Raw genomic sequence first — 144,179 nt, forward strand, 5'->3', positions numbered from 1 at the left:
ACTTTTGCACTTGTATTAGTGTGGAAAAACCACTTTTTGCACTTGTGATAGTGTTGAAAAACCACTTTTCGCACTTGTGTTAGTGTTGAAAAACCACTTTCCACACTTGTGTTGGTGCAGGAAACCACTTTTGTACTTGTATTAGTGTGGAAAAAACACTTTTTGCACTTGTGATAGTGTTTAAAAACCACTTTTTGCGCTTGTGTTAGTGTTGAAAAACCACTTTTCGCACTTGTGTTGGTGCAGGAAACCACTTTTGCACTTGTATTAGTGTGGAAAAAAGACTTTTTGCACCTGTGATAGTGTTGAAAAACCACTTTTCGCACTTGTGTTAGTGTTGGAAAAACCACTTTCCACACTTGTGTTGGTGCAGGAAACCACTTTTGCACTTGTATTAGTGTGGAAAAACTACTTTTCGCACTTGTGTTAGTGTTGAAAAACCACTTTTCGCACTTGTGTTAGTGTTGAAAAACCACTTTTCGCACTTGTGTTGGTGCAGGAAACCACTTTTGCACTTGTATTAGTGTGGAAAAAACACTTTTTGCACTTGTGATAGTGTTGAAAAACCACTTTTCGCACTTGTGTTAGTGTTGAAAAACCACTTTCCACACTTGTGTTGGTGCAGGAAACCACTTTTGTACTTGTATTAGTGTGGAAAAAACACTTTTTGCACTTGTGATAGTGTTGAAAAACCACTTTTTGCGCTTGTGTTAGTGTTGAAAAACCACTTTTCGCACTTGTGTTAGTGTTGAAAAACCACTTTTCGCACTTGTGTTGGTGCAGGAAACCACTTTTGCACTTGTATTAGTGTGGAAAAAACACTTTTTGCACTTGCTATATTGTTGAAAAACCACTTTTCGCACTTGTGTTAGTGTTGAAAAACCACTTTTCGCACTTGTGTTGGTGCAGGAAACCACTTTTGCACTTGTATTAGTGTGGAAAAAACACTTTTCGCACTTGTGTTAGTGTTGAAAAACCACTTTTCGCACTTGTGTTAGTGTTGAAAAACCACTTTTCCCACTTGTGTTAGTGTTGAAAAACCACTTTTCGCACTTGTGTTGGTGCAGGAAACCACTTTTGCACTTGTATTAGTGTGGAAAAAACACTTTTTGCACTAGTGATAGTGTTGAAAAACCACTTTTCGCACTTGTGTTAGTGTTGAAAAACCACTTTTCGCACTTGTGTTAGTGTTGAAAAACCACTTTTCGGCCTTGTGTTCGTGTTGAAAAACGACTTTTCGCACTTGTGTTAGTGCAGGAAACCACTTTTGCACTTGTATTAGTGTGGAAAAAACACTTTTCGCACTTGTTTTAGCGTTGAAAAACCACTTTTCGCACTTGTGTTAGTGTTGAAAAACCACTTTTCGCACTTGTGTTAGTGTTGAAAAACCACTTTTCGCACTTGTGTTGTTGCAGGAAACTACTTTTGCACTTGTATTAGTGTGGAAAAAACACTTTTTGCACTTGTGATAGTGTTGAAAAACCACTTTTCGCAATTGTGTTCGTGTTGAAAAACCACTTTTTGCACTTGTGTTGGTGCAGGAAACCACATTTGCACTTGTATTAGTGTGGAAAAACACTTTTTGCACTTGTGATAGTGTTGAAAAACCACTTTTCGCAATTGTGTTAGTGTTGAAAAACCACTTTTCGCACTTGTGTTAGTGTTGAAAAACCACTTTTCCCACTTGTGTTAGTGTTTGAAAACCACTTTTCGCACTTGTGTTGGTGCAGGAAACCACTTTTGCACTTGTATTAGTGTGGAAAAAACACTTTTTGCACTTGTGATAGTGTTGAAAAACCACTTTTCGCACTTGTGTTAGTGTTGAAAAACCACTTTTCGCACTTGTGTTGGTACAGGAAACCACTTTTGCACTTGTATTAGTGTGGAAAAACCACTTTTCGCACTTGTGTTAGTGTTGAAAAACCACTTTTCGTACTTGTGTTAGTGTTGAAAAACCACTTTTCGCACTTGTGTTAGTGTTGAAAAACCACTTTTCGCACTTGTGTTGGTGCAGGAAACCACTTTTGCACTTGTATTAGTGTGGAAAAAACACTTTTTGCACTTGTGATAGTGTTGAAAAACCACTTTTCGCACTTGTGTTAGTGTTGAAAAACCACTTTTCACACTTGTGTTGGTGCAGGAAACCACTTTTGCACTTGTATTAGTGTGGAAAAACCACTTTTTCGCACTTGTGTTAGTGTTGAAAAACCACTTTTCGCACTTGTGTTAGTGTTGAAAAACCACTTTTCGCACTTGTGTTAGTGTTGAAAAACCACTTTTCGCACTTGTGTTGGTGCAGGTAACCACTTTTGCACTTGTATTAGTGTGGAAAAAACACTTTTTGCACTTGCGATAGTGTTGAAAAACCACTTTTCGCACTTGTGTTAGTGTTGAAAAACCACTTTTCGCACTTGTGTTGGTGCAGGAAACCACTTTTGCAATTGTATTAGTGTGGAAAAAACACTTTTCGCACTTGTGTTAGTGTTGAAAAACCACTTTTCGCACTTGTGTTAGTGCTGAAAAATCACTTTTCCCACTTGTGTTAGTGTTGAAAAACCACTTTTCGCACTTGTGTTGGTGCAGGAAACCACTTTTGCACTTGTATTAGTGTGGAAAAAACACTTTTTGCACTTGTGATAGTGTTGAAAAACCACTTTTCGCACTTGTGTTAGTGTTGAAAAACCACTTTTCGCACTTGTGTTGGTGCAGGAAACCACTTTTGCACTTGTATTAGTGTGGAAAAAACACTTTTTGCACTTGCGATAGTGTTGAAAAACCACTTTTCGCACTTGTGTTAGTGTTGAAAAACCACTTTTCGCACTTGTGTTAGTAGTGTATATATGTTGCTTCTGGGACACTCTCATTTTCCCATTGACTTACATGTTAATTTTTCCCCTCCCTCATTGCCCCTAAACACGTCTATTTCTCTCACCCTGTTCTTTACGAACCTTCTAACCTTTTGACATGTTATCCTTATTCATTAGACCACTTGAACAATGGTCCTTCTGTGTGAACCTGTGATCCTTCTGACCTTATGGACCTTTTAACCTTTTACTCTTAATATCATCTGGTGAATCATCTTTGACCCACTCAAACAACGACCCTACAAATATTTGTTTATGCGTGGGAAATAATTTAATTCTCTTGCCACTCCCTTCACCATCTAATATATTAACAAAAAGGATGTTTGAGTTTGGTTCTTTATTAAGATATTTTAACTGAGCTAAGATAAAATGGTAAACCTCCCTCAATGTTCTTGTTTGAGCACCTCCAGTGCCACATACCATTTTAAAATTAAAGTATATATTTTCCTGACAACCATCAAAGTTTTCCGTCCACTCAAAAATATTTCCATCTTTTTTACCCAATTCACCGGTATTTAAATTAATTCTCTTATTTGTTTTGTAAATTTTTTTACCAGTTGGCTTTTCAATTATACCTATTTGATATTTTTCACATTCGTTTTGTTTACCATTTATATACCAAGGTTGATTACACCTCCACTCTTTAGTCTGGTTGGTACTTGGCTCTATCATTTATATAATAGTGAAAAGGCGGCGGTAGCCCGTTAAAATCCCTAACCCCCCTTTTTAACTTATCACTTATATACTTATATAACCATAAGGGAGACTATCAATTCCATTTTCTAAAATAAACCTCTTATCATCAAAAGCCCCCAATGCTTTCTTATTCACCTCTTCTGAATATAATTTATGTTTATAACTTCTTATTCCATTAATCTTTCGAAACTCTTCTTTCTTTGTTGTTAAACAGTTATAATAATCATTAAAGTTTATTGTTTCTTTAATAACATTTTTCTTTACACCTTTTAACTTCTTATCAGTCTTTTCAACGTTATTCACAATGTATTTATAAGCATAAGAGTAGTGTAATAATGTTGCTTCTGGGACACCTCCGTTTAACATGGGAAATCCCTATCTAATGTCATTTACCCCCTTGTCTTTTTCAAAAATCATAAACACCTCTATTTCTCCCACCCTCATCTTTATGAACCTTTTGTCTGTAGTACCTATCCTTAATGTTGTTCATTAGACCACTCAAACACTACAAATATTTGTTTTCTCTTATAGACCTATCATCCTTCTTCTACATATCATCTGACAGATTAATCTTTGACCCATTCACTTCCATATTAATTCTTTCCCTCCCTCATTGACCCTAAACACCTCTATTTCTCTCACCCTGTTATTTACGAACCTTCTAACCTTTTGACATGTTATCCTTATTCATTAGACCACTTAAACACCTGTGATCCTTCTGACCTTATGGACCTTTTAACCTTTTACTCTTAATATCATCTGGTGAATATAACCCACTCAAACATCGACCCTACAAATATTTGTTTATGTGTGGGAAATAATTTAATTCTCCTACAACTCTCCTCACCATCTAATACATTAACAAAAAATATGTTTGAGTTTGGTTTTTTATTAAGATATTTTAACTGAGCTAAGATAAAATGGTAAACCTCCCTCAATGTTCTTGTTTGAGCGCCTCCAGTGCCACATACCATTTTTAAATTAAAGTATATATTTTCCTGACAACCATCAAAGTTTTCCGTCCACTCAAAAATATTTCCATCTTTTTTACCCAATTCACCGGTATTTAAATTAATTCTCTTATTTGTTTTGTGAACTTTTTTACCAGTTGACTTTTCAATTAAACCTATTTGATATTTTTCACATTCATTATGTTTTCCATTTATATACCAAGGTTGATTACACCTCCACTCTTTAGTCTGGTTGATACTTGGTTCTATCATTTATATAATAGTAAAAAAGGCGGCGGTAGCCCGTTAAAATCCCCAACCCCCCCTTTTTAACTTATCACTTATATATATCTTATCACTTATATATATCTTATCACTTATATATATCTTATCACTTATATACTTATATAACCATAAGGGAGACTATCAATTCCATTTTCTAAAATAAACCTCTTATCATCAAAAGCCCCCAATGCTTTCTTATTTATCTCTTCTGAATATAATTGATGTTTATAACTTCTTATTCCATTAATCTTTCTAAACTCTTCTTTCTTTGTTGTTAAACAGTTATAATAATCCTTAAAGTTTATTGTTTCTTTAATAACATTTTTCTTTACACCTTTTAACTTCTTATCAGTCTTTTCAACGTTATTCACAATGTATTTATAAGCATAAGCCTTTGACCTCAATCCCACAAATTCACTCATAACATTTCCTCCTAATTCATCCTTGAACTTTCCAATCACCTTTTTATTTTTAGAAGAGAACAACTCACTCTCTGGACTGTAATTACTCGTGTCATAGATATTAATGTCTCTTTTCATGTCTGAATAAACATCGTCAGTATTAATTTTCAAAATAAAACTATCTGTATCCATATAAAGTAGATTAACATCATTTTGATATTTCTTCCTCAAGTTATTATAAAACTAATCATACATTAATGACTTTGATAAATCAAGAATTGATGTTCCAATATAAATAGGTTTGTCCATTTCAATACTCTCTTTAATCAAATGGATCGCACAAAAGTTCTCAGTAAAGACCTCAGCTCGAGTAAAACTCGGTCTATTAATTAATTTTGATGCTTGTTCCCAAGATGTTGATAGTCTGATATTTTGTCTTTTCCTCACATTTTCCATGGTCTTACCAAAGACCGCATTATTCATCAATTTATAAAAGTCTTTCTCAAAATCTGTTTTTGACTCTGTTCTTCTTTGTGTATTAAAATCAATGTACCCCTTCAACCAATGACTTTGATTGAACTTTAGAACCCTATGGATCTTCTCTACTCTTAGACCTTTTGATAAATATTGTCGCAAATTTCTTTGGTGTAGAACATAATTTTTCTTGTTATATAATGTAGTAAGTAATTTTTCTGTTGATTCACCTATATCAAACGATCGTTGATAATCACTCAACCATTCTTTCTTTGGACTTTCTTTCTCACAAGCAAATGGGAGATCTTTGTGTAGGTTATGGAGTTCCTCTGGATATTTTAAATCAATTTCAAAATAATAACCAACTTTTTCTTCATCCAATTCTTTTTGTGTAGAGATACATACATCTTGTAAAACGTTTTTGTAGTCTTTTTCCTTTACCCATCTAAGTTTTCCATAAGGAAGAGCCTGAGACATTGCCCAGCCATACAGGTTGTTCGCGTCATAGTACATCAAGTAAGAACTCTCTTTCGTTGGATCATAATTTGGAAGATATTTGTTATTTGCTTTTGCGTATCTACTCGAGCAGACTTGTGAAATTCCACCTCTTTTTGCCTTTTCAATCATCAAAAGCATATCAACATCGGTTATCAAATCCAAAGCTTGTTTTGTCATTTTCAACATCGCACTCCAGTCCAATCCAGGTGCTGTGTAGTAGTGAGCAGGATCCAATCCATATCCAGTGCGACAAACAGATCTAAAGGCTTCAAATACATCGGCCAATAAAAGCACATCAGTTTTGAGATACAAATCGTGATACTCGCCAAGATTCTTGATGTTATATTTTTCCCAAACATTTTGTGCGTGTACATAATCTTTATCAGATATATTACTGTTGTTTAATTTGTTATAGAAATTTTCTTTTGAAGGAAGTTGTGTTTCATTGAATCTCTCAAATGAGTCCATATAGTCATAGGGGTAAATTCCCTTTTGTGTTAGAAAATCTTTATCTAAAAAATACTCTGAAAGACATGGAAACTCTTTTAGATTTTGAACCAAGTTAACCAATGGACTTGCCATGAATTTAAATGTATCAAGAAATCTGATATGAGTAATAGGAGATGTGTGAATTGTTTTTGTGAATGAAATGTATTTCTGATCCGTGTTTGGAATTGCTGAGATACTTCCAGAAGTCTTTGAGAGTTCCTTGATAAATAGATGTGTATCATAATGAGCGTTGTTATGAAGAAAGACAGGAATGAAAGAGGGGAGTTGATAATTAATATTACAACTTTGATGAGCCGGACCTCTATATTTACCAGTGAGATGACAATGGTCTCTAACCTTTAGACCTTTACCAATTTTCTCCTCACAAATATGACAGACAATGTTTTTTATAAATTCTCTTTTTTCTTTACTTGTTAAGGACATTGGTTTATTGGTTTCTCTCATTATCTTGGTTAATCTAAATCCAATGGCTTGATCTCTGATCATCAATTTGGTTTCAGACCAGGTCACTCTACTTTGGACATGCTGCTTCTGCTGTCTCAACAATGGATGGAGGTCCTCAATGCCAAACAGGAAATTAGAGCTGTCTCCCTCGACATATCACGTGCCTTCGACACGGTCTGGCACCCCGCTCTGCTCACCAAACTCTCCTCCTTTGGTATCCATGGAAATCTCCACGCATGGCTGGCGGACTTCCTCTCTAGTCGTCGTCAACGTGTGGCCCTGAATGGGTTTCTCTCATCTCCTCTTCCTGTTCAGGCTGGAGTTCCCCAAGGCAGTGTTCTGGGCCCTGTGCTTTTTCTGGTCTTCATCAATGATCTCTCTGACTCTCTCGAAAATCCTCTCTATCTCTTTGCTGATGACTCCACTCTCTGCCGCTCCATTCCTCTTCCCTCAGATCGGCAGTCTGCTGCCTCCTCACTCTCTGAAGACCTGGACAAAATCACAGACTGGTCAAACAAGTGGAACATGTCTTTCAATCCTGACAAATCTCACACTCTTACTATGTCTCTCCGAAAAGATCGACTAGACAACCCTCCCATCTACTTTCTCAACAATCCTCTCCAAGAAGTTCTGTCGCTCAAGATTTTGGGTCTCACTATCTGCCATGATCTTTCTTGGGAAAACCACATTTCCAAGCTGGCCTCCAAAGCCAGTCGCCAACTGGGCATCCTCCGCCGTGCGAAGTCCTTCCTCGGCACACCTGAGCTCCTCACCACATACAAGGCTTTCATCCGCAGCTCAATGGAATACTGTTCTCCCCTATGGGCCGGTGCTCCTGCCTCACACCTAGCTCGGCTTCACGCTGTTGAAACCAAAGCTTTCAGAATTATTGGAATCTCCCGCGATGAAGCTATCTCTGAGGGCCTTTCACTCACTCACCGCAGGCAGGTAGGTGGTCTTTCTGTCTTCTACCGACTCCTCTCCGGCCTTGCACCCCCAGCTCTCTCTGTGCTCTGTCCCCCAAATATTCCTACAGGTCGCACAAGATCTGCCAGCAACCCTCTGATGGTTAAACTGCCGAAATCTCGGCTCTCTGCTCACCTTCACTCTTTCATTCCTCTTTTCTCCCGCCTCTGGAACAAACTCCCTCACTCCCTTCAATCCCACTCCTCCCTCCAGGTCTTTAAAACAGCTGTTCACCACCATCTCTTATCTTCCCCCATCCAAAACCTTGATCTTTTCTACCCCCGCTAATTCACCCCAGATCCACCTTGTTTGAAATTCCAACTTCTTTCCTGGAAGTCCTGGCAGTGTCCATATGTTTTATACCTCTCCCACCGCCCCCTTCCCATGCCCCCCCCCCCCCCAAAGCCCTCGCCCTCTCTCAGATCTCTCGATGTCTCCATGTCTCTCGGTCCCTGCTCTCAAATGTTGTGTTTGTGTCCTTCCCCCTCTCTCCCCATCTTGTCTACCGCTCCCGATGTTATATGTTTTATGTGTCGGTTTGTCTTTCTGTGTGATTAATGTTCGCTCTTTCACGAGCCTCGATCTTGTATACAAAAAAAAAAAAAAAAAAAAAAAAAAAATCGAGCACAGTCTTTTTCTAGTCGTTTCACAAACTCCTCTGGGGTATTTGAGCCTCTATACATCTCTAACTTGTATATTTATCACCAACGGATGATTTGATATAATAACAAAAACCACAAGGAGTATGTTTTTGATATTTATTTGTGTATGATTCTTTTGGATCTGGAGAAGCAGTATCAATTTTTTCTAAAATACTTTCAAAATCAGCATATATAACAAATGGATGTTTGATCTTTTTATTTTCATCTTTGAATGTGATCTTTGAGCCTTCTTTAGGCATATTGATTACCGTTGATTTATGTTCGCCACAATAATTTGAATGTTTATCTAATCTTTCTTGTGAATTGAAGAAGTTAAGACAACGCATACAAATATATATTTTATTTGTTCTTTTACATACTTGTGGTTTTATTAATTTTGTAATATCTTTGATGTATGTATAATGTGAATTTTCCTCTGAATTAAAATATAGAAGATTAATATGAGTTTGTTTACAATTTTCAGAAAGCTTTAAAACCTGAATGTTGTTTGTTTCTGTTAGACCATAAACATTAACTGATAAATTATTCATCTTTTCAAATGTAGGAATATCATTTAAAGTCATCGGGAACTTTAGATCTTTCGTATTTAATGTATTCTCATATTTTTTATAATGAGATACTCTTTCATCATGAAAATGTGGAGGATGTAAGTGTGCTAAAATAGACCAGAGAAAACATTTATTGTCTTTATTTTTGATATTGATAACTGCTTTTCTATTTTTGATAACACTGGGTAAATCAATGTAAGAAGAAGCTTTTAGAGGATCTGATTTAAGAATATGAATGTCTATGTAAATAATTTTTCCTATATTGAATCCACTTCCTACGATTGAATTATCCACATCTTGCTCTTGTTTAATAAGTTCAACATAGACTCCTGATGTTTTAAAATCTTGATATGAAGATATAAAGTGTGGCTCAGTTCTCATGTATGGTGTATCTATAACTCCTTTATCCTTTGTCATTTCTAATTTTACCCCCATATAAAATTTAAGTGGTTTCATTTCTTTTAGTGTTTTTTCAATCAATGTTTGAACAGCAGGTTTGACTATTTCTACAGCATCAACTATAGACTTTGGTTCGGGAGGTTTGAAGTTAAAGATTCGAATCCTGATGTCTTTTGAAAGCACCATCAGTATTTTTAATAGTAAACAATTTTGACAAGTGTTTGTTAGTTTTAAGATGGGCTTTAAACCCCTTCTTGAGGATGGTTGTTTTACAGACCTTACAATGTTTTGTTTTAGGTGGAAGAGGGGAAAGTTTGTTAAGAATGTTGTATGTATGTTTTGCGGTGAGAATATGTTGTTTATAATATTTTACTTCCTTCTCGCAAGTATCACAATAAACCATATTTATAGCGTGAGAAAACGTGGTGTTTTGTATATATCACTGTGCTTAAAATAAAACACTTTTGAGCTTTACAGCTCCGTTTTATATATATCGCTGTGCTTAAACTAAAACACTTTTTCACTCAGAATCATCTAAGTCATAACTATCACATGAATACTCAGAGTCATCAATAAAGCTACTCTCATAACTATCATTTGAGCACAAACTATTATTATCATAACTATCATCTGTGTTCAATGAAATACTATCATCACCATCGTCCGAGTTCAATGAAATACTATCATCACTATCGTCCGAGTTCAATGAAATAGTAAAATCTTCACTGCTGTAATGACTCATATTTAATTAGCAGAAAAAACCTTTCCATCTATACCAATATACTTTCTTTCATTAACGGATTCAATCTCTACATTTTTAATATCAAAAGTTATCTTTAAATAATCTCTAACTATCATAGAACGAAATGACATTTCACCAGAAATATTAACATCATTCATTTTACTTAGATCTACACCCTTTGGATTATTAAAGTAAATACAAATTTCTCCACGAGTATTGTTGATGGTCTTATCATTCTTTTTCAAAGTATCGTGGTCAATCACTTTTTCAAGCTTTGAATAAATTGCCAGGAGTAGAGGAGAAACTTTTGTTAGATTTACTTTAATGGATGTCTTTCCAGGTATAGTTAGAGCTCTTCCTTTAAATGAAATAGAGGGGCTCATGTTATTTTCCATAACTGGTTTTACCCAAAAATTTCCATATTTATCTTTGTTCAATTTAACATCTTTGACATATTTTTCTATATCTTTCACCGAAGTAGAGATTGATTGAAATTTGTCTTTTGTGCTTTGAAACATTGTATTTATTAATGAATAAACTTGCATTTAGTTTAAGTAAAAATTTACCACATAAATATGATAAGTTCTGAAGGATATTTAGAATTTCCAGACTCTCCATATGATAAATTAGAGAATTGTCCGGCTTGTGATAGAGTGGGGCTTAATGATGAGGATTCATATAAACAATGTTTATTCTGTGATTATATTCTAATTAATGATAATAAGAAATATAAAAAAACATATAACTCTTTTAAATTAGAACCAAAAATGAATTACTTTACAAGATTAATAAGAGAGATGAATGTTAAGCATTATGGTGATAATACACCATTTCTTACAAGGAAAGGGACTCTTTGTATTGAGGAAATATAACTCGCGAGATCTTGGAGACGGAGATCCTCGATCTCGCGAGATCTTGGAGACGGCGGCAGGGATTTTCGAAGCTCCACACGGTCTCCACGTTTTTCGAAGTTAAGTCTGTTCACAATTGTATTTTGTCGAAACTGTATTTATCTTTCGGTGTGTGAAGTTATTGTGTGCAACTTTGGTTGTTTCTCGGTGTTTATCTTTCATAAATTGATCGTCTGTTTGCCGTGTCGTGTCTTGAGGCCTTGTACAGTGTGCACTGTACAACCTTGAGGCTTTGTTTTTCTCAGCGGTCCGTCGTTTGTGATCCAATAACTTTCGTTCTCTGTATTCCCAGTCTTTTCACCCATAGCCTACTTCCTTGTGTAAATCTCAACTCCAAAAAAAAACAAAAAAAAAAAAAAAAACATTTCCTTCTCTGTTCTCATTCGTTTATTCATTCTTATTCGTTCGTTCGTTCTTCGACCACGTGTTTCTCCCCCATTTCCCCAGATAGTTTTCACTCATTAACCTTCAATGTTTACACTTTCCCCTCAAGTTATGTATTCCGTCATATTCTATAACACCTTTTTCTTCTTCTTCTTTAAAAGGCTGCTTTCGACTTGCTCACCAAATCAATTCATCCCAAAAAAAATATCCATCTCCTATAGTGCCTTTTTTCTACATTCCCTAAACTCTCCTGCACTCCATCCTCCATCCAGCGTCCTTAAACGTATTTTTAACTCGCAGGTCACAAGAAACTCATTTTGCAACAAATGTTCGTTTCCCATAAATCGTACACTTTCAAAAATCCAATCTCACCCCTCCCCTCCAAATCTTCCCCATAACCCCTCCCCTCCAAATCTTCCCCATCACCCCTCCCCTCCAAATCTTCCCCATCACCCATCCCTTTCAAATCTCCCCCCTTGCCCCCTCCCTCCTAAACTACCCCCTCACCCCTCCCCGCCAAGACGCCCCCTCGCCCCTCCCCTCCTAGACTCCTGCCTCACCCCTCCCCTCCAAATCTCCCCCATATCCCATCCCTTTCAAATCCCTCCCCTTGTCCCTTCCCTCCCAAACTCCCCCCTCACCCCTCCCCTTCAAATCTCCCCACCCTCATTGCTTCTCAATTTCCCCCTCTCACTCCCCCTCCTCAAAGCGTCCTCCCCGCTTCTTCCCCCTTCAAACTCTCACCTCCATCTCCCCCAACCTTCTGCCTCGCTCTTCCCCCTCCTCAAATAACACCTCATTGTGGCTCACCCAATCACCATCAAACCTTTTGTCCGCCCCATCCTTCCCTTTCTCCGAGCTATTCTGAAATCTCTGACACACCTTCAACAGCTCTCCCTACCTCTTCCACCTCTTCCACATCTTACCCTACCCCTCCTCCCCCCTGTTCTATATCTGATGCTCCCCCTTCCTCTTCATTAACGGTATGGACCTCAAACATCCGGGGCCTTCGTTCAAACTTAACTGATCTCTCCATACAGGTTGCTTCTGTCAAACCAGACGTGATCTGCTTAACAGAAACTTTCCTCCTTTATGATGTCTCTGATTCCATAGTATCTCTCCCGGGCTACTCCCTCCTCCGGTATGATAGACCTGAGCCTCGTCCTGGAGGCGGGGTTGCTATCTTTATCAAAAACTCTCTTCCTCACTCACCCTGCACTGCACTCTCTCCACCTCACCCCCAGGAATACCTCTGGCTACGGCTTCCCCTTCGCTCCCACCTCTTGTTCATATGTGTGTTGTACCGTCCACCAAACAGTGATGACTCCATCTACATATCGCTGTCTGATGATATGGACCAACTTCTATCTACTCATCCCAACTCTCTCTTCCTCATATGTGGTGATTTCAACTGTCATCATGCCAGTTGGCTGGGTGTGGGTACCTCTCTCACCAGCCATGGCTCCTCAGCAAAGGACTTCTGCGACTCACTGGGACTGACACAATCTGTCAATTTCCCGACCCGGATCTCAGTCAACGGAACATCTTCTCTTCTGGACTTGGTAATGACTAACTTCCCTGAAAATGTCTGCTGCTCTTCTTCTGCTCCGATCGGATCATCTGATCATGTCCTTGTTAAAGTGGACATCTCTCTGACCATCCTCAGGGAGCCTGCTCAGCGTCGACGAGTCTGGCATTTCACTCAGGCCAACTGGCACGGTCTTCAAGCAGCCATCAATCATCTGGACTGGTCTCCCATCTCTACCACCTCTGACATCAACTCATCCTGGGAATTCTTCCAAAGTAAATTGCTCTCTCTCATGCACAGATTTATCCCATCTCGTCTTCAGTTGTCATACCCTTCCTCCCGTCCATGGTACACGGAATCTTGTGGTGAGGCTGTTGCCCAGAAACAACTTGCCTTCGTCTCCTGGAAAGCAAATCCAACGGAAGGAAATCTCATTTCCTTTCACAAAGCCCGAAACAAGTGTGTGTCCACCCTCAGGAGAGCCAGGAAACAATATCTCTCCGTTCTCAAGACCGAACTCTCTTATCTGTCTCCCTCTTCCAAATCCTGGTGGCGTCTGGTCAAATCCGTTTCTGGTGTTTGTTCCCCCTCCATCCCCTCCCTTACCTCAAACGGCTACACAGCTGACTCCGCACGTGAAAAAGCTGAATGCCTCAACTCTGTGTTTGCCTCTAAATCTTGTGTCCCAAACCCATCCCTCTCTGTACCCACCATACCCAGTCGTACCCTGCTGCTCCTGGACTCCGTGTCCTTTCCTCCTGACAAGGTGGAAAAATTTCTGTCAACCCTTGACTCTGATTCTGCAACTGGACCCGACGGCATCAGCCCACGGGTCCTAAAATCCTGCTCTGCTGCTCTATCTCACCCTCTCTCTGTTCTCTTCACCCTCTCTTTTGCTCAAGGTCAACTGCCATCTGCTTGGAAATCAGCCAACATCACCGCTTTGCACAAAAAAGGTGCAAAAACAGATCCTAGCAACTACAGACCAATCAGCCTTCTCCCAATTATCAGCAAAGTCATGGAATCCATCATTGCTTCGGATATGAAATCTTTCCTCTTCTCCAATGGCTTGATCTCTGATCATCAATTTGGTTTCAGACCAGGTCACTCTACTCTGGACATGCTGCTTCTGCTGTCTCAACAATGGATGGAGGTCCTCAATGCCAAACAGGAAATTAGAGCTGTCTCCCTCGACATATCACGTGCCTTCGACACGGTCTGGCACCCCGCTCTGCTCACCAAACTCTCCTCCTTTGGTATCCATGGAAATCTCCACGCATGGCTGGTGGACTTCCTCTCTAGTCGTCGTCAAGTGTGGCCCTGAATGGGTTTCTCTCATCTCCTCTTCCTGTTCAGGCTGGAGTTCCCCAAGGCAGTGTTCTGGGCCCCGTGCTTTTTCTGGTCTTCATCAATGATCTCTCTGACTCTCTCGAAAATCCTCTCTATCTCTTTGCTGATGACTCCACTCTCTGCCGCTCCATTCCTCTTCCCTCAGATCGGCAGTCTGCTGCCTCCTCACTCTCTGAAGACCTGGACAAAATCACAGACTGGTCAAACAAGTGGAACATGTCTTTCAATCCTGACAAATCTCACACTCTTACTATGTCTCTCCGAAAAGATCGACTGGACAACCCTCCCATCTACTTTCTCAACAATCCTCTCCAAGAAGTTCTGTCGCTCAAGATTTTGGGTCTCACTATCTGCCATGATCTTTCTTGGGAAAACCACATTTCCAAGCTGGCCTCCAAAGCCAGTCGCCGACTGGGCATCCTCCGTCGTGCGAAGTCCTTCCTCGGCACACCTGAGCTCCTCACCACATACAAGGCTTTCATCCGCAGCTCAATGGAATACTGTTCTCCCCTATGGGCCGGTGCTCCTGCCTCACACCTAGCTCGGCTTCACGCTGTTGAAACCAAAGCTTTCAGAATTATTGGAATCTCCCGCGATGAAGCTATCTCTGAGGGCCTTTCACTCACTCACCGCAGGCAGGTAGGTGGTCTTTCTGTCTTCTACCGACTCCTCTCCGGCCTTGCACCCCCAGCTCTCTCTGTGCTCTGTCCCCCAAATATTCCTACAGGTCGCACAAGATCTGCCAGCAACCCTCTGATGGTTAAACTGCCGAAAGCTCGGCTCTCTGCTCACCTTCACTCTTTCATTCCTCTTTTCTCCCGCCTCTGGAACAAACTCCCTCACTCCCTTCAATCCCACTCCTCCCTCCAGGTCTTTAAAACAGCTGTTCACCACCATCTCTTATCTTCCCCCATCCAAAACCTTGATCTTTTCTACCCCCGCTAATTCACCCCAGATCCACGTTGTTTGAAATTCCAACTTCTTTCCTGGAAGTCCTGGCAGTGTCCATATGTTTTATACCTCTCCCACCGCCCCCTTCCCACGCCCCCCCCCCCCCAAAGCCCTCGCCCTCTCTCAGATCTCTCGATGTCTCCATGTCTCTCGGTCCCTGCTCTCAAATGTTGTGTTTGTGTCCTTCCCCCTCTCTCCCCATCTTGTCTACCGCTCCCTATGTTATATGTTTTATGTGTCGGTTTGTCTTTCTGTGTGATTAATGTTCGCTCTTTCACGAGCCTCGATCTTGTATAGAAAAAAAAAAAAAAAAAAAAAAAATGTATAAGGGTTTAATGATATTTATTATTCAAAATAATTTTAATGGAAATGTTAATACAAGATACTACATAAATAAAATAATGAATTATTTTGAAATTAAACCCAAACTCAGGATAAAATATAGAGTTTCTAAAATAGCTCAAAAAAAGTTGGATGACTTGTTTTCCAAATATATAAATGAATGATTTTTTACCCATTTGGGAAAATAAGATAAAATTTAATAACCATAAAAACATTCCAAATTCATTGAGATGTCTAATAGTTGGTTCAAGCGGATGTGGAAAAACCTGTTTGCTTTTAAAGATGCTCCTTACCCCCAACTTTTTAGATTATGATAATTTAATAATTTTTACGAAGTCAAGTTTTCAACCCGAGTATCAACTACTCTCACAGGGTTTTAATGCAGGTCTTAAAAAGGAAGACATTATCGGTTTATTTAAACTTCAAAACAAATTAAATGATTATAACATTGAGGATATAATACAACTATTTTGTGATACACAGAAACCTAAACCGAAACCCATAACTTGTATTCTCAGTGATAATACGGATGATATACCTTCACCTCAAGATTTAGATAAATCAAAAAAGAACCTCGTCATCTTTGATGATTGTGTTAATGAGAGAAACCAAACAGTAATGGATAGCTACTATACAAGAGGGAGACATTCTTCTTGTAATTGTATTTATCTTAGTCAGTCATATTTTCAACTCCCTCGACGCTCAATAAGAAACAATGCTAATACTTTTATTTTATTTAAGTTAAATTCAATGGATGTAAATAATTTTTGGAGAGATAATTGCTCTACGTTATGTAGTAAAAAAGAATTTGAAAATTATATGAAACACACGATTGGAAAATATAAATATATTGTTGTGAAACAAGATGAGATATTAAAGGATGTATTTTTATTTTAAACATAATTACATATATAAATGACAACAATTATTATTAACCTTGTGGGTAAATCTGCTTCTGGAAAGAACTTTCATAAATCTAAACTCTTGAATAGTAAAAATGAAAAGATTGTAAGTTTTTTTTAAAAACACCCTATGATTCGTTTTGTGAGTACTACAACCAGAGCAAAGCGACCAGGAGAAGTAGAAGGGAAAGATTATTACTACATTTCAATGGAGGAACATATGCGATTGAGGAACGAAGGTCAAATATTTGAGGAGGTCTCTCTTGGTTCTACAAAATATTCACATTGTAAGAGTGAGTTAAATAAAGTAAAATCTAATGGTCTTGGGATTTTAGAAACTAATCCTGAAGGAATGAGACAAATTATTAAACAATTGTGTGGTGATGGAGTTAAGATTTTATCATTCGGTTTTGATATCGATGAGGAGACTCAACGCAAACGTATGAAAAGCAGAGATACAAGTATTAGTGAAGAAGAAATAACAACTCGTATTAATACCAATAAAGAATTTGATGAAATATTTAAAGAAAAAGATTTATTTCAACACATTTACTATAATGATGAAGAAAAGGAAAATTTTCCCATTGACCTTTACAATTCATTAAATGATATTTTTCAATACTAAATGAATGCCGAAGAAAGAGCAAGAAAGTTTAAGGCACATCAAGAGTTGGTTTCAAAAGTTGTAAAGCAACAGGAAGAGATAAAGAAGAAACGGAGACAGAAACTAACTGGTGAAGAAGCCTTTGAAAGAAAACAAGAGAAATTTTTTAAACCGCTTTTAAAAACTCAACACCCTACAGTTCCCACGGTAGAATTTACTCTGAAAAAACTTCAAATGCTCAAAGATTTTAGTCAGATAACAAAACAAGAACTTGGAAAATTACAATATGATGATGAAGGATTATTTCGGAAACTTGAGGAGGTAAATCAACCACCTAATTATGTTGTGGAAGCTCTTCAAAACAATTAATATTCGGCGGGTTCAAAAACCAGAGCAGGTCTCATTCCAACAGAAGAACCAGCAGTGTTTCATCTTGTGGAAGAAAAGGTATTGATATTTAATGATGAATTGATGTTCTTGAGTTCTACTCAACCAAATGTTAAATTAACTCCAAGATTAATGTTTCTTCTAACAAACCCCGGATTCAGCGGTTCAAAATATTTTGAGGAACCACTTGATATGGAAAGAGAGGAAGATAGGGTATATATTGAGTTGCTAAATGCACTTGATGATGGAGTTTCTGTTGCTGGTAAAAGTAAGAAGAATGAGAAGGAGAAACATATTATTGATGCTTTAAGTAAGCTTGGTTCGGGTGTTAGTTTTCTTCCAAATGACCCATCACAATTAGTTAATAGGCTATTATTGTTGTTAGGTAGTAAGAAGGCTGGAAACAACAATTGTTTTAATGAATCCTCAGCCATTTTAGATCAGTTGATGAACATGAAAATAATTAATAAATGTCAATACAAAGATATTTTATTAGATATTAAATAAGATGAGAAGCACAATTCTTAGTTTTAATTTCACAACGAGAGATTACACAGCTTCATTCCCTTACCCACTACAACTTGACCCCCTTACCTCATATGAGGCATCTTTGTTGTCAATGGAAACTTACAATACCCTTTTTAATATCACAGAGAAAAACAACAAGTTTAGTTATAATCCAGGAAGTGGATATAAAACTATAACCGTTTCACCTGGAGCTTACGAGATTTCTCAAATATCTTCAGAAGTCTCTCGCCTTATGAAAGAAAAAGGTGATGAACCAAAAAATATTGTAATAGATATTCAAAAACACACTTCAAAATCAACTATTAAACTTAAAAATAATTATAAAGTTGATTTCACGATTGAAAATTCGTTTAGAGAGCTATTGGGTTTCTCTTCAAAAAAGATTGAAAATAACGGGATGTTTTACAGTGATAATGTTATCCAAATATCCTCCGGTATAAATTCAGTATTAATTCATTGTGATTTGATTGATGGTGCTTATAACGATGGAATAAGAACAAATACAATATTTTCATTCAGTGCATACTCAACCCCGATTGGTTATAAATTTAATATGGAACCAAAAAATCTTGTCTATTTACCTGTGTCAGGAAAAACCATATACAGAGTAAATTTTAGGATAACCGACCAAGATAATCGTATGATATCCTTTATTGATGAAATTATATCCATCAGAATTCACCTCCATGAAGTTTTTCAATAAATAAATAATGGTTATTGTGAGAAAACATGAGTTGGGAAAATATAAAATAATTACAGGGGAGGGCATGTACCTTTCACCATACTATACAAGGTATGTGGGTAAAGGATACTATAAACCTAAGAGACAACGAGGTGTAGGTCATCAATTTCGAAATAAAGGAGATGGGATAATTGATACTCTAATGGGTATTGGTTCAACCATCCTTAAACATAAAGACCTAATTGGTTCAACTGCTTCTGCCGTGGGCTCCGTTGCAGGTGCTATAAAGAGTATAAAAGATGCTCAAAAGGAGTCTCATAAATTACAAGCAATCAAAGAAATAAAAAAAGGTAAAACTCAACTATCTTCACAAGAACGACAAAAAATCATTAAAATACTTGGGTCAGGGTTTCAACGATTTTAATACTACTAGGGCATGCCCGTACTATATCTATATCTAAAATTATATCCCCCCCTCTATTTACATGAAATGGTTTGGTCCATGAAATGTTTTGGTCCATTCGCAACGCCAAAGCGAACGGCGAACGCTTTACATGAAATGGTTTGGTCCATGAAATGTTTTGGTCAATTCGCAACGCCAAAGCGAACGGCGAACGGCTTGCGAGTACAGTGACAATCCCCCCGGGGTTTTAATTAGTTTTAAAACATCGTTTAACGCCAACATAGCGCCAACATAGTTTGCCGACGGGAAATAAATGAATACGCTCTCAAATGTGCCATCCGAGGCAGAGTGTGTTCGCCACGTTCGGCACACGCGATAGCTCGCTGCTCTCTGATTGGTTGAATCGTTTTTTGGACATAGCTCGGTAAGTAATTGTCCGATTAATATGAAACCTTGAAAAGGCACATCCTCGGGTCCCCAGCAATATACCTGGCAAGTTTAAAGTATATCGGACCCGTGGTTGTCGAGAAACAGCGGTCACAGACAAACAAACAAACACACAGAGATTAGTGGAATTATAGATAGATATAAATACAAGTATGGAAGCGATTGATAGTACCTATGATTTGGATGATACAATTATCATTTCAAACTCCACAAAAAAGGAAGACTATTTTAAGGTAAATGCTATAACAGGACCAGACTGGAATTCAAACGGAACAAAAAGTTTTGAAATAAATAATCAACAAACTTACTTGAATATAGCTGATAGTTTCTTGCTGTGTAAATTTAAATTCACTAAGGCTGCGAATAATACTAATGCTACACTCGTAAATGATTTCTTCTGGAAAATGTTTGATAGTGTTCGCCTGTATATTGGAACACAAGAGGTTGAAGCGGTTGATTATGTCTCTGCTACATCTGAAATGATGAAATTTACACTATATTCGTTTGGTGATAGAATGGGTAAGGGAGCTGTTGAAGGTTTTATTCCTGATATGTCAACGGGTACAAACACAGACCCTGGTTATAGTCAAAGGAAGGCAATGTATAATGATGACACAAAACCAGAGAATAGTTTTACCGTAGCAGTACCTCTGAAAGGTATATTTGGATTTTGTGATTATGACAAAGTTTTGTATGGTCTTAAAATTAGATTTCAACTACAAAGGAATGATAATGTAAATAGGTTGCTTTTTGGGGTTGAAAATGCTTTTGGAGACAACAATAAATTTGTTATTAATGATTTGTGTTGGTATATCAGTGAATATACTCCTAATCTTAAAACGGAAGAGATGTTAAATAGAAGACTTAACTCAAAGAAACCGCTAAATGTATCATACCTTAAAAGAAGATGTCAACACATTAAACTGGAACACACTACCTACACTTGGAATTTGGGTGTTCTTCAAGGAAAGCCACGATACCTCTGGCTCATTTTTAAAAAACCAGATGGAGAGGACGGTACTAATAAGAATAATGCGCTGAGTGATAATGCTAAGGTGAAACAACTTCGGGTTTCTCTTGATGGCACATTTTATCCGCGAGATAGATTGGAAATTGATTGGGAAAAAAATAATTATGCGGAAGCCTACAAGTCCTACCAAAAGGTGTGTGAAAGTAATGGTAATAATGATCCTATTTTGGATATGGTTGCGTTTCAAAAACTTTATACAATCTACGCAATTGACCTGAGTTCTCAAAAGGAAACTATAAAGTCTAATCGAGTGGATACTTCTCTATACATTGAAAGAGGGGAGAGTGAAGAGGTTAATGCATATTGTTTGCTTTTGGAGGAAACAGAATTACAGATTAATACAGATAATGGTGTTATGATTAATATCACATAGGTTTTTTCTCATAAATAAATGGTTGGGGTATATGTTAATCAAATCAATCTTAATAAATTAACATCTTGTATTCAAAATCAAAAGCCTTGTATTATTAATGTTAATACAATTCAAAGAAAACGAGCTGTAAGAATTGATGTTTTACGCACACACACACAAGTAAAAACACTAAATGATGTTGGATCTCTTAAAATTAAAATGACAAAACCTATGTTAAAGAAATATTCAATAGACGAGTCAAGAGGAGGATTTATCCCGTTTCTAATTCCTTTATTTGCTGGTTTAAGTGCGGCGGGAGCATTGACTGGTGGTATTTCAGCAGCGGTAAAAACTGCTAACGAAAGGAAGGCACAACTAAAAGCTCAAAAAGAATTGGAAAGACATAACAAGGAGTTGGAGAAACAAATTAGTGGAAGTGGTGTAATTGTAGATTTTGCTCAAAAACTTGAAAGTCTACCTGATAAAGCTAGATTGTTGGTTAGAGATATGCTTTCCTCTATCGCTCAAGCGGGTGTTAAACTAACTAAACGGGGTAATGGATTGTATCTTTCTCATAAATAAATGGATAAATGGTTGAAACAATTTGGAAAGAATACAACGTCAAATATAGAACTTACTAAGTATTGTAAAACACTAAAAATTGATAATGTGGTTATTTGTATGAGAGATGAATTAATACATATAAATAAGAATACAAAGAATATTATTATGAATTTAGACACACAGAATAGTTCTCATTGGGTTTGTATTCATAATAGTCAGGATAAATATTATTTTGATAGTTATGGTATGCCACCACCTGTTGAAGTAATACAATTCTTACAGAATGGTGTTTATCAAACATTTCAAGTTCAAGAAATTAATTCTAAATGTTGTGGTCAATTATGTTTATATGTATTATTTCAACTCAACAATAATGAAAATTTTTATGATATAATTTTTAATCTAATATAAATGACTTATGTTGGAAAAGATGGTTCTATCTTTGGAAAATCCTCTCAGGATATTGATTTATCAAATTATTATACAAAGGCACAGGCTGAACGACAAAAATATAGTGTAAGTAAAAATATTAATATGAAGAATACTTATAAATTAATCAATTATCCAAACCCTACAGATGCAAATGACTTAATTAGATTTAGTGATTTATCACAATATATATTTTTAAAGAAAACAGCACGTTTTGTTAAACAAGTAAAATTTACAACCACAACACCTGGTTATACTGACCATACACCTTTCCTCATTGAATTTAACTACCTGCTTACAATTGAATTTTATAAAGAAGGACATATAGTTAATATGCGAATTAATAAATGGGGGTACGATATGCCTGATTTAGGGTATAATTGGTCTTTTTCAATAAACATAGAAGACCTACATGATTTGAATCAGTCTCGTAAAGAAGAATATTATCCACTTGGTGAGGATATGGATTTATGTGGAAGTACAATTAATAAACAACAAATACATGGTTTTAAGAAAAGAAAAATATATGATAGTATAGCGATGGTTAGCATGACAAAGAAGGAAGGTCATGAGATAAGGATAGAAAGCCGAGGAATACAAACCGATTTGGTAGTGGGAAGATGGGGTGGTATTACCTGTCATAATATTAATCTCACATATATTTCTGATACATAAATGGCAGGAAGAAGACTACAAGAGAATTATAATTTTTGTATTCAAGGATACCTACAAGAAAAGGGTGCTCGGTATTACATACCTTATGATTTGGAGCATATACATGGGAATTTTGTCATAAAAAACTGGCCTTATACTGATATTGTTAAACCCACAAATAGAGACATGTTTAAAGTATTAAATAAAAATGAACTTCTCAAAGTTATGAAATATAAAACTCTTTTAGAAATCGTCAACAAATCTTATTGGTATCCTATTATGAGAAAAATAATTATAGATACAAGAATATCTCAAAATCCAGATGAGTATATGTATAATATTCTTTGGGGTTTAAACTCAAGGGTAGCAAGGGATGAGGAAGGAGTTGAAGAAGAGAAGGAGAAAAGAGAGAAAAGAGAGAAGGAGGAGAGGGAACAAAGAGAGAGGGAGGAGAGGGAGATGGAAATCAGAGCGATTCAAAAAAGAGTGGATGTATTACAGCAAGAAGATCAATCTCAACTCACCGAAGAGGAAAATAAAGAAAGAATGAATGCTGTGAAAATATTGATATCAAAAATTGCTAAGATAAATGAGGAAGGAGTTAAAGAAGAGAAGGAGGAAAGAGAGAAAAAGGAGAAGGAGGAAAGGGAGAAAAAGGAGGAGGAGAGGGAGAAAAAGGAGAAGGAGGAGAGGGAGGAAAGGGAGCAAAGAGAGAGGGAGGAAAAATATAAAAAGATGGAAATCAGTGAGATTCGTAAAAGATTGAGTGTATTACAGCAAATAAATCAATCTCAACGCACCGAAGAGGAAATTAAAGAATTAACAACTCTTATGAAGATAATGGTTTCAAAAATAACAACGTCAATGTCTTCAATTTCAGGGAGGAGATTTAAACGAGAAAGTGGTGAAGAAGAAGAAGAAGAAGAAGGAAAAGATTATGTGATTGATGATGTTGGTGTCATTGACTTTAGTTAGTTTTTATTTGTAAATAAATGGAGGAGAGAGTGAAGGCATTCCTTAGGATTCTTTATGTTTTAAAAATAAAGATTGAAATGTATATGTTGAAAACCAAAAAGGTTTTGATACTCTGTCGGAATTTTTCTGATAAATAAATATGAGTTATTGTCTCAAATGTAAAAAGAAAACTAAATCTAAAAATATCCCTTATGTTAAAGCTAAAAATAATAGAGTTTATCAAAAAGGAATATGTCAAGTATGTGGCTCTAAAAAGTGCCAATTCATCTCTCCTAAAAGAGGAGGAGACATACAAAAGTTTCTGTCAGGAAGTAAATTTACAACAACTGGAATTCCAGGGGAATTACACCTTCCAGGGTATTCTTTCTGTGGTCCAGGAACAAACTTGGATAAAAGATTAGATGAGGCTGACAATCCTAAACCTTGGTCTAAACCTACAAATAGGGTTGATGAAGTGTGTATGAAGCATGATATTGCTTATGGGAAAACCACTACGTTGACTGAAAAACATAAAGCCGACAGCGAAATGTTGTATAATTTGTCTTTGATACAAAATCCAACGTTGAGAGAGAAAGTTGATAGGTTTATTGTGAGAAATTTGATAAATGCTAAATTGAAACTTGGTCTTGGTTATTCCTCAAAAAACTATTAGGCTCTAATGATGTCATCAAGACTGAGGAGCTTTTGGCTGAAGAATTACACAAACCTATAATCACAAAGTTTAAAAGAAGGAAGGTTTATTCTAAATACACCGACCACATATGGTCCGCTGATTTAATTGAATTGAATAATGACAGGGGATACAGGTATGCTTTAACCGTTATTGATTTGAGGAGTAGATTTGCCTGGGTTGTTCCTTTAAAAAATAAAAGGGGTGATACTTTAATGTTAGCCTTTAAGCTAATATTTGATCGGGATAAAAAGAAACCAAAGAAGTTATGGACTGATGAGGGAACAGAGTTCTATAACAAAATATTCATGAAATTTCTTAAGGGGAAGGGTATTAAATTATACAGCACCTTTAATGAAGGAAAGGCAGTTGTTATTGAGCGTTTTAATCATACTTTAAAAGAGAAATTATATAAAAAATTCACACAACTCGGTTCTCAAAAATGGGTGTATTTAATTCAGGATATTGTAGATAATTACAATAATACAGTTTATTCATCAACAAAATCAAAACCATCAGAAACATTTACAAAATTAGAATATGAAAAGGAGATTAATTTGAGAAAGCCCAAGTTCAAAGTTGGTGATATTGTAAGAATATACAAATGGAAAAGCCATTTTGAGAAAGGTTATACAAAGAGATGGACTAATGAATTATTTAAAATCGTTGATGTAATGGCTACAAACCCTTGGACCTACAAATTATATGATTTAAATGGAGAAGAAATCTTGGGTTCATTTTACTCACACGAATTACAAAAAAACACAAGTAAGCAGATAATACCCTTGAAAATAATAAATAAATAAATAAAATGTAATGGGGATACGTTTTTAAATCTGTGAACCCCAAACACAGAATCCCACAACTTTTTAGTTGGGGCTTAACTTTTGTGTGTGTATAATGGGGATACGTTTTTAAATCTGTGAACCCCAAACACAGAATCCCACAACTTTTTAGTTGGGTCTTAACTTTTGTGTGTGTATAATGGGGATACGTTTTTAAATCTGTGAACCCCAAACACAGAATCCCACAACGTTTCAGTTGGGGCTTAACTTTTGTGTGTGTATAATGGGGATACGTTTTTAAATCTGTGAACCCCAAACACAGAATCCCTCAACTTTCCAGTTGGGGCTTAACTTTTGTGTGTGTGTGTATGTGTGAGTGAGTCATAATAATATACAAACCCTAACCCAACCCCATCCCTAACCCAACCCCATCCCTAACCCAACCCCATCCCTAACCCAACCCCATCCCTAACCCAAACGCATCCCTAACCCAAACCCATCCCTAACCCAACCCCATCCCTAACCCAACCCATCCCTAACCCAACCCCATCCCTAACCCAACCCAATCCCATACCCAATCCCATCCCTAACCCAACCCCATCCCTAACCAAACCCTAACCCAACCCCATCCCTAACCCAACCCCATCCCTAACCCAACCCATCCCTAACCCTCACATTCAAAATCCCAACCCTAACCCAATCCCATCCCTAACCCAACCCCAACCCTCACATTCAAAATCCCAACGCTAACCCAACCCCATCCCTAACCCAACCCCATCCCTAACCCTCACATTCAAAATCCCACCCTAACCCAATCCCATCCCTAACCCAACCCCATCCCTAACCCAACCCAATCTCATCCCTAACCCAACCCCAACCCTCACATTCAAAATCCCAACCCTAACCCTAACCCTCACATTCAAAATCCCACCCAAACCCTAACATAATCTTTCTTTTCTTCTTTTTTTTAAATACGTATTTCTTTTTTTCTTTTTTCCTCTTCCTCCAATTCTGTCTTTCAAGGCTTTCAAGTTTGAAGAAGTAGAAATGGGAAGAAAGAATTTTCCAGCATTTTCTTCCTCGAACTTTCTTGATATTGCTTAAATCAAGCGTCATTAAATAAAGAACATTGTTCATTGCTTTAGAATCCAAAGAGTCTCCAAGAGGAACCCCACAGGTAGAGTCTCCAAAATAAAACCAACTTTCCAAGTTCCCAAGGTATAACCACATTCCTGTTGAGCCTCCAAGATAGGTATCACATTCCGAGTCATCAAAACAAAACCCCCATTCCGAGTCTCCAAAAATATAACCATCTTTCCAAGTCCCCAAGGTAGAACCACAATTTTCAGAAATATTGGGGGTTTCCGTGATAAGTCTCACATAGTATAACTGCGGACCATCAGGGAAAACTTCCCTTTCCCAATTTTTTAGGGTTTCTATAATGTGTCTCACATAGTATAACTGCGGACCATCAGGGAGAACTCTCCTTGCCCAATTTTTTAGGGTTTCTATGATGTGTCTCACATAGTATAACTGCGGACCATCAGGGAGAATTCCCATTTCACAATTTTTTAGGGTTTCTATGATGTGTCTCACATAGTATAACTGCGGACCATCAGGGAGAACTCCCCTTTCCCAATTTTCAGAAATTTGTGGGTCTCCAATGTATGACTTGTATTCTGGCTGATCAAGGTAGAACTTGTTCAGTGGGTTTTGTTTTGATAACTCACAACAAGTATCATCATGGTAAAACTCTTTTTCAGGATTTTGTGGATCTCCAAGGTATAACTCTTTGGCTGGGTCATCAAGGTAGAACTCGTTCTGGGGGTCTTGGTTGTTCAAAATGTCTTCAAACAAAAAAATAACTTCATCCCAAGTTGTGTTAAAAGCAGAATTTTCATTTCGTATCTCAGATACAATTTCCTGTGAAAGAAAATAACAATGTATTAATTTAATACAATATTTTTATTTGTATAAATCAAGCTCTATGAATATTAAAATAAACTTTGTTAACTCTTACACGAGTCTCATCTAAAAAAAAAAAAAATTAAAATAAATAATTAAATTAATAATTAATTAAATAAATAAATAAATAAATAAACAAACAAACTTACCTCCATTGATAAGAGGTTCGAGTCCAGTTCATCAATCTGAAGGTTGAGTTCTACACAGGTAGTAGGACTCCAAGGAATAGCAAAGTTATCCCATTCCATTTCGGCATAGTAGTCCATTCTCAAGTGAAGCAGAAAGCGTGTTTGAAAAAGCCTGTGTGGTCGGTGCCTTTTATAAGGACTGGGTGTGTCATTTCCTGTGGAAATTCCCTGGGCGGGTCTTAACTGGAAATGATGTGATGGGAATTCCCTGAAAATGATGTAATGTATTACCTGGAAATGATACAATGCTAAAGAGTTTATAAAGTGGGTGGGGCTTAGCAAAAGTGGGTGGCGCTTAGCAAAAGGGGGCGGGGCGTAGCAAAAAAGTGGGCGAGGCTTATCAAAAGTGGGCGGGACTTAACAAAAGGGGCGGGGCTTACCAAAAAGTGGACGGAGCTTAACAAAAGGTGGACAGAGCCTACCAAAAAGTGTGTGGCACTGGAGGCGCTCAAACAAGAACATTGAGGGAGGTTTACCATTTTATCTTAGCTCAGTTAAAATATCTTAATAAAGAACCAAACTCAAACATATTTTTTGTTAATATATTAGATGGTGAAGAGAGTGGCAAGAGAATTAAATTATTTCCCACGCATAAACAAATATTTGTAGGGTCGTTGTTTGAGTGGGCCAAAGATGATTCACCAGATGATATTAAGAGTAAAAGGTTAAAAGGTCCATAAGGTCAGAAGGATCACAGGTTCACACAGAAGGACCATTGTTTAAGTGGTCTAATGAATAAGGATAACATGTCAAAAGGTTAGAAGGTTCGTAAAGAACAGGGTGAGAGAAATAGAGGTGTTTAGGGGCAATGAGGGAGGGGAAAAATTAACATGTAAGTCAATGGGAAAATGAGAGTGTCCCAGAAGCAACATATATACACTACTGGGGTTTCAATAAGTGGTGGCTGTACACATGAGATTCATCAAATTAAGCTTTGGAGTTTAAATAAAGTCACTGGTTAACAGAAGGGGAATGGATAGTAAACAATTCTTAGATGCTAGGTAAATTAAGTGGGATATTAAGAAGACTCATAAGAGCTATTATTCTTCCTTGCAGCAGTTGAAAAAAAAAAAAAAAAAAACACCTTTAGAGGCCATTTTTCCCCGCAAGCGGGGGTTGGCCTTTTTCGGGAACTGTGGTTGTTGTTGTTTTTCGGTCCCCTTTTTGAAGCAATGTTTTACGGCCGGATGCCCTTCCTGACGCTAACCCTTTTTGCCGCCTTTAACGACAAGCAGGGAATTACCAGTGAACTGGTACTCAAGCAATTGAACTGCAGCAGTTGAAAGACAGATCCAAAACAATGAATCTATAAATGAATGTGATAGGGATAATATCCTCAATTTGTATTAATTATTTAATTGTGGGTAAAGGAATTAATTTATCGTAGTGGATTGTTAACAGCCTGAAATGTCCTGAGAGTGTGCATCCATATACAGACTTGGCATTTAATATGGAATATTTTTCTTGTGGGGGTGAACTTACTTTTCAAGATGTCTTAGAACCAAAAGTTCATTGGAATTATGTTGAAATTATTCTAGATTTTGTTAATGTGACATTTAAAAGAAACAAAAACCACATTTGACATTTCGAAGCAAATAAATTGATCTTTGAAAGTGATGTAAACTGATATCGAACTCAATTCACGGACAGTACTGTGTTAAACTTCTATACGTTTTCCAAAAGTATCTCTTTATTTTGCACATTAGCCAAAAGAAATTTCAACAAAAACAAAAGTTAAATCATGACTGGGATTACGGATAGTAAAATTACAGTTCAGTACTTTGTGTAACCCCCACGAGCATTCAGGAGAACACCTACACGTCGATGCATGCCGTTCACGTGATTTGCCAAGGTTTGGACAGGAATCGCTTGCCATGCAGTGACAATAGCCTGCTGCAATTCACGCACAGAGGTCGGCTGCTGGTCCAAGTTGTCGATTTGACGCGTTAATTCTGCCCACAAGTTCTCTATCGGATTCATATCCGGGGACATGGCAGGCCACTCCATATGATCTACACCACGGTCAGCAAGAAAGTGTTGGATCATGTGAGCATGACGAGGCCGTGCATTGTCATCTTGGAAGACAAGGTTTCCTCAAAAGGCTGCACGAACAAATGGAAGCAATGTTTCTTCCAGAATGACCCTGTACATGAACTGGTTCAGGTTTCCATTCAGAACAACCAGGTCAGTTTTGCCCCTGCATGAAAAGCAGCCCAAACGGTCACCTCAACACCTCCAGCTTGGACTTTTGGCACTATACAATCTTCGTTGTGGGCTTCATGCACTTGTCTGCACACTCCGACACGGCCATCTTGACGATGGACCAGAAATCTAGACTCGTCACTGAAGGTCACGTGATTCCAGTGTCCTGGCTGCCATTGGCGGTGCTCTCTGGCCCACTGCAATCGGCTCTGGCTGTGTTGTCAGGTCACACGTGGCTTTCTCAGGGGATGCCTGGCACGATAGCCTGCTTGAACCAGTCGTTGGTTGACTAGCCTTCTGGACACAGGCACATTTGTCAGTTGCTGCCACTCAGCCCTAAGCCGATTAGCTGACTTGGTATGGCCATTGCAGACTAACCGGTGCAGCTGGCGATCATCTCTCCTTGTGGTTCTGCGTGGACGTCCTGGCCTCGGTATTGGAGTAGGGACACCCCTCTGAGCATTTCGTTTTAGGATCTTTGACACCTGACCTTGAGTGATGCCATACTGCCGATCAATAGCACGCTGTTTCATGCCAGAATTTCGTAAAGCCACCACTCCATGACAAACAGCATTGTCAAGTTGACGGACCATCTCCAGAGGAAGCGGAAATAACTTTTGTAGACGTGCAGCAGTTGTTTCCCACTAATACAGAACACAACAACCCTTATATACCCGATTGTGAAGCCAATCATCAAATTTACCTGGCCGTACATTTGTTCACGCCACCTGTGATATAATCCTGATATTGACTTCTTGCTGCGACAGACAATCAGTGACATGGTTCTTTCAACAAATAAGTCACCGAAGGGTAAAAGAAACTCACCAGATTGATATACTGAGTTCAGAAAGTAAACCCAAGTCAAGAAAAAAAAAAATTCCATATTAAATGCCAAGTCTGTAATTAGAAATCCCAGATTTAAAAAAATTTGGTAGAGGTCTTATGTGGAAGAATACTTGCTTGGTAGATAAAAACGGTACTGCATTTTGGCAGCCACTTTTGCAGCCATTTAGGCCACACAAATTGGGAGAAACTGTAATTGAATATGTAATTTACAGATGAGTATTTGCGAAATAAAAAGGGAATTTATTGAGATGGGAGACATTTTTCGAAGGTTTATTAAAGTGTTACAATATGACATTTGGCAAGGAAAACTATTGGATAAAAAGAATTAGATCTGTTTATAAAATGAATTTGTTGCCCCTTTGAAGTTAATTCTTCGAATTGTTGTTTCACTAGCATTTTGAGTTCAAATTGGAAATAGTTTGGTAGAGCCTTGGTTAAAACCTTTGGTTGCAGTGTTTTTGAACAAATTGATAAACCATTGGAGGTTGATGAAAATAGAAACAAATATGGACCCAAAATAGAAAGACTTTTTATGATGACATGAATGTGGAGCTAAAAAGATTGAATTAAGTAATGTTGTAAATGAGTACAGTAGAGTTAAGATAATGGCATAACGAAAATGTTATGAATTGTGTCAGTTTTACAAGATCAGTGAACTCATATCACCACAAGTTACACTGTTGAAAAAAAAAAAAGTGGGGAGCAACTATGATAATAATACATTATGCATAGTTTGTTTGTTTGCAAAATTTGTTGGGAATTAGATATTCCTGTTTATGATTTTAATCATATACACTCATTATTAATGCATTTATTTTCTTTGAGTAGTGTTAAAATAACTGCATGAGTTTAATTTTTCAAACTATATTGATCTGAAAGCAATTTGAAATGCTATTCTTAGTTTAATAAAAAAAATATATATATACCTGATTTGAATATTATTCGTGTGAAGCATATAAATGAATATAACTTTTTTGAATGTTTAAAGGAAAACAACAAATTGTTGAATGTGAAACTGTTATAAGAAATACATGATTAGTTAAAATATGGTGATTTCATGTTAAGATGTACCCTATCTGATTCAGTGTGTGTGGAAAGCAGATTTAGATGTGGCTGAGTAAAGGATAAGACCAGATCACATCTCAAATGGAGTGATAACGGAATTGGGAAGAAGTTCGAGAAAGAAAATTTGTGGCTAAAAATGAAGTTAATCTTGGCATACACCCTCCTTCTCAAAGAATGACGAAGACATTCTCCTTTGTAAAATTGGGGATGGATGCTTACCTTCACCAAGGAAAATTTATGTGACCATTTGCCTGGATCACACTAACATATGGAAGAAAGGCGATCGCTTACTTTTGTTCGAATGCCTCGAACATTCATCACGTCAGCAATTGCGGGACGACGACATCTTGCCTGCGACTTCTACTGGATGCGGTGACGTGTGTCATTACTCCGCCAACATCCGGGGAGCCAGCGTGGAGCTGTAAGTGGACGGCTGTGCTTTTCCTCCACAACAGCTGTGCACGATTCTGCTGGTTGCTCCTGGTATGGACCATGGACAACTTGAACATCATGGTCCTAACATCGTTGTGGATGCATCTGGCATCTCTGTTCCACATCTTGCTGGTCAACCAATATCACATCAATACTTGCTGCCCACTCATGAGTGAGGACGCAAGTCGACTACAACTGGATGAAGGCCTTGTTCAAATCTACTATGGCTCACAGCAAGAGGGGCAAGGATGCTACATGCAGAGCAGGGTCAGTCGATGACTCCGCTCAGCTATCACAACAGCGGAACCCTACATGAAATAGTGTAGGTGTTATGAAGACATCAGAAGAAAATGTTTCATACTTGAATTTCAAACACAAGTGATCAGCCTCTTCTTTTCAAACACAAAGTCAACATTTGTTTTGAAGCAAAACGTATTGCCAAATGTTGCAGATGTTTTATTATTTTTTTAAATGATGAATTGAAAAATGTTGTGTCTTGGTAAAGGTGAAGTGTTGTTTGCAGAGATATTTGTGATGCAAATGAAATGAACTGCATTATCAATATGGAAAGAGTCAACAAACAAAGAAATGTTTTGTGATCAGATTCTTCCAGGATGACGGTGTATGCCTTAGGGAATTGGGTTACCAAATTTGTGGTTTGAGTATTTGTGTTGATGTTTAGATTAATGGTTAATATAAACATAAATTAAAAAAATTAGGGATTATGGAAGAATTGTAAAGGATATGGAAAGGCAAGTTTTGGCCCATTGTTAAATTAGTATTTACAAACCAGAATGTGCTTTCAAGGCTCGGCAGCGTGAGCAAGGCCTTGGGAGTGGAACAGAAGCGATAAGGGGACATCTGTAAATAGTTTTTTTTACCCTTAAGTGGAGAGCCCCAGCGCTGAGTGTTGACTCAAGCCCAGGGTGAATGCATTAATCAAGTAGTGAGATTGTGCAGGTCAGAGTAGGTTGACATATAGGGGATAAGACCATGGTTTCTTCTCCTTTGCCTGCGATAGTATCTTATGTAAAGCTTTTAGTGACTGTAGAATAGAAACCAGATGGGCTTTTGGTGCCAAGAAGACGGAGTTGGCCAAGTTCTGTGTTGACCTCTACATTCCAATCCCACGACATCAAAGTAACAGAGGTCTACGAAAGGAGAATGCTCCGAGAGAAGAGAGGAGAGCAGGACGAGAGAGGAGAGAAGAAAAGGAAGAAGTCTTCAACCAAGCGACGCGTCATATCTTGGTTATATTTTGTGTAACAAGTTCTCTTTGCAATTCGGAATAAATCTTGACTTGAATAGACGAGCCTGAGTTCTTTGAGTCTGAGTCTCGTCTTGAGAAATTTCTTTTTAGGGTTCAGTTAAAAGTTCCCTAACACAGCCATAAAGATATCATGAAAATTGAATGCAGAAGTGAAGAGTGTGGATAGAAGATGGATGGATGAACTGAGGGAGGAGATTGGTGTGCAGTTGAGCTTGACGGAGAGATTGATGAAAAGCCGGCTGAAGTGGGCTGGACACTTGGTGTGGATGGAGAAAGAGAGAATGGCAAAAGAGAGCGGGTATGTCAAGGGAGTAAAGTAGGAGGAATGAAGAGATAGGCTGGTTGAGATGGGAGGATTGTGTGAGGAGGGATATCAAAGAGGTTGGGGTGGTTGGAGAGTGGAGAGAGATGGTTGAGGGGAGGAAGTGGCGGAGTATTGTGGTCGAGGCAGCTTGGTTGGACCTCATCCCTTATATTGGGAAGAGAAGGAGGAGGAAAAGAAAAAGAGAGGAATATAATTGGTTTTGGGTCGTTTAATGTCACAAATCTTTCGGATCCTTATTTACAAATGCATATCTTTCACATACTTTTCATTCATATCACATATATTTCAGTGTTCATTTTAAGCTGTGAAGCCATTTCAATATTTGCCGATGTCCTTCCTTCCATCCGTCCATCAAAATAAAGAAGACGAACTTTTCTAACCCACTGTGTTTAATTCCAAATGGTTCTAAAGGGTAATTCTAGATGGTTCTGAAGGGTAATTCTAGAGGGTTATAAAGGGTAAAAGTGTAATAACCCTGCGCTCGCGAAGGAAAAAGCAGGGTTAGGCGATCGGTTGCGTACATGTAGTGTGCATGTCTGCATTTTTAGAATTCATTTTCTCGGCAACCATTGGTCCAATTGACACAATATTTTACCATATGGGCGCTTCCGCCTGTAGAATGTTTTATTCACAATTATTACGTCATCGGTCACGTGGTACCGACGCCATCTTGGAAAAACGTAACAACTCTATATCTGCTAAACTGCTCAATGGAAACAATTGAAACATGGTTCACTGTCAAGTACTCCCCATGGTGAATAAGATACATGATGTCATGGGTGCCTTCTTTATGATGTCATAATTCGACAAGTATAATGCTTCATCCGATCAGTTTGAATTTTGTTTTTTTCTGCAACTGTTGGTCCGACAGACATAATGTTCACCATAGAAGCACTTCCTCTTGTAGAACATTTAAATGATAATTATGATGTCATAGGTCATGTGGAATAGGGGCCATCTTGGGGAAAAAAACGTTGCACATCCATGTCTCCGAAACCGCTCCATGGAAAAATTTGAAACGTCGCTCATTGTAAAGAACTCCACATGGGGAATAAGTGGTGTTAACAATGATGTCATTAGTGCCTTAATTATGAAGTAATAATTCGACAGGGACAATGCTTAGTCTGATCAGTTTGAAATTTATTGAGTGTGGCCTACGTAAAAATTATATAAGAGAATGTAAATTTATAATTCGAAAAGGTATTCCCAAAAGGCAATTCTAATGGGTAATTCCAAAGGGCAATTCCAAAGGGAAATTCTAAAGGGCAATTCTAAAGGGCAATTCTGAAGGGCAATTCTAAAGGATAATCTTAAAGGGTGAATCTAATGGGTTCTAAACAGTAATCCTAAAGGGTAATTCTAAAAGGTAATTCCAAAGGGCAATTATAAAGTGTTATAAATTTGCATGGATTGCACACAAAACGCGAAACTGCATGCTTGTTTCGATTTTTTATTTCACATATCAATGTTTATTGTCACGTACATATCTTGAGGTTTTGGGTCATTTATCGACACCTTTATTGTCAAATATGGAGTGGGGTTGTGATTTGGACAGGTGGTGATGGGGTCGAAGGCATACAGTGTGAGAGGGGATTGATGCCTTAGTGCTGGGAGGGGAAGGATTAGGATATGGGGTTTATGAAGAAGTGGGCACGGGGAGAGGCAAGGGGGATCTTTCACCTCATCTCCTCTATTTTGAGGGCAAAAGCCTATTCCAGTCGTTGCGGCTCATTTTAATTTTTTTGTCAGCCTCCTCTTCTTCCTCTGCTGTTTGTCCTAATCTTTTTCTTCGTTATTATTTACTGTTCTCACTCTTGGTGTCCTGTGTGAATGTTTCTGATGTCGAAGCAAACATGATGGAGTTGTATAAGCCTTGCTGCATAAAGAACACTGATAGGGCTTTTCTCCTGTGTGAACCGTTTTATGTAGATGCAAGTATGATGAAGTAGTAAAAGCCTTGCTGCATAAAGAACACTGATAGGGCTTTTCTCCTGTGTGAACCGTTTGATGTCGACGCAAACATGATGGAGTCTTAAAAGCTTTGCTGCATAAAGAACACTGATAGGGCTTTTCTCCTGTGTGAACCGTTTGATGTAGAAGCAAACATGATGGAGTCTTAAAAGCCTTGCTGCATAAAGAACACTGATAGGGCTTTTTTCCTGTGTGAATCGTTTGATGTCGACGCAAATTTGATGGAGTCTTAAAAGCCTTGCTGCATAAAGAACACTGATAGGGCTTTTCTCCTGTGTGAACCGTTTGATGCAGACGCAAACTTGATGGATGAATAAAAGCCTTGCTGCATAAAGAACACTGATAGGGCTTTTCTCCTGTGTGAATTGTTTGATGACGACGCAAGTATGATGGATGCATAAAAGCCTTGCTGCATAAAGAACACTGAAAGGGCTTTTCTCCTGTGTGATGTTTTTGATGCTCATGCAAGTATGATGAAGTTGCAAAAGCCTTGCTGCATAAAGAACACTGATAGGGCTTTTCTCCTGTGTGAATCGTTTGATGACGACGCAAAGCTGATCGATGAATAAAAGCCTTGCTGCATAAAGAACACTGATAAGGTTTTTCACCTGTGTGAATCGTTTGATGTTGACGCAAACATGATGGAGTCTTAAAAGCCTTGCTGCATAAAGAACACTGATAGGGCTTTTCTTCTGTGTGAATCGTTTGGTGACTATGCAAGTATGATGAAGTAGTAAAAGCCCTGCTGCATAAAGCACACTGATGGGGCTTTTCTCCTGTGTGAATCGTTTGATGACGACGCAAACGTGATGGAGTCTTAAAAGCCTTGCTGCATAAAGAACACTGATAGGGGTTTTCTTCTGTGTGAATCGTTTGATGACTATGCAAGTATGATGAAGTAGTAAAAGCCTTGCTGCATAAAGAACACTGATAGGGGTTTTCTCCTGTGTGAATCGTTTGATGGCGACGCAAGTATGATGAAGTAGTAAAAGCCTTGCTGCATAAAGAACACTGATAGGGGTTTTCTCCTGTGTGAATTGTTTGATGTCGACGCAAAAGTGATGAAGTAGCAAAAGCCTTGCTGCATAAAGAACACTGATAGGGCTTTTCTCCTGTGTGAATCATTTGATGTCGACGCAAAAGTGATGAAGTAGTAAAAGCCTTGCTGCATAAAGAACACTGATAGGGCTTTTCTCCTGTGTGAATCGTTTGATGTCGACGCAAAAGTGATGGAGTAATAAAAGCCTTGCTGCATAAAGAACACTGATAGGGCTTTTCTCCTGTGTGAATCGTTTGATGTAGACGCAAGTATGATGAAGTAGTAAAAGCCTTGCTGCATAAAGAACACTGATAGGGCTTTTCTCCTGTGTGAATCATTTGATGTCGACGCAAATGTGATGGAGTAATAAAAGCCTTGCTGCATAAAGAACACTGATAGGGCTTTTCTCCTGTGTGAATCGATTGATGTTGACGCAAATGTGATGGATGTATAAAAGCCTTGCTGCATAAAGAACACTGATGGGGCTTTTCTCCTGTGTGATGTTTTTGATGTTTACGCAAGATTGATGAATTAACAAAAACCTTACAACACACTGAACACTGATAGGGTTTCTCTCCTGTGTGACGTTTTTTATGTTGACAGAAAGATGACGAATCTGCAAATGCCTTACTGCAAAACGAACACTTGTACGGCTTCTCTCCTGTGTGACGTTTTTTATGTTGACGGAAATATGACGAATCTGCAAATGCCTTACTGCAAAACGAACACTTGTACGGCTTCCCTCCGGTGTGACGTCTTTCATGTTGACGGAAATATGACGAAACTGCAAATGCCTTGCTGCAAAACGAACACTTGTACGGCTTCTCTCCTGTGTGACGTTTTTCATGTTGACGCAAATATGACGAACCAGCAAATGCCTTGCTGCAAAACGAACACTTGTACGGCTTCTCTCCTGTGTGACGATTTTTATGTTGACGCAAATATGACGAATCAGCAAAAGCCTTGCTGCAAAACGAACACTTGTAAGGCTTCTCTCCAGTGTGACGTCGTTGATGTTTACGCAAATTTGACAAATCAGCAAATGCCTTGCTGCAAAATGAACACTTGTACGGCTTCTCTCCTGTGTGTACTCTTTGATGTTGACGCAAATCTGAAAAACGAGCAAATGCTTTGCTGCACACAGAACACTTGTATGGTCTCTCACTTCCTCGGATATTCTTGAGGGGCTCTGTACAACGCTTACATCTGTGTGTGAAAGACACACTGCCAGGTTCGTCAGTTTCTTGACAAACACTCCGAGTCATGGGCCGATTGAAGGCTTCCGTGACAAACCACTGGGAACATTTGGAACAAGAAACCAGTTTCCTTTGTTTACCTGTAAGGACAAGTCACAAAAATCATCATTACTTCACACCAACTTTACAAAATTGACATATATTTCACTCAAATTACATTGAAGATTGGCCCCAAATATGCTCAATTCGATTGAACAGTAAAGATTCAAAAATAGAGGAATTGCGCATCTCCCCAAATGAGTCAGACATTTACTTATCACACACAAATGATCTTATCAGAGGTTGCTCCATCATTCTGGACAGTGAATAGCAATCAGGGGCTTGCCCCCACCATGTATTAATGACTAGCAGAAGTACCCGGCATTGCCGGGCGGGGGAGGGGAGAGGAGGGGTAAGGGGAGGGGAGGGGAACAGGGGGGAGGGGAGGAGAGGGGGGATGGGGAGAGGGAGGGGGGAGGGGGAGGGGAGGGAGGAGGGCAGAAAGGAAGGGGTAGGGGGGAAAGGGAGGAGCATGGGGGAAAGGGAGGGGGAGGGGAGGGTGGAGGGGGATGGGGAAGGGGTAGGGCGGAAAGGAAGGGGTAGGGGGGGAAAGGGAGGGGCATGGGGGAAAGGGAGGGGGAGGGGAGGGGAGGGAGAGGGGAGGGGAGGGGGAGGAGGGAAGGGGAGGGGCGGGATATAGATGGTTACTGGCAATTGATCACATCCAGAAATGATGTAATCCACACAATTTATGTACTTTACATAACGTTAATAGGAATCCATGGCTGTGTAGATGGGAATACAGTTTGTTTGAAATAAATCACAAATATCAGATGAAAGTGAAAAAAAACCTATGTGGTATGAATGGCAATGTTTCTCGCTGAAATGTGAAAAAACTGAATTACGTGCGAACGCATAACTGTGAGATTATGGCGGCAAAGTTGGAACATCACGTGATCCTAGCAGAAGTACCCGGCATTGCCGGGTGGGGGAGGGGAGACCCGTACATTCCCAACCCGTACATTCGCCCTCTCGACTAAAGCTCGTATTCGATTCGTATTCGAAATCGAAAGGGGAAAGGGGAATTCCTTCGTATTCGAATTCGTAAACACGAAATATGAATTAAAATTTAATTCATATCGCACAAAATCGACACAAAACACGGTCGCATAAAGGTGAAAAAACGCAATGGCTTTTCGCCCTGAATTACGTGCAAACGTGTGACGGGATGGAACATCACGTGATCGCTCTGAGCGAATCAGCGAGCTGCTCGCACTGGCTGAGATTAGCGGGTACTTCGCTGCAATGCGCTGAGGTAAATATGAATAAAAAATATGGATCTCGTCAAATATGGTCTCAGCCATGTTCGTCCCAGGCTCAATGGCCATGTCTATGCCAAATATCAAGCACGTGAGCCTCTCCGTTTCGGAGTCTATCGGTAACATCACACACACACACACACACACACACACACACACACACACACACGCAAACTGTGTTTTATATATAGATTGTAGCATCAGTTTCTCCTTGCTTCCTATGGTGGTTAACATACTTTGATGAACATTCTGTGGAATCCATCCATTGTTCTACGCATCCGCCAACACAGAATGACTTTCATAACTTTTCCATCTGCAATATCTAGAAAAGAGACGAAGGACAAAGGGGTACCAGCCCACTCGGTGAAACAATACTCTGCATTTCTCTGAAAAGTGTTCATTGGCAATATGAAGAAGAACCAAGGAATGGTGAGGCCTGTTGGCGAATGCCGTGTACATGCTCCTATTTGCCATCTCTCGTGGATATGTCATTCGGGATGGTGGGACTCTTTAAAATGTTAATTTACGAAATAAATACACGAGTTGGCTGGTTTATCTATTAAGAGAGGTACTCTGAGTATATAGGCAATACTTTTCCAGGTGTCAAAACCTTGCTTTTTGCTGTCTTTTAACTTTGTTTTAGGTGGGAATTGTGGAGATTTACGAATGCGCGGCATTGACGAAGCTCTACCCTCTTCATATTTTGTTTTTTTACAAGAGCATTGTGAATGACGATGAGTTTGATCCGAATAGTTTTACAGATTTATTCCTCATCTGACACACACGTTTACCCTGAACATACAACAACAACATGCATTTTAAAGGCCATTTTCCCTGCTAGAGCGGGGGTTAGCCTTGCGGTCCCCATGACAATCTTCTCCATTTTCCCCTATTTTCTGCATCTCTCCTTGTTAACCCCCTTGCCCGCATTTCTTCTTCCACCATCTTCAGCCAAGTCTTTCTCGGTCTTCCCCGTCCTCTGCTTCCTTCTACATTCATTTCCATCACTCTTCTCAACCAGTCACTTTCATCCTTCCTCAACACATGACCAAACCATCTCAACCTGTTCCTCTTCACAGCATCAATCACAGGCTCTATTCCCATCATCTTTCGCAATTCATCATTTGTCTTCCTCTCTCTCAACGATACTCCGCACATCCGTCGAACCATTCGCATTTCCACCCTTTTCAACCTTCATTGCTGCTCTACGTTCATTACCCATGTCTCGCTCCCATAAATCATAACACTTCTCACACATGCAGCATACACCTTTCCCTTCAGCTTCAACGACACTCCCCTCACCATCAACACGCCACTCAGTTCCCGAAACTTCTCCCATGCACATCTCACTCGAGCAACCGTTGCCGAGTCTGATCCACCTTCTCCATTCAGCATGTCTCCGAGGTAGCAAAATGTTTTCACACCTTCCAGCTTCACGCCGTCTCCAAGATCCAACTCAACATTTCCTCCATCTGCAGCTCCCTCTGTGCACACCTTACACTTGAATGTAGCTGCCACACTGGTTAATGACCCTCTCAGACCACTACATTTTTGATGAACCCACTCAGCACACATTGTACATTGAATGGAGTTCACTCCGTCAGGGGCTTTACCCTGAACATCTCAAACAAATATAGTGATGCTTCAATGTGCAAAGAGGAATCCGATATTAAGGAGCTGGGTCATTTTAACATGGCCTAAAGTCACCATGTGGCCTTAAAAGACAAGTCCAACAGCATTTGACTCCATCTACATCTCGCTGTCTGATAATATGGACCAACTTCCATCTACTCATCCCAACTCTCTCTTCCTCATATGTGGTGATTTCAATTGTCACCATGCCATATGATTGGGTGTGGGTACCTCTCTCACCAGCCATGGCTCCTCAGCAAAGGACTTCTGCGACTCATTGGGACTGACACAATCTGTCAATTTCCTGACCCGGATCTCAGTCAATGGAGCATCTTCTCTTCTGGACTTGGTTATGACTAACTTCCCTGAAAATGTCTGCTGCTCTTCTTCTGCTCCAAACGGCTCACCTGATCATGTGCTTGTTAAAGTGGACATCTCTCTGACCATTCTTAGGGAGCCTGCTCAGCGTCGACGAGTCTGGCATTTCACTCAGGCCAACTGGCACGGTCTTCAAGCAGCCATCAATCATCTGGACTGGTCTCCCATCTCTACCACCTCTGACATCAACTCATCCTGGGAATTCTTCCAAAGTAAATTGCTCTCTCTCATGCACAGATTTATCCCATCTCGTCTTCAGTTGTCATACCCTTCCTCCCGTCCATGGTACACGGATTCTTGTGGTGAGGCTGTTGCCCAGAAACAACTTGCCTTCGTCTCCTGGAAAGCAAATCCAACGGAAGGAAATCTCATTTCCTTTCACAAAGCCCGAAACAAGTGTGTCCACCCTCAGGAGAGCCAGGAAACAATATCTCTCCATTCTCAAGACCAAACTCTCTTATCTGTCTCCCTCTTCCAAATCCTGGTGGCATCTGGTCAAATCTCTTTCTGGTGTTTGTTCCCCCTCCATCCCCTCCCTTACCTCAAACGGCTACACAGCTGACTCCGGAAGTGAAAAAGCTGAATGCCTCAACTCTGTGTTTGCCTCTCAATCTTGTGTCCCAAACTCATCCCTCTCTGTACCCACCGTACCCAGTCATACCCAGCTGCTCCTGGACTCAGTGTCCTTTCCTCCTGACAAGGTGGAAAAGTTTCTGTCAACCCTCGACTCTGATTCTGCAACTGGACCTGAGGGCACCAGCCCACGGGTCCTAAAATCCTGTTCTTCCGCTCTTTCACTCCCTCTCTGTGTTCTCTTCACCCTCTCTTTTGCTCAAGGTCAACTGCCATCTGCTTGGAAATCAGCCAACATCACCGCTTTACACAAAAAAGGTGCAAAAACAGATCCTAGCAACGACAGACCAATCAGCCTTCTCCCAATTATCAGCAAAGTCATGGAATCCATCATTGCTTCGGATATGAAATCTTTCCTCTTCTCCAATGGATTAATCTCTGATCATCAATTTGGTTTCAGACCAGGTCACTCTACTCTGGACATGCTGCTTCTGCTGTCTCAACAATGGATGGAGGTCCTCAATGCCAAACAGGAAATTAGAGCTGTCTCCCTCGACATATCACGTGCCTTCGATACGGTCTGGCACCCCGCTCTGCTCACCAAACTCTCCTCCTTTGGTATCCATGGAAATCTCCACGCATGGCTGGCGGACTTCCTCTCTAAGTCGCAGTCAACGTGTGGCCCTGAATGGGTTTCTCTCATCTCCTCTTCCTGTTCAGGCTGGAGTTCCCCAAGGCAGGGTTCTGGGCCCTGTGCTTTTTCTGGTCTTCATCAATGATCTCTCTGACTCTCTTGAAAATCCTCTCTATCTCTTTGCTGATGACTCCACTCTCTGCCGCTCCATTCCTCATCCCTCAGTTCGGGAGTTTGCAGCCTCCTCACTCTCTGCAGACCTGGACAAAATCACAGACTGGGCAAACAAGTGGAACATGTCTTTCAATCCTGACAAATCTCACACTTACGATGTCTCTCCGAAAAGACCGACTGGACAACCCTCCCATCCACTTTCTGAATAATCCTCTCCAAGAAGTTGTCACTCAAGCTTTTGGGTCTCACTATCTGCCATGATCTTTCCTGGGAAAAACCACATTTCCAAGCTGGCCTCCAAAGCCAGTCGCCGACTGGGCATCCTCCGTCGTGCGAAGTCCTTCCTTGACACACCTGAGCTCCTCACCACATACAAGGCTTTCATGCGCAGCTCAATGGAGTCCTGCTCTCCCCTCTGGGCTCGTGCTCCTGCCTCACACCTAGCTCGTCTTCACGCTGTTGAAACCAAAGCGTTCAGAATCATTGGAATCTCCCGCGATGACGCTATCTCCGAGGGCCTTTCAATTACTCACCGCGGGCAGGTTGGTGGTCTTTCCGTCTTCTACCGACTCCTCTCCGGCCTAGCCCCCCCAGCCCTGTCTCTGCTCTGTCCCCCAAATATTCCTACAGGTCGCACAAGATCTGCCTGCAACCCTCTTATGGTTAAACTGCCAAAATCAAGACTCTCTGCTCACCTTCACTCCTTCATTCCTCTTTTCTCCCGCCTCTGGAACAAACTCCCTCACTCTCTTCAATCCCACTCCTCCCTCCAGGTCTTTAAAACAGTTTTTCACCACCATCTCTTATCTTCCCCAATCCAAAACCTTGATCTTTTCTACCCCCGCTAATTTCACCCCAAATCCACTTTTTTGAAATACCAACTTCTTTCCTGGAAGTCCTTGGTGTCCTTGCGTTTTATACCTATCCGGCCTCCCCCCAAGCCCTCTCCCTCCCACACATCTCCCGATGTCCCTGCTCTCAAATAGTATTGTGTTTGTGTGCTTCCTCCCCTTCCCTCCCCATCTTGTCTACCGCTCACTTTTTTATATACTTTGTTTGCATGTTTGTTTGATTTGTTTGTTTGATAAATGTTAGCTCTTTCACGAGCCTCGATTCTGTATCCAACAAAAAAAAAAAAAAATCTCTCGCAACCTCCTGTGCAATGTGGACACACACACATGACTGTCTGTAACAGGAACAAGCAGAATGTTGTTGTGGTTCAGACCTTTCTCTTGAGATAGTGAGTCTTCCTCAAACTCCGATTCCACCTTCACTTTCACAATCAATTCTGAAAAGAAAAACATCACATTAAAACTGAACTTTAGATTTTTCAAGTTTCTAAGGCTTATGGAGCATCTGTTACAAACTTGGAAACATACACATCAGACTTTTTAAATCCGATCAAACCCGGAGAAACAGGTCCGCTCCCTGGGAGAGGGTGAGGTTGGGGTTCTCCAATCTTATATTCTTCCATTTCCTAATGATGGAGCTCATTGTGCTCTTGGGAACTTTAAACACGAGAAATTGTTTTGTACATCCAGGTATTAGGTTCCAAATTTCATCAACGGCTTGTTTCCGCATTCTTGAGTCTTATTTTGAAAACCGTCGAAATCATGTTGGTGTCTGTTCATCCATCCGCCCATCCGTCCACCCAAAATATGTTGGCACTCATATCTCAAGGGCTCCACATTAAAACTAGCTCAAACTTGGAATATACATTGGCCAATAGGTCTAGTTAATGGCGTTCGAAACAAACTCCACTTTTGTGTTATAGTTTTTGCTTTATTAAATATTTATAAATACTAGCGTGACTCGGCGCTCCGTGCACCTCACCACGTGTCCTTTCAGAGGGATAGGCATCTTTGAGCATTTCGGTGTCTTTTGGGTCTTCATGGTGTTTTGGGTCTTTGGGGTCTTCAAAGGTCTTTGTGGTCTTCAGGGTGTTTTGGGGCTTTGGGGTGTTTTGGGTCTTTGGGATGTTTTGGGTCTTCGGGGTATTTTGGGTCTTCAGGGTGTTTTGGGGCTTCGGGGTGTTTTGGGTCTTTGGGATGTTTTGGGTCTTCGGGGTATTTTGGGTCTTCAGGGTGTTTTGGGTCTTTGGGATGTTTTGGGTCTTCGGGGTATTTTGGGTCGTCAGGGTGTTTTGGGTCTTTGGGGTGTTTTGGGTCTTCGGGGTATTTTGGATATTTTGGGTCTTCGGGGTCTTTCAGGCATTCAGAGCCATTTGGGTCTTCAGGGTCTTTTTGAGCCCCAGGGTCTTCAAGGGTATTTTGGGTGTTTGGGGTGTTTTGGGTCTTCAGAGTCTTTGGGGTCTTTGAGGGCATTTTGGGTCTTTAAGGGTATTTTGGGTCTTCAGGGGTCTTGGTGGTATTAAGGGTCTTGGGGGAATTAAAGGGTCGTCAAAGGTCTGAGAGGTCTCAGTAGCCTAAACGTAATTAAGAGGGTTAAGAGGATGTTAATAATTTATTTGGAAGAAGAAGACCTTTTGGTCCATACATAACCATATATGTTTGCTCTATTATAATAAGACTAGTGGGGTCACCCGTGGGAATCCCACGGGCATGGACGTGTGTGACATTTGGACATCTTGACTTTAATGCTGCACATTCAGTTTTACAAAATGGTTACAGGCAATTTATCAGATTCACAAATGATGTAATCCACACAATTTATTTACTTCTGATAACATGCCACGAATGCATGTGCGTGCACATGGGAAATACAGTTTGAAATGTGTGATGACATCTCATGTAAAATGTGACTTCAAGAGCTCAAATCCTCTCCCTCCCCACCCCCTTCACGCACACTGCACCAGGGAGTGGATCACCCACAGGGGAGTGGGTCAGACACATACATGGGGGAATGTCATACAAACACACAGGGGAGTGGGTCTCACACACACACACACACACACACACACACACACACACACACACACAGGGGGGGGGGGGGGGGGAGTGTGTCACACAAACACACAGGGCTGTGGGTCACACACACACACACACACACATCATATACATCCACACACACATCATATACATCCACACACACATCATATACATCCACACACACGTCGTACACATACATACACACACACACACACACACACACACACACACACACACACACACACACACACACAATCTCGGCAATTTGCCGTCTGTGGTGATACGTGAACGAAGCTTCGCCCCTCTCCAAACATTGACTACGTATAAGTTAACCATTTAATCGTGACGATGGAAACGTCCGACGCGAATTCTTCATAAATCTTGGCAATTTCCTGTCTGTATACTTGGGCGGTGTAAGATATATTGTGCCGCGAAAAGCCGCTATTATTTAATATATCTCGGCAATTTCCCATGTGTGCGTGAAAGTTCTCAATTATTGCTGACACCGAGTCTAAAACCATCGATAAAAATGAAATCAGATGGTGAGTTATAGTGGAGATGAGGGCGTGAGAGAGTGGCAATGGCCTTTATGTTATAGGCCTTTGAAAATGCATTTCGTTCTATAAACGGAAACTTTCATCGGATTTTATTCCCGTTTTTTTTTCAACCGAGTCTAAAACCATGTTAGCGACTGTGAAAAATGAAATGAGACATCGAATTAGAGTTGAAATAAAACTGTGAGAGAGAGCAAGACACCAGAGGCGAACAAAACAGGCCTCAAAGCTATGCGAGTAAATAAAATGGTGGATTTTTGTTTTTGAAGCCTCTTTTTTTTATTCTTTTTTTTTTGTATACATAATCGAGGCTCGTGAAAGAGCTAACATCTATCACACAAACAAACCAAACAGACAAAGAACCAAAGTATATAAAAAGGGGAGCGGTAGACAAGATGGGGAGAGAAGAGGAAGCACATAAACAACATTTGTGAGGGACATCGGGAATGTGTGGGAGGGAGAGGGCTTGGGGGGAGGTGGCATGGGAAGGGGGGGGGTGTGAGAAGTATAAACACAAGGACACCAAGGAATTCCAGGAAATAAGTTGGTATTTCAAAAAAGAGGGTTTGGGGTGAAATTAGCAGGGGTAGAAAAGATCAAGGTTTTAGATGGGGGAATATAAGAGATGGTGGTGAACAGCTGTTTTAAAGACCTGGAGGGAGGAGTGGTATTGAAGGGAGTGGGGGAGTTTGTTCCAGATGTGGGAGAAAAGAGGAATGAAAGTGTGAAGGTGGGCAGAGAGTCTTGATTTTGGCAGTTTAAACATAAGAGGGTTGCTGGCAGATCTTGTGCGACCTTTAGGAATATTTGGGGGACAGAGCCCAGAGAGAGCTGGAGGAGCAAGGCGGAGAGGAGTCGGTAGAAGACAGAAAGACCACCAACCTGCCTGCAGTGAGTAAGTGAAAGGCCCTCGGAGGTAGCTTCATCACGGGATATTCCAATGATTCTGGACGCTTTGGTTTCAACAGCGTGAAGACGAGCAAGGTGTGAGGCAGGAGCACCAGCCCAGAGGGGAGAGCAGTATTCCATTGAGCTGCGGATGAAAGCCTTGTATGTGGTGAGGAGCTCAGGTGTGCCAAGGAAGGACTTCGCACGACGGAGGATGCCCAGTCGGCGACTGGCTTTGGAGGCCAGATTTGAAATGTGGTTTTCCCAGGAAAGATCATGGCAGATAGTGAGACCCAAATGCTTGAGTGACAGAACTTCTTGGAGAGGATTATTCAGAAAGTGGATGGGAGGGTTGTCCAGTCGGTCTTTTCGGAGAGACATTGTAAGAGTGTGAGATTTGTCAGGATTGAAAGACATGTTCCACTTGTTTGCCAAATCAGGGATTTTGTCCAGGTCTGCAGAGAGTGAGGAGGCTGCAGACTGCCGATCTGAGGGATGAGGAATGGAGCGGCAGAGAGTGGAGTCTTCCAGAATGGGTGGAGCTATCCTCTCAAAGGAGGAAACCACACCCCTGGACAGACGTTCGACAGACAGAATCACCTATGGAGAATATAATAAAAAGATATACAAAAATAAATGTTATAGAAAAATATATACACACTTTATACCCCTTTAATATATATAAAAATAATTCTAAAGTGCTTGCTCAATGGCCTAATGGATAAAGCATCAGACTCCCAAGCTGGGATTGTAGGTTAAAATCCCATCTGGGTTGAATCTTTTTTTCTCCTTACTTCTTCAAGTCTTTTATATCGTCTTGAATAAAGTCTTGTGCGATGAACAAATGCATTTTGTTCGTATTTAAAATATATCTTGGGAAAAATGCCAGGGGCAGAGAAAAGGCCCCTTCATATGTGGTACTTGCAGGAGTACCCCGCGTTGCAAAGCGAAAAGACACATGAACATATTTGAAATGAGGGCAAATATAATGGAAAAGCATTTACATCTAAATCAGAATCCATCACAAATGTCAAATCATCATTTTACCTTTTCGTTGAATATATGCTGCTGAATGTTGATCAATCAAAGTTGATCACGTTTCTGAGTAAAGTATGATGACGTTCAGGAAGAGGAAGAAGCCTCACCACCAACTTCAACCGTTTCCGGAATTTTTATGATTATTTGTGTTCAAATGTCTGGCAATTGTTTTGTATTTATTTATGCGAATGTGCACTTGTATAAACAGACACATGACAGAAGTAAATAGAGACCAGTTCATACAAAGAGGTGCCAATTTGATTCATACATCTGCATGAAGAAGTAAATGAATTTTATTTGCCAGATGTAGGGCACACCCTAATATGAACTTTTCCAGAGCATTACTTGGTTCCTCCTCAGAACACACAGGGAGTCCAGCATGCACACAAGATTTTTGAATGCCCCTTATTTTGTTTTGTTTGGCATTTTCTACAAGCTATGGAATGTCCCTTCTTTTCTATAATGTACTATGCCACGTAGAGCATACTACATAAAGGGGCCTTTCTATGCCCCTGGCATTTTCCCAACAATACTTATTGACTCAAGACATTTAAACTTTTCATTTTCAATTTGTTTATTTAAAAAATTCCCCCAAAAATTGAACTTTGACATTGAGGGGTATTATGTGCAGATCAGTGACAAAATATATCTCCATTTAATCAATTTTTAATTCAAGGTGTAACACAAGAAATGTGAAAAAGTCATTTGGTGTAAATAAGTCATTCATATTCCAGCGTCTCACTTTCAGCCATGATTTTAGTGGGCAAACCACATTTCAAAGTTGGTTTCCAAAGCCAGCAGCCGATTGGGCTTCCTGCATCATGCAACATCCTTTCTTGGCATACCTGCACTCATATCCACCAACTCGGCCTTCATCTGCAGCTTGATGGAGTACTGCTCCCCCTGGGCAATCGGTGCCCCTGCCTCACACCTTGCTAAGCTTGACGCCAATAGAAACCAAGACCTTCATTATTATTGAAATCTACAGTGACGAAGATGAGTCAGTGGGCCTATCACTTTCCCATCGCAGACAGCTTGGTCGTCTCTCTGTCTTCTCGGGTCTCCTTTCTGGTCTTGCACCCTTTGCTCTTTCCGTGCTTTGTTCCCCCCAGGTTTCTGCCGGGTACACGCAGTCCACCATAAACCCCCTGCTGGTGAAACTACAGTCACGTGAAAAAGTAAGTACACCCCATGTAAAGTTTTGACTTTTTCAACATATTTCAACATACAGCTATTTGATCTTCATTTCAACAATATTGATAGATAAAGGTGATATAATATAACAAATATCATGAAACATTTACATTTTGTAGTCCATTGTATAAATTAAATAAAAATAAATGCAAATTTCGCATGTGGAAAAAGTAAGTACACCCCTGCATTTATCACTACTTCAAATACCTAAAATTAGAATCAGGTGCACCAGCTCAGGTGCAAATGATTAGAACATCGTCAGAGAGGATCTTGGAGGAACCTGTCTTATTTAAACCTCAGACATTTAGTTTGGTTTGTTCTTTGTTGTTGAAGTGTGCGGCGTCACCATGCATAGGTCAAAAGAGCTCTCTGAGGCCTTCAGAAAGACGGTTATAGATGCCTACGAGTCTGGGAAGGGATTTAAAAAGATCTCCAAACAATTTGAAATCAATCATTCGACTGTCCGGAAGATCATCCACAAGTGGAGAAGATTCCAAACAACTGCCTACTTGTTCAGGCCAGGCCGCCCCAGCAATTCAGCCCGAGAGCAGACCGCAAGATGCTGAAAGAGGTCTCTAGGAACCCCAGAATGTCATCACGGGACCTACAGGTAGCTCTTGCCACTGTGTTGATGTCAAAGTGCAGAGTCTACCATTAGAAAGAGGCTGCACAAATTTGATCTACATGGGAGGTGTGCCAGGAAGAAACCTTTGCTGTCCAGAAAGAACATCAGGGCAAGACTAAAGTTTGCCAATGAACACCGAGGCAAAGACAAGCACTTCTGGAACAATGTGCTCTGGACAGATGAGTCAAAGGTAGAGCTATTTGGCCACAGTACCAGAAGACATGTTTGGCGAAAACCAAAGACAGCATTTGACCACAAGAACCTGATACCAACTGTAAAGCATGGTGGAAATATTATGGTTTGGGGCAACTTTGCTGCATCAGGGCCTGGGCAGCTCACCATCATATAATCCACAATGAAATCTTCATTGTACCAGAGGGTGCTTGAGGATAATGTGAGGCCATCTGTCGGCAAGTTGAAGCTCAACCGAAGGTGGACCTTGCAACATGACAATGACCCTAAACATACCAGTAAATCCACCAAGGAATGGCTGAAAAGAAAGAAATGGAGGGTTCTGGAATGGCCAAGTCCAGATCTAAATCCCATAGAGATGTTGTGGGGGGGATTTGAAACGAGCTGTGCATGCAAGAAACCCCTCAAACAACACACAGCTGAAAGAATTCTGCATGGAGGAGTGGGCAAAAATTTCTCCCAGTCAGTCAGAGTCAGAGACAGAGTCAGAGTCAGAGACAGTTATAAGAAACGCCTACTTGAGGTTGTTTCTGCCAAAGGGGGCAATACCACCTATTCGAGTCAAGGGTGTACTTACTTTTTCCACATGCGAAATTTGCATTTATGTTTATTTAAATTATACAACGGACCACAAAATGTAAATGTTTCATATTTGTTATATTATATCACCTTTATCTAACAATATTGTTGAAATGAAGATCAAATAGCTGTATGTTGAAATATGTTGAAAAAGTCAAAAATTTACATGGGGTGTACTTACTTTTTCATGTGACTGCACATCAATCAGGATCATGATGCACCTCTGCTCATTACCTCCACCACCAAAGGTGGATGGAGGTTAGGTTTTCACCCCTGTCTGTTTGTCCGTTTGTTTGTGAACAAAATATCTCAAGAAGTTGTGGACGGATTCGGATGAAATTTGGCAGAGATGCAGTGAATGTCACAAGGACGAAATGATTCGATTTTGGTTAAGATTCGGATTCGGATCCAGCTACGAGAATTTTTAAAGTGATTCTTCACCATTGAAAGATAGGGGCAAAAACGATACATGGCAGGATATCTCAAAAAGTTGTGGAAGGATTTGGACGAAACTTGGTGGACAGGCTGTGTGTGACGAGGAAGAATCGATTCTATTTTGGTGAAGATCTGAATATTGATTTGTTTGTAATTGTCTGTTTGTAAGTTGCAAACTGTCTGTTTGTTACTTGCAAAATCGAAGATTTTTCAAGTATATTGGTCGGTTGCGTTTGTGGTTCTGTCAGTCTGTTTGCTTGTCCCCGGCCTACAGCTCACAATTTTCAACCGATCTTCACGAAACTTCACCAAATGGTAGAGTTGGTCAAAAGCAAGAGCCAATTGTTTTGGGGGTAAAACGGTCAAAAGGTCAACATAGGCCAAAGGTCACCAACTTTGCTAAATTTCTAAAATCCTCAATTTTCATGCGATTGACTTGAAATTTGAAGAAGACTTGCATATCTGGTCACTGAATTCAACCATTAAGTATTTTGAGGTCAACATAGGCCAAAAGGTCAACATAGGCCGAATTTCTAAAATCCTCAATTTTCATCCTATTGACTTGAAATTTGAAGAGGACTTGCATATCTGGTCACTGAATTCAACCACCAAGTATTTTTGAGGTCAACATAGGCCAAAAGGTCAACATAGGCCAAAAGGTCAATATAGGCCAAATTTCTAAAATCCTCAATTTTCATCCGATTGACTTGAAATTTGAAGAAGACTTGCATATCTGGTCACTGAATTCAACCACCAAGTATTTTTGAGGTCAACATAGGCCAAAAGGTCAACATAGGCCGAATTTCTAAAATCCTAAATTTTCATCCGATTGACTTGAAATTTGAAGAGGACTTGCATATCTGGTCACTGAATTCAACCACCAAGTATTTTTGAGGTCAACATCGGCCAAATTTCTAAAATCCTCAATTTTCATCTGATAGACTTGAAATTTGAAGAGGACTTGCATATCTGGTCAATGAATTCAACCACCAAGAATATTTGAGGTCAACATCGGCCAAAAGTTCAACATAGGCCACATTTCTAAAATCCTCAATTTTCATCCAATTGACTTGAAATTTGAAGAGGATTTACATATATGGTCACTGAATTCAACCACCAACAATTTTTGAGGTCAACATAGGCCAAAAGGTCAACATAGGCCAAGTTTCTAAAATCCACAATTTTCATCCGATTGACTTGAAAATTGAACATCATTTGCACATTGAGTCACTAAATAGGGAAACGAACAATTTTTGAGGTCAAGGGGTCAAAGGTCAACTCAAGGTCAACCTTCCAAAATCATCATTTTTCATCTGAAAAATCATCACTTTTCTTCCTATTGACCCGAGCTTTTTTCTTTCTTTTTTTTTTGTATACTGAATCGAGGCTCGTGAAAGAGCTAACATTTATTTCACAAACAAATCAACCAGACAAACAAAATATATAAAAAGAGGGAGCGGAAGACAAGATGGGGAGAGAAGGGGAAGCACACAAACACAACATTTGAGAGCAGGGAGAAGTGTGGGAGGGAGAGGGCTTGGGGGGAGGAGGCGTGGGGAGGGGGGGGGGGAGGTATAAAACACAAGGGGACCGAAATTAGCGGGGGTAGAAAAGATCAAGGTTTTGGATGGGGGAAGATAAGAGATGGTGGTGAACAGCTGTTTTAAAGACCTGGAGGGTGGAGTGGGATTGAAGAGAGTGAGGGAGTTTGTTCCAGAGGCGGGAGAAAAGAGGAATGAAGGAGTGAAGGTGAGTAGAAAGTCTCGATTTTGGCCTGTTAACCATAAGAGGTTTGCAGGCAGATCTTGTGCGACCTGTAGGAATATTTGGGGGACAGAGCCCAGAGAGAGCTGGGGGGGGGGGGCAAGGCCAGAGACGAGTCGGTAGAAGACGGAAAGACCACCAACCTGCCTGCAGTGAGTGAGTGAAAGGCCCTTGAAGTTAGCTTCATCATGGGAGATTCCAATGATTCTGAACGCTTTGGTTTCAACAGCGTGAAGACGAGCTAGGTGTGAGGCAGGAGCACCAGACCAGAGGGGAGAGCAGTATTCCATAGAGCTGCGGATGAAAGCCTTGTAAGTGGTGAGGAGCTCAGGTGTACCAAGGAAGGACTTCGCACGACGGAGGATGCCCAGTCGGCGACTGGCTTTGGAGGCCAGATTTGAAATGTGGTTTTCCCAGGAAAGATCATGGCAGATAGTGAGACCCAAAAGATTGAGTGACAGAACTCATTGGAGAGGATTATTCAGAAAGTGGATGGGAGGGTTGTCCAGTCGTTCTTTTCGGAAAGACATCGTAAGAGTGTGAGATTTGCCAGGATTGAAAGACATGTTCCATTTGTTTGCCCAGTCTGTGATTTTGTCCAGGTCTGCAGAGAGTGAGGAGGCTGCAGACTGCCGATCTGAGGGATGAGGAATGGAGCGACAGAGAGTAGAGTCGTTAGCAAAGAGATAGAGAGGATTTTCAAGAGAGTCAGAGGGATCATTGATGAAGACCAGAAAAAGCACAGGGCCCAGAACACTGCCTTGGAGAACTCCAGCCTGAACAGGAAGAGGAGATGAGAGAAACCCATTCAGGGCCTCACGTTGACTACGACCAGAGAGGAAGTCCGCCAGCCATGCGTGGAGATTTCCATGGATACCAAAGGAGGAGAGTTTGGTGAGCAGAGTGGGGTGCGCCAGACCGTATCGAAGGCACGTGAAATGTCAAGGGAGACAGCTCTAATTTCGTGTTTGGCGTTGAGGACCTCCATCCATTGTTGAGAAAGCAGAAGCAGCATGTCCAGAGTGGAGTGACCAGGTCTGAAACCAAATTGATGATCAGAGATCAAGCCATTGGAGAAGAGGAAAGATTTCATATCTGAAGCAATGATGGATTCCATGACTTTGCTGATAATTGGGAGAAGGCTGATTGGTCTGTAGTTGCTAGGATCTGTTTTTGCATGTTTTTGTGCAAAGCGGTGATGTTGGCTGATTTCCAAGCAGATGGCAGATGACCTTGAGCAAAAGAGAGGGTGAAGAGAACAGAAAGAGGGAGTGAAAGAGCGGAAGAACATGATTTTAGGACCCGTGGGCTGATGCCGTCAGGACCAGTTGCAGAATCAGAGTCGAGGGTTGACAGAAACTTTTCCACCTTGTCAGGAGGAAAGGAAAGGAAAGGACAGAGTCCAGGAGCAGCTGGGTACGACTGGGTACGGTGGGTACAGAGAGGGATGGGTTTGGGACACAGGATTTAGAGGCAAACACAGAGTTGAGGCATTCAGCTTGATCTTTGATCAAGATGGTCAATTTTAATCTTGATGAAATGCACAATTTTTTTTTTAAGTGACTCTTCACCATTGAGTGATATGGCCAACTTGGCGGAGGTATGCTCTCTACTGAGTGCCATTCTAGTTTGTTCTTTTTTCCCCCCACCTCTGGAACCAACTTCTACATTTTCTTCAATCGCATTGTTCTCTCCAAGTCTTCAAGACAGCTGTTCACCACCATCTCAGATCATACCCCATCCAAAACCATGATCTTTTCTATACCCACGAACCGACTGCCCCCCCACCCCCCACAACCCCACCCCCCTCCAAACTTCCAGTTTTTCCTTCATGACAGTTTGCTTCTGTTTCCATCTTGTAAACTCCATGCATCCTCTCCTGCCCCCATTCCTCTCCACACCCATTATTTGTCCAGGTCTTGCTCTATTTTTTCCTTCAACCCTGCTGTTGGTGTTTCCCCCTCTATCTACTGCTGCGTCCTGATCTGTTCAGTGTTCTAGCTCTTAAATGAGCCTTGACATTGCAGGAAAAGCAAACAAACAAAAATAAAGTTAAATTTAAAAATAAATAAATTCCATGGGTTGTAAATCCAACGACAATATACTTCTCCCTTTCTTACTCTAACTTTGGCAATCAACATCTCATCTCAACAACACAAAACCATCACTAATAAATGATCAATAATAATTCACATGAACATTGCATTGAACCAATACACTGCCCAACAGTCACTCATAAAGAAATTATGACTGCCCCCTGATTAGCATTAACCAGAAACTTCATTTGGCAAAACAAACAAACATAGCGTTCTCATTTTATCGTAAAAAAAATAACTAAAAATAACTACAACATGAAGATTGTTGTCGTTCAAACCTTTGTCGAACGAGTAAGACTGATCCAAACACTCGGACTCCACCTTCACAGCCACAATAAAATCTGAAAATAAAACATCACACTCGATCTCAATTTTAAGGAGCATTTCTAAACAGTCATTATCAGAATATTGTATAGAAAGTCTACACCCCCTTTTAGTCAGGTTCACGATGTCAATAAATTATATTTCGTTCAAAATCATGGTATATTAGCAAACCTATACATTTTTGGAAAGGTTTTAGCATAAGGAAACTAAAAATCAATGTTTACATTTGGAGAGATACCTGTATGGCGGCCATTTTGGATTTTCAAAATGGCCACTGTAAAATACATATTTTGTTCTATTTCTGCCTCTAATTACCCTAAAAACTTTAAAAAATATATACTAAACCTATATTTTCAGGGACAAGGAATCCAATGAAAGTATCAAATTAGTGCTATGGGGAATGGTAAGACACAAATCAAAGGTTTTGAATTGCAAAATACTGTCTTTATATTCGCGATAAGTTGCATAATCAAATACATGTTATCATTTTGTCCAGGCAGTTAATAACATAAAAATGTGTCACAATAATTCATATCACCAAACATACACTGGCAGTCAGCAAAATCATATATACACATGCAGTCAGTATAACTTCACATCTACACAGGCAGTCAATGACAAAATATACACAGGCAGTCAATGGCATCAAACATACACGATTACAGAATATGCCATTAAGAGTTCGTCATCACTGTCCTGTGTGTCGTATCCGACAATATAGTCCGCATTGTTTTCACAGTCCGTTCCACACAAGCAAAGGTCGGTCAAATTGATTGGCAAATCGAATTGGTCGAATGGTCGATCGAATCAAATTCGATGAATCGAATCGAATCAAATTGGTCGAATGGTCGATCGAAGCGATTGGTCGAATGGGTCGAATGGAATTGGTCGATTGGTCGAATTGGTCGAATCGAATTGGTCGGAATTGGCAAATGTAAACATTGATTTTCAGATTTTCCATGTAATAACGTTTCCAAAAATGTATAGGTTTGCTAATCTACCATGATTTTGAACGAAAAAACATGGTGAACCTGACTATTTCAAAGTTTCACCTTTTGTTGTCCTTTAGCCTGGAATGAAATTGCATTAAATCAGACGTTTTCTAATTTATTTACATATCGCAACCCATAACTTCCAAGTGAAAAACAAATTATGCAAATTTCAGAAAATTAATAAAAAATACAAAACTAAAATATCTTGGTTGGATAAGTGTCCACCCACCCCCCCCCCCCCTCACACCCCCCTCCTCATATAATAGCAATTATAAATTAGCTCAGGCGTAACCAAGCATCTTCAAAATCACACACCAAGTTCATTAGCTTCCACCTGTGTTAAATTGTAGTGATTCTGATTATTTCAGCATCGCGGGAAGGGGAGGTCTCTTGCGAGGCAAGCTCGAGAACGCACGTCCGAGTCGGCGCTGCTCTGTCTGTGCTGGTACCTTGTATCCTGTCAGGTCTGACTTTCCGTGATCCCTTGTTTATTAGTCATCTTAGCTTGTCGGAGTGTCGTGCGGGGCGTGGAAGTGAAATTTAACACTTACATTTTGACACGCACCCACACATACACACACTTTGTTTTATATATTATGCTTGCGTGATGACACATATATACACACGACTGGGTGCGAGGATAAAAATTTTTAAAAACTACCTTTAGAGGCCATTTTTCCCCGCAAAGCGGGGGTTGGCCTTTTTCGGGCACCGTGGTTGTTGTTTTTGTTGGTCCCCTTTTTGAAGCAATGTTTTACGGCCGGATGCCCTTCCTGCCGCCAACCCTTTTTGTCGCCTTTTACGACAAACAGGGAATTACCAGTGAACTGGTACTCAATTAGCCGACCTCGGAAGGATGACAGGCTGAGTCAATCCCCCTGGCGTTAATTCAGCGATCGACCGGGATTCGAACCCTGGATCCTAGGATCCTAAGCTGGCACCCTAGCCGCTAGCCCAACACCAGGCCTCGGTGTGAGGATGTTGGAAAATAAATACCATTTAAGTCGTCAATCACATGGTGAAAGTTATAATGTGGTAGAAACGATACTGTGTTAAAATTAATTTAACGGTTCAGTGCAGTGTTGAGAACAGCAGTGCCATGATGGGGAGGTGGGGGGAAGCCAGCCGGCTCTCCCGCGTGAAACATTTGTGGAAGGATGTGTGGAGTTGGTTTATGGTCACAACAACCCATGTCCTGTATTGAGGAATGATAACATCTTGTCGGGGCGACGTCGTTTTATGATTAATATTGTTACGTTTGTGGGACTGTCAATCGTTTACAAAGCATGCATAGACGACGATTCGTGTTGTTTTGGGTGGATTGTGCAATGCAAGAAATGCAGGTCAACTGTGGATCCCAAATAGGACCTTTTCGTATTTATTTTTACTTTTTGTAAAAGTTTACCCCATATCCACTCCTTTTAATCCACGTGATTTTGACTGTTGGTGGTGGAACACAAAAACAGCTTTGGAAAGGATTCAACCATTTTTCTTTGAAGCAAGAACGTGTGGGAGGAGATAGGCAGAAGAAGAAGAAGAAGAAGAGCGGCTCTTGGCGGCACGTTAAAAAGAGAATCCTTGCTCGTGGCGTGAACGGCTTGAGCATGTTGGTGTGAGGGACTGGATCTCTACGAACGTTCTCAAGGATTCAGTGTGCAAGAAACAGGTGGACAAAAAGGAAAAGTGGTATTCATTCCATGGAAAAAGGCACTTCTTTGGGTCTTTGCGGGGACAATCGTGCCTCATGCTGTGAACGGCCTCGACGTGTGCTTTTATGAGGGAGTCAAACTCGATGAACTTCCTGAGCTGAGGGATTTTATGTGTTGCATGAAGGATGTTGGCGAAAGGAAAAGGATCAAAGGAGAAAGGAATCGCAGAGCGTGATGACTGGTCCATTCACTTTGTTCCCACGAAGCCCCGCTCTGACGAACATCGATGAATCTGACCTTCAAACAGGCCTGAACCCCATTCCAGCATTCCATTCCCATCCTCATATCCCGTTTTATTTGATTTCCCTGCGAATATTGTTTGTTTGTTTTTTGCTTCCCTTTCCCTTCTTGGGTTAGATAGATGGGCTGTGTGTGTGATGTTGTGTCGGCCTTTCGTATCGGATGTATGTGGCCTGTGTTAGTTGTTACCTCCGCCACCAAAGGTGGATGGATGTTATGTTTTCACCCCTGTCTGTCTGTTTGTTTATGAACAAAATATCTCAAAGTTGTGGATGGATTCGGATGAAATTTGGCAGAGATGGAGCGTATGTTACCAGGACGAAATGATTATATTTCGGAGAAGATCCGGATTCGGATCCGGCTATTATAATTTTTTTAAGCGATTCTTCACCATTGGGAGATAGGGACAAAAACGATACATTGCAGAATATCTCAAAAAGTTGTGGACGGATTTGGACGAAACTTGGTTGACCGGAGGGTGTCTGACAAGAACAAACAGATTCGATTTTGGTGAAGATCTGAATATGGATTCGGATATGAGAATTGTTGAATTTTGAAAGTGATTCTTCACCATTGGGAGATATGGCCAAAAACGATACATAGCAGGACATCTAAAAAGTTATGGATTGATTTGGACGAAACTTGGACAGGTTATGTATGTGACAAATAAGAATATATTCCATTTGGTGAAGATCTGAATATGGATTCGGAGATGATAATTATTTAATTTTTTTAGTGATTCTTCACCACTGAGTGACATGGCCAACCAGGCGGAGGTATGCTCTCGACTGAGTGCAGTTCTTGTTTCAGTCTGTCATGATTCATTAATTAAGTCCGTCATCATACTTATATGTTTTGCTTATTGTATCGTTTTGCATTCTTTGAAGTAAATTGATTGCATTTCATTTTGTTTGCTTGACATTTTTCGAATCAGGTTGCAAGCTCCCCTGAGCTGCATTGTGGCAGTCCAAACTCTGGAGCCTCCACTGCGCGCATTAAAACAAAAGTTCAAGTTCCCCAAAACCGCTCGGTCAGCTTGCCGGCCTCGGCCCAGAGGGCGAGGGATAGGACCGAGGGGCGCTGAATATGCCTCGGGCCATGGAGCCGAATTTATTAAATTCTTAAGTGATCTCACTGTTAAACCAGATATATATGTCCAATACACCTGGTCAAAAGGTCATATCCAATTTAGGATTCCTGGTTACACTTTCATTTGCAAGGATAGATCTAGTGGGGTAGGAGATGGATGTGGGGTGTTTGTCAGGTTTGGTATTTCTCACAGCGTAACTTACCGTCATAAGTTGAATTGGAATGCAATGTGATCGCAATTCCCTGCTCGAGGGAAACCTTCACCATTGTTAATTTCTACAAGCCTTGCGAGCCACTGAACCTTGCGAGCCACTGAACTGAACTGAGCCTTGCGAGCCATTCTCCACAAGGAGGTTTCACACAGGTGTGAAGGGCCAACCTTCTGGTACAGTGCTTTTAACAGTCACAACACCCTTCGGGGTTCCAAATGTATGGACAGCAATGGGGTTTGTATTGAGAACATAATTGATGAGTTTGATTTGGTGCTTTTAAATGATGGCAACATGACATTTGTGATTTCATCCTCTGGGCAGTCCTCGACCCTCAATCTCACCTATGTCTCCGCTTCTCCAGCAGCAAGGTGTCAATGATAGGTCCTCCGGGACAGCTTGGGTAGCGACCACCTGCCGGTGGTCACCCAACTCAAATTGGAAAGGGAACAAGACGATATGGATGAACCCCCCCTCATGGAATCTTTCCAAGGCTAAATGGGCAAATTTTCCAAGGCGTTGCTCCGAGGTAGTCAAATCTGAGCTCACTCACGAGAATATTGACACCTTAATATTGTTTAAACCGCTTTGTGCACATGTGCTTTCGCCGCTTTGTTTCCAATTCAACACTCAATGATCGGGGACACCCTATTTCTGATTTTCCATCTCGTACAGACTCTGATATTCTTGTTCCAGGTATCACTCCTAAGAGGGTTGCCAGAGTTATTAGTACTTTAGATGCCTCAAAAGCGACTGGTCCTGATGGAATCCCTGTGATTGTGTTGAAGATGTGTTGTCCCGAACTGTCACCGATTCTTGACAAGCCATTCAACATGTGTTGTCTGCTTCAGTGTTTCCTTCATCATAGAAAGTGGCTTCTTTTGTCCCTGTTTTCAAGGGTGCCGGTGAGCATTCTGAACCAATGAACTATTGCCCCATCAGCATGCTTCCTGTAATAAGGAAGGTATTTGAATGCTTCATCAATGAACAACTTCTCAGCCATCTGGAGGACAATGAACTTCTCACTGACTGCCAGTTTGGCTTTCACTATCCTCGCTCTACTGGTGATCTGCTATCCTTAATTACGGCTAATCTCAACAAGGCATTGGAGATCAAGGGTGAAGCTAGATTAGTTGCATTGGATGTCTCAAAAGCCTTTGATGAAGTTTGGCACAGGGGTCTGCTCCACAAGTTTCAGTCATATGGTGCATCTGGAGTGATGCATTCAATCATCTCAGCTTTCCTTACAAATTGCAAGATTAAGGTGGTACTTGAGGGGCAATCTTCTCCTCCTTACTCCATCAATTCTGGTGTTCCACAGGGTTCTGTCCTTGGTCCCACATTTTTCCTTGTTTAAATCAATGATCTTCCTGATAATGTTCTATATCAACTAGCCATGTATGCTGATGATTCCTCACTCTGCTGTACATCTGCTGATTCACTGAATGCCACTCGTAATGAGGTTGGTGTTTCTCTGGACAATAATTGAGACAACAACACAACAGGCATTTTAAGGCCATTTTCCCTGCAAGAGCGGGGGTTGGCCTTGCGGTACCCATGACAATGTTCTCCATTTTGCCCTATTTTCTGCATCTCCCCTTGTTAACCCCCCTTGCCTGCATTTCTTCTTCCACCATCTTTCGTCAAGTCTTTCTCGGTCTTCCCCGTCCTCTACTTCCTTCTCCATTCATTTCCATCACTCTATTCAACCAGTCACTTTCATCCTTCCTCAACACATGACCAAACCATCTCAACCTGTTTCTCTTCACAGCATCCATCACAGGCTCTATTCCCATCATCTTTCGCAATTCATCATTTGTCTTCCTCTCTCTCAACGATACTCCACACATCCACCGAACCATTCGCATTTCCACCCTTTCCAGCCTTCGTTGCTGCTCTACGTTCATTACCCATGTCTCACTCCCATAAATCATAACACTTCTCACACATGCAGCATACACATTTCCCTTCAGCTTCAATGACACTCCCCTCCTCGTCAGCACGCCACTCAGTTCCCGAAACGTCTTCCATGCACATCTCACTCGAGCAACCGTTGCCGAGGCTGATCCACCTTCTGCATTCAGCATGTCTCCAAGGTAACAAAATGTTTTCACACCTTCCAGCTTCACGCCATCTCCAAGATCCAACTCAACATTTCCTCCATCTGCAGCTCCCTCTGTGCACACCTTACACTTGAATGTAGCTGCCACACTAGTTAATGACCCTCTCACACCACTACATTTTTGATGAACCCACTCAGCGCACATTGTACATTGAATGGAATTCACTCCGACACCCTTCCTGCACACAGCACACGGCCACTTCCCAGTTCTTTCCACCTCACCACATGCTTTACCACTTGCCATCACCTTCGTTTTTCCGATATTCACCTTCAGACCATTTGTCTCCATACATTCCTTCCACTTGTTCATCTTCTACTACAGTCCATCAATACTTTCTGCAATCAACACCAGATCATCTGCATACAACAACTCCCACGGTAAACCCTCCTTTACGTTCTGAGCCAGCACCTCCATCACAGCTACAAATAGTAGTGAACTTAGTACTGACCCCTGATGCACTCCCACCTTCACCTCAAACTCACCACTGTTCCCATCCTTCGTCCTTACAGCTGTGCACGCTCTTTTGTACATTGCCATCACCACTCTGATCAACCATTCCTCCACTCCTAACTTCCTCAATGCCCATGTCACTACTTCATGTGGAACCCTATCGAATGCTTTCTCCAGATCAACAAACCCAAGAAACAACTTCTTCCTCTTCTCCAGATACTTCTCCTGCAACTGCCTCACAATAAAAAGCGCGTCTGTCGTTCCTCTTCCTGGCATAAATCCAAACTGCATTTCGTCAATCTTCACTTTCTTCCTTATCCTCCTCTCCAACACCCTTTCCAATACCTTCATTCCATGCTCCAATAACTTTATCGCTCGATATGAGCCACAGTCCAGAGGGTCACCTTTCCCCTTGTATAGAGGGATGAGAGTACTCAGTTCCCAATCCACTGGAATGCAGCCTTCTTTCACCACCAGATTGCAGATCTCTGTCATTCTCTTCACACCCCAACTTCCTGCTGCCTTCAACATATCTCCCACAACTCCCGTCGGCCCTCCCGCTTTTCTACCCTTCATTGCTTTTATCGCTTCCTCAACTTCCTTCTCAGTTATCTTCTCTGCCGGTCCCAAAACTGGGTTACTCTCTATGTTGCCATCCCATTCATTCTCTGTATTCAACAGTATTTCCATATATCTCTTCCATCTTCCTTTAATTCCATCTGGGTCGACAACGATTTGTCCCACATCATCCTTCAAGCAACTCACCCCCATCACATCACACCTCTCTTTCGCTATCTGCTTTGCAATCCTGAATACCGCTCTCTGACCCTCTTCCAAATCCAAGCGTTCTCCGAACATTTTCCTTTATCCCTTCTGTGCCTTTGCTACCTCTTTCTTTGCAGCCTTCTTGGCTGCCTTATAACTTTCATGCTCTGCCTTTTCTGCCCACGTACTCTTCGCCTTCTGCCACTCCTTGAACTTCTTCCTCTTCTCGTCAATCTTCTTTCCAACTTCGTCATCCCACCACCATGTTTCCGAGGGCCTCGGTGGTCCTTTTGTCCATCCACATACCTCACTAACGGCTCCCAACAGACTATCTTTCATTGACATCCAACCACTTTCAAGCTCAACCACATCATCCTCTACCCTACTCAGCCTCTCTTTTAATGCCTCCCTTACTGTCACCTCTTTCAACCTCCACACCTTCATTCTCGGTTGGTACTTCACCCGCCGAGCTCTCCTCGCACCTTTCACCCTTATGTCGCAGACAACCAAGTGGTGCTGTGAAACAGCCTCCCCCCCGGGATCACCTTTGTGTCCCGGAGGTGCCCCCTATCTCGCCTACGCACCAGCAGGTAGTCAACCGTTGTCGTCGACCCACCTGACGTGTATGTAACAAGCTTATTATCCTCTTTTTGGAACTGGGTATTACAAATCAACAAATCAGCTCCATCGGCAAACTCCAAAATCCTTTCGACTTCTCCATTTCTCACACCATATCCATAACCCCCATGAACTCCCTCAAAACCATCCATACTCCTTCCCACATGTCCATTTAGGTCTCCTCCTACCACAACAACTTCCTCATCTTTCACGTTTTCCATCAGCTTCTCTATAGCACACCAGAACTTGTCCTTCTCTTCATCGCTCCAACCAACCTGCGGAGCATATCCCGAGATGATGTTCACCAAGAGCTTTCCAATCATCATTTTCACCATCATCAACCTTTCACTCACTCTCGTCACACTTACCACACTGTCTACAAACTCCTCAGAAAACAGGACACAAACACCATTCACGCTCTCCGGGCACCCTTTTGTTACGGGGTCCTCCCCTATCCCCTGGTCTCGGTAAACCTCCGAATCCCGGGAGGATCCCAGGCAGAAAGATATGTTATCCTTGGTTGAAATTAACCAATAATGAAACCACACCAAGGGTTATGAACAAACAATATATTAAAAGCACACATATAGCACCATACAACAATGGGGGCAATCAACCCCGCAATCCAATCTTAAGATGGTACCCTAGCTCAGACTCACGGCACCCCCAGGGACTGAAGCAGAGCCCTTCTCAATGTCTCTAGAACACAACAGTGCTCCCGGTGAAGAGGCGATGGCGATGAGGCGGGTAAGGAGATGTAGGTAAGGCGGGGACCGTCACATGGTCCCAGCCAACCCCAATTGGCGGTGGAAAGAGGAATCCCAAAGACGCTATCCAAACGTGCACATACACCGTGCAGTCGCGAACCGCACCGTATTCTTCAAAGGCCACTGTCGCGCACACACATCCTCGGCAAACCACCGGAGGGCGGGACCAGTGGACGCGACTAACCAAGGGTCTGCGAACGACGCGCGAGGTCCCCGAAATGGCGGTCGGTTCTTCCTCGGGCCGCAGCCGCTAGGCGAAGATTCTCCGGAATCTCCCACCTGTACCTGGCTTCGCAGGCTTTTCCCCGACACCAGCGATATCAACAATCGCACGAGATTCCTTTCCAAGACTCAAACTTCCCTCTCCATGGACGCTCGACCACGCTGGGTGCGGAGCTGTTACCAAACGCCTCATTTCACCTCTCCCTCACGCGCTCTTCTTCCTCCCTCCACCTCTTCCGGTGCCCTATCTGATTTCCGGCATCATTTTTGTCATGAGCGCTTTTAAACCTTTTAACCACAATAACCCTTACTGAGAACCAACAATAATAATAGTACCAACAATAATTAGGGCCGAATCCGTAACACTTCCCCCCCTCAAGAAAGAAAGTTTGAACACAGTGAAAACTTTCTTTGTAGGCAAATTCTTGAAACCAACACAAGTAATCAATGTTTCCCCAAAAATAAAGCAACAAAACTTCGAACAACTTACAGAGATTTCCAAAGTTAATTCACTCTGGACAAAGCATCAGCAACGACCATGTCCCTGCCCTTTACATGTTCAATTTCTAAGTTACCCCTGCAAAGCCAAACTCCATCTCATCAACCTCGGATTTTTACTTTTAGTTTCTTTTGAATGAAGGTTAAGGGGTTGATCAAAAATCCCAAGTCAAGCAAATCGATAGCACTTTTTCTGGGAGGCCGAGCTGAGGGCCAGGTTCCATGGTGGTTGGGTGGTGAGGCCTGGACATATTCACTACCAAGACGTCTTTAGGAACTTGGAGTTCACGGTTAGTCCATGTAGGAAAGTTCACTACATGGACGCCTTTAGGAACGTGGCGTTCACGGTTAATCCGTCTAGGAATCTTGGCTCGGCTGCTCCGCAGCATTCAGTGCTTCCACTCTTTCTAACTTTCCTAACAATCACGGTTGGACCACTTGTCACTGTCGTCACATGAATGGCGGTCTCCTTCTCGGCCGCTGCTCTGATAATCCTTCCTTCGGGAGCTGCCATAACTCTGGAAGCCTCCATAATAATATTGATTGCGGCCACCACCACTACTACTCCGTGGTCCACCTCTGTAGCCCCCTCGACCCCTAGGAAATGCCTTCCCTACTGTGATGGTCCGACCATCCAACTCCTTGCTATTCAGATCCTTTTCTGCAACTCTGGCGTCCTTTGAGTTTTCAAACGTGACAAAGCCAAACCCTCTTGACTTTTGTGTCTCCCTGTCTTTCATCAGCAGCACTTCCAAAAGCGGTCCATATTTGCTGAAGGCAGACTCCAGAACTTCTTCCTTTGTTTTGAAGTTCAGTCCCCCTACAAAGAGCTTGCCAATATTGCCTCCATCCCTGACGTGCGTGTGCCGACACTTAGTTTCAGGGTATTTCCTCTTCTCATCAGGGCACTTCCTCCTAGGCTTTTCAGAAAACATCGGTTTACCAGAAACTTTGCCACCGGCCAAATCATTCCCGATAACAAAAGATACTCCTTCTACAGGAAGAGTGGCTTGTAAACCGACGGTGACCGGTCCTGACACCAAATCGGACTCCAAATGGATGACATGAAGTGGAGCACTAACACAGCCACCAATCCCCTGTAAAAGAACACTATCCCCAGTTGCCGTCTCCTCGGACAATGGCAAGATGCCTTCAAGCATTAAAGATTGATGTGCTCCTGTGTCCCTCAATATCCTAACAGGTCTCCGGTTCGTCGAGACTCCATCCAGTGACACAAACCCCTCTGAAATAAATGGTTGGTAACCCTTTTGAGGGCGATTTCTCACAATGGCCATTGCATTTGGAGTCGTACTAGTCGAACTCCGCTCCTGATTTTCCTTTCCCAGAGCATAACAGTTGGACATCAAGTGTCCAGGTTTATCGCAAAAAGTGAAAGTAGGCCCGGAGGAGAACCTCGTGGTCTGTCAAGGCATGGGGGCGGCGGTCTGCCTCGAGCCCCCCGGACGATAGGTCTGTCTTGGAACCGGTCTTCTGATTTCTAGAAGTCGTGGTGTCAGAGTGGTCCTCATTTTCATCTCGAGGCCGCCCCCATGGATTTTCATTCTCCGCCCCTGATGTACCATAGCTCCCCTGGCTAGGTCTGGGCGAGAGGTTCGGTTTGTGGAACCCCATCCTGTGTGTTAAGGCATAGTCATCTGCCATGGTTGCTGCCTCATACAGCTTTGGTACTTTCCTTTCCTCCAGATGAACTTTAATGTCCTCGTGGACACACTGTTGGAATTCCTCCACCAGGATCAATTGTCGCAATAGTTCGAAGTCTTTTCCAACTCCTTTTGAATCACACCACCTATCAAACATGGTTTCTTTCAATCTGGCAAACTCCACATGGGTCTCACTCTCCCTCCTCCTGGCATTCTGGAATTTTTGCCGGTAAGCTTCCGGGACCAATTCATAGGCTTTGAGAATGTGTTTCTTCAATACCTCATAATCTGCACATTGGTCAATCGGTAAAGCCAAATAAATATCTTGAGCTTTACCCACCAGAACACTTTGCACTAGTATGGACCAGTACTCCTCAGGCCAGTTTAACAGTCGAGCCACTTTCTCAAAGTGTGTAAAAAACTTGGCTACCTCCTTTTCATTGAAGGGTGGAACCAGCCTCACATGTCTGCCAACATCCCAGGTGTTCTGACTAGGTGTCGAACCAGTCGGCATGGATGGTACCTCTCCCCGTTCTTTCATTACATCCAACTCCTTGAGTCTAATTTCCTGCTGAAGCGCCATTTCACGGTCCTTTAACTCCCTGTCGGCTTTTCTCTCCTCTGCTTCGAGTTCCCTCGCAGCTCTCCTTTCCTCTGCTTGTTTTTCTTGTCTTCTCTCTTCTGCTTTCCTTTCCTCTGCTTTTAACCTTTCCTGGAGTTCTCGTTCCACTCTCCTTTTTCCCTTTCCTGGCTCTGTAATTGCATCTCCAGTTTCCGGAGCTCCACATTTTCTTGCTCCTCTGGTAACCAATCTCAGGCTACCTCTTCCCATGTTCCGAATCCCACCATAGCTTGTATCACCACTGTCTGCATCTCTGCCTTCTTCATATTAGTTCGGACCTCCAAGCTAAAATGTTTGGCCAATTTCTAGAGGTCCGATTTTACGAACGCTCTGAACTGCTTCACTAGGGGTCACTGCAAACTTCTCTGCGTCAAACTCCATGGTGACTATTGTTAACACCTGTTAACCTTCACACAAGAAATGTGGAAAAAAATTTTTTTGGAAAAACGTGGGAATGTTGGAACAAGTTCCAAATTTGGGAATTCTGGGAATGTTAGGGAATTCTTTCCCGGACTAAATTTAGGGAATTTTAGATCCCGGACGCAGACCCAATTTCGAGCCCACGAGTAAATTGGACGAGCCCCCAATTTCTGTTACGGGGTCCCCCCCTATTGTTACGTATTCGGCCCTAATGATTGTTATGATTACTGTTGTTGCTTCGAAGTATCCTAGATATTATGCTTATGGTGACTTATGGGAAAGGGTTGTTGTGGGTAGAAGAATTAAAAGCCCTCCTGGTGAAATGTGGCTGGAAATCCGGATTGAGACTGGAGAAAAGGGGTGGAGCGAAGAGAAAACGGGACGTGTTCTGATGGCAGCTCCAGACCGAGCAGTCGCACGTGTTTTGGTTACAGCTCCAGCCCGAGCAGTGAAACGTGTTTTGATTACAGCTCCAGCCCGAGCAGTGAAACGTGTTCTGATTGCGGCTCCCGAAGGAGCAGTGAAACGTGTTCGGAATGCAGCTCCCGACCGGGCAGTGAGTGAGAAAGCCGACCGCCACGTTCGCCACGTGCATCACCAGCCGTGACCCGGTTCTTGCGACGCGTCGACCAGGCGTTACTCTCCGGCGATGGCTGAGCAACCTACCAGTCCGCGGCTGTGGGAGGGTGATTGAGGAGACTCGCGGATTGAACCGCAGCCGGGTACGTACCCGAAATCGTCTTTGGGAGGTTTCCCATTCTACCGCCATCGTGCTGGGGATTGGACCACGTGACCTGCGGGTTGGTTCGATCGTCTCCGCTTCCACGGATTGGAACCGGACATTGATTCCACGCGCTGGAGCGAATCGACGTCGCCTTGGAGGAGTACAGAGACATTGGGGAAAGGGCCCTGAGTTTGGGGGGTTAAGGGACTCAATAAGGGGGTACCACCTGTAGATATGAATTATATGGTGTTTGAAGTGTTATAATTTATTGTGGTTTGTTCGTATCCCTTGGTGTGGACTCGTTGATTGATTGGCTGGTTTTCACACAAGGACAACACATCTTTCTGCCAGGGACTCGAAAAGGGGAGGACCCCGTAACACCTATCCCCTGGTCTCGGTAAACCTCCGAACCCGGAGAGGGTCCCCGGCAGAAAGATATGTTATCGTTGGTTGAAATTAACCAATAATGAAACCACACCAAGGGTTATGAACAAACAATATATTAAAAGCACACAAAAAGCACCATACAACAATGGGGGCAATCAACCCCACAATCCAATCTTAAGATGGTACCCTAGCTCAGACTCACGGCACCCCCAGGGACTGAAGCAGAGCCCTTCTCTATGTCTCTAGAACACAACGGTGCTCCCGGCGAAGAGGCGATGGCGATGAGGTGGGTAAGGAGATGTAGGTAAGGCGGGGACCGTCACGTGGTCCCAGCCAACCCCAATTGGTGGTGGAAAGAGGAATCCCAAAGACGCTATCCAAACGTGCACATACACCGTGCAGTCGCGAACCGCACTGTATTTTTCAAAGGCCGCTGTCGCGCACACACATCCTCGGCAAACCACCGGAGGGCGGGACCAGTGGACGCAACTAACCAAGGGTCCATAAACGACGCGCAAGGTCCCCGAAATGGCGGTCGGTTCTTCCTCGGGCCGCAGCCGCTAGGCGAAGATTCTCCGGAATCTCCCACCTGTACCTGGCTTCGCAGGCTTTTCCCCGACACCAGCGATATCAACGATTGCACGAGATTCCTTTCCAAGACTCAAAGTTCCCTCTCCATGGACACTCGACCACGCTGGGTGCGGAGCTGTTACCAAACGCCTCGTTTCACCTCTCCCTCACGCGCTCTTCTTCCTCCCTCCACCTCTTCCGGTGCCCTATCCGATTTCCGGCATCATTTTTGTCATGAGCGCTTTTAAACATTTTAACCACAATAACCCTTACTGCGAACCAACAATAATAATAATACCAACAATAATTAGGGCCGAATCCATAACACTTGCCACACAAACTTGTATTTCTGTCCCTGCCTACCCTTCACCATTCTCACACCACTTCCCTTCCCTCTCGTCTCCTGCACACAACATATGTCCACTCTTCTTCTGACCAATACTTCCACTACTTCTCCTGATCTCCCTGTCATTGTCCCTACATTCCATATCCCAAATCTCAGAAACCGATCTCCATTTCGGGCATCAGACATTTCGTCGTCATAAATGGAATGATTTCCACCCTTGCTTCGATCGGGTTCCCCACCTTGAGTTTTGACGAGAGGGAGTGGGGTCCCCCACGGGGTACTTCGGGCTGTACCCTGCCCATATGTAGTCATAATTGTCATGGTTCTCTTTTTGAGGAAATGTTTTTATGGCCGGATGCCCTTCCTGATGCCAACCCTTTTAGTCGCCTCTGATGACACGCAGGGATACGGTGTACCTATTCTAAACCGGGGTACACACCGGGTGGACAATAATTGAGAGAATGTGTTGAAATGGGGGCACGACTGGCTGGTAACCTTCAATGCAAAGAAAACAAGCGTTACGCCTAGGTCCCCCGTCGGGGAAGTGATGTGAGTTGACAAAGTGGAAGACGCAGAAAACATGCTATGATATGATATTTCGCTCACAAGGTTCAGACATACACGGAGGTGGCCATCTTGGATTTTGACGTGGCGACCCAATTTTCAATAGTGTTCTTCCTTATGCGTAGATACACCCACACGCCAGATTAGAAGTTGGTACTTCGCTTATTTTTCAAGATATTCTGCTCACAAGGTTCAGACATATATATGGTGGCGGCCATCTTGGAGTTTGACGTGGCGACCCAATTTTCAATAGCGTTCTTCCTTATGCCTAGATACACCCACAAACCAGAGTAGAAGTTGGTACTTCGCTTATTTTTCAAGATATTCCGCTCACAAGGTTCAGACATACATGGCGGCGGCCATCTTCGATTTTGACATGGCGACCCAATTTTCAATACGGTTCTTCCTTATGCCTAGATACACCCACACACCAGATTAGAAGTTGGTACTTCGCTTATTTTTCAAGATATTTCGCTCACAATGTTCAGACATATATATGGTGGCGGCCATCTTGGATTTTGACGTGGCGATCCAATTTTCAATAGCGTTCTTCCTTGTGCCTAGATACACCCACAAACCAGATTAGAAGTTGGTACTTCGCTGATTTTTCAAGATATTTCGCTCACAATGTTCAGACATACATATGATGGCGGCCATCTTGGATTTTGACGTGGCGACCCAATTTTCAATAGCGTTCTTCCTTGTGCCTAGATACTCCCACACACCAGATTCGAAGTTGGTACTTCGCTTATTTTTCAAGATATTCAGCTCACAAGATTCAGACATATATGGTGGTGGCCATCTTGGATTTTGACGTGGCAACCCGATTTTCAATAGGGTTCTTCCTTGTGCGTAGATACACCCACACAACAGATTAGAAGTTGGTACTTCGCTTATTTTTCAAGAAATTTCGCTCACAAGATTCAGACATATATGGTGGCGGCCATCTTGGATTTTGACGTGGCAACCCAATTTTCAATTGCATCCTTCCTTGTGCCTAGATACACCCACACACCAGATTAGAAGTTGGTACTTCGCTGATTTTTCAAGATATTCCGCTCACAAGGTTCAGACATACGTAGCATCAGAAATACATGGCGGCGGCCATCTTGGATTTTGACGTGGGTTGCACCCACACACCAAATTCGAATGCGGTCCTTTGCTTCCGCACGCACGCCCGCACGGACGGATGGACGGACGGACACACGGACAGAGGGGAAAACCATAGTCCCCCTTTTGCTGTGCGACGGGGGACAACTACACTGTTGTCCATATCTCGCTCTGGAAACAGGTCTTTCCCTTCTGTGCACATGGGGTCTTCAACCTTAACAGATTAATCGGAGCTTCGGCTTCTTGGTCTTGACATGTCTTCTCACCTCCGTTGGGAGAAGTACATTTCTGGTATTGCCAAGAGTGCTTCCAAGCGAGTTGGTTGTTTTTATCGAGCACAGAGGTATTTACCTCCTGAGGCTGTTTTGTACATGCAGAAGGCAACTATACGTCCCCTCATGGAGTGCTGTTGGCAGTGGCGTATCGAAGGGGGGGGGGCGAATGGGCGGAGCTATTTGAAAATTCCCCCCGGGGCCCCAATGGAGGGGGGCCCCCAAATGGATCTCAGGATCTGTATTTTTTTTAATTAAACAACAAACCAAGGGAGGTCTGGGGGACCCACTCAAAATACCCTGATGTGAATGAAAATATATTTTTTAATTCAATAATCGTATGGACCTTCTGCAATCTCCTTGTGGGGGCCCAAAACCTTATTTTTTGGCCCAAAACCAAATGTGGCAAGCTGGAGCACCAGCCTGCCACTTATCTTTACTTGATAGGCTCCAGAAACGCATTGTCAACTTGGTTGGTGTGGAGATGTGCTCAACTCTTCAACCACGCTCTCACCGTAGGTCGATTGCCACTCTTGGTTTGTTCTACAGATATTTTTTTGGCAAATGTTCTGTTGGACTTTCAGACTTAGTTCCTCCCATACGAGTGTTTGGACGGAAGAATCGGTTTGCCATATCCGCACACATACACTATAGCCGATCCAAGATGCAGAACGAAAGGCTGTGCAGATAGTTTTATCCTTCGTGCTGTCTCACTCTGGAATTCACTACCTGCAACATGCTTCCCATTATACTATGATCAACACGGTTTTAGGAGGAATGTCAGTTCATACCTCCTACATTTTTGAGGTTCGGCTTCGGCATTTTACCCAACCTCTGCTACTTCCTGTGTCTCTTGTTATTGTGTCTTCCTGTGTCTCAAGACGTTGTCTTGTTATTATTTATTTTTATTTTGTATTGCTTTATCCTTATCTTTTTCTAACCTTCTCTAAGCCCCTTACCTACAGTGGCTGTATGCCTTGTCTGGGATGATATCCATTAAAATATATATGTTGATATAAATTAAAATTAACCTTTTCAATGCCATATACCACATTGCTCATGGGTCTATCCCTATTTGTAAACGTTTGGTCGTACAGACAATTAAAGTCCCCTGATGAAATGATGAATGTAAGTAGGCCATCTGGGCCAGGAGGGCCACCTTCAAAAGAGTTAGAAAAATCTCTGCTGCCCCAAGATGCTATCGAGTTCAAAAGGAGAAGATTTCAAGCCCAGCGGGTAATTAAACGTGCCAAGACAGCTTCTTGGCGTTCCTTCTGCTCATCTATAAGGACGCCTATCTCCGCTCTGTCCGGAGAAGGGCCAAAGCATGTATGGAAGCAAAAGTGGAGGGAGATCCATCCCCCAACTTGTCTGTAACAAGTTAGTCTATTCAAACCAGGACAAGGCCTTGGAGTCCATTTTGCCAATCTCGTAGACAACAACAACATGCATTTTAAAGGCCATTTTCCCTGCTAGAGCGGGGGTTAGCCTTGCGGTCCCCATGACAATCTTCTCCATTTTGCCCTATTTTCTGCATCTCTCCTTGTTAACCCCCTTGCCCGCATTTCTTCTTCCACCATCTTTAGCCAAGTCTTTTTCGGTCTTCCCCGTCCTCTGCTTCCTTCTACATTCATTTCCATCACTCTTCTCAACCAGTCACTTTCATCCTTCCTCAACACATGACCAAACCATCTCAACCTGTTCCTCTTCACAGCATCAATCACAGGCTCTATTCCCATCATCTTTCGCAATTCATCATTTGTCTTCCTCTCTCTCAACGATACTCCACACATCCACCGAACCTTTTGCATTTCCACCCTTTCCAACCTTCGTTGCTGCTCTACGTTTATTACCCATGTCTTGCTCCCATAAATCATAACACTTCTCACACATGCAGCATACACCTTTCCCTTCAGCTTCAACGACACTCCCCTCATCATCAGCACGCCACCCAGTTCCCGAAACTTCTTCCATGCACATCTCACTCGAGCAACCGTTGCCGAGTCTGATCCACCTTCTCCATTCAGCATGTCTCCGTGGTAGTAAAATGTTTTCACACCTTCCAGCTTCACGCCATCTCCAAGATCCAACTCAACATTTCCTCCATCTGCAGCTCCCTCTGTGCACACCTTACATTTGAATGTAGCTGCCACACTGGTTAATGACCCTCTCAGACCACTACATTTTTGATGAACCCACTCAGCGCACATTGTACATTGAATGGAGTTCACTCCGCCACCCTTCCTACACACAGCACAGGGCCACTTCCCAGTTCTTTCCAGCTCACCACATGCTTTACCACTTGCCATCACCTTCGTCTTTCCGATATTCACCTTCAGACCTTTTGTCTCCATACATTCCTTCCACGTGTTCATCTTTTCCTTCAGTCAATCCATACTTTCCGCAATCAACACCAGATCATCTGCATACAACAACTCCCACGGTAAACCCTCCTTTACGTTCTGAGCCAGCACCTCCATCACAGCTACAAATAGTAATGGACTTAGTACCGACCCCTGATGCACTCCCACCTTCACCTCAAACTCACCACTGTTCCCGTCCTTTGTCCTTACAGCTGTGCGTGCTCTTTTGTACATTGCCATCACTACTCTGATCAACCATTCCTCCACTCCTAACTTCCTCAATGCCCATGTCAATACTTTGCGTGGTACCCTATCAAATTCTTTCTCCAGATCAACAAACCCAAGAAACAACTTCTTCCTCTTCTCCATGTACTTCTCCTGCAACTGCCTCACAATGAAAAGCGCGTCTGTCGTTCCTCTTCCTGGCATGAATCCAAACTGCATTTCGTCGATCTTCACTTTCTTCCTTATCCTCCTCTCCAACACCCTTTCCAATACCTTCATTCCATGCTCCAATAACTTTATCGCTCGGTACGAGCCACACTCCAGAGGGTCACCTTTCCCCTTGTATAGAGGGATGAGGGTACTCAGTTCCCAAGCCACTGGAATGCGGCCTTCTTTCACCACCAGATTACAGATCTCTGTCATTCTCTTCACACCCCAACTTCCTGCTGCCTTCAACATATCTCCCACAACTCCCGTCGGCCCTCCCGCTTTTCTACCCTTCATTGCTTTTATCGCTTCCTCAACTTCCTTCTCAGTTATCTTCTCTGCCGGTCCTAAAACAGGGTTACTCTCTATGTTGCCATCCCATTCATTCTCTGTATTCAACAGCATTTCCATATATCTTTTCCATCTTCCTTTAATTCCATCTGGGTCGACAACGATTTGTCCCACTTCATCCTTCAAGCAACTCACCCCCATCACATCACACCTCTCTTTCGCTATCTGCTTTGCAATCCTGAATACTGCTTTCTGACCCTCTTCCGAATCCAAGCGTTCTCCGAACATTTTCCTACATGCCTCCTGCGCCTTTGCTACCTCTTTCTTTGCAGCCTTCCTGGCTGCCTTATAACTTTCATGCTCTGCTGTTTCTGCTCCCGTACCCTTCGCCTTCTGCCACTCCTTGAACTTCTTCCTCTTCTCGTCAATCCTCTTTCCAACTTCATCATCCCACCACCATGTTTCCGAGTGCCTCGGTGGTCCTTTTGTCCATCCACATACCTCACCAACGGCTCCCAACAGACAAGCTTTCATTGACATCCAACCACTTTCAAGCTCAACCACATCATCCTCGACCCTACACAGCCTCTCTTTAAATGCCTCCCTTACTGTCACCTCTTTCAACCTCCACACCTTCATTCTCGGTTGGTACTTCACCCGCCGAGCTCTCCTCGCACCTTTCACCCTTACGTCGCAGACAACCAAGTGGTGCTGTGAAACAGCCTCCTCCCCCGGGATCACCTTTGTGTCCCGGAGGTGCCCCTATCTCGCCTACGCACCATCAGGTAGTCAACGGTTGTCGTCGACCCACCTGACGTGTATGTAACAAGCTTATTGTCCTCTTTCTGGAACTGAGTATTACAAATCAACAAATCAGCTCCATCAGCAAACTCCAAAATCCTTTCACCTTCTCCATTTCTCACACCATATCCGTAACCCCATGAACTCCGTCAAAACCATCCATACTCCTTCCCACATGTCCATTTAGGTCTCCTCCTACCACAACAACTTCCTCATCTTTCACGTTTTCCATCAGCTTCTCTATCGCACACCAGAACTTGTCCTTTTCTTCATCGCTTCGACCAACCTGCGGAGCATATCCCGAGATGACGTTCACCAAGAGCTTTCCAATCATCATTTTCACCATCATCAACCTGTCACTCACTCTAGTCACACTCACCACTGTCTACAAACTCCTCAGAAAACAGGACACCAACACCATTCACGCCCTCCGGGCAGCCTTGCCACACAAACTTGTATTTCTGTCCCTGCCTACCCTTCACCATTCTCACACCACTTCCCTTCCATCTCGTCTCTTGCACACAACATATGTCCACTCTTCTTCTGACCAATACTTTCACCACTTCTCCTGATCTCCCTGTCATTGTCCCTACATTCCATGTCCCAAACCTCAGAAACCGATCTCCACTTCGGGCTGTACCCTGCCCATATGTAGTTGTAATTGACATGGTTCCCTTTTTTTTGAGGCAATGTTTTTATGGCCAGATGCCCTTCCTGACGCCAACCCTCTTAGTCGTCTCTTACGACATGCTGGGATACGGTGTACCTATTCTTATCCAGGGTACACACCGGGAAACGTTTAAAACATGGAAATTCTGTGGGGTGGGGGGTGGTGTCAAGGGAAAGATAAAATGAAAATAAACCCCTTCAGCCGGCACTTAGCTTGGCTTCCCAAAGAGTACTTTCAGGAGCTTGGTGGCTGTTGAAACTGGGGTCGCCACTCATGCGGGAAGTGGTCCAAAATGGCGGTGTAGAACGCCGCGCGTCGAAAACACAACAAGCGTGAGGCGAGCAGATTAGATGGCCTCCTTTCGATTCTCTACCGTCAAGTCCAATGCGGCCTTCAGCTTCCAAGAGCCCAGCAGTTGGCCAAAACCTCGTGTGGGGAAATGTGGTATCTGTCCGTCGTCTTGTCCACCGTCCACACGCAGCTCCAAGCTCCGGCGCAAGGAAGCCCTCCGTCCACCCGCACGCTTCGCCAGGCCACGATGCTTTATACGACTTGCTTTATACGCATTGTTAAAAGTAAATAATGACAGATGTTTTCTTTCACAATCTTGCGAGATTTCCAGAACTCCTCGGCGTCAAGGGAAAGATAAAACGAAAATAAACCCCTTCAGCCGGCACTTAGCTTGGCGTCCCAAAGAGTACTTTCAGGAGCTTGGCGGCTGTTGAAACTGGGTTAGTCACTCATGCGGGAAGTGGTCCAAAATGGCGGTGTCGAACACCGCGCGTCGAAGACACAACAAGCGTGAGGCGAGCAATCTCGTAGGAGACACGCTATTTGACTCGGAGTCCAACGAGGATAAGTCTCATTTAGCCATCTGGCAAAAAGCCATTCTCAGTGATGTTGGTCCTGCTAGCTCCCCACTTAACCAGGACTTCTCACTGCGAGAACTCAAGCAAGCCATCTCAAGGTCCAAGAATAGTGCTCCTGCCCCCGATTCCCCAACTCATTCAATGTTCAAGCACATGGGAAATAGGGTCTTGGATGTCTGTTATTGTGCTCACCCAGAAGGTTTGGTCTTCAGGAATTCTCCCCAGTAAATTGCTCTCTCTCATGCACAAATTTATCCCATCTCGTCTTCAGTTGTCGTACCCTTCCTCCCGTCCATGGTACACGGAATCTTGTGGTGAGGCTGTTGTCCAGAAACAACTTGCCTTCATCTCCTGGAAAGCAAATCCAACGGAAGGAAACCTCATTTGCTTTCACAAAGCCCGAAACAAGTGTGTGTCCACCCGCAGGAGAGCCAGGAAACAATATCTCTCCGTTCTCAAGACAGAACTCTCTTATCTGTCTCCCTCTTCCAAATCCTTGTGGAGTCTGGTCAAATCTGTTTCCGGAGTTTGTGCCCCCTCCATCCCCTCCCTTACCTCAAACGGCGACACAGCTGACTCAGCACGTGAAAAAGCTGAATGCCTCAACTCTGTGTTTGCCGCTAAATCTTGTGTCCCAAACCCATCCCTCTCTGTACCCACCGTACCCAGTCGTACCCAGCTGCTCCTGGACTCTGTGTCCTTTCCTCCTGACAAGGTGGAAAAGTTTCTGTCAACCATCGACTCTGATTCTGCAACTGGACCTGACGGCATCAGCCCACGGGTCCTAAAATCCTGCTCTGCTGCTCTATCTCACCCTCTCTCTGTTCTCTTCACCCTCTCTTTTGCTCAAGGTCATCTGCCATCTGCTTGAAAATCAGCCAACATCACCGCTTTACACAAAAAATGTGCAAAAACAGATCCGAGCAACTACAGACCAATCAGCCTTCTCCCAATTATCAGCAAAGTCATGGAATCCATCATTGCTTCGGATATGAAATCTTTCCTCTTCTCCAATGGATTGACCTCTGATCATCAATTTGGTTTCAGACCAGGTCACTCTACTCTGGACATGCTGCTTCTGCTGTCTCAACAATGAATGGAGATCCTCAATGCCAAACAGGAAATTAGAGCTGTCTCCCTTGACATATCACGTGCCTTCGATACGGTCTGGCACCCCGCTCTGCTCACCAAACTCTCCTCCTTTGGTATCCATGGAAAATCTCCACGCATGGCTGGCGGACTTCTCTCTGGTCGTAGTCAACATGTGGCCCTGAACGGGTTTCTCTCATCTCCTCTTCCTGTTCAGGCTGGAGTTCTAGTCAGGTTCACTATGTTTTTTCGTTCAAAATCATGGTAGATTAGCAAACCTATACATTTTTGGAAACGTTATTACATGGAAAATCTGAAAAACAATGTTTACATTTGCCAATTCCGACCAATTCGATTCGACCAATTCCATTCGACCAATTCGACCATTCGACCATTCGACCAATCGCTTCGATCGACCATTCGACCATTCGACCAATTCGATCGATTCGATTCGATTCATCGAATTCGATTCGATCGACCATTCGACCAATTCGATTTGCCAATTTGACCGACCTTTGCTTGTGTGGAACGGACTGTGAAAACGATGCGGACTATATTGTCGGATACGACACACAGGACAGTGATGACGAACTCTAAATGGCATATTCTGTAATCGTGTATGTTTGATGCCATTGACTGCCTGTGTATATTTTGTCATTGACTGCCTGTGTAGATGTGAAGTTATACTGACTGCATGTGTATATATGATTTTGCTGACTGCCTGTGTATGTTTGGTGATATGAATTATTGTGACACATTTTGATGTTATTAACTGCCTGTACAAAATGATAACATGTGTTTGATTATGCAACTTATCGCGAATATAAAGACAGTATTTTGCAATTCAAAACCTTTGATTCGTGTCTTACCATTCCCCATAGCACTAATTTGATACTTTCATTGGATTCCTTGTCCCTGAAAATATAGGTTTAGTATATTTTAAAAAGTTTTTTGGGTAATTAGGGACAGAAATAGAACAGAATATGTATTTTACAGTGGCCATTTTGAAAATCCAAAATGGCCGCCATACAGGTATCTCTCCAAATGGAAACATTGATTTTTAGTTTCCTTATGCTATAACCTTTCCAAAAATGTATAGGTTTGCTAATCTACCATGATTTTGAATGAAATATAATTTATTGACATAGTGAACCTGACGATTCCCCAAGGCAGTGTTCGGGGCCCTGTGCTTTTTCTGGTCTTCATCAATGATCTCTCTGACTCTCTTGAAAATCCTCTCTATCTCTTTGCTGAAGACTCCACTCTCTGCCGCTCCATTCCTCATCCCTCAGATCGGCAGTCTGCAGCCTCCTCACTCTCTGCAGACCTTGACAAAATCAAAGACTGGGCAAACAAGTGGAACATGTCTTTCAATCCTGACAAATCTCACACTCTTACGTTGTCTCTCCGAAAAGACCGACTGGACAACCCTCCCATCCACTTTCTGAATAATCCGCTCCAAGAAGTTCTGTCACTCAAGCTTTTGGGTCTCACTATCTGCCATGATCTTTCCTGGGAAAACCACATTTCAAATCTGGCCTCCAAAGCCAGTCGCCGCCGGGGCATCCTCCGTCGTGCGAAGTCCTTCCTTGGCACACCTGAGCTCCTCACCACATACAAGGCTTTCATCTGCAGCTCAATGGAATAATGCTCTCCCCTCTGGGCTGGTGCACCTGCCTCACACCGAGCTCGTCTTCACGCTGTTGAAACCAAAGCGTTCAGAATCATTGGAATCTCCCCCGATGAAGCTATCTCCGAGGGCCTTTCACTTTCTCACAACAGGCAGGTTGGTGGTCTTTCCGTCTTCTACCGACTCCTCTCCGGCCTTGCTCCCCCAGCTCTCTCTGGGCTCTGTCCCCCAAATATTCCTGCAGGTTGCACAAGATCTGTCTGCAACCCTCTTATGGTTAAACTGCGAAAATCAAGACTCTCTGCTCACCTTCACTCCTTCATTCCTCTTTTATCCCGCCTCTGGAACAAACTCCCTCACTCTCTTCAATCCCACTCCTCCCTCCAGGTCTTTAAAACAGCTGTTCACCACCATCTCTTATCTTCCCCCATCCAAAACCTTGATCTTTTCTACCCCCACTAATTCACCCCAGATACACGTTTTTGAAATATCAACTTCTTTCCTGGAAGTCCTTGGTGTCCTTGTGTTTTATACTTCTCTCCCTCCCCCCCCCCCCCCTTCCCACGCCGCCTCCCCCCAAGCCCTCTCCCTCCCACACATCTCCCGCTGTCCCTGCTCTCAAATGTTGTGTTGGTGTGCTTCCCCTTCTCTCCCCATCTTGTCTACCGCTCCACTTTTTATATATTTTGTTTGTCTGTTTGATGTGTTTGTGTGATAAATGTTAGCTTTTTCACGAGCCTCGATTCTGTATACATAAAAGAAAAGAAAAAAAGATGTCGCCTTTTCTTCAGAATCTCTGTGCAGGTTGTCTCTGTTTGCAAACGGCATTGCAATCTGGGCCCAGGGCAGGAATCTCGCTTACACAGCCAAATGAATCCAGGCTGACATTTTCAGGATCAAGCAATGGACCAAAAAATGGGGCTTCGTTATTTCTGGTTCCAAGTGCAAATTTTGTAATTTTCACCCGAAAGAGGAAGGTCGAAGATGTCAAGATAACAATTACCGTAAACCTTCGACTATAACGCGCACTTTTTTTCACCCAAAAATCTTTTTAAAGTTAGAGGTGCGTACTATACATAGGTCTGATTTTTTGTAAGATTTTTTCAGATTGAAACGATCGTCGAGGACATCTTCGAAAATGGAGGTGGCAATGCTCAAAGAACAACAACAAAGAATTGCTACATGTTTAATATGGAATATACAGATACAGTCGGGGCCAAAAATATTGGCACTCTTGCACTTTTTTCAAATAATGCACCATTTCTTTCAGAAATAGTTGAAATAAAAAAATATTTTGGGATCCACATTTGTATTTCTTTGGTTTGCAGTGGAACAAAACCAAAAAATCTGAAAAATGTACCAAATCTTACCTTATTCCACACAGAAATCCTAAAATGGCGCAGACAGTATTATTGGCACCTTTTAGAAGTTGTTAGAAATTAGATTTCAAGCAGGTGATTCTCCTTTACTTTGGAATTGAACTCACCTGTGGTGAGATGCAGGTGCCTGCAATATAAAAATCACTCATTCAACCAGTGTGAACACAGAAAATGAGTCATTCTGCTGTCTTGTGTCACTGTGTGTACCGCAATGAGAATGGAGAAAAGAAACAAAACCAGAGCATCGTCTGAGGAGGTCAGACACAAGATTGTAGCCAAGTATGGATGATCTCAAGGCTGCAAGTCCATCTCCAGAGACCTTGATGTTCCTGTGTCCACCGTACGCAATGTTATCAGGAAGTTTAAGACCCATGGCATTGTAGCTAACATCATTGTAGCTCACCAAGAGAAAAGTTGACCGGAGATTGCAGGGAAGGATTGTTTGAATGGTGAATGAAGTACCTCAATCAATTGCCAAATAGATTCAAGCTGACCTTCAGACACAAGGTACGACAGTTTCAACTCACACCATCTGTCACCAACTAAATGAAAGGGGGTTCGATGGTAGGAGACCCAGGAGGACCCCACTCCTGAAAGAAAGACAAAAGAAAGACTGACTGGAGTTTGCCAAAACACACCTGAATGAGCCAAAATCCTTCTGGGAGAATGTCCTGTGGACAGATGAGACCAAATTAGAGGTTTTGGGGGAAAGCACATCATCTCTATTTTTACAGAAAACAAAATGAAGCCTTCAAAGAAAAGAACACCTTCCCTGCAGTCAAACATGGAGGAGGTTCTGTGCTGCCTCTGGCATGAGGTGCCTTCAATGTGTGCCTGGAATCATGAAATCAGGGGATTACCAAGGCATTTTGGAGCGCAATGTTCAACCAAGTGTCAGAAAGCTGGGTCTACGTCAAAGGTCATGGGTCTTGCAGCAGGACAATGACCCCAAACACACTTCAAAAAGCACCCAGGAATGGTTCAAGACAAAACGCTGGACTGTTCTGAAGTGGCCAGCAATGAGTCCAGATCTAAATCCCATTGAACACCTGTGGGAAGATCTGAAAACAGCAGTTGGAAGAAGGCACCCTTCAGTTCTGGGAGAACTGGAGCAGTTTGCACAAGAACAGTGGGCCAAACTACCAGTGGAGAGGTGTAGGAAGCTCATTCATGGCTATAGGAAATGTTTGACTGCATTTATTTTGTCCAAAGGCTGCGCTTCCAAATATTAAGTCGAGGGTGTCAATAATTTTGTCAATGCCATTTCTTTTTATTTTCTGATTTAAAGGGATCTATTAAGTTCTGCATCAAAAACAAATGTTCTGTAATATTATCAGTGAAATAAAGAATTGTGGAGACCACATACTCTTGTCTATTTTTTTTATTTTTTATTATTATTATTATTTATTTTTTTTGTATACTGAATCGAGGCTCGCGAAAGAGCTAACATTTACTTCACAAACAAATCAACCAGACAAACAAAATATATAAAAAGAGGGAGCGGAAGACAAGTTGGGGAGAGAAGGGGAAGCACACATACACAACATTTGAGAGCAGGGAGATGTGTGGAAGGGAGGATTTCAACTTATTATTGAAGAAAATTGTGAATTATTTTAAAAGAGTGCAAGGGTGCCAATATTTTTGGCCATGACGGTATAATCTGAGTCCACCTAGAATATAACAAGTACAAAAAGTTTTAATTAAAACAAAAGCCGTGTCGATGTTACACAATGCCTAGATGCAGCTGTGCCTATAACGTCTATGTTATAGGCACAGGACATTCCTATTGATTCGATTACTTGATGTTATTTTTGTGCAAAGTGAAAATATATCTCGGCAATTTCCCGTGTGTGGCGACGAATTTTTAATATATCTCGACATTTTCCCGTCTGTTATTTCAGGCGGTGTATGACTGACCATGGCGCGATTTAAAAAAAATATATCTCGGCAATTTCCCGTGTGTGGCGACACGTGAACGAAGCTATGCTCCTCTCTCCACATTATTGTGACGACGTATAAATTAAATATTTCATCGTGACGATTGTCATCAAATGGACGTATTTTTTATATATCTCAGCATTTTCACGTCTGTTATTTCGGGCGGTGTATGACTGACCATGCCGCGATTTAAACAAAATATATATATCTCGGCATTTTCCCGTCTGTTATTTCGGGCGGTGTATGACTGACCATGCCGCGATTTAAACAAAATATATCTCAATGGACTTGAAGTTACAGGCCTTTGAGAATTCATTTCGTTCTATAAAGGGCAACTTTCATCGGATTTTCTTCCCGTTTTTTTTCAACCGAGTCTAAAACTATGTTAGCGACTGTGAAAAATGAAATGATATATCGAATTTGATTTGAAATAAAACTGTGTGAGAGAGGAAGACACCACGGGCCTACAAAACAGGCCTCAAAGCTATGCGAGTTAAAAAATGGTGGATATTTGTTTATATGAAGCCTCTCCCACAATGGGTGGAGCTATGGTTCCCAGAATGGGTGGAGCTTTGAGGTTTTGTCTTCTCTGCAAGAACAAGAAGAAGAAGAAGAAGAAGAGGAAGAAGAAGAACAACAACAGAGGGCACTCTATGACCAGCGTCTTGCGACGCGGCTAAAAATGCCTTGAGGGTGACCATGTTTGGCAGCGTCTTCGCAAGCATGACGGCTTTCACACGCACCTCTGAAATGCTGACACCACCGCCTTGTTGCCGATGATCTGTGACCCAATCAAGCAGTTTGGCCTCGAGCTCGGGATGGGCGGCCGCATGACCCCGTTCGGCCATTTTGCTTGGTGGGAGCGACTGCAGATGCTCCTTCTGTCCTGTCCTCTCCATAGTCTGATGTTCACCTCAGATATTCCATCGAATTCTGGCACAGCAGCTCTGTTGCCGTGATCTTCAGCGCATCGAACAATGTTTGGTTTTTGAGCCGCGGCGTATGATCATCGTCGAGAACTCATGGTTAATTACGGTTAGAAAACGAGTGGAAATAGAAGACGCTGGTAAAACCTTTGAACAACTGAATGAAGCTGCCAAAGAAGACTTGGGTTTTACAATAAAATATCACCAATTATATCAGCAACTTGGGTACCACGTGATTGACGTCCGACAATAGGCTACGGGTTGCTTTGTTGGATTGCTATCCGACTTCCGCAGTTTATTTAATATGCGCTGCTTTGTTTAAAGTTTGCGCAATCACAACTGAACATCGTGATTGATACGATTTACGACTGTCGTAAATTTCGTTCCTTGACCTGCCGTGATATTCTTTCATTAGCGCCGCTCTGTTCAACTATTATGAAATTGTGGCCGACAGTCGTGGTTGAGATGGACCTCGCCGTTATTGACAGATGTAATAACATGTTTTACGTCGATTTTTTTTCCATTTCAGTGCTGAAATTGGGGTACGTATTATGGATAGATCTATAGATTTTTTTACACCACGACAAAAGCCCAAGTTGGGGGTGCGCGTCATGCACAGGGGCGCGTTATAGTCAAAGTCTTACGGTAATGGCACGGCCCTAAAAGACTCTCCCGATGTGTCATTTTTAAGGGTTACTTTTGACAGGGGCTTAATTTGGAATTCCCATATAAACAAACTTATTGCCAAGTGCGCTAGGGGCCTCAACCTTTTATGTCGTCTCTCAGGCACATCCATGAGGGCACATCAGGAAAGCCTCATTCTCCTGAACTAAGCCCTCATCCATTCCCATTTCGATTACGGTAGTCAAGGTTTTTGGGATATGTCCGCAACCAACCACAGGAAGCTGGAAACTATTCAATCTAGAGCTCAAAATATTTGCCTCGGGGCGTTCAAAAGCACTCCAGTGAGTGCTCTTCTGGTCGAAGCTGGTGAGATGCCCTAGTCCCTTAAGTCGGAGGTTTCCAGCCTAAAGTACTGGGACAAGTGCATTTATTTTGGGGACAACCACCCAGGCAATGCTCTGTTTTCAGATTGCTGGGAGTACCAAACTCTCGGCAGATCCTCTCATCCTCCTCCTTCCAGGCTTACGTGTGTGAGGGCGGCTAAAGGGATGGGTTTGGTCTCTTTTCAAAAAGTTTGGACCTTGCTGTTAACTTTTCAAATAAAGTGGCCAGATGGCCTCCCTGGATCTTTGAAGCCCCTCAAGGTCTCCTGGATTTATGGGGTAAGATCGATAGGGACAATCCAGTTGCGACATGTAACCAGTGGTATGGCAGATAGGTGCAGGAATTGTGCCTTTGATGATACAAGCATGGCATTTGGCACACAGTCAGAGTATGCCCTAAGAAATATATTTGGCTATAGGGCCATAGCAGATTTGTCCTTTTTTGAAAAATGGCCGCCATTGTCACAGGACAAATCTGCGATGGCCCTCGAGCCAAATATCTTCCTTAGGGCATACTCTAACTGTGTGCAAACTCTCGTGCTTGTATCATCCCCAAAGGCACAATTCTCCCAAATATTTCACCAATCTGCCGGACTAAAAATTGGGCGCCATTTTTATTGGACACATCTGTGATGATTCTAAAAGTCAGAATATTTAACTGTGTACCAAATACCATGCTTGTATGATTCAAACAACAGTTTATACAAATTAATATACCATATACCATATAAATGGCGGCCATTTTAAACACATTGTCACAGGACAAATATATGATAACTCTACAGTTATGGGTCTTTAATTATGTGCCAAATGTCAAGCTTGTATGACCACAACAACAGTTGATACACAGTAATGTAGCAAATATATGTAAAATAACAAGCAATGGAGGCCATTTTGAAAAATGGCCTCCGTTGTTGTCACAGGACAAATCTGCGATGGCCCTATAGCCAAATACCTTCCTTAGGGCATACTCTAACTGTGTGCCAACTGTCGTGCTTGTCTCATCAAAGGCACAATTCTCCCAAATATTTCGCCTACCTGCCGCACTACAGGCAGTCGAATCATCAACAAGGTTTGGAGCCAATCTCTACACGCCCACACAGATGGTTCTGAGGATTTGGGCTTGCACAGCAGCAGCAGCTTTTTGCATTCCAGATTTGAAGGTGATGAACTCTTTTGGACTTTTTGATCACCTTCTGGGATTTTCTGCCAAACGTTTTGCCCTCGTCCTGGCTCTTGAATGGATAATTGACTTTAACCTCTTCGTGCTGTTATATTTTCCGATCACGTTATATTTTGCATCATTATTATTGTTATATATGTTATTATTATTATTATTGTTATATTTCACGATCCGTACATGGTGTGATTCCCACACAAACGATTGTTATTAACGTACACAGTGCACAGCACGGACCCGCACGGGAATAAGAACGTCACGTACCGGGTCCGAACTCCTTGTCCGCGGGAGATTCTCCCGGATCGAGCAGGTTCCTTCCATCGGAGACCATCGTGGATCCCGGAGGCTTCACCACGTGTTCCTCACCTGAGATATCTCGGTTCATCGGACACATTCGTCATTAGAATAAAGTGTAGTCCAGTCCAGTCCAAGGCAGTGTAGCCCAAGGCAGTCCAGTCCAACACAGTCCAGTCCAACACAGTCCAGTCCAACACAGTCCAGTCCAAGGCAGTCCAGCAACAAGGTCTGAGTGAAGAGCCTCTGCTCTGCTCCTGTGATACACTGTACTTTTTGGTCATGACCACGCCCCCTACGGAGGGGAAACGGAAATACAGTGCGTGCTGAGACCTCAAACAGAAGAGTCAAGGTGTTACATGGTGACATTACGTGGTGTTACATGGTGACATTACATGGTGTTACAATATAGACATTATATGGTGTTAAAATAAAGACATTATATGGTGTTACAATAAAGACATTACATGGTGTTACAATAAAGACATTACATGGTGTTACAATAAAGACATTACATGGTGTTACAATAAAGACATTACATGGTGTTACAATAAAGACATTACATGGTGTTACAATAAAGACATTACATGGTGTTACAATAAAGACATTATATGGTGTTACAATAAAGACATTACATGGTGTTACAATAAAGACATTACATGGTGTTACAATAAAGACATTACATGGTGTTACAATAAAGACATTACATGGTGTTACATGGTGTTACAATAAAGACATTACATTGTGTTACAACAAAGACATTACATGGTGTTACAATAAAGACATTACATGGGGTTACTATAAAGACTTACATGGTGTTACAATAAAGACATTACATGGTGTTACATGGTGTTACAATAAAGATATTACATGGTGTTACAATAAAGACATTACATGGTGTTACAATAAAGACATTACATGGTGTTACATGGTCTTACAATAGACATTACATGGTGTTACAATAAAGACATTACATGGTGTTACAATAAAGACATTACATGGTGTTACAATAAAGACTTACATGGTGTTACAATAAAAACATTACATGGTGTTACAATAAAGACATTACATGGTGTTACAATAAAGACATTACATGGTGTTACAATAAAGACATTACATTGTGTTACAATAAAGACATTACATGGTGTTACATGGTGTTACAATAGACATTACATGGTGTTACAATAAAGACATTACATGGTGTTACAATAAAGACATCACATGGTGTTACAATAAAGACATTACATGGTGTTACAATAAAAACATTACATGGTGTTACAATAAAGACATTACATGGTGTTACAATAGACATTACATGGTGTTATAATAAAGACATTACATGGTGTTATAATAAAGGCATTACATGGTGTTATAATAAAGACATTACATGGTGTTATAAGAAAGACATTACATGGTGTTATAATAAAGACATTACATGGTGTTATAATGTAATGTGAGAAAGACATTACATGAACAAGAGGTGGGAGCGAAGGGGAAGCCGTAGCCAGAGGTATTCCTGGGGGTGAGGTGGAGAGAGGGCAGTGCAGGGCGAGTGAGAAAGAGAGTTTTTGATGAAGATAGCAAACCCCACCTCCAGGACAAGGCTCAGGTCTATCATACCGGAGGAGGAGTAACCCAGGAGAGATACTAAGGAATCAGAGACATCATGAAGGAGGAAAGTTTCTGTTAAGCAGATCATGTCTGGTTTGTCAGAAGCAACCTGTATGGAGAGATCAGTTAAGTTTGAACGAAGGCCCCGGATGTTTGAGGCCCATACCGTTAATGAAGAGGAAGGGGGGGAATCGGATACAGAACAGGGGGGGGGGGGGAGGGGTAGGGTAAGATGTGGAAGAGGCGGAAGAGGTAGGTAGAGCTGTTGGAGGTGTGTCAGAGATTTCAGAATAGCTCGGAGAAAGGGAAGGATGGGGCGGACAAAAGGTTTGATGGTGATTGGGTGAGGCACAGTGAGGTGTTATTTGAGGAGGGGGCGAGCGAGGCAGAAGGTTGGGGGAGATGGAGGTGAGAATTGGAAGGGGGAAGAAGCGGGGAGGACGTTTTGAGGAGGTGGGGTGAGAGGGGGGAAATGGAGAAGAAATGAGGGTGGGGAGATTCGAAGGGGAGGGGTGAGGGGGGAGTTTATGAGGGGAGGGGTTAGGGGGGAGTTTAGGAGGGAAGGGACAAGGGGAGGGATTTGAAAGGGATGGGAGATGGGGGAGATTTGGAGGGGAGGGGTGAGGGGGGAGTCTTTGAGGGGAGGGGTGAGGGGGAGTCTTGGAGGGGAAGGGTGTGGGGGGAGTTTAGGAGGGAAGGGGCAAGGGGGGAGATTTGAAAGGGTTGGGTGATGGGGAAGATTTGGAGGGGAGGGGTGATGGGGAAGATTTGGAGGGGAGGGGTGAGATTGGATTTTGGAAAGTGTACGATTAATGGGAAACGAACATTTATTGCAAAATGAGTTTCTTGTGACCTTCGAGTCAAAAATACGTTTGAGGACACTGGAGGGGGGGGGGGGGGTTTAGAGAATGTATGAAAGAGGCACTGTAAGAGATGGAATTTTTTTTTTGGAATGAATAGATTTGGTGAGCAAGTCGAAAGCAACCTTTTAAAGAAGAAGAAGAAAAAGGTGTTATAATACACGACAGAATACAGAACTTCAGGGGAAAGTTTAAACATTTTAAAGTTTAACAGTGAAAACTATCTGGGGAAATGTGGGTGAAACACGAAGAACGAAGAACGAACGAACGAATATGAACAACGAATAAGAACAGAGAAGGGAATATTTTTTTTTTTGTTTTTTTGTTTTTGAGTTGAGATTTTAAACAAGGACGTATGGGGTGAAAAGATATGGAAAAAAACAGAGAACGAAAGTAGTTGGAGCACAATAGATGGACCACTGAGAGAAAAACAAAGCCTCAGGTCGGACAAGGTACAAGGCCTCAAAAGACACGACATGAATGAACCGACGATATTTCATACAGGTATGAAAGATTACCACTGAGAATCTTCCTAGGGACACACGATACATACACACACCATAAAATAAATAGTTTTGACGAAAATACAAATGGAAACAATTACTTAACTTCGATAGTGTGGAGAGCGTGGACAGCTTAGAAAAAACGGAAACCTCGCCGGCAAGACCGGAAGCCAAAGATTCTAATGGGTAATTCTAAAGGGTAATCCTAAAGGGTGATTCTAAAGGGTAATTCTAATGGGTTCTAAAGGGTAATCCCAAAGGGTAATCCTAAAGAGTAATCCCAAAAGGTCATTCTAAAAGGGAATTACAAAGGGAATTACAAAAGTCAATTCTAATGGGTTCTAAAGTTTTCAGCATCTGAAAGTACTGTAACTTGCATGGATTGTACATAAAACGCCAAACTGTATGCTTGTTTCGATTTTTTATTTCACATATCAATGTTTGTTGTCACATACATATCTTTAGGTTTTGGGTCATTTATTGACACCTTTATGTCAAATATGGAGTGGGGTTGTGATGTGGACAGGTGGTGGTGGGGTTGAAGGCATACAGTGGGGAGGGGATAGACACCTTAGTGCTGGGAGTGGAAGGATTAGGATTTGGGGTTCATGAGGGGGGGAGGAGGGGAGGAGGTCAGAACTGAAGTCACACTTTACATTCCAGTACATGGAATTTCCATGGGTCCCTGCTGGTTTGTATTGATATTCCCTGGATTTCAGTGAAGTTTTTAAAATCACTCTCATTTCTCAAACTATCACTGGGAAAATGTCAACACTCTTTACTTTTTAGATTTTGTTACTTGGTAATTTTTCTAATTTCCAGTTTAATTAGAGCAAAGGCACTTGGTACTGACACCTCGATGCCATGTTTTCCTTTTTGTTTGTGAGTACTATGTCCGGTCACAATGCTTTATTTTCAATGTTTTGTTGCATGGGAAGGTCAAGTCCAACATGAGCATGATGTCCTCATTCTCAATGATTGTTTTTAGTTTGTGCTTCCTTGATTTTTCTGAAACTGGGAGATTGAAGGTTTTGTAGTTGTGCCAGTGGATCATTCTGCATACGTTGTTGTGCCCTTGTGGTTCTTTTGCCATGCATCTTGCAATATCTTGGCAGAAGTGACTTCTACAAATTTCCTGTCGGGAAATTGTGTGTGTGTGTGTGTGTGTGTGTGTGTGTGTGTGTGTGTGTGTGTGTGTGTGTGTGTGTGTGTGTGTGTGTGTGTGTGTGTGTGTGTACGTGCATGTGCGTGCCCGCCTCCATATATTTTCAATTTTAAAATGTTTTTTTCTGTAACTGCTTGCCTGGTTGATGAAAAACTTCAATCATAAGAGGGACTCCCCATGGAGAATATTTTATTCCAAACTACAACGTCATTGGTCATCAGTTATGGCAGCTAAATTGGATGAAAGTGAAAAAAAAGACAATCGTGTTTTTCTCAGTTTGTTGCTTTTCTATTCCACGGAGTCATGGTCTTTCGCCTCATCTCCTCTATTTTGAGGGCAAAATCGTGTTCCAGTTGTTGCAGCTCATTTTTATAATTGTCACCCTCCTCTTGTTCCTCTGCCGTTTGTCCTAATCTTTCTCCTTGTTATCATTTACTGTTCTTACTCTTGGTGTCCTGTGTGAATGTTTCTGATGTCGACGCAAACATGATGGAGTTGTAAAAGCCTTGCTGCATAAAGAACACTGAGAGGGCTTTTCTCCTGTGTGACTCGTTTGATGTTGACGCAAACGTGATGGATGAACAAAAGCCTTGCTGCATAAAGAACACTGATAGGGTTTTTCTCCTGTGTGAATCGTTTGATGTCGACGCAAACGCGATGGATGAATAAAAGCCTTGCTGCATAAAAAACACCGATAAGGTTTTTCTTCTGTGTGAATCGTTTGATGTCGACGCAAACGTGATGGAGTTACAAAAGCCTTGCTGCATAAAGAACACTGATAAGCTTTTTCTCCTGTGTGATATTTTTGATGTAGATGCAAGTATGTTGAAGATGTAAAAGCCTTGCTGCATAAAGAACACTGATAGGGCTTTTCTCCTGTGTGAAATGTTTGATGTCGACGCAAACCTGATGGAGTTATAAAAGCCTTGCTGCATAAAGAACACTGATGGGGATTTTCTCCTGTGTGACTCATTTGATGTAGACGCAAGTATGATGAAATAGCAAAAGCCTTGCTGCAAAAAGAACACTGAAAGGGCTTTTCTCCTGTGTGAATCGTTTCATGTCGACGCAAACGTGATGGATGCATAAAAGCCTTGCTGCATGAAGAACACTGATAGGGTTTTTCTCGTGTGTGATATTTTTGATGCAGATGCAAGTATGTTGAAGTCGTAAAAGCCTTGCTGCATAAAGAACACTGATGGGGCTTTTCTCCTGTGTGACTCTTTTGATGTCGATGCAAACGTGATGGAGTTATAAAAGCCTTGCTGCATAAAGAACACCGATAGGGTTTTTCTCCTGTGTGACTCGTTAGATGGAGACGCAAGCCTGATGAATTAACAAAAGCCTTGCTGCACAATGAACACTGATAGGGCTTCTCTCCTGTGTGACGTTTGTGATGTTCAAGGAAATATGACGAATCAGCAAATGCCTTGCTGCAAAACGAACACTTGTACGGCTTCTCTCCTGTGTGACGTTTTTTATGTTGTCGCAAGCTTGATGAATAAACAAAAGCCTTGCTGCACACTGAACACTTATAGGGCTTTTCTCCTGTGTGAATCTTTTGATGTTGACGGAGATATGATGAACTAGCAAATGCCTTGCTGCACACTGAACATTGATCGGGGTTTTCTCCTGTGTGACGTTTTTTATGTTGCCGCAAAGATAAAGAATCAGCAAATGCCGTGCTGCAAAATGAACACTTGTACGGCTTCTCTCCTGTGTGTACTCTTTGATGTTGACGCAAATATGACGAATCAGCAAATGCCTTGCTGCAAAACGAACACTTGTATGGCTTCTCTCCTGTGTGACGTTTTTGATGTTTACGCAAGCTTGATGAATAAACAAAAGCCTTGCTGCACACTGAACACTGATAGGGCTTTTCTCCTGTGTGAATCTTTTGATGTTGACGGAGATATGATGAACTAGCAAATGCCTTGCTGCACAATGAACATTGATCGGGGTTTTCTCCTGTGTGACGTTTTTTATGTTGACGCAAAGACAAAGAATCAGCAAATGCCGTGCTGCAAAATGAACACTTGTATGGCTTCTCTCCTGTGTGTACTCTTTGATGTTGACGCAAATATGACAAATCAGCAAATGCCTTGCTGCAAAACGAACACTTGTAAGGCTTCTCTCCCGTGTGTACTCTTTGATGTCTGTAAAAAACTGAAGAACGAATAAATGCTTTGCTGCACACATAACACCTGTACAGCTTTTCTCCTGTGTGAAGTTTTTGATGTTGACGCAAAGATGAATAATCAGAAAATGCTTTGCTGCAAAACGAACAATTGTACGGCTTCTCTCCCGTGTGTACTCTTTGATGTCTTGGCAAATCTGAAGAACGAGAAAAAGCTTTGCTGCACACAGAACACTTGTATGGTCTCTCACTTCCTCGGATATTCTTGAGGGTGTCTGTACAACGCTTACATCTGCGTGTGAGAGACACGCTGCCAGCTTCGTCAGTTTCTTGACAAACACTCTGAGTCGTGGGCCGATTGAAAACTTCCGTGTCAAACCACTGGGAACAGTTGGAACAAGAAACCAGTTCCATTTGTTTCCCTGTAAAGACAAGTCACAAAAATCATCATTAATTCGCACCAACTTAAAAAAATTGACATATATTTCACTCAAATTAGATTGAAGATTGGCCCCGAATATGCCTAATTCGATTGAACAGGAAAGATTCAAAAATAGAGGAATTGCGCATCTCCCCAAATGAGTCAGACATTTACTGATCACACACAAACGATCTTATCAGAGGTTGCTCCATTATTCTGGACAGTGTATAGCAACCATGGGCTTGCCCCCACCATGTGTTAATGGTTGTAGCATTAGTTTCTCCTTGCTTCCTATGGTGGTTAACATACTTTGATGAACATTCTGTTGAATGCATCCATTGTTCTATGCCGCTGCCAAGACATAATGACTTTCATACCTTTTCTATTTACAATATCTAGAAAAGAGACGAAGGACAAAGGGGTACCAGCCCACTCGGTGAAACAATACTCTGCATTTCTCTGAAAAGTGTTCATTGGCAATATGAAGAAGAACCAAGGAATGGTGAGGCCTGTTGGCGAATGCCGTGTACATGCTCCTGTTTGCCATCTCTCGTGGATATGTCATTCGGGATGGTGAGACTCTTTAAAATGTTAATGTACGAAATAAATACGTGAGTTGGCTGGTTTATCCATTCAGAGAGGTACTGTGAGTATATCGGCAATACTTTTCCAGGTGTCAAAACATTGCTTATTGCTATCTTTTAACTTTGCATCAGGTGGGAATTGTAGAGATTTACGATGGTGTGGCATTGACGAAGCTCTCGCCTCTCCTTATTTTGTTTTCTACAAGAGGAACATGCATTGTGAATGATTATGTATTTGACCCGAATAGTTTTACAGATTAATTCCTCCTCTGAAACACACGTTTACCCTGAACATCTCAAACAAATATCGTGATGCTTCAATATGCAGAGAGGAATCCGTTATTAATGAGCTGGGTCATTTTAACATGGCCTATAGTCACCATGTGGCCTTAAAAGACAAGTCCAACAGCATCTCACAACCTCTTGTACAATGTACACACACACACACACACACACACACACACACACACACACACACACACACACACACACACACACACACACACACACACACACATCACTGTCTGAAACTGGAAGAAGCAGAATGTTGTACTGGTTCAGACTTCATTTTTTTTTTCTTCTTCTTTTTTGTATGCAGAGTCAAGGCGCGTGCAAGACCTAAGACATTACACACGAGAACATGCACGGACCCATTAAAAATACAATAAATAAAGGGAGCGGGAGAAAAAAGGGGGAGAGAGAGGAAAGCATACAAGCACAACAACAGTAGAGAACAGGGACATCGGTAAATCTGTGGAAGTGAGAGGTCCGTGAGGAAGGGGAGGGGGGGAGTGCAGATGGAGTCATCACTGTTTGGTGGACGGTACAACACACATATGAACAAAAGGTGGGAGCGAAGGGGAAGCCGTAGACAGAGGTACTCCTGGGCGTGTGGTGGAGAGAGGGCAGTGCCTGGAGAGTAAGGAAAAGAGTTTTTGATAAAGATAGCAACCCCACCCCAGGATGAGGCTCAGGTCTATCATACCGGAGGAGGGAGTAACCAGGGAGAGATATTAAGGAATCAGAGACATCTTGAAGGAGGAAAGTTGGTCAAGTCTGGTTTGTCAGAAGCAACCTGTATGGAGAGATCAATCAGGTTTGAGTGAAGGCTCTGGATGTTTGAGGTCCACACTGTTAAGGAAGAGGGAGGGAGAGCATCAGATACAGGACAGTGGAGGGGTAGAGTAAGTTGAGGGAGAGGAGGAGGTAGGGAGAGCTGTTGATAGTGTGTCGGAGATTGCAGAAGAGCTTAGAGAAAGGGAAGGATGAGGAGGACAACAGGTTTGATGGTGATGGGATGAGGCACAGTGAGGAATTGTTTAAGGGGGGGGGGGAGGGGTAGAGCGAGGAAGAAGGTTGGAGGAGGTGGAGGTACGAGTTGCAAGGGAGAGGAAGCGGGGAGGAGGCAGCTTTGAGGAGGAGGAGTGAGAAAGAATTGGAGAAAAATAGAGGGTGGGGAGATTTTAAGGGGAGGAGGGAAGGGGGAGGGGGAGTTTTGAAGGGGAGGGGTAAGGGGGGAATTTATGAGGGGAGGGGTGAGGGGACAGTTTAGGAGGGAAGGGTGAGAAGGAGTTTAGGAGGGGAGGGTGAGGGGGAGTTTAGGAGGGGTGGGTGAGGTGGAGTTTAGGAGGGGAGGAGTGAATGGGGAAGATTTGAAGGGGAGGAGTGAGGATGGAGTTGAGGATGGGGAGGAGGGAGTTGAGGAAAGGAGGGGTAGAGGACAGTTTGGGAGGGGAGGGGCAAGGGGGAGCTTGGGAGGAGAGGGGGGAGTTTGGGAAGAGAGGTGTGAGGAGGGAGTTTAGGAGGGGAGAGGTGAGGGGGGAGTTTTAGGAAGGGAGGGGTGAGTTGGGATTTTAGAAAGTGTTGGACGATTTATGGAAAACAAACATTTATTGTAAAATGCACTTCTTGTGATTTTCAATTCAGAGATCCGTTTGAAAACGTTAGAGGAGCGGTGGAATGCAGGTGAGTTTCGGGAATGTAGAAAGGAAGAACTGTAAGAGATTGAAATTTTTTTTGAAATGGAGAGATTTGATGAGCAAATTGAAGACAGCCTTTTAAAGAGGAAGAGGAAAAGCATGTTATAATATACAACAGAATACAACACTGCAGGGGAAAGTTTAAACATTTTAAAACAAAAGCATGAAAACGATCTGGGAAATTCCCTGAAGTGAGGGCATTGAGGCTAAGGGGGCTAAAGGATTCCAGAACAGGTTTAGAAGGAGGAACAGAAGAATACAAGATTGACAGCCAGGTGAGCAGAGAACGAAGAAACAAGGAGGTGTATAAGCAATTGTGTTAGTGCAGGAGGAGGGGCTTACTTTTAAAATTCTTCATTAGTATATATATTTTTTTGTTGAATGTGAGGTGAAAGTGGATCTGAGGAATGTACCTTTCCAAAAAAAAATTGGAAAGGTATCGGCTGGAGAGGATTGAGATATGAAGGAAGGAGAGAAAATGGGATGGGGGAGACAACACGTGGTTGCGGTCGGGGGAGGAGGAGCCACGAGGAGAGAAGGAAATTATTATTAAGATCTTAATTTTTTTGGAGTTTTTTTTGTATCAAGATGTTAAACAAAGGGTAAGATGTTCGGGTGAAGTATGGGGTGAAACGAAAGACAAAGAAAAAAGCAATACAGTGAAATAATGAGCATAAATAGACAACAAACAATCGCCAAGGAGACAGGGAAGTCTCGAGGTACCAGGCCCCAAATGCGGCGCGAACAAAACGACTATTACACACAGGTATGCACGATTTACAAACGGAGATCTAACTAGAAACACACAGCAGAAACATACACAGTAAAATAAACAGTAGAGATTTGAGAAAAACACAAACAGGAAAATACTTAACTTTGATGACGTGGAAAGCTTGGAAGAACACTACCTCGCCGGGAGGACCGGAAGCGGAAGTCCCAGGGAGCGGACGTTTGGGTTGAATATTTTTTATCTCTTGAGATAGTGAGTCATCCTCAAACTCAGATTCCACCTTCACTTTCACAATAAAATCTGAAAAGAAAAACATCACATTAAAACTGAACTTTATATTTTTCAAGTTTCTAAGGCTTATGGAGCACCTGTAACAAACTTGCAAACATACACATCAGACTTTTAAATCCGATCAAACCTGGGGAACAGGTGGCTCCCTGGGAGAAGGTGAGGTGGGGGTTCTCCAATCTTATATCCTTCCATTTCTTAATGATGGAGCTCACTGTGCTCTTGGGAACTTTCAACACTAGAAATTGTTTCATACACTTCCCCAGATCTTATGCCTCCTCACAATTCTATCTCGGAGTTCTAGGGACAGTTCCTTTGACCTCCATGGTGGAGTTTGCTCTGACATGCTCTGTGAACTGTGGGACCTTGCATGGAAAGGTGTGTTTCTTTCCAAATCATGTCCAATCAATTGAATTGGCCACATATTGACTCAGTTGGAGAGACATCTCAAGGATGATCAAAGAAAATTGGATGCACCTGAGCTCAATTTGAAGTGTTATGGCAAAGGCGTTGAATCAAAGGGAGGTGCAAAGTGCCCCTCCCTTTATATAAGGGATAGTTTCTCTGTATGCAGCTTTAACATGTGGACTGAAAATACGTTTCTCGGCTTCTACTGGACGAAATAGGCTGCAAATTTAGAAGTAAATGCTTTGTACATTGAGGTAATATGTTCCAAATTTCAGCAACATCTGTTTCTGCATTCTTGAGTTTTATTTAGAAAACCCTCAAAATCACGTTGGTGTCTGTCCGTCCGACTGTCCAAAATGTGTTGGCACTCATATCTCAAGGGCTATACATTGAAACGAGCGGAAACTTGGATTATACATCAGCCAATCGGTCTCGTTAATGGCTTTCGAAACAAATTCCACCTAAGTGCTATAGTCTTTGCTTTAAAATAAAAAAAATTTTTAATATACATTCAGTCATGTGAAAAAGTAAGTACACCCCATGTAAAGTTTTGACTTTTTCAACATACAGCTATTTGATCTTCATTTCAACAATATTGATAGATAAAGGTGATATAATATAACAAATATCATGAAACATTTACATTTTGTAGTCCATTGTATAATTTAAATAAACATAAATGCAAATTTCCCATGTGGAAAAAGTAAGTACACCCCTATATTTATCACTACTTCAAATACCTAAAAATAGAATCAGGTGCACCAGCTCATGTGCAAATGATTAGAGCATCATTAGAGAGGATGTTGGAGGAACCTGTCTTATTTAAACCTCAGACATTTAGTTTGGTTTGCTCTTTGTTGTTGAAGTGTGCGGCATCACCATGCCTTGATCAAAAGAGCTCTCTGAGGCCTTCAGAAAGAAGGTTATCGATGCCTACGAGTCTGGAAAGGGATTTAAAAAGATCTCCAAACAATTTGAAATCAATCATTCGACTGTGCGGAAGATCATCTACAAGTGGAGAAGATGCCAAACAACTGCCAACTTGTTCAGGCCAGGCCGCCCCAGCAAGTTCATCCCGAGAGCAGACCGCAAGATGCTGAAAGAAGTCTCGAAGAACCCCAGAATGTCATCATGGGACCTACAGGTAGCTCTTGCCACTGTTGATGTCAAAATGCACGAGTCTACGATTAGAAAGAGGCTGCACAAATTTGACCTACATGGGAGGTGTGCCAGGAGGAAACCTTTGCTGTCCAGAAAGAACATCAGGGTAAGACTAAAGTTTGCCAATGAACACCTCAGCAAAGACCAGCACTTCTGGAGCAATGTGCTCTGGACAGATGAGTCAAAGGTAGAGCTATTTGGCCACAGTACCAGAAGACATGTTTGGTGAAAATCAAAGACAGCATTTGACCACAAGAACCTGATACCAACTGTAAAGCATGGTGGTGGAATTATTATGGTTTGGGGCAGCTTTGCTGCATCAGGGCCTGGGCAGCTCACCATCATAGAATCCACTATGAATTCTTAATTGTACCAGAGGGTGCTTGAGGATAATGTGAGGCCATCTGTCGGAAAGTTGAAGCTCAACCAAAGATGGACCTTGCAACATGACAATGACCCTAAACATACCAGTAAATCCACCAAGGAATGGCTGAAAAGAAAGAAATGGAAGGTTCTGGAATGGCCAAGTCAAAGCCCGGATCTAAATCCAATCGAGATGTTGTGGGGGGATTTGAAACGAGCTGTGCATGCAAGAAACCCCTCAAACATCTGTTACGTGGTCCCCTCGGTGAATACCTGGTCTCAGTGACCCCCGGACCGTGAGAGGAACTTCGCCAGAAAGCTGTATTATATATGCGCTTTCGCCACGCAATCCATATGAATTTCACCCAAGAGACAACTGACGTTCAAGGATATATTTCAATGGTAATGATACCATACAATTTCAATGACACAACCACAGAGATTTTCCCCGAGCAATCAACAATACACAACCATCAACAATATTTCAATGACACAACCACGGAGATTTTCCCCGAGCAATCAACAATACACTACCATCAACAATTCCCCAGCCACAATCAATTCCCTATGAGTAAGATGGCCATCTTATATACGGGTGTCCCGGTGAGTACTCACGACACCCTTTTGGTCTCGGTCCCGCACAATGTCTCTGGGCCCCTCCTGACCAAGATGATGGTCGGCGTCGCTGCACTCGGGCGGTTGAACGAACCCCGGGTGGACGTGTTTCCACCGGGCAGGTATCGTACCAGGCACCCCGGCTACAGCCCCTCGTGGCCACGCGAAGCGGGGACGGGAAAGCAAGCCAACAGCCCCACGCCGCTTGCCAGGCGTGTTAGGCCCCAACGGGCGACCCGTACGCGTCTTTTTAGACGGTGTCGCGCACGGCGCCAAACGCTGGATCGGTGCACGGCCACACGACAGTTTGCCGTCCACCGGGCAGGTATCCGTCCCGGTAACTCCTCTCGCCAGACAGGCTCGGGAACGCCGCTTTTCCACACGGCTCAATCAATCCCACCTTTCGTCGGTGCGGGGCGAGGAAGAAGAAGCCTCGTCCTTTTTTCCTCGTGTCTTTTTCCTCTTCCGTTTCCGGTCACTTCCGTTTCCGGCCACTTGTTCAGAAGGGCTCCTGACCCTCCAATCACAACAACCCTTAATATACTACACACGGATAAGCAAAGACCTGAATGGTAATCCACATACATTCACATAAATATGTAACACTCCCCCCCTTCAAGAAAGAAAGTTTGAACCCAGCGAAAACTTTCTTTGCCGGCCAATTTGGAGAAACAAACCAGATAACTCAACCCCCCCCTCCCCCCCCCCCCCCCCCCCCCAGATTAACTCAATCTGGACAAAGCGTCCGCCACGACATTGTCCCGGCCCCGTACATGTTCAATTTCCAAGTTGAACCCCTGCAAAGCCAAACTCCATCTCATCAACCTCTGATTTTTATTTTTCATTCTTTGAATGAAGGTTAAGGGGTTGTGATCCGTAAAGACCTTTATGGGAAAGGACGTGATTCCTAAATACACCTCATAATGTTGAAGCCCTAGCAGGAGAGCCAGGGTCTCTTTCTCCACGGTGGCATAATTTGCCTGATGTTTATTGAACTTTTTGGAGTAGTAGCACACGGGGTGGTCCACCCCATCCTCATCTTCCTGTAACAAGACCGCTCCAGCCCCCACATCACTTGCATCTACGGCCAACTTGAAAGGTGCCTGAAAGTCCGGAGCGGTTAGGACCGGAGAGCTCATTAGTATCGCTTTGACATGGGCAAAGGCCGCCTGACATTTGCCATCCCAAACGAATGGGGTCTCCTTTCTCAACAAACTCGTTAAAGGGGCTACCACATCCGAAAAATTCTTACAGAACCGCCGGTACCACCCCGCCATACCTAAGAATCTCATCAGCTCTTTCTTCCCCTTTGGGACTTGGAAGCGATCGATAGCTTCTACCTTGGCGGTCACTGGTTGTACTTGACCCTGCCCTACTACATGGCCGAGGAACACTACCTGTGCTCTTACAAATTCACTCTTGGCTAAGTTGATGGTCAGACCTGCCTCGGACATCGTCTGAAAAAATGCATGGATTTGCTTAATGTGGTCTTCCATGGTCATGGTGTGGATGATTACATCATCCAGATATGCCTCCACCCCCTCCAGGTCTGCAATGAGCCTATTAATCAGTCGTTGAAATGTAGCCGGCCCGTTCTTCAACCCAAAAGGGAGGACCTTGTACTGATATAACCCATTCGGAGTGACCAAAGCTGAGATTTCTTTGGCTCTATCGGTAAGAGGGATCTGCCAATACCCTTTCAGCAAGTCAAATTTGGTAACAAATTTAGCTGGGCCTATTCGATCAATACAGTCGTCAATCCTCGGGAGCGGATAGGAGTCGGTCTTGGTCACTGCATTCACCCGTTTTAAATCTGTACAACACCGGAAGCTGCCATCGGGTTTCGGAACCAACACACATGGGGAGCTCCATTCACTGTTGCTTGGTTCGATGATGTCATTGTCCAACATATATTGCATCTCCTTCCGAAGGTACTCCATCTTCACCGGGTTCATCCGATAGGGGTGTTGTTTCACTGGAGTGGCCTCCCCCACCTCGATATCATGATATACTAAGTCCGTACGACCAGGTACATCTGTGAACAAATGTTTAAATTCGAACATTAGGCTGGACAGTTGTCCTTGCTGTTCCCTTGTTAAATGACCTAACTTCTCATCCAAATGATTCAACACTTCGGTGTTCGTCAATTTGGGGCAGGCCTGGTCATCCAAGTTATCAAACTTCACACCGGCGTTTCCGTCCATTGTCACCGGTACGACCGGTGAGACAGGAACTACGTCTTCCACCGGTTCCCTCTCATGATATTTCTTCAGTCGGTTGACATGACACAACTGTCGCTTTTTTCGTCGGTCGGGAGTGGTCACCACGTAGTCTGTCTCATTCACCCTCTCCTCCACTGCATAAGGACCGAAATATCTAGCCTGGAGGGGCTGACCTGGAACGGGCAGCAATACTAACACCCGGTCCTGAGGACTGAAATTCCTTATCTGCGAGGTCTTGTCATGTCTCTCCTTCATTTTCCCCTGGGCCCTTCTCAAGTTCCGTCGTGCCACCTCACACGCCTTTGCCAATCGGTTTTTTACTGTGGACACATACTCCACCATCGGTGTCCGGGACTCCTGTAGTAACCACTGTTCTTTCACCAATTTCAACGGTCCCCGCACTGCGTGTCCAAACACCAGTTCAAACAGACTGAATCCCAAGGAATCCTGCACGGACTCCCTCGCCGCAAACAACAATAGGGGTATCCCTTCATCCCAATCCTTGGCACATTCAAAACAATACGTTCGGATCATATTCTTTAAAGTCTGGTGAAACCTTTCCAGGGCCCCTTGGCTCTCGGGATGGTAGGCGCTGGATCTTACTTGTTCCACCCCCAACAGGTGTACCACTTGCTGGAACAGTGTGGACATGAAATTGGACCCCTGATCCGATTGAATGATCTTAGGTAGACCAACCCAAGTGAAAAATTTAATCAAGGCCTTTGCAATAACTGCCGCCGTTATTTTCCTCAGAGGCACTGCCTCAGGGAACCTGGTGGACGCGCACATGATGGTCAGTAAGTATTGATGTCCAGCTTTGGTTTTGGGTAAAGGGCCCACACAGTCCACAATGACTCGGCTGAATGGCTCTTCAAAAGCTGGAATTGGCTTTAACGGGGCGGGTGGGATTTTTTGATTCGGCTTTCCCACCAGCTGACAAGAATGGCAGGACTTGCAGAACTCCGCCACATCCCGTCGCAGTCCCGGCCAGAAAAAATGTATCAATATCCTGTCACAGGTCTTGTTCACTCCCAGGTGCCCGGCCCAAGGGGTCTCATGTGCCAAACTCAAGATCTCCTTCCGGGACAGCGGTGGCACCACAATCTGATAGTGAACTTTCCACTCATCGTCTGCGGGCACCTCCGGGGGCCTCCATTTCCTCATTAGGGTTTCCCCCTTCATGAAATACCCCACAGGTATCTTCGTAGCCTCTTCTTCCGTAAAGGCTTTCTCAATTAACCTCTGGATCTCCGAGTCTTCGTGTTGTTCTTCCACTAGTCTCCTTCGGACCAGCGCGGTTTGCTCCACTTCGTTCTCCGCGGTCTCCGACGGACACTCCACGTCCCCTTGCGTTCCAGACGCTACCATTTCTCGAAATTCCTGGGAATCCCTCCCCTGGTTATTTCCCTTTTCCGAGTTGTCTTCCCGTACCTCTAAGGGTTCCAACTCCCCCTCTCTTTCTTCCTCCTTCTCTTCCGCGTGCTTTCTACCCATAGCCCGAGTCACTGCACAGGATGGAAAGATACCCGGAATCTCCATCTCTAACCGAGTGGTGTTATTTTCCTTACTGGGCTTGTCCACCATTATTGGATTACCCGAAACTCGCCCCTCGGCCAAATCATTCCCGATAATAAAAGAGATTCCCTCCACAGGAAGGGTGGCTTGTAAGCCTACGGTGACCGGCCCGGATACCAACTCAGAACTCAACTGGATGACATGAAGCGGAGCTTTAACATAGCCCCCGACCCCCTGTAAAAGCACACTAACCCCAGTTGCCGTCTTCTCCGACAATGGCAAAATGCCCTCCAGCATCAACGATTGGTGGGCTCCTGTGTCCCTCAATACCCTAACTGGCTTCTGGTTACTCGGGTCGCCATCCAGCGACACGAACCCCTCTGAAATGAAATGTTTGTAGCCCTCCTGAACAAGGTTCTCCCGGCACGCCGTACCTTTGACAGGGGAATCTTCCCCCAGCTCTGCTCTCCAAGAATGATTTCTCACACTTGCCAGTGCATTCGGAGTCGCACTAGACTGATTCCGTTCTGGGTTCTCCCTTTTTCGGAGGTAACATTGGGACATCAAGTATCCAGTTTTATGGCAAAAAGCACAAGTAGGCCCGGGGGAGAACCTCGGGGTCGGCCTTGAGCCCCCCGAAAAATAAGTTTGTCTTGGGCCCGTAGCCCTCGGATTTCTAACCGTTGGGGTATCATAGTTGTCCCCATAATCATCTCGAGGCCGCCGCCATGTAAGGTCGTTCTCCGCACCGGGTGTTCCATAACTCCCCTGCTGAAGTCTAGGCGAGGAGTTAGGTTTGTGGACCCCTATTCGGTGGGTTAAGGCATAATCATCTGCCATGGTGGCTGCGTCCCACAACTTTGGTACTTTCTTTTCCTGCAGGTACACTTTGATGTCCTCGTGGACACACTGCTGGAATTCCTCCACCAGGATCAAGTCCCGCAATGTTTCGAAGTCTTTCCCGACTCCTTTTGACTCACACCACCGATCAAACATGTTTTCTTTCACTCTGGCAAACTCCACATGGGTCTCACTCTCCCTCTTCCTGGCATTCCTGAATTTTTGCCTGTAAGCTTCCGGAACCAACTCATAGGCCTTGAGGATGTGCTTCTTCAGTACCTCATAATCTGCACATTGGTCCATTGGTAGCGCCGAATAAATTTCCTGAGCTTTCCCCACCAGCACACTTTGCACGAGTATGGTCCAGGCTTCCTCCGGCCAGTTTAATTGTCGAGCCACTTTCTCAAAGTGTGGGAAAAATTTCGCGACTTCCTTTTCACTGAACGGTGGAACCAGCCTCACATGTCTGCCCACATCCCAGGTTTTCTGGTTAGGTGTCGACCCCGTCAGCAAGGGTGGTGCCTCTCCCCGTTCTCTCATTAACTCCAGCTCCTTGAATTTGATTTCTTGCTGAAGCTCCATGTCACGTTCCTTTAATTCCCTTTCCGCTTTTCTCTCCTCTGCTTCGAGGTCCCTTGCAGCTCTCCTCTCCTCTGCTTTTCTCCCTTCTAACCTTTCCTGGAGTTCTCATTCCACTCTCCTTTCCTCTGCTTCTGCTTTCCTTTCTTCTTCTTTTAACCTTTCCTGGAGTTCTCGTTCCACTCTCCTTTCCTCTGCTTGTTTCTCTTCTCTCCTCGCTTCTGCTTTCCTTTCTTCTTCTTTTAACCTTTCCTGGAGTTCTCGTTCCACTCTCCTTTCCTCTGCTTGCTTCTCTTCTCTCCTCTCTTCTGCTTTCCTTTCTTCTTCTTTAATCCGTTCCTGGCTCCGTAATTGCAACTCCAGTTTCCGGAGCTCAACATCTTCTGGTTCTTCGGGTAGCCACTCCCAGGCTAACTCGTCCCATGTTCCTAATCCCACCATAGATTGTATCACCGTGGCCTGCAACTCTGCCTTCCTCAAATTAGTTCGGACCTCCAAGTTAAAATGTTTGGCCAATTTCAAGAGGTCCGACTTTAGCAACGCTCGGAACTGTGCCTCACTCGGGGTTACCCCAAAGTTCTGTGCCACAAACGCCATGGTGTCTATCGTTACCACCTGTTAACCTTCACCCAAGACTTTACCCCAATTTCTCAAAAATTTTTACCAATTAATAATTAATTAATAAATTTTAATTAATAAAAAATTATTATTTTATTATTTTATACAATTTTAAATCCCGGACGTAGACCCAATTGCGAAACCGCAAATCGTAATTTGGACGAGCCCCCAATTCTGTTACGTGGTCCCCTCGGTGAATACCTGGTCTCAGTGACCCCCGGACCGTGAGAGGAACTTCGCCAGAAAGCTGTATTATATATGCGCTTTCGCCACGCAATCCATATGAATTTCACCCAAGAGACAACTGACGTTCAAGGATATATTTCAATGGTAATGATACCATACAATTTCAATGACACAACCACGGAGATTTTCCCCGAGCAATCAACAATACACAACCATCAACAATATTTCAATGACACAACCACGGAGATTTTCCCCGAGCAATCAACAATACACTACCATCAACAATTCCCCAGCCACAATCAATTCCCTATGAGTAAGATGGCCATCTTATATACGGGTGTCCCGGTGAGTACTCACGACACCCTTTTGGTCTCGGTCCCGCACAATGTCTCTGGGCCCCTCCTGACCAAGATGATGGTCGGCGTCGCCGCACTCGGGCGGTTGAACGAACCCCGGGTGGACGTGTTTCCACCGGGCAGGTATCGTACCAGGCACCCCGGCTACAGCCCCTCGTGGCCACGCGAAGCGGGGACGGGAAAGCAAGCCAACAGCCCCACGCCGCTTGCCAGGCGTGTTAGGCCCCAACGGGCGACCCGTACGCGTCTTTTTAGACGGTGTCGCGCACGGCGCCAAACGCTGGATCGGTGCACGGCCACACGACAGTTTGCCGTCCACCGGGCAGGTATCCGTCCCGGTAACTCCTCTCGCCAGACAGGCTCGGGAACGCCGCTTTTCCACACGGCTCAATCAATCCCACCTTTCGTCGGTGCGGGGCGAGGAAGAAGAAGCCTCGTCCTTTTTTCCTCGTGTCTTTTTCCTCTTCCGTTTCCGGTCACTTCCGTTTCCGGCCACTTGTTCAGAAGGGCTCCTGACCCTCCAATCACAACAACCCTTAATATACTACACACGGATAAGCAAAGACCTGAATGGTAATCCACATACATTCACATAAATATGTAACACATCGCACAGCTGAAAGAATTTTGCATGGAGGAGTGGGCAAAAATTTCTCCCAGTCGATGTCAGAGACTGGAAGACAGTTATAAGAAATGCCTACTTGAAGTTGTTTCTGCCAAAGGGGGCAATACCACCTATTAGAGCCAAGGGTGTACTTACTTTTTACACATGCAAAATTTGCATTTATGTTTATTTGAATTATGCAATGGACTACAAAATGTAAATGTTTCATGATATTTGTTATATTATATCACCTTTATCTATCAATATTGTTGAAATGAAGATCAAATAGCTGTATGTTGAAATATGTTGAAAAAGTCAAAACTTTACATGGGGTGAACTTACTTTTTCACGTGACTGTACATATAGAAATATACAAAAATACATACACACTTTATCCACAGGACATTCTTATATGCAAAAGTATAAAAAAGAGGGGACATTCTTGGGGAAAATGCCGGGGGTATAGAAAAGGCCCCTTTATATGTGGTACAAGCAGAAGTACCTGTCATTGCCGGGAGGAGGGGGGGGGGGAAGGTAGAAGAGGGAGGGGTGAGGAAGCGAGTGGGGGAGAGGTGAGGAGAGAGGGAGGGGAAATATATACGACATGTACATCTTTTAGGGGGGTGGGGGAGGGGGGAAGGAAGAAAAATTTACCCATGCAAAGAGTGCTTTAACCTCAGTGTTGCCCAGGTAAAAAAGGAAATTGTAATAACATCTGCCACCATCACTGGGTGGTGCTACACAGTACACATTTATATCGAGAATTTATGCCCCTCTCCTGATCCACAACACCCTCGCATGAGGCCACGGCCACATAGCCTATGTTACCCCCCAGACAAAGTATATATTTGAATATGTACCCCGAGTAAAGCATTTAAGTGTAAATAGCTTGAGTACCCGGCGTTGCTCAAGCAAAAAATAAACATGAACATCTATCTATAATTCCAGTAATCTCTGTGTGTGTGTGTGTGTGTATGCGACCGCTGTTTCTCGACAACCACGGGTCCGATATACTTGAAACTTGCCAGGTATATTGCTGGGGACCCGAGGATGTGCCTTTTCAAGGTTTCATATTAATCGGAGAAGTAGTTACCGAGCTATGGCGATTTCTTTACCAAACTCCGCAAGCCGTTCGCTTTGGACCAAACCATTTCATGTAAATAGAGGGGGGGGGATTGTCACCGTACTCGCAAGCCGTTCGCTTTGGACCAAACCATTTCATGTAAATAGAGGGGGGGGGATTGTCACCGTACTCGCAAGCCGTCCGCTTTGGCTTTGCGAAATGGACCAAACCATTTCATGTAAATAGAGGGGGGGGATATAATTTTGTACGGGCATGCCCTAGTATTTTAAATGAGGGCAAATATAATGGAAAAGCAATTACATCCAAATCAGAATCCATCACAAATGTCAAATCGTAGCGGTTACCGGAAGCATACACAATCACCTTGCCTTGATTGCCGGTTGCGTCATTGTCAATGATGCAACTGGCGAGCGGTTACTTGTCCGGATGTGTCCAGACTTGCCTTTCCCGGGCGAACACTTGAGTTGCATACCACGCCCCGTTGAGAGGCGTGGCTTACCTATTTTGCATACCACACCCGGCCTGAGAGGCGTAGCTTTTGTGTGTTGAACTGGACTATTAAATTGCCGCCCGTTCGATCGGCTGTTTCAGTGCTTTTGAGTTGAGCTAGAAATAAATAGCTCAGTGAAACTTCGTTCCTGGCGTCGTCCATTTTGTCCGGCTTTATCGTGAGAGCATAGCCCCACAATTGGTGACCCCTTTTCAAGAACACGGCGATGGAGTCATCTGTAGCTTTGAAGCTCCCTGGCTTTTGGGAATCGCACGCAGCCGTCTGGTTCGCCCAAGCGGATTCTCAATTCGCCCTGCGGAACATTACAGAGGACACGACGCGCTACCACCATGTGGTCTCCGTGCTCAATGCCTCCACTGCCGCCCAGGTCCTGAGCTTCCTACAGAACCCGCCAAACGCCGACAAATACGGCGCGCTCAAAGGCCTACTCCTCAGTGCGTTTGGACTCACGGAGACCAAACGCGCGCGACAACTGCTCGACCTCCCGGAGCTGGGTGAGGCCCGTCCATCCGAACGCATGGACCACATGCTTGCTCTACTTGGCGACCACAGCCCAGATTTCCTCTTCCGCGAGCTGTTCCTCCGGCAGCTACCCGGGCAGGTACGATTAGCTTTGGCTAATTTGCCCATCACGGACCCTCGCGCCCTGGCCAAAGAGGCCGATAAATTTTTCTCGGCCAGGCGACACATCGGAGCGGCCGCCTGGAACCCTGGGCCAACCAAGGCAATGCCCGCGCCACGACCGGCGCCACGACTGGCCGAGTTAGCGCCACTGGCAGCAGCGGCCGCCGCGATGCCCCGTTGACCGAACCCGACGCGACCGCCGGAGCCTCCACCAGGGCGGACCATGTGCTACTACCACGCCAGGTTCGGGCAGAAGGCCAGAACGTGCCACCCACAGTGCACTTTCGGCAGGTCGGGAAACGACCAGGCCGGCGCTCGCTGCCTGCCATGAGCGTCGGCCATTCAGGCAGCCTTCTGTTTATTACGGACACAGCGTCCAGGCGGCGTTTTTTGTGTGACACCAGCGCTCAGCTGAGCGTGATACCCGCCTCGGTGCAGGACAAACAGGCCGCGCTTTGCGGCCCCGCCTTGGTCGTCGCAAACGGCTCCTCCATCCACACCTTCGGTTTGCGCAGCGTCGCATTCTGCTTCGGGGGCCAGCGCTTCAGGTGGGACTTCATCACGGCGAACGTACCCATGGCCTTGCTGGGTGCAGATTTTCTTTGCGTGCATGGGCTTTTGGTTGACGTCAAACGGCGTCGGCTCATCAACGCGGAGACCTTCAGCTCGCTCACTTGCTCATTGAGCGGCTCCGCACCAACCAAGCTAGCCTGCGCTCTCCCGGCCACGGACGATTTCACCCGCCTACTCGCCGAGTTTTCCCGCCCTCACGCAGCCGACGTTTTCGGCCGTTGCCGTCAAACACGGCGTCGAACACCACATCCCGACCACAGGTCCACCGGTCTATGCCAGGGCTCGGCGCCTCGACCCGGCCAAACTCGCCGTGGGGAAGGCGGGATTCGACGCGCTGGAGCGATTGGGCATTGTGCGGCGCTGGAATAGCGCGTGGGACTCACCCCTGCACATCGTGCCCAAACCGGGTGGCGGATGGCGACCATGTGGCGATTACCGCCACCTCAATGACGCCACCACCCCCGGCCGGTACCCGATACCACATATACAGGACTTTTCCGCCCGTTTGGCGGGGCGGGTGATCTTTTCCAAGGTTGACCTCATTCGGGGCTACCACCAGGTACCCGTCCGGCCGGCCGACGTGCCGAAGACGGCGGTAATTACACCTTTTGGCCTCTTCGAGTTCCTTCGCATGCCGTTTGGCCTTAAGAACGCGGCCCAGGCCTTCCAACGGCTGATGCACAGTGTGCTGCGCAACCTCACCTTCCTATTCGTCTACTTGGACGACATTCTCGTCGCCAGCACTTCCCGGGCGGAGCACCTCATCCACCTGCGCACGCTTTTTGAGCGCCTCGGCCAGCATGGCCTCATCATCAACCCGGCGAAATTCCAGTTTGGCGTAACAGCCGTCGACGTCCTGGGGCACCGCATCACAAAGCGCGGGGCCATTCCGCTGCCAACCAAGGTGGAGGCAGTCACAGGTTTCCCGCGCCCCCGCTCCATCAAGGCCCTACAGGAATTTTTGGGAATGGTAAATTTCTACCACCGGTTCGTGCCTCACGCCGCCCAACTCATGCGCCCCCTGTATGAAGCCCTCCGGGGCAAGCCGGCCAAGCACGACGTCGCCTGGACCAAAGAGATGGACGAGGCCTTCACGGGCGCTAAGCTGGCCCTCGCCAACGCGACCATGCTGGCACACCCGGCGCTCGACGCACCCATCGCCCTCACCACGGACGCTTCCGACCGCGGTGGGCGCCGTGCATGAACAGTGGGTGAACGGGGCTTGGCAACTGCTGGCCTTCTTCAGCCGACAGCTTCGCCCTAAAGAGCGCAAGTATAGCGCTTTCGACCGCGAGCTCCTCGGCCTTTACCTGGCCGTTCGCCACTTCCGCCATCTTTTGGAGGGCCGCCCGTTCACGGCGTTTGTGGACCACAAACCCCTGGTCTTCGCCATAGCCAAGGTTACGGAGCCGTGGTCGGCCCGCCAGCAGCGCCACCTCTCCACCGTGTCCAAATTTACGACGGACATCCGGCACGTAGCGGGCAAGGACAATGCTGTGGCCGATTGCCTCTCCTGGTCCGGCGCGAACGCCGTCCACCTGGGTGTGGACTTCGCCCGCATGGCGGCCGACCAGACCGCCGACCCCATGGTGCAAGCCCTCCGGACGGCCGACACAGGCCTGCGGTTGGCCGATGTCCCCTTCGAGGACACAGGCACAGTTCTGCTGTGTGACGTTTCCCTGGGCAAACCTCGCCCCATCGTGCCCACCGGATGGCAGCGGCACATTTTTGACGCCCTCCACGGCCTTTCCCACCCGGGCCGGAAAGCATCGCAGAAGCTCGTGGCAGGGCACGGGCTCCGTAAAGACGTCCGCGACTGGGCCAATGCCTGTGTCGCCTGCCAGCGCGCGAAGGTCCACCGGCACACCCAGGCCCCGTTGGCACCATTCCACGTGCCCGTGCGGTGCTTCGACCACGTCAATGTGGACCTGGTGGGACCCCTTCCCTCCTCGCGGGGCTTCACCCACCTCCTCACGATTGTGGACAGGACCACCAGGTGGCCGGAGGCCGTCCCGCTGGCATCAACAACATCCGCCGACGTGGCGCAGGCCTTCATTGGCACCTGGATTGCCCGTTTCAGCGCCCCCTCGGACATCTCCTCCGACAGAGGCCCACAATTCACCTCCGAGCTTTGGGGCGCGGTCGCCCAGGTCTTGGGGGTAAAGCTTCACTGCACCATGGCCTACCACCCCCGAGCCAACGGCTTGTGCGAGCAGTTCCACCGCACGATGAAGGCCGCTCTCAGGGCCAGCCTCCAGGACGACGGTTGGGCCGACAGGCTCCCGTGGGTCCTATTGGGCCTCCGAACGGCCCCTAAAGAGGACCTCCAGGCTTCCACCGCCGAGCTGGTCTACGGCCAGCCACTGCGTGTGCCGGGCGAGTTCATCCCTGACGCCACCGGTCCCTGGTCTGCAGCTCGCCAACGCTCGGTCCTCCAAGAGGCTGTCAGGAAGTTCGCCCCCGTGCCCACGTCCCATCACGGCTGCCCCCAACCCCACATCCCCCCAGCACTTCGCACTGCGGAGTACGTTTTTATCCGCAACGACGCACACCGGGGACCGCTCCGGCTGCCGTACGATGGACCTTTCTGGGTCCTGAAGAGGGACGACAAGTCGTTCATTGTGGACATCGGCGGCAAACCAGACCACATCTCCGTGGACCGCCTCAAACCGGCCCATTTGGACCTCGACCAACCTCCACGGTTGGCCCTTCCTCCACGGCAGGGCCGTCCCCCGTCAACCGAGCCCCCCGCCCGACCATCCGCCGCCACGCCACCTACCACCCCCACACGAATCACCAGGGGTCGTTTCGGCCGGGTCATCAAGACCCCCCTCAAACTGACTCTCCCGGTGCAAGTTAATTCTGGAGGGCGCATGTAGCGGTTACCGGAAGCATACACAATCACCTTGCACCGGCCGATGACGCAACCGGCGAGCGGTTACTTGTCCGGACTCGCCCGGACGTGTCCAGTCTTGCCTTTCCCGGGCGAACACTTGACTTGCATACCACGCCCCGTTGAGAGGCGTGGCTTACCTATTTTGCATACCACGCCCTGCCTGAGAGGCGTAGCTTTTGTGTGTTGAACTCGACTTATAAATTGCCGCCTGTTCGATCGGCTGTTTCCGTGCTTTTGAGTTGAGCTAGAAATAAATAGCTCAGTGAAACTTTGTTCCTGGTGTCGTCCATTTTGTCTGGCTTTATCGTGAGAGCATAGCTCCACAAAATCATAATTTCACCTTTTCGTTAAATATATGCTGCTGAATGTACCGTTGATCACGTTTCTGAGTTAATTATGATGGAATGTACAGTTGATCACGTTTCTGAGTTAAGTATGATGATGCTCCAGAAGAAGAAGAAGCCTTACCATCAACTTCGACCGCTTCCGGAATTGTTTGATTTTTTATGTTCAAATGTCTGGTAATTGTTTTGTCATTTATTTATGCGAATGTGCACTTGAATTAACAGAGACATGACAGAAGTAAATAGACACCTTAAATATTGTTCATTTCATTTGTATAACGCAATTTTACTCAGTGATTTGTACTAATATTCGACTATTTATTTGCAGAAACGAGTTCCTGGGTGTTGTACGACAATTAACGATGCCTCGAAACCCAGGGAGCACACAAACTTTCCGATTTTCATCTCCACGAAACGAGTTCCGCAACATCAACTCCATGAAAAAATTTCTATCCTTGAGAATGGACTTCTCCCTCCCTGTCGTCTCCACTGGTCAGATGGTCAAAAACAACACACTGTTCATGGAAGATGGAGCTCCATGCCACACTGCAAAAAACACCAAAGAATGGCAGGACAGAAATGGGATCAAGCGACTTCCATGGCCAAGTCAGTCTCCTGACATGAATCCCATTGAACACCTCTGGGCCATATTGGATCCAGCTGTGCGGAAACGTCAAGGAAACCAACATCACGGGCAGAATTGCTAAACCTTTTGCGTGAAGCCAAGGCAGCAATCCCACAAGAGAAAATTTCAGAACTCGTTAGGTCTTTTCCTGAAAGAGTAAAAGCTAAGTGTCGAAATCTGCAAATGGCAAATCTACAAAATACAAGTGTATGTATTAAAATGGATCAAACGTACTTCAAATTTTCAATAAATAAATTTCATTAAAAATAAAGGTGTCTATTTACTTCTGTCATGTCTATGTAACTGTCATTAATCAAAAAGGCTGAGGCACTATAGAGCGATTTTTTTTAAATCAAAAAAATTTGTTTTGCATAAAACACTCCCAAGCAGTCAAAATTCTGAAAGTTTGAGGAAGATCCGTTCAGCCATCTCCGATAAAAATGGCGACACACATACCAACGGCTCTCTCATATAGTTGATGTGCCATGTGGCAAAGTATAGAAAAGTAGGGACATTCCATAGCTTGTTGAAAATGCCAAACAATGCAAAATAAGGGCATTCAAAAAATCTCGTGTGCATGCTGGACTACCCTTGTGTTCTGAGGAGGAACTATGTAATACTCCAGAAAAGTTCATATAAAAGGACGCCAAATTGATTCATACATCTGCATGAAGAAGTAAATGTATTTTATTTGCCAGATGTGGGCACCTTGATGCTAATAGAAACCAAGACCTTCAAGATTATTGGAATCTACTGTGATGAAGATGAGTCAGTGGGCCTATCACTTTCCCATCGCAGACAGCTTGGTCGTCTTTCTGTCTTCTAGCGTCTCCTTTCTGGTCTTGCATCCTCTGTTCTTTCCTTGCTTTGTTGCCCCCAGGTTTCTGCAGGGTACACGCAGTCCACCATAAACCCCCTTCTGGTGAAACAACATTAATCAATGATAATGATTCACCTCCGCTCATTTGCTCTTTTTTCCCACCTCTGGAACCAACTTACACATTCCCTTCAATCGCATCGTTCTCTCCAAGTCTTCAAAATAGCTGTTCACCACCATCTTTGATCATACCCCATCCAAAACCATGATCTTTTCTACTCCCGTTAAGCCACTGCCCCAAGCCCACCTCCCTCCAAACTTGCAGTTTTTCCTTCATGACAGTTTGCTTCTGTATCCATATTGTCCAACCCATGCATCCTCTCCTGCCCCCATTCCTCTCCATATCCATTATTTGTCCAGATCTTGCTCTATTTTTTTCTTCAACCCTGTTGTTAGTGTTTCACCCGTCTATCTACTGCTGCGTCTTGATCTGTTCTTTGTTCGAGCTCTTCCATGAGCCTTGGCATTGTAGGAAAAACAAACAAACCAAAATAAAGTTAAATGGATAAATAAATAAATAATTCCATGGGTTGTAAATTTAACTACAATATTTAATTACAATATAGTCCCTTTATTACTCTAACTTTTACAATAAACATCTCATCTCAACAACACAGAATCATCAATCATAAATAATCAAGAATAATTCACATTAACATCGCATCAAAACAAGACACCGCCCTACAGTCACTCGTAAAGAAATTATGACTGCCCCCTGATTGGCATCGACCAGAAACTTCAGTTAGCAAAACAAACAAACATAGCGTTCTCATTTTATCGTAAAAAAAATAACTAAAAAGAACTACAACATGAAGATTGTTGTCTTTCAAACCTTTGTCAACCGAGGAGGACTGATCCAAACACTCGGACTCCACCTTCACAGCCACAATAAAATCTGAAAATAAAACATCGCACTCGATTTCAATTTTAAGGAACATTTCTAAACAAACTCATTATCAGAATATTGTACAGTGCCTATAGAAAGTCTACATTTCCTTTCAAAGTTTTCACCTTTTGTTGCCTTTTAGCCTGTAATTAAATTGCATTGCATCCACTTTATTTACATATCGTAACCCACAACTTCCAAGTGAAAAACAAATCATGCAAATTTCAGAAAATTAATTTTTTTTTAAAAACTACAATATCTTAGTTGGATAAGTGTCCACCCCCCATATAATAGCAATTATAAATTAGCTCAGGAGTAACTAATCACCTTCAAAATCACGCACCAAGTTCATTAGCCTCCACCTGTGTTAAATTGTGGTGATTCTGATTATTTCAGCATTACGGGAAGGCGAGGTCTCTTCTGGGGGAAGCTCGAGAACGCATGTGCGAGTCAGCGCTGCTCTGTCTGTGCCGGCATCTTGTATCCAGTCGGGTCTGTCTTTCCGTGATCCCTTGTTTATTCGTCATCTTAGCTTGTCGGAGTGTCGTACGGGCATGGAAGTTGGACAATCTTAAATAGTGTGGACACGCACCCACACGTACACACACTTTGTTTGATCTATTATGCTTGCGTGATTATACCTAAACACACTACTGGGTGCGAGGATGTTACAAAATAAAAACAATTAAAGTGGTCAATCACACAGTCGTGGCCAAAAATATTGGCACCCTTGTACTTTTTTCAAATAACTCACAATTTTGTCGAAAAATAAGTTGAAATTGACAAAATGATGTGGTCTCCACATGTCTTTATTTCACTGTTAATATAACAGAACCTTTGTTTTTGATTCAGAATTTAATACATCCTTTTAAATCAGAAAATAAAAATAAATGGCATTGACAAAATTATTGACACCCTCGACTTAATATTTGGTAGCACAGCCTATGGCCAAAATAACTGCAGTCAAGCACTTTCTATAGCCATGAATGAGCTTCCTGCACCTCTCTACTGGAAGTTTGGCCCACTGTTCTTGTGCAAACTGCTCCAGTTCTCCAAGATCTGAAGGGTGCCTTCTCCCAACTGCCGTTTTCAGATCTCCCCACAGGTGTCAATGGGATTTAGATCTGGACTCATTGCTGGCCACTTCAGAACAGTCCAGCGTTTTGTCTTGAACCATTCCTGGGTACTTTTTTAAGTGTGTTGGGGTCATTGTCCTGTTGCAAGACCCATGACCTTCAACCAGCTTTCGGAGACCCAGCTTTCTGACACTGGGTTGAACATTGCACACAAAATGCCTTGGTAATCTCCCGATTTCATGATGCCATGCACACATTCAAGGTACCCAGTGCCAGAGGCAGCACAGCACCCCAAAATGGCATGGTTGAATGAGTGATTTTTTTTATATTGCAGGCACCTGCAACTCACCACAGGTGAGTTCAATTCCAAAGTAAAGGAAAATCAACTGCTTGCAATCTAATTATTTCTGACAACTTCTAAAAGGTGCCAATAATATTGTCTGGGCCATTTTAGGATTTCTGTGTGGAATATGCGAAGATTTAGACATTTTTTTTTCAACTTTTTTTGTTTTGTTCCACTGCAAACCAAAGAAATACAAATGTGGATACCAACAGAAAAAGTGCAAGGGTGCCAATATTTTTGGCCACGACTGCATGGTGAAAGATATAATTTGGTAGAAACTATACTGGGTTAAAATTAATAGATCAGTCCAATCCAGTGTGTTGAGAACAGCCGTGCCATGATGGGGATGTGTGGGGAAAGCCAGCCGACTCTCCCACATGAAACATTTGTGGGAGAATGTGTGGAGTTGGTTTATGGTCACAACAACCATTGTCCTGGATTGACAAGTGAAAAAATCTCGTGGGGGTGCCGTTTTATGATAGATATGAACTGTTTGTATTTTTACAATTTTGAATGTTAACAAAGTAGAATGCCATTTTAAATGATAATGTGGATTTGAGTGAAGCAGGTGCAAGTTAAATAAATTGTACTGTGTTTATAGATGGTTTTAAAAATGAATGTTTGTATGTTTCATACAAGGTCAAGATGCCTGAGGTACCGGAGAGTCTGCATACTGGTGTCTGGTGCGTGGTGGTACCTTTGGTCTAGTTCAACGTAATCCAAACATTATACTCAATCTTATCTGCCTTTGGCCTTGAATGGTGTAACCAACCGTGTGCTTGAGTGTGTAAAAATGAGTTCAACTGGAGTATCCAGTTAGAAAGAGTCCCGGAGCAAATACCTTAATTGGCAAAAATGTTGTTGTCCATATGCAACATATATGCAACATATATTAGTCCATATGCAACACGCAGGCCACCATAGGAACTTTAGTTATTTCATTATTGTGTGTTTCAGATAAGGCCGTGTTTCCAATAGTTGAATCTGCGTTGCATCAATTAAATAAGAGTAGGTCCCCAATTCATTTTGTTCATTTTGCGACCTCTCTCCAAATTCTGTAACGCGCCTTGGTTAGCGTTCGCTCCGGCGCCGCCATTGACCATGCGGTCGGCTCGAGGAAGAAGGGGGCGGAGCGCCAGGAACAAGGTGTGGCCACGTCAACTAGTCATCAAAGGCGTGGCTGGTAAGCCCCCACCAGCCAACCAGGGCTGAGGTGAGCTCACTGGCGGGCGTGGCTTGATGAAGCGCGTAGTGATCTAAAAGCGCGATATATAAGCGCGAGCGCAAAGCCCTTTTACGGACTCGCTGGGAAACGCACACTGCGCACGGACTTGAGGACTGCGCACGCTGGCAAACGGACTTCTTTCCAAGGACTGCGCAGAGACGGCTGATTATGAACGAACTTGTTGGGAGAGCGCATTGTATAAGAGCTCGATTACAAAAGGCGCTTTATTGAAGGACACGAGCCTCCCCCCCCCCCCCCCCCCCCCCGCCATCTGTAAGGTCGCTCGCGGTCGAACGAGACGCGCGAAGCTGCCTGCCGGGTTTTCGCCCACGGAACCGGAGTGACGCCTGGAGCTGAACCCATCGCCTGGACCAACTACCTGGACCTTCCACCCTACCAGCTACAATCCCGTGTGAGTGTGTATGTTTGTCTGGGGTTGTAAGTTAAGACTGTGTAGTTAAGCCTGGCCTGTGTCCTGCGTCTTCTTCTTCTTCTTCCTGTACATTCTTTCCTTTCTTCTTTTTGGTTGTAAATAAATTCCCTTGTTCTTTCTTGGTTTTTCCCTAATCCGTTCGCCTCCGTCCTTTCTTTCCTTTGATTACCTGTGGCACGATTTCGGAACCGCTATAATCGGGTTAGTCTTTGTTAACGGCCTGAGTCGCGGCTCGCTTCGCTTGGCGTGTCCACTAATGCTGCAGCTCGGGTGGGAGTTATCTCCTTGCTTTACGGCCGGTGGTAGTACTTAGGAACTAAGACTTATTCGGCTTATAACCCTACTTACCACCGACCGGAAGTGACGTCATAGCTCCAGGACTCGGGACGGCCAGCTAAAAAGACAAGGGGATTAACCCCCCCTTGATAAGGGGAGCGCCGACCCCCGAGATCCGCAACACTGGTGTCTTGTGCGTGGTGGTACCTTTGGTCTCGTTCAACGTAATCCAAACATTATACTCAATCTTATCTGCCTTTGGCCTTGAATGATGTAACCAACCGTGTGCTTGAGTGTGTAAAAATGAGTTCAACTGGAGTATCCAGTTAGAAAGAGTCCCGGAGCAAATACCTTAATTGGCAAATATTAATTGGCAAAAATGTAACAAGCCTCGTGATTCTCTCTCCATGCATGAATGAATAAAGTTTGAACTCTGTAAAATCTCCATGCATGAACAAAATTTGAACTCTGTAACATCTCCATGCATGCATGAATAAAGTATGAACTCTGTAAGATCTCCATGCATGAATAAAAGATTGAACTCTGTGATGCATGGAACCTGATTGGAGAAGACCAAGTTTAAATGATTCAACACTGTTATATTGTGAACCTAACGGAAGAACTTGAGGTGAATTCTTCCACAGAGAGTTTGTCCGCTGAATAGTTTGTCCGCTGAGGATGATGATGAGCCGTTTCAGTCGGTTGGTCGATCTCAGAACGGAGGGAGAAGGTGGCGCACGGCATCTGATGAGGCGGCTTCCCCCTCAGGAGCCAAGCAAAGGGACCCCCCTTCCCCTGAAGATCCGAATGCCAAATTTTTGGTTGTCGTATCGGCCTCCGATGGGCCGAGATGCGTTCTTCTTCTTCCTTCCCTCTCCTCCAAAGCGCACACGAGACAGAAGCGCCAGCACAAAAGCGACCAACAGGGACGAAAGCCATACCAAGAGAGAGTCTTCTTCTTCCCCTGCTCGAACCTTCCCTGTGAGGTCACCCCGACCAATTGCTGAGTTCCACTGAATCGCCCCATGATCGGGCTCGACCAATGATGAACTTTGGGGCATGGCCTCTTTCCTTACTTAGTTGGTGGGTGGGGTTTAATTGTCGATCAGTTCGGCTTCTGTGGGCATGGTGTCGGTTACGGTTGATGAATGGGAGGTTGTTGTTATGATGAGGGTTTTCTGGCCGGCCTTGTTGTAGTTGTAAAAAACGTAGGGAAAAGCCACAGGCGGCAATCACAAACTGGGAGAAAACCAACCCCATCGAGATAACACCACTCCACCCCCCATGGGAAGACACAAAAACAACCTTAAGCTCCAGTTTCCCTACTTAATGCATCGAGATGCCTCCTACGCATCCACAGTCGATGCTACACCTATACGATCCTACCTGTACTATGGTATATTATCTTCTACCCCACGCCCTCCTGTCCCCCCCCCCCCCCCCCACCCCAAAATGCAACACTATTAACTGCACAGCCCTAGTCACAAGTAGACCTGAGAATATCCGTACTATTTCTACAGCAGCTTCCAAACACTTTTAGGTGGTAGGGATTAATCTCCAATCAGATTCACTAACTGCTGGACCACAGGAGGAGTGGGCCCCAGTCCCTAATCCGACCCAACACCTCCCCCCCAACTTCCCCTACCAGAACAATGAAAGTAATCCAATGGAATGCAAAAAGTCTAGCTGCTCATGGACCTGAGTTTATTCCATTATTAAGTAATCTCACTGTTGAACCAGATATGATATGTGTTCAAGGCACATGGTTAAAAGGCTGGGTTTGACTTTGGCTGCGATATTCTCGCATAAAGTTGGAAAATATCGCATACAATTTTGGCCAGAGCGATAAAAAAAATCGCATAGAGCGTGTCAGTTGTCGCAGTATAGTTTTCAGGCGAAACAGTTTCAAATAGTGTACTTACTACTGCTTTTGTCAGGTCTGGAAGTTGTCAAAGACGAAGCTATTCTAAACTGTAAACAGACCGTACCCATTTTCATTTCGCTTTCACGCTTTACGGTGGCCGTGACAATGTTTTGCGGCATTAAACGACGGCTTTTCAGCAACCATGTGTTCACTGTCTGCAGTATTTTCTGGATAACGCTTTTTCCGAAAATGCCGCCAAAAAAGAGACCTCCGCAACCACAGCCTGATGGGCAAAGTATAAAACGATTCTTTATAGGTACCAGCAGTAGTTCTAACACTGAGGACAACCAGGATGATCCAGCTAGTGACCGTGTGCAGGGCAAAAGCGGGACAGTGGCCAGCGCCGCCACAGTGCAGACAGCTACTTCCGGCAAAACTTTAATAACGTTTCAAGACAGTTGGGTCCTTAAATTCAGAGACTGGCTGAAATATGATGCCGATCAGAACAAAATGTATTGTTCACTGTGTAGATCGGAGAAGTTAGTCAACAGTCCAAGTCAAAGTGCAAATAATTTTAAAACGACTACAATAACCCGACATATATCGTCATCTGATCACCAACGAGCGATTGCAGCACCACTGGCGAGAAGAAATCTTCAACTCACGGTTGAGGGGGCTAAATCAAAAGAAGAGGAAAGTATTTTGACGTGTCTGAAAGTGGTGTTTTGGATGTCGAAGGAAGCAATTCCCCTGTCTAAGTACAACAGCTTGCTGACCTTGTTGTCAGAGCTTAATACCCCAAATCTGGAGAATTTAAAAGTGAACAAACATGTGACATATACAACAACAACAACAACAACATGCATTTTAAGGCCATGTTCCCTGCTAGAGCGGGGGTTAGCCTTGCGGTCCCCATGACAATCTTCTCCATTTTGCCCTATTTTCTGCATCTCTCCTTGTTAAACCCCTTGCCCGCATTTCTTCTTCCACCATCTTTAGCCAAGTCTTTCTCGGTCTTCCCCGTCCTCTACTTCCTTCTACATTAACTTCCATCACTCTTCTCAACCAGTCACTTTCACCCTTCCTCAATACATGACCAAACCATCTCAACCTGTTCCTCTTCACAGCATCAATCACAGGCAATATTCCCATCATCTTTCGCAATTCATCATTTGTCTTCCTCTCTCTCAATGATACTCCGCACATCCATCGAACCATTCGCATTTCCACCCTTTCCAGCCTTCGTTGCTGCTCTACGTTCATTACCCATGTCTCGCTCCCATAAATCATAACACTTCTCACACATGCAGCATACACCTTTCCCTTCAGCTTCAGCGACACTCTCCTCCTCATCAGCACGCCACTCAGTTCCCGAAACTTCTTCCATGCACATCTCACTCGAGCAACCGTTGCCGAGTCTGATCCACCTTCTCCATTCAGCATGTCTCCGAGGTAGCAAAATGTTTTCACACCTTCCAGCTTCACGCCGTCTCCAAGATCCAACTCAACATTTCCTCCATCTGCAGCTCCCTCTGTGCACACCTTACATTTGAATGTAGCTGCCACACTGGTTAATGACCCTCTCAGACCACTACATTTTTGATGAACCCACTCAGCACACATTGTACATTGAATGGAGTTCACTTCGACACCCTTCCTGCACACAGCACACGGCCACTTCCCAGTTCTTTCCACCTCACCACATGCTTTACCACTTGCCATCACCTTTGTCTTTCCGATATTCACCTTCAGACCTTTTGTCTCCATACATTCCTTCCACTTGTTCATCTTTTCCTTCAGTCCATCCATACTTTCCGCAATCAACACCAGATCATCTGCATACAACAACTCCCACGGTAAACCCTCCTTTACGGTCTGAGCCAGCACCTCCATCACAGCTACAAATAGTAGTGGACTTAGTACCGACCCCTGATGCACTCCCACCTTCACCTCAAACTCACCACTGTTCCCATCCTTCGTCCTTACAGCTGTGCGTGCTCTTTTGTACATTGCCATCACTACTCTGATCAACCATTCCTCCACTCCTAACTTCCTCAATGCCCATGTCAATACTTTGCGTGGAACCCTATCGAATGCTTTCTCCAGATCAACAAACCCAAAAAACAACTTCTTCCTCTTATCCATGTACTTCTCCTGCAACTGCCTCACAATGAAAAGCGCATCTGTCGTTCCTCTTCCTGGCATAAATCCAAACTGCATTTCGTCGATCTTCACTTTCTTCCTTATCCTCCTCTCCAACACCCTTTCCAATACCTTCATTCCATGCTCCAATAACTTTATCGCTCGGTACGAGCCACACTCCAAAGGGTCACCTTTCCCCTTGTATAGAGGGACGAGGGTACTCAGTTCCCAATCCACTGGAATGCGGCCTTCTTTCACCACCAGATTACAGATCTCTGTCATTCTCTTCACACCCCAACTTCCTGCTGCCTTCAACATATCTCCCACAACTCCCGTCGGCCCTCCCGCTTTTCCACTCTTCATTGCTTTTATCGCTTCCTCAACTTCCTTCTCAGTTATCTTCTCTGCCGGTCCTAAAACTGGGTTACTCTCTATGTTGCCATCCCATTCATTCTCTGTATTCAACAGCATTTCCATATATCTTTTCCATCTTCCTTTAATTCCATCTGGGTCGACAACGATTTGTCCCACTTCATCCTTCAAGCAACTCACCCCCATCACGTCACACCTCTCTTTCGCTATCTGCTTTGCAATCCTGAATACTGCTTTCTGACCCTCTTCCGAATCCAAGCGTTCTCCGAACATTTTCCTACATGCCTCCTGCGCCTTTGCTACCTCTTTCTTTGCAGCCTTCCTGGCTGCCTTATAACTTTCATGCTCTGCTGTTTCTGCTCCCGTACACTTCGCCTTCTGCCACTCTTTGAACTTCTTCCTCTTCTCGTCAATCCTCTTTCCAACCTCAACATCCGACCACCATGTTTCCGAGTGCCTCGGTGGTCCTTTTGTCCATCCACATACCTCACCAACGGCTCCCAACAGACTAGCTTTCATTGACATCCAACCACTTTCAAGCTCAACCACATCATCCTCTACCCTACTCAGCCTCTCTTTTAATGCCTCCCTTACTGTCACCTCTTTCAACCTCCACACCTTCATTCTCGGTTGGTACTTCACCCGCCGAGCTCTCCTCGCACCTTTCACCCTTATGTCGCAGACAACCAAGTGGTGCTGTGAAACAGCCTCCTCCCCCGGGATCACCTTTGTGTCCCGGAGGTGCCCCCTATCTCGCCGCCGCACCATCAGGTAGTCAACGGTTGTCGTCGACCCACCTGACGTGTATGTAACAAGCTTATTGTCCTCTTTGTGGAACTGAGTATTACAAATCAACAAATCAGCTCCATCAGCAAACTCCAAAATCCTTTCACCTTCTCCATTTCTCACACTATATCCGTAACCCCCATGAACTCCCTCAAAACCATCCATACTCCTTCCCACATGTCCATTCAGGTCTCCTCCCACCACAACAACTTCCTCATCTTTCACGTTTTCCATCAGCTTCTCTATCGCACACCAGAACTTGTCCTTCTCTTCATCGCTTCGACCAACCTGCGGAGCATATCCCGAGATGACGTTCACCAAGAGCTTTCCAATCATCATTTTCACCATCATCAACCTATCACTCACTCTAGTCACACTCACCACACTGTCTACAAACTCCTCAGAAAACAGGACACCAACACCATTCACGCCCTCCGGGCACCCTTGCCACACAAACTTGTATTTCTGTCCCTGCCTACCCTTCACCATTCTCACACCACTTCCCTTCCATCTCGTCTCTTGCACACAACATATGCCCACTCTTCTTCTGACCAATACTTCCACCACTTCTCCTGATCTCCCTGTCATTGTCCCCACATTCCATGTGCCAAACCTCAGAAACCGATCTCCACTTCGGGCTGCACCCTGCCCATATGTACTTGTGATTGTCATGGTTCTCTTTTTGAGGCAATGTTTTTATGGCCGGATGCCCTTCCTGACGCCAACCCTCTTAGTCGTCTCTTACGACACGCAGGGATACGGTGTACCTATTCTGACCAGGGTACACACTGGGAAACGTTTAAAACATGTAAATTCTGGGGGGGGGGGGGCGTCAGCATCACGGCTGCGGTTTAAACATATTCCAACAATATCCAAACAGAACGATGAAAAAACAATCCGGGAAAAGTCTCCAAGCGAGAACGTGGATTTGAGAAAGAAGGTGCAGAGGCGGAAGAAAACGAGATACAGGGGGTGGGGCACAAGCCGAGACGAGGAGGAGAGCGAACAAGCACGTGTCCGGGAGGAGAGAAAGAATCAATATAGAATTATTTGTCTAGGGAGGTGAGGTGAGGGGGAGAAAACAAAATAAAAGAAACAAGCAATACAGCGAAGGAAATAACCCAAACCGACAAAACACCGACGGGGGGAGGGAAGCCCCAAGTCACCAGGCCGCGCACGAGGTACGACTCAGAAAACGATTAACTACACACAAGTTTGCACGAACCACAAACCAACACCAACTAGAAACACACAATAACACGTACACAGCAAAATAACCAGTGGAAATTTGACAAAGACAAGAATGGGAAAACACTCAAACTTCGATGCCGTGGAGAGCTCGAAGCACGCCTCACTCGCCCGAGGAACCGGAAGGCTCTGTCTTCGTATGTGTGACATATGCGAGTTATAAATCAGCCTGTGGTTTTCTGGATACCATTTCCACAACAATTGACAAATCCGTCAGCGAGAAGCTCCACAAGTCACCTGCCATTACAATTATGACGGACGAGACGCAGGGATTGAGATAGTCTATTTGAATATAGAAAGAAACACACAAGTCTTTGTTTTCTTGACCATATTTATTTTTAATGAATACCCCGAGAATAATGAGATTTGACGAGCGTGAGTAAAATTTTATCTCAAAACAATTTTGTATAATCCCATCGTGTTTGGAAAAAATCTCATTGTTTTGCACACAGGGAGATTTTCTCCCATTGCTAAAATCCTCCAGGATAATCCCTGAAAAGGTCATATCAAATTTAGGATTCCTGGTTACACTTTCATTTGCAAAGATAGATCTAGTGGGGTAGGAGGTGGATGCGGGGTGTTTGTCAGGTTTGGTATTTCTCACAGCCTAACTGACCGTCATATGTTGAATTGGAATGCAATGTAATCACGATTCCCTGCTCGAGTGAGACCTTCACCATTGTTAATTTCTCCAAGCCTTCCGAGCCACTGAACTCTCATGCTCTACAGGAGGTTTTATGCAGGTGTGAAGGGCCAACCCTCTGGTACAGTGACTTTAACAGTCACAACACTCTTTGGGGTTCCAAATGTATGGACAGCAATGGGGTTTGAATTGAGAACATAATTGATGAGTTTGACTCGGTGCTTTTAAATGATGGTAGTGGGACTTTTGTGAATCCATCCTCTGGGCAGTCCTCTCCCCTCAATCTCACCTTTGTCTGCACTTCTCTAGCAGCAAAGTGTGAATGATAGGATTGACAGCTTGGGTAGCGACCACCTGCTGGTGGTCAACCAACTCAAATTGGAAAGGGAACAAGACGATATGGATAGACCCCCTAATGGAATCTTTCCAAGGCTAAATGGGAAAATTTTCCAAGGCGTTGCTCCGAGGTAGACAAATCTGAGCTCTCTCACGAGAATATTGAGACCTTAATATTCTTTAAACCGCTTTGTGCACATGTGCACAAAATCATGTTCTTCCGCTCTTTCACTCCCTCTCTCTGTTCTCTTCACCCTCTCTTTTGCTCAAGGTCAACTGCCATCTGCTTGGAAATCAGCCAACATCACCGCTTTGCACAAAAAAGGTGCAAAAACAGATCCTAGCAACTACAGACCAATCAGCCTTCTCCCAATTATCAGCAAAGTCATGGAATTCCATCATTGCTTCGGATATGAAATCTTTCCTCTTCTCCAATGGCTTGATCTCTGATCATCAATTTGGTTTCAGACCAGGTCACTCTACTCTGGACATGCTGCTTCTGCTGTCTCAACAATGGATGGAGGTCCTCAATGCCAAACAGGAAATTAGAGCTGTCTCCCTCGACATATCACGTGCCTTCGATACAGTCTGGCACCCCGCTCTGCTCAACAAACTCTCCTCCTTTGGTATCCATGGAAATCTCCACGCATGGCTGGCGGACTTCCTCTCTAGTCGTAGTCAACGTGTGGCCCTGAATGGGTTTCTCTCATCTCCTCTTCCTGTTCAGGCTGGAGTTCCCCAAGGCAGTGTTCTGGGCCCTGTGCTTTTTCTGGTCTTCAACAATGATCTCTCTGACTCTCTTGAAAATCCTCTCTATCTCTTTGCTGATGACTCCACTCTCTGCCGCTCCATTCCTCATCCCTCAGATCGGCGGACTGCAGCCTCCTCACTCTCTGCAGACCTGGACAAAATCACAGACTGGGCAAACAAGTGGAACATGTCTTTCAATCCTGACAAATCTCACACTCTTACGATGTCTCTCCGAAAAGACCGACTGGACAACCCTCCCATCTACTTTCTGAATAATCCTCTCCAAGAAGTTCTGTCACTCAAGCTTTTGGGTCTCACTATCTGCCATGATCTTTCCTGGGAAAACCACATTTCCAAGCTGGCCTCCAAAGCCAGTCGCCGACTCGGCATCCTCCGTCGTGCGAAGTCCTTCCTTGGCACACCTGAGCTCCTCACCACATACAAGGCTTTCATCCGCAGCTCAATGGAGTACTGCTCTCCCCTCTGGGCTGGTGCTCCTGCCTTACACCTAGCTCGTCTTCACACTGTTGAAACCAAAGCGTTCAGAATCATTGGAATCTCCCGCGATGACACCATCTCCGAGGGCCTTTCACTTAATCACCGCAGGCAGGTTGGTGGTCTTTCCGTCTTCTACCGACTCCTCTCCGGCCTTGCTCCCCCAGCTCTCTCTGGGCTCTGTCCCCCAAATATTCCTGCAGGTCGCACAAGATCTGCCTGCAACCCTCTTATGGTTAAATTGCCAAAATCAAGACTCTCTGCTCACCTTCACTCCTTCATTCCTCTTTTCTCCCGCCTCTGGAACAAACTCCCTCACTCTCTTCAATCCCACTCCTCCCTCCAGGTCTTTAAAACGGCTGTTCACCACCATCTCTTATCTTCCCCAATCCAAAACCTTGATCTTTTCTACCCCCGCTAATTTCACCCCAAATCCACTTTGTTGAGGTGACTTTTGACTTCTTTCCTGGAAGTCCTTGGTGTCCTTGCGTTTTATACCTATCCTGCCTCCCCCCAGGCCCTCTCCCTCCAAAAACATCTCCCGATGTCCTTGCTCTCAAATGTTGTGTTTGTGTGCTTCCTCCCCTTCTCTCCCCATCTTGTCGACCGCTGCCCTTTTTATATACTTTGTTTGCTTGTTTGTTTGATTTGTTTGTTTGATAAATGTTAGCTCTTTCACGAGCCTCGACTGTGTATACAAAAAAAAGAAAAAGAAAAGAAAAAGTGCTTTAAACCGCTTTGTTTCCAATTCAACACTCAATGATCGGGGACACCCCCTTTCTGATTTTTCCATCTTGTACAGACTCTGATATTCTTGTTCCAGTTATCACTCCAAAGAGGGTTGCCAGAATTATTCATACTTTAGATGCCTCAAAAGCGACTGGTCCTGATGGAATCCCTGTGATTGTATTGAAGATGTCTTGTCCCGAACCGTCACCGATTCTTGCCAAGCTATTCAACATGTGGTTGTCTGCTTCTGAGCATTCTGAAACATGGAACTATCACCCCATCAGCCTGCTTCCTGTAACAAGTACGTTATTTGAAACACGTAAGGTAAGGTATACTGAGAGTAACTTCTCAACCATCTGGAGGACGATGAACTTCTCACTGACTGCCAGTATTGGCTTTCGCTATTCTCGCTCTACTGGTGATCTGCTATCCTTAATTACGGCTCATCTCAACAAGGCATTGGCGCTCAAGGGTGAAGCTCGATTAGTTGATTTGGATGTCTCAAAAGCCTTTGATAAAGTTTGGCACAGGGGTCTGCTCCACAAGCTTCAGTCATATGGTGTATCTGGAGTGTTGCATTCAATCATCTCAGCTTTCCTTACAAATCGCAAGATGAAGGTGGTACTTGAGGGTCAATCTTCTCCTCCTTGCTCCCTCAAATCTGGTGTTCCATGGGGTTCTGTCCTTGGTCCCACATTGTTCCTTGTTTATATCAATGATCTTCCTGATAATGTTCTATCTCAGCTAGCCACGTATGCTGACGATTCCTCACTCGACTGTACATCTCCCGATTCACTCAATGCCTCTCGTAATGACTAATGAGGTTGGCGCTTCTCTGGACAATGATTTGGAGAATGTGTTGAAATGGGGGCACGAATGGCTGGTAGCCTTCAATGCAAAGGAAACTAAACTGTTGTCCATATCTTGCTCTAGAAACAGGTCTTTGCCTTCTGTGCACATCGGGTCTTCAACCTGAACAGAATCATCGGAGCTTCAACTTCTTGGTCTTGACATGTCTTCTAACCTCTGTTGGGATAAGTACATTTCTGGTATTGCGACGAGCGCTTCCAAGTGAGTTGGTTGTTTTTAATCGAACACAATGGTATTTACCTCCTGAGGCTATGTTGTACCTGTAGAAGGCAACTATACGTCCTCTCATGGAGTACTGATGCCACATTTGAGCTGGAGCACCAGCCTGCCACTTATCTTCACTTGATAGGCTTCAGAAACGCATTGTCAACTTGGTTGTTGTGGAGATGTGTTCAACTCTTCAACCACTCTCTCACTGTAGGTCGATTGCCACTCTTGGTTTGTTCTACAGATATTTTCATGGCAAATGTTCTGTTGGACTTTCTAACTTGGTTCCTCCCGTACGAGTGTTTGGATGCAAGACTCTGTTTGCCATCTCCGCCCCCATACGCTTTGCACACCAATACACTATTGCCGAACCAAGATGCAGAACGAAAGGTTATACAGATAGTTTTATCTCTCGTGCTGTCTCGCTCTGTAATTCATGACCTGCAACATGCTTCCCATTATCCTATGATCGACACGGTTTTAAGAGGAAAGTCAATTCATACTTGTTTGAGGTTTGATCGCATTTTACCCAACCTCTGCTATTTCATGTGTCTTGGATGTTATTATAAATTTTTATTTATTTATTTTTATTTTGTTTTGCTTTATCCTCATATTTTTCTAATCTTCTCTTAGCCCCTTACCAAGAGTGGCTGTTTTGCCTTGTCTGGGGCGATATTATATATATATATATATTAGCGTCGATACTGAGGAACGGGCTTATTTCAGCTGAGGCTAATGACTGTACCTGAGTTGCTGGGTTGTCATGATTTACACCAATCATAATACAAACATTTATTTTGCACAAATGTATTTGTTGTGTTTGTGATATTATATTTTTATAGGCAATTTCGGTTGAAGATTTAGGTTGAATGTTTTTTTTTCAAGAAAGAACCCCTCAGCACACACAGAGGGGAGGGGTAGGTGCAGACTGGAAGTTGAGGACGATTACACCTCACCACCACGTAATTCAAAACACCTCAACACCAAGTAATTTAAAACACCTCACAGCCATAAAACACGTAATAAAAACACCTCACCACCACAAAAATAAAAACACCTCACCACCACGAAATTGAAAACACTTCACAGCCATCAAACACGGAATAAAAACACCTCACAGCCATAAAACACGTAATAAAAACTCCTCACAGCCATAAAACACGTAATAAAAACACCACCACCACAAAATTAAAAACACCTCACAGCCATAAAACAAGTAATAAAAATATCTCACCACCACAAAATTAAAAACACCTCACAGTCATAAAACACATAATAAAAACACCTCACAGCCATAAAACACGTAATAAAAACACCTCACCACCACGAAATTAAAAACACCTCACAGCCATAAAATACGTAATAAAAACACCTCACAGCCATAAAACACGTAATAAAAACACCTCACCAAGACAAAATTAAAAACACCTCACAGCCATAAAACACAAAATAAAAACACCTCACAGCCATAAAACACGTAATAAAAACACCTCACCACCACAAAATTAAAAACATCTTACAGCAATAAAACACGTAATAAAAACACCTCACAGCCATAAAACACGTAATAAAAACACCTCACCACCACAAAATTAAAAACACCTCACAGCCATAAAACACGTAATAAAAACACCTCACCACCACAAAATTAAAAACACCTCACAGCCATAAAACAAAATAAAAACACCTCACAGCCATAAAACACGTAATAAAAACACCTCACCACCACAAAATTAAAAACATCTTACAGCAATAAAACACGTAATAAAAACACCTCACAGCCATAAAACACGTGATAAAAACACCTCACCACCACAAAATTAAAAACACCTCGCAGCCATAAAACACGTAATAAAAACACCTCACCACCACAAAATTAAAAACACCTCACAGCCATAAAACACATAAAAAAACACCTCACAGATACGAAATTAAAAACACCTCACCACCACGTCATTTAAAAACACCTCACCACCACATAATTCAAAACAGCTCATCACCAACTAATTCAAAACACCTCACCACCACATAATTAAAAACACCTCACCACCACATAATTATAAATACCTCACCACCACATAAATCAAAACACCTCACCATCATGTGATTTAAAAACACCTCACCACCATGCGATTTAAAAACACCTCACCACCATGTGATTTTAAAACACCTCACCACCACGTGATTCAAAACCACCACAACGTTACAAAACCACCACAACGTTACAACGTTATTAACCACCACAACGTTATTATTATTGTGATTTAAAAATAAATGTCGTTAAGTGACAACACAGACACTGCCCAGATGTGTAGATATCTATCTATAATTCCAGTAATCTCTGTATGTCTGTGACCGCTGTTTCTCGACAACCACGGGTCCGATATACTTTAAACTTGCCAGGTATATTGCTGGGGACCCGAGGATGTGCCTTTTCAAGGTTTCATATTAATCGGAGAAGTAGTTACCGAGCTATGTCCAAAAAACGATTCAACCAATCAGAGAGCAGCGAGCTATCACGTGTGCCGAACGTGGCGAACAGACTCTGCCTCGGACGGCACATTTGAGAGCGTATTCATTTATTTCACGTTGGCAAACTATGTTGCCGTTAAACTATGTTTTAAAACTAATTAAAACTAATTTGCGACATATTAATCGGAGAAGTAGTTACCGAGCTATGTCCAAAAAACGATTCAACCAATCAGAGAGCAGCGAGCTATCACGTGTGCCGAACGTGGCGAACAGACTCTGCCTCGGACGGCACATTTGAGAGCGTATTCATTTATTTCACGTTGGCAAACTATGTTGGCGTTAAACTATGTTTTAAAACTAATTAAAACTAATTTGCGATTCATCGTAACTGCGATATGCGACCTTCCGGACAGTCAAATGAGGACGTCACTTCCGGACTTACGGACTCGCAAGCCGTTCGCTTTCCGTTCACGCAAGCCGTTCGCTGGACCAAACCATTTCATGTAAATAGAGGGGGGGGATATAATTTTAGATATATATATAGTACGGGCATGCCCTAGTATAGATAAATGACTGCATTGTTTGGTTGATAAATGAAATGAAATATTTTGTGGTTTTGTAATGAAATGAATAAATAGATAAATATTGAAATGAAATAGATAAATGAAAGTTGCCGTTTTGTCATGGTTTAAACCAATCATAATTCAAACAATTATTTTGCACAAATGTATTTGTAATATACGTGATATCACATTTTATAAACAATTGAAGTTGAAAAAAAAAAATCCCAAAAGAATTCCAAAAAATATATATATATATTTGGAAATTTTTTCTAAAAAATACCCTTAGGACATACCGACGGGAGAGATATATGCATACCAGAAGTTTGGTACGATTTCACAAAAGTTTGAGAAAGTAGTTCAGTGACAACACAACACGGGACAGGACAGATGCTGCACAAATATATATATATATATATATATATATATATATATATATATATATATATATATATATATATATATATATATATATATATATATATCGTTGCAGATCTCGAGCCCGTTGACATACTGAGGGGGGGAGGTTAAGCTCTGCTCCCCCTCACGCTCCGAGTCCACGAGGCCGCCACCACACTATATTCGTGGTGGACGGATTGCTGGGCAATTCCAGCCGCCGAGCCCGCAGCTAACGGTTGGAAGGGTTAAGGGTCACGACCCGAGTACCTTAGACACACGCAGCCGTGAGAACGGGGCCTGAACATCGCACGAGTCACGCTGGTCTTTAACGCCCGAGCGGTTGTGCGTCGCGTAACTCGTGCCGTTAACACTATGAACCCTATCGAGCGGTTTTAACTCGTGCAATGCTAGGCCAATGGTGAAAGGACGAAGACGGCGAGGTTGGAAACAAACCACAGGATTTATTCACAAATGTACAATAGTTATAGAAAAGGGACACAGTGGAGAACCTTAACGGCCTTACTTACGTTCCCAGACAAGGGCCCTCAGACTCGTTCAGGGAAGGGGAGGAAGAGGGGAATGCGCCCAAAGCGCGGCCGCTCATGCAGTTTGCCCGGACGGGCTCGTTTGGCGGATCCACCTCCCCCCCCCCCCCCCCTCCAAGGCTGTTTGCAGCAGGGGCGTTGATCACAGTCGTGCACGTAACAGGAATCCGAGGAACGTATCCCAAAGTCAGCGAGGCAAAGCGCACGTGCAGGGAGTCCAGGCAGAGGTCGTCAGGGCAGAGAGCACGTTCAGAGTCCCGGGCCAGAGAGAGAGCCAGCCTGCCAGAGAGAGCGAATCCAGAGCCAGAGAGAGAATCCAGAGCCAGAAAGAGCGAGAACGGGGGTCCGGGCCAGGTTTTATAGCCCCCCCCCCCCCCACGAATCCCACTCGAATGTTCCACGGGCCTCCACTGGCCGCCGGGGGTCACGTATCGTGACAGCCCCTTATTAGTCACTCCCTTTAGCTCTCATTGGCCGCCGTTATTGGCCACTCCCTTTAGCTCCCATTGGCTGTTCCTTACTGGCCATTCCCTTTAGCTCCCATTGGCTGTTCGCTGCTTACCAGCCACGCCCTCCAGCTCCTCCCTCGGGCCTGCTAGACTTGTCCTAGGCCCATGACATGGCATTTCAGGCTGCAATGAGGCCTACCCTTACTCTACCTGCCTCAACGCATACTAACACTGGGAAGGAGACTATACTTCACATTTAATAAGAAATAACTAACTAAGCGAGGCTACATGTTGTGCTGTAACTAACTATAGGGGGGTTGCCTTTATTCCCAAAACCGCAACACGACCCCCCTCTCCGACCAGACTCGTCCCGAGTCGACCTCAGTCGGAAAGACCGGTAGAGTCTGGTATGCAATTTACTTTTACCATTAATGTGACACATATATGTAATCCCCCTAACATTTACTCTGACCCATGTGTGCGACATTTTTTACTCTAGATATGTCCCTCCTAATGCGTTGAGCAGCTAATCTAACAGACTCACACCAACAACTATTCGCGCATTTCCGGAATTTTTGAACTAAACACATAGCCGGTGGGCACATTCTTGTATTTACAAGCACAGAACTTAACCTTTATTTACAATACAACAACCCAGGACCTGCACTTGGGGAAAGAAATGGAGGAGGGAAATGAAGGCACTTGCTGCTTGTATCTTGCATCATCTTCTTGTCGTGTGTGGGCAAACAAAAACCGGCTGGCCCTGACCGGCATACAGGCCATTTGAACATCAGGGCCATCTAAATCTTCACAAATGGCACACATCTTCACAATTGCTTCACAATTGCACACACTTTCTTTATGCACAAGCAGGGCCACTCGACGCGTGGTCCAAATGCGTGGCGTCAGTGCCACTCAACAGGTGGTCCAAAGCTTGGCCCGAATACCACCCAACAGGTGGTCCGTAGGTGCAAGAGGAATTGGCAGCAAGATGCGGAACAGGTCGACCTCCAAATGGTCCTGTGGCGGGGGGGAGGAAGACAAGGCGCAACAAGCACACGGGAAAGCACACAGTGGCAAACGAAAAACAAGGTGACCAGGCACCACCATACCTGGTGCGGTGCGAGGGATGCGGCAGAGTGAGCGGAGCAAGCTCATCCCTAGCCATACGTACCCCCCCACCGTTGGCTACACTACCCTAGCCCCCCTTGTATTTAGAATTTGTCTCTTCCTCTTGTCCCCCATATCCCCCTCTGATGCCAAATTCGTCCCCAAATCCCTCCCAGCTTCTCCCAGGAAGGACGGGATGGAACAAAACAATGTGTCACTCACGACATGATGCATCTTACTTTCCAAACGGCTTACAGAGCCTTACGGTGTGAGGTTCATCCTCCTCGGTGAATGGTTGTGGATGGTGCGAAGGGATCTCACATCCTAAATACACTAATAACATTACGCATCTAAACTCCCCGGGGTCGTACCCTGCCAATCGGCCTTCTTTAAACTGTGGTTCGAAGAACCCGAATTCCCATTGCCCACACTGTGGTGCCCTCCTGAATTTGGGTCTCACCCAACAAATTTTCTCCCTGTGCCCTCGCACAATTTTGGGGCTGAGTCATGTGGCTCTACCAGCAGGTCTACCTACCTGCGCCCCTCCGTCCACTGGAGTCGCCTCCCGAGCTTGCCTGCTCCTCACAACTACCCTAACTGGGGAAGGCCCTCCCTGGCGCTTACCCCCTCGATGCCCACCTCAGCATTGGGCAACCCGGGTCCTTTCCTTGGATCCTCGGGCCCCACACACTCGCTAGCCTAACTGGCTCCCAGAGCCTACCTGCGGCCTTACCTGGCCGACAAGCTACCAGCGACGGAGTGCCTCAATAACCATACTCACCAATTAAACCACATGCCCAGCCATTTCACTGTCTCCTGCACCTCACAAAACACTACGTTCCACCATCCGCACCACAGATGTCAATATCCATGCAATTTACCTATGCCCTCTACCTAGCTTTAAACTACCCCCTCGGGCTTTCGTGAATGGGTTCCACTTCCCCCATTCAATCCTTCGCACCATGCATTCCAAACCAATTATTCCACACCATGCATTTGCACACCATGCATTCCACACCAATTATTTTCACACCATGCAATTCAATTCACACCACAACACAACTCCGTTTATTCTCCTCACACAGCATCATCTATCTAACTAATTTCCCCTAAAACTCGTGCTTCCCTCGTCGTCACTTTAAACTATGCAAACCCTTTTTTAAGAACCACCTAAGCTCTCTACTTCCCCTCTACAGTTCAGTTGTCACGACTTAACTCTTGTCCCTAAGGTCTCTCTAAATCCCGAGCATTATCCTAGCCCTCCCTCGGCTAGCTTCGGTGCCCCATGGAGGCAACCGTTGCTGGCCCCTCCATGGGCCTAACACTGCCATCCCCCTAAACTAATGCTCATGCCACCCCCCCCCCCCCCATGTGAGGAATGGTCACACTACCATTCCCCCACATGGGGTACATTACTCCCCCAGTCCTCGAAACGATGAGCATGAGCCCCCATCCATGGAGGTACTTTGTCGCGGCTCGGCCTCAAAGGGCCGAGCGATCCATGCGGGTGGTTGGTCGGCTGTATGGGTTGTCGGTCCGGCATTGACGATCCGAAGGGTGAGGGATTGATGGGCCCAAGTGCCGGGCTCCATCCCTGCGCGGGGCCCTTCGGTCCCACGCATGATGACCCAACCGGCCACTGTCAGAGCATCGTATATGTACCCGGAATCTCCTGCTCTAACTGTGCGGTGTTATTTTCCATACTGGGTTTTTCAACCAACATTGGATTACCAGAAACTCGACCACCGGCCAAATCATTCCCGATAATAAAAGAGATTCCCTCTACAGGAAGGGTGGCTTGTAAACCTACCGTGACCGGTCCTGACACCAAATCAGACTTCAAATGGATGACATGAAAAGGAGCTTTAACATAGCCCCCAACAACCTGCAAAAGAACACTAACACCAGTTGCCGTCTTCTCTGACAATGGCAAAATGCCTTCAAGCATCAAAGATTGATGTGCTCCTGTGTCCCTCAATACCCTAACAGGTCTCTGGTTCATTAAGTCTCCATCCAGTGACACAAACCCCTCTGAAATAAAAGGTTTGTAACCCTCTTGAACAAGGTCGCTCTGTGATGCCGTAACTTTGGCATGAGAACCTTCACAAGGCACTGTCCTCCAAGGACGATTTCTCGCATTTGCCAATGCATTCGGAGTTGTACTAGTCTGATTCCGCTCCTGATTTTTCCTTTTCAGGGCGTAACATTGGGACATCAAATGCCCAGGTTTCTTGCAAAAAGCGCAGAACTCAAGCAATCCATCTCAAAGTCCAGTAATAGTGCTCCTGCCCCAGATTCCCTTATTCATTCAATGTTCAAGCACATGGAAGATAGGGTCCTGGATGTGTTTCTGGTGTTCATCAAGAAGGTTTGGTCTTCAGGGGTTCTCCCCAGTGCCTGGAAGCATTCCACTATCATCCCCATTCTCAAACCAGATAAAGATACCACAAATCCATCCTCATACCGTCCGATAGCACTCATTTCTGTAGTCAGAAAACTAATGACGAGACGATGGTCAACAAATGGCTGATTTTCATCTTGGAAAAGAACAACGTGCTGTATTGGTACCTCAGTGGAATCAGGAGGAGTCGCCCCTCAATATACCATTTAGCTTCACTGGCCAATGATATCAGGAAATATCTTACCAATCACGAGTTGCTGTTAGGAGTGTTCCTCGACATCCACAAGGCCTACGAGACAGTCTGGAGGGAAGGTCTTCTGTCCAAGATTCAGCAATTAGGTATCAAGGGCAGAATCTACTGGTAGATCCGGGACTTTCTGTCTGGCAGATCCTTTCAAGTGTGAGTTGGTGTTGCCCCACATTCCGTGTTTCTCAAAGATAATGGCATCCCCCAGGTCAGTCCTTTTAACATAATGATCAATGATGTTGCCTTTTCTTCAGGTTCTCTGTGCAGGTTGTCTCTGTTTGCAAACAACATTGCAATCTTGGCCCAGGGCAGGAATTTAGCATACACAGCCAAACGAATCCAGGCTGACATTTGCAGGATCGAGCAATGGACCAAAAGATAGGGCTTCATTATTTCTGGTTCCAAGTCCAAATTTGTAATTTTTACCTCCAAGGAGAAGGTCGAAGATGTCATGATAACAATTAATGGCATGGCCCTAAAAGCCTCTCCCGATGTGTCATTTTTAGGGGTCACTTTTGACAGTGGCTTAACTTGGAATTCCCATGTTAGTAAACTTACTGCCAAGTGCACTGAGGACCTCAACTTTTTATGTTGTCTGAGGCACATTTGTGGGGGCACACCAGGAGAGCTTCCTTCTCCTGCACAAAGCGCTTTTTGGGCTTTTGCTTTTTGGGATTTATTTTGGATATGTACGCAACCAACCGCAGGAAGCTGGAAACGATTCAGTATAGAGCTCTCCATATTTGCCTAGGGGCCTTGAAAAGCACTCCAGTGGGTGCTCTTCTGGTTGAAGATGGCGAGATGCCCTTGTCCCTTCGGTCGGAAGTTTCAGCCTAAAGTACTAGGTCAAGTGCATTTCTTTTGGGGACAACCACCCAGGAAATACTCTGTTTTCAGATTGCGGAAAGTACCAAACTCTCGGCAGATCCTCTCAACCTCCCGCTTTCGGGCTTAAGTGTGTGAGGGCGGCTAAAGGGATGGGTTTGGACCCCTTGCTGTTAACTTTTCAAATAAAGTGGCCATATGGCCTCCCTGGATCTTTGAAGCCCCGAGAAGTCTCCTGGATTTTTGGGGTAAAATCGATAGCGACAATCCAGTTGCGACATGCAACCAGGCAGTAGAATTCATCAACAAGGCTTGAACCAATCTCTACAAGCCTCCACATATGGCTCTAAAAATTCGAGTCTAGCTTGTACAGCAGCGGCTTTTTGCATTCCAGATGTGAAGGTGTTGAACTCTTTTTGACTTTTCGATCACCTTTCGGTATTTTCAGCCAAACTTTTTGACCTCGTCTTGGCTCTTGAATGGATAATTGACTTCAACCCCTCAGTGCTGTTATATTTTCTGACTCCATCTCGGCTTTGAAGGTGTTGGAGTCTTTTCAGACTGGATGCAGGCATGACCTGGTTCTCAAGGTGTGTCACCTCGTTAACTCGGCTAATTGGAGGAGCACGGTCATCGACATGCTGGCTGGGTACCTGTGTATGTATGTGCCTTCTAGGCACTCACTCTGTACACCTCAAATTAGGGACTGCACTACCTGTGTGAGTTTCTTCTACTCACTCGCTCTGTACACTTCGAATCAGGTACTCTCATCACCTTTACTCACTCATTACACGTCATTTTCCCACGCTTTCTGCGTTATGTTTCAAGGATAAATCGACCCTGTCTGATTTTATTGATTATTCAGATTCGTTGGGAGAATACAACACACAACAACAGGCATTTTAAGGCCATTTTCCCTGCTAGAGCGGGTGTTAGCCTGAGTTGGGAGAATGAAAAAAATTATTAAATAATGTCTATTTTGGCCACGAAGAAAGATCTTGATGATAAAATGGGTCGTTCCGCTCTATGGGAAAAATGGCTTTTAATGGATCAAAAATTAATTTCATGAAAATGCCTCAATAACAAATTGTCACAACCACCATTATATAGGGAATGTAGATTTATAGAATCCGAGGGACGAGAGTTTGGTTCGAACTTTTCCTCAAAATCGTACATAAAAAAATCTGCTCTCAGGAATCAAAATGTCTGTTTGAGTTGCCATTACAACAAACGGGATCGATTCACCGACTCAGGAGATGGACACGATATTCGTTGTATTTATTCCGAAGTAGGAAGGAAGCAAGTCAAACGCCGTAACTCCAAAAAGAGCATGAGGAGCGATCCTTTAATCCATCCGAACTCAAGCCAGCCACATCCCGTTCTACCCCTCTGCGTGATCACGTCATCCCGTCATCCGCAGCACACGTGATACACTGATACAGTGATACAGTGTATTCAATACAATGAACAATGAGACTAGACACCACATTCCCATCTTTCTATGAAAGAAATATGCCACTACTCAGAGTTACAATATCATAGCAGTTCAATGAGAATGAGCTTAATTAACTTCCACTACTCATGCAATTGCACGAGTAGTAGAAGGTGTTAGAAGATCCTTTCAACAAAATGACGTGTCTAACATGGTGTTAGAAGATCCTTTGAAAGCCTGGTGTTGCCTGAGCGGTTACGCCGCAGGCTTGGGATCAGAGGGTCCTGAGTTCGAATCCAGGCTGATCGCTGAATTAACACCAGGAGGGGGGGGGGGGGGGGGAGGTGTGACTCAGCCTGTCATCCTTCCGAGGTCAGCAAATAGAGTACCAGCTTGCTGGGATGAATGATCCCGGTGTTACCCCAAATTTAGAATGCTGGGATGAATGATCCCGGTGTTTACCCAAATTTAGAACAGGTACACCATATCCCTGTGCATCATAAGAGGTGACTAAGGGTTGGCATCAGGAAGGGCATCCGACCATTAAAAAAAAATTGCCTCAAACAGGGAACCATGATTGTCATGGGACCCGCAAGGCTAATCCCACTCTAGTGGGGGAAAATGGCCTTAAAACGATCATTCATTCATTCATCATTCACTCGTGCAATCGCAGAGACACAGGAGGCTATCTTGAAAAGTCACATTAATTGGGAAAGTATTAAACTCAGTGTGCCATGTACGTACTCTATCAGTATCGTACGTAATCTCTCATCCATACAGGCTCACTCCGAACTCTGACCGGTTGATCATGGTCATCATTTCTTGGTGGAGCATTCGTGCTTTTAAAATCACACCATTCAACACTAGACTCTTCCTGTTTGGGAAAAGGAGTGCCATAGAATTGACCTAATCGCTGAACATTCCATGTTTTACCATCTTCAGTTACATTAGTATTCAATGCTACTCGAGCACTTATTCAAACAGGCTGTGAGAATTTGCTTTCACCTTTCGGAACATGTCCTGCTTTTTTTTTTACTCTTGCAACATCGCCTGGCTTAAATACCATACATTTCACACCTCCACATTTATCTTCATAAGCTTTGCTAGACTTTTGTTTCTTCTGGAGTCTATTTTGCACAACCTCCTCTCAGCAGAAATCAGGGATCTAAGTTGTTCCAGCAATATCCAACTTTGTCTTCATGTGATGTCGTTGAAGCAACACAGATGGTTCAACACCAGTACAACTACGGGGAGAACATCTCGACACAGCTAAGAAATTGTGGACAGAGGGAACCACTGGGTGGGTGTGTAATTTTTGCAGTTTGCACAGCCTCATTCAGTAACTGGTTAAATCTTTCAATCTCACCATTCCCTTCAGGATGGTAGATCGCAGAATGTGAATGTTTAATAGATCATTCAGCAAGAAAGGTAGAAAACTCTTAATAATCAAATTGTGGTCCGTGATCAGTAATGATCTCATCTGGAAAACCTTCTCGACTAAAAACAGAGGTGAGAAACTCTATGACAGTTTCAGTCGTGGTTGACTGAGTAAATGTAACTTCTGGCCATTTACTGTAGAAGTCAACAAGGGTGATAGCAAATCCGTTGTGATGGGAAGCATATGGTCCGACAATATCTAATCCTAACTTACTCCATGTGGTAGGTAGCAGGAAGTGGAACTGGTTGCATCGGGCCATTACTGCAAATAGCAGTCTCATCGTTCATCTGACAAACATAACAATTTTGAATCGCACATTGAACCTCGGTGTCCATTTTTGGCCACCATTACAACTGTCTCAATCGTTGTTTCATGCGAACAATGCCTTGATGTTCAGCATGTCCAATGTCAATCAGTCGGGTAGTAAGGGAATTGGGGATAACAACTCATTCACCACGGAATATAACATCACTGTGAATTGACAACTCGTCACGAATGGGGAAGTACAGTTTCACAGTGACATTGACCATTTTAGACTGAGGCGGCCAACCATTTTGAATGTACCGTTTCACTTGTACTCGAGTGTCATCAGTGCTAATCGCTTCGACGAACTCGTCATGAGAAATACGAATGTCTTGTAGCAAGACTACATAGACACGGTCAACATCATGCTCCCTGTCAGTGCTGTCATCAGCAGTATTGGCAGGTAACCGAGATAAAGCATCAGCAACTTTATTCTGAGAGCCCGGCTTATACTGTACTTAGTAGTCATAGCACAGTAATCGTGCATTCCAGTGTGCTACACGCATAGGTCTATGACCTGTACCTGAAGTCGAAAGTAGGGTAACCAGTGCCTGATGTCAGTGCACAGTGTGAATTTTGTTCCGTCGAGATAAGCATGCCAGCGTTCTGCAGCCCAAACGCATGCGAGAGCTTCACGCTCTCCGACGGAATAGCGTTTTTCAATATCAGTGAATTTCCTAGATGCACAGGCCATAGTGACCTCAACACCGTCGTATCATGCATATCGCGTATCGGCTGGACAAGTGAGGCAAAGTGAGGGATGAATTTCATGTAAAACTCTGCCATGCCAATGAAATATCTCACTTGTGCAGGGCTGCTAAGTGTAGCAGCATTAGCAATAGTCCAGCGGAATTGTGAAAAAGCATGTTGTGGCGTCATTATGAAGTTTTTTTGTTGATTCATTATCTCTGAGCTGTCCTGAATCAGAATCAGGCGGGTGCCGGACTGGCACCCTTGAGGAATTTTTTTTAGAGGCCAAAAACAAAATGGCCGCCACTGATTTCCGATGAATTTTGTTTTGTGCAATATCTTCACTTCTAATGTACTTCGAAACACAAATTTGGTGACTATTATTATGTTTTCAAGGTCAAAGATTCCGATAATGATATAATTAAAGTTGTATATATAACACATATATCATACTTTGAAGATGGCATCCACCGATAACGATAAAATTCAGATAAAGTCATCGATTTTGCATTGAATTTGATAAAGTCATTGAATTTGACCCGAGGTCCCCCAGAACTCTACCAGCCTCAACCTTAGATGTCTGATCAATTTCTTTCCTTTTTGTTTCAGGTTGCTGTCATTAACTTTGTAAATAATCATTTCAATAGTGATTGCATGTACATAAAGTAACTATTCTTTCTTTTCTTTTTAGGTGATGTGACAACAGTAGACCATGGCTTCTTCTGAAGAGAGTACATTCTGTTTCTTTAACTGCTCTAATGCTTCTAAGACATTACTAACTGCTGGTAGAACTAGAATAGAAAAAATCATTAAAAGTAGTATACGTAGAGGTGATTTGCTTCATGAAAAACTAACCGATTCTCAGTCTATTCTGTGTCACAAAAGCTGTGTATCCACATATACATCCGAACAGCACATAAAGAGGCATGAAAAATTAGACAAGGAAGAAGCTCCTCCACCAAAGAAAACACGACGTTCTCATATGTGTGAATTTGATTTCAAAAAGCACTGTATCTTCTGTGGCAATCAATGTGAACAGCTTGATCCTTGAAATCCACAGCGATGGAGAAAAGTGATAAAATGTAGAACAGTCGATCGAGGAAAGAATCAGATGCCATTTAAGCTAAGGATTCTGATTGTTTGTGACCAACGCAATGACATACAAGCTGATGATGTACGCCTCCGAGTCCAGGGGGCATTCTCCGACTTGCATGCTGCTGATGCCTTATATCATCTTGATTGCTATAATTCATTCATGTCACCAAGAGCTATACAAACTGCCACTAAAAAGAAAAACACCTCTACAGATGTTGACACAGCCTTCTTGCACGTCGTCGAGGAGATGGAAAAAGATAAGTGTAAACTTTGGAATTCTGTGGAGCTTCAAGACATGTACAATTCATTTAGTGGTGATAAGCAGTCACGGCGTCATCTTGTCGAATGTGTAACAGCACATTTTTGATCAGAACTCATAAAGTTGTCAGGAAATGGGTACGCTAGTCGACTAGTCTTCAAGGGATATGCACCAAACATCTTGAGAGCAGTGGAGGACACAGACGAAGGAACTCCAGATGTGAAACACATTGTGAAGTGTATCATTCAGGAAACCAAAAATTTGAAGAAGTCTGACTATACATACTCAACCCGTATTTCGAATGAAATTGCAGCAGAAGTGGTAAGCCCAACCCTGGCAAATCTCTTAGCAGCAATATCACCAAAATCACCAAAACATGAGGGCCTTGCGCATGGTAGTTGAAGAACTCCTGAGGAACATTGTGTAAAACATTAATAAGGATGCATGTTGCTTCAAACAAAGTTATTATTTGTCAGTCTGAAAATAAAAATAAATTTCAAAATCATATACTTGTTTTGTCCACTTTTTGTTTGAATTGTCATGTTTATTTACAATGCAAGTTTTACTAGACAAAATCCATGGTCATTGTCAACTGTCCACATGTATCCAAATATATTTGTGTAAAAAGCACAATCCAATATTGTAGTGAAAATGTATCTAAGCTGAACCCAGGTGTGATGCTCACTTGAACCACTGAGAGGCGTCTATAAGAACTCGGACGTCCGCGGCTCCAGAGCATTCCTGCGACATTTAATCTATGACATGTAGACTCGGATGGTGCGTATATGCAGATACTCTAGGCTTGCTTGCATTGACTAATACTATCGTTCCTTTCTATATGATGCCATGATCCTGATATATATATATATTGCATGATTGTATTCTCCAGGATGTTGCCAGAGATCAGATTGACATTAAACCTACCTTCGGGACAAAGTTGTGGACTTGACTGATTTCCACTACAATTAATGTCAATCTGTCTCGTTATCCACTCGAGAACAAGAGGCGAACCAGGACGACATGGCGGGACACAGGATGATCCAGGTGCCGCAATTTGCCGCCGACCCACAAGCAGCGGATTCGGGCTCGGAGCTGACGCATTGGCTAAAGACTTTGGACAATCAGTTCAAAGCCCAGGACACCGCTGTCACTGATGAAACGAAATTAGATGTACTCCAGACTAAAGTACATCATAGTGTTTACCATGGAATCGAACAGTGTACAACATTCAATGCAGCTGTGACAGAGCTGAAACGAATTTACATTAAGAAACGAAGTGTGGTTTATTCCCGGCATCTGCTCGCAATGCGGAATCAACAGCCCACTGAGACGCTGGATAATTTCGCAGAAGAGCTGCGACGTCTGCTTGCCGATAGTGCTCCGGAGGTACGCACACATGAGCAAGTACAAGATGATCTTGTACGCGATTCTTTTGTCTCTGGGCTCAGCTCCTCAACTGTTAGACAAAGACTTTTGGAAGCTGAGGACTTGACGCTCATGGAAGCTTTGCGGCTAGCTCACGTCTACACTCAGGCTAGGGAACAATCTGACGCGTATGACCACACGCGTGTCACTGTGGGGACTTCTCGTCAAGCCCGACAGGAGAGAGCTACCGCCGAGGACGC

At 43.7% G+C, this 144,179-nt stretch overlaps 2 protein-coding genes across 2 annotated transcripts; both read right to left on the minus strand.

Annotated features, from left to right (window-relative positions):
- Positions 1–35,109: 35,109 nt before the first annotated feature.
- LOC137428603 (uncharacterized) lies at positions 35,110–93,304 on the minus strand. Its single transcript, XM_078777294.1, has 3 exons — positions 93,289–93,304; positions 91,714–93,067; positions 35,110–37,778 (listed from the first exon to the last, which is right to left on the minus strand). The coding sequence occupies exons 1-3, from the start codon at positions 93,302–93,304 to the stop codon at positions 35,387–35,389; spliced, it is 3,762 nt and encodes a 1,253-aa protein (XP_078633420.1). The 3' UTR covers positions 35,110–35,386.
- A 3,102-nt stretch (positions 93,305–96,406) lies between these two features.
- Positions 96,407–104,997, minus strand: LOC144892102 (uncharacterized). The gene is made up of 4 exons (XM_078777295.1): positions 104,511–104,997; positions 103,912–104,444; positions 96,538–96,659; positions 96,407–96,424 (listed from the first exon to the last, which is right to left on the minus strand). The coding sequence occupies exons 1-4, from the start codon at positions 104,945–104,947 to the stop codon at positions 96,407–96,409; spliced, it is 1,110 nt and encodes a 369-aa protein (XP_078633421.1). The 5' UTR covers positions 104,948–104,997.
- Between the last annotated feature and the right edge of the window lie 39,182 nt (positions 104,998–144,179).

Source organism: Myxine glutinosa, chromosome 5 (assembly GCF_964187855.1).
Source record: "Myxine glutinosa chromosome 5, kmMyxGlut1.1, whole genome shotgun sequence".
Taxonomy (NCBI): Eukaryota; Metazoa; Chordata; class Myxini; order Myxiniformes; family Myxinidae; genus Myxine; species Myxine glutinosa.

Coding starts and splice junctions, on each gene's coding strand:
- LOC144892102 (XM_078777295.1), bottom strand. CDS start 104,947: ATGGCGTTTGTGGCACAGAACTTTGGGGTAACCCCGAGTGAGGCACAG. Junction 104,445..104,510: donor GAACGAGAACTCCAGGAAAG/GTTAAAAGAAGA, acceptor ACTCCAGGAAAG/GTTAGAAGGGAGAAAAGCAG. Junction 96,660..103,911: donor AAACATGTTTGATCGGTGGT/GTGAGTCAAAAG, acceptor TTTTCTTTTCAG/ATTTTATTGTGAAAGTGAAG.
- LOC137428603 (XM_078777294.1), bottom strand. Junction 37,779..91,713: donor AAGAGTCACACAGGAGAAAA/GCCCCATCAGTG, acceptor AGGAAGTGAGAG/ACCATACAAGTGTTCTGTGT.